Below are 144,179 nucleotides of genomic sequence, written 5' to 3'. Positions count from 1 at the left end.
AAGATTAGGTGGCTCTACACTTAAAAAGCTGTTCTGTTTAAAGTTTAGGCAAATGCAACAGTGGCTAATTGGGGCTAAGCTAAGTTCAACAAATTCTGTCGAATTTCGTGGTTATTCGTCATTAAATCGATCATCTATTCATTCATTAGTACCCCTTATTGGCCAATCACTGTTATCTTGGGTGACCTCAACCAATAATTTTGTAGAAAGTCGTCATTATATACTAATGTATTATTCTTTAGCCTTGAGTGACCACACCAAGTTATTGGTCTTGCATTTTGGGGAATATAGATCACAACTAAAATTCTTCGATAATGTATAGCTTACACCAGTTGCCGATTAGCTATAGATTCAATCGACTGTCATGTGGTATTGACTGCAAGACCACATTTACTTAACCAGCCTCATTCATCAACAATGAGGAAGGCTGAACTAATCATGAGCTTTAGAGGTCCGAGTTGTATTTTGCACTACAGAAGCCCATTTAAGACAACACAAACCACCTATATGTTTTGCGCATAGTGTTTTTAGGTACTTTTCAGTCACGAAAATTTTACCAACTTATTTGGGTCAGATTAACTCTTGTAGTCACGAAAGATAAACTGATGTCATCTACAAGAATTGTAAATTTAGCGTGGTTGTCATTGCTTCAATCCCGCCTATGCCAATTAAAACGATTAAAGTTCCCGAGGACGATTCGTCGAGGCCTGCCCCGTGTAGGCCCTTTTTGGACTGCAAACTAGAAGCTGAGTTCAAAGCTCCAAATATGACCACGAAGAACGTCCTACATCCCAGTTGCCTTGAAGCCTTACAATTTCACTTTCTAAACGAATAATGTAGCTGACATAGCTAAGTATTTTGGAGAAATCTTGGAAATAAACGTTGTGCTAATTTTTAACTGTAAGGGTTCACTAGTACAGCGAAAGCTTGTTAATTTGACACATGCTAATCCGGAAAGTTGGATAATTCAGTCATGTTATCTGGCCCGGCCAGCGTATCTATTGTTTAATCGTATCTATCGTTTGTCTCATAAAATTTGGACGCAACCTGGTTAACTCAGACTTTCCTCGGAGCGCACAGAGTGTGAAGCACGCAAATATGTGACGCTAAGGTAGGAAAATGGGTTCCGTGGACAGCCGAAATTGGCATGGCCTTTCAGAAAGTCGTGGTCACCAACCACAATCGTGTTGTTGGTGCATATCAAGGTATTGAATCAGAGGACACATTGGATGGAAACACAGGGGTCTTGAGCCACATTCACATTGTGAACTAAGTCGCAAATTACAAAAATTGGGCTTTTGCAGTGTTCTTATGCAGCAACAAAATCAACTTTGCAGGTATACTGGTGCCAAGTTTGAGGAAAGGGCGAACCTGTGTAGCATTCTTTGTTTAGTTCGTTCTGTCCTTGATTCTCAGTTTTTTTGTTTTTTTTCTGTTGTTCTCTTTTATTTATTTCCATCTCTTTCTTCTCTGTTTCTCTTTTTTGCTCTATATTTTTTCCCACTTTTCCTCTTTCTGTCTCTGTTTCGCGCTTGCTTAACTGTTGACACGGCATTGCATTCCTGGATGAAGGATAGGGTGCGCGTGAACTTGAAAAAAAATGTATCCCGTTCACGCAGCAAGTAATTCCTGCATCGCCGAACTCTGTAGCCGAACCCTTTGTTCCTAAGAGTTTTCGGAAGCGCTCTTGAAATCATGTTTTTTTTTCTTTAATCCTGGCATTTTAACGTGTGTTCCCTTAAAAACACATATATTCGTTCTTTCAATAAATTATGAGCTCACAGTTTACGTCTTGTCAGCGTTACTTTCTCTTGTGTTATTGTTCTTTTGAGCACCGTCTCACTACAATGATTTTTCCTTAATGTAAAAAAAAATGCTTGTGTTTCACAAAATCGTCTGCGTGATACGCAATGCCGCAAAATCTTCGAAAACTTTTTGAGTTAAATTTGTGTACACGATAAACAGTGTGTTACTGTGGCAAAGTTCTTTAGGAATTGCCTGACAGTGTCTTCATCCGGAGCGTAATTCAAAAAGCATTCCCTGGCCCCGCCGTGTTGGTCTAGTGGCTAAGGCACTCGGCTACTGACCCGCAGGTCGCGGAATCGAATCCTGGCTGCAGCGGCTGCATTTCCGATGGAGGCGGGAATGTTGTAGGCCCGTGTGCTCAGATTTGGGTGCACGTTAAATAACCCCAGGTGGCCGAAATTTTCGGAGCCCTCTACTACGGCGTCTCTCATAATCATATAGTAGTATTGGGACGTTAAACCCCACATATCAATCAATCAAGAAGCGTTCCCGGCCATCAGTCTGGCGGTGGCTTTTATTGCAGTTGGCAATATGAAATGATGCGTCTATAATAAATATATTCAATTCTATGTAACCATGTTGTGCCGCTTATGCGCAGGCATACGTCTCCGTTCAACTATCCGTGAATGGGGAGAAACAAACATGATTAGAAACAGATTAGAGCCTTCGCAGGTGGGCAATATTCTTAATCCAGAAAACGTAGACTATCTCCCTGCAAAGGTTGATCTAGTCATGGGGCAAGCCTCAAAGCTGGGCTTCCCTCTGTGCTCGAGTCGACTACCTTACCTGTCGCATTGTTGCAAGCCATCACGATAGTTTGAACATGCCATAGTATGAATTACGCCACCGTGATTCCCCCAGAGTCACCTAACGTTTTAGCTCTCTTGCTCGGGGCCCTTCAAAAACACTTCTACGCCTTCGTTGGCTCATGGCAGCTGAGGTATAGAGCCACCACAATTCGATTTGTTTTCTAACAAGCATAATTATTATTTAAAGCGGGAACAGTGCGTCATAATCTCACAAAGCGCTTTCTATTTAGTTCCCGCCTGCGCCTGCGTCATAAGTTTCAGGTCAAGCAAACACCAATAAAGGCATGACAGAGTGGTTTAACGTCCTAGTGCCCCAGATGAGTGGTAGCTTTCTCTGCAATATCTGAGTTCAAGGCACGAAACCGTTGCATAAGCGGCCCGCAATGCAGAAAACCTCTATTCATAGTCGCTAGATACGGAAAACACCATTCTCAGCAGAAAACTAGGAAAATTATGTTACGAAATCTCATTATTTATAATTACGAGACAGTTGCACTGAATGAAAATTTTCCTACAATTTAATTTGTTTTTCAGTGGGCAGTCGCCAGTGACCACTGCCCAAACGGGGGGGGGGGGAGGGGGAGGGTCAGCTTCTCTTACTATTTCTAGGGGGGGGGGGGCTAGCACCCTTTTGCCCCCCACCTCCGTCATTTGCCGCGAATGTGCTTTTAGTACGCCATAGTACCCTCGTATGTAACGAACGTAAAACGTGTTGCGCCATCTGGTATATCAATATACAAGTTTTTTTGTTGAAGGCTAATCTGAGCCAATCTAATTGTGCTAGCCAGATTATGGCTATAATTTTAGCTACTGTAGGAACGCTGCTTGTCTTTGATTCTGCTACTGTTGAAACGAAGTCTCGCACTGTCGCGAATGTGTTCGAGAGCGGCGCGACCACCTCGTACGTACGCACGACGCAGAGCATGCGTGCGTACGTAGCGGCCGCGTACGTAACTCGATACGTGCGCGTTGCGATTTGCGCATGGGCACAAAACATGGCGTCTTTACGTACGCAACCCCGCCACGTAGAATACGTACAGGGTACTAAAACTCTCTATTATTGGGAATGCAGCACGGAGCAACTTTTTGAGAGGTTTTACTTTCAAAATCAATTTTTTTTTTCTGTCTGCAAAACAACCTTTAGAATTACATAGGAAAGTGTTTGACACTATTTTACAGCAACTACACATGACAGAAACTAAGAAATAAGTGGTACATAAATATACCACTATTTTCATGCCGGGCATGAGAAGTGGTACATGTGTGTACCGCTTTTTTCAGCTGGTATTAAATAAAAAAAATATCCCGGGGTTGGTAACCACGTGTGAAAGCGAAGCAGCGAAGAAATGGCTCGCTTGATCTACATTATTGAGAGCTTGTGCTAGTGCTAACACTGACACTGGCATTGGTGTGGACGCTGGCACTCATCGCGGCGTTGCGTAGGAGAAAGTGAGGCGCGCGTTACATAAATTTATACCGTGGAAGGCGCCCCAGCGAAGTATACTGCGGTCGCACCGCCTGTCGTGCGTGCCGCTCGGTAAAGCAGAAGCTTCCTAGTGAAGATAGTGAGGGAGCGTAGGAAAGGAGAGAGAGAAGGTGGGGACGCGCCTGCGCTGTGTAGGTCACATCAACGTCATTTACAAATTTTGTTACGTGAAAACATCGACTGCTTTGGAGATTGCCCTGCGAGGTGCCATTGATTATATCAAGTGTAACGGGGTTTATTTGCAGCGCAGAACGCAGAAAGCGAAGCAGTCAGCAGCGTCCGGCCAAGCGCAGCAAGCACGAGCTTATGCTGCTGGCGATGCCCCTGATGCGCCGAGAAATGCCGCTGAAGCTCCTCTTCTTCACTACACAAGCAACAACGGACTAATCGATGGGCAGTATTCTGCGACTCCAAGGCGGCTCTACAGCGCCTTTCGTCGGCACTTCGTCGCAGGTTGCACGAACAACATGTGTGGTAGATCAGAGAAATGCCGCACTATGTGAGTGGAAAACGACACAGCATTGGGTTCCAGTGGATACCAAGTCATTGAGGTTTCTCCGGCAATGACCTCACCGATGAAGCAGCCGGAAATGCATACGCACAAAGTAAAATTGTTTCCGTACACCTTGATATAAGATTGACGCAGCTGGAAACTTAGGTAAGCTGACGCAGAGCATGGTAATCCAGAACTGACTGCGATCAAAGTTCGCGCATCATCGACTGTATTCTCTCGACCAATCTCTACTACTGTGTGTATACCTTCTCGTTTTTCCATCAAGGGAGGTACAGCTTCGTGACATCTGCGTCTGGGTGTTGCCTTCACCAATGCCTATTTATTTAGATTGGAATAGCCAACAGTGTGCAGTGCAACGAATGCGCCGTCGATTAGACTATTGAACATCTTTTATGTTACTGCCCGGCATACACAAACGAGAGGCTTCACCTCCGCAGTGTTGCGGTCTGGACAGGAGTGATTTCACTGTCAAGAAGGAATTGGGACCATGACACTGTCCATCCCAGTTCTGAAAGGCAACGGAAGCGCTGTTGTCTTTCTTCAAAGACACCGGCGTGGTCCATCGTTTGTTATGTGAGACCTAAAACACGCGTCAGCCCAGTCATTCTTTTTTCTCCTTCTCTATAACTTTGCTTCTCCTCTCACCTTCGCCAGTGCAGAATAGCCTACCAGGGCTCAACCCTGGTTGACCTCCTCGCATCTCTCTGTCTCTCTTTGAAGAATCAGTGCCACATCAAAGGGAAAAGCAAGAAGCATGCATTTCACAGAGCTGGGATAATGAGCATTCGCGCTCATGCAGTGAAATATAGTATATATGTTAATTCATGCACAAGTGACACTATGCTTTTTTGGTGAGAATGTCATGTAGAATTTTCAGTATCTCTAAGGCTAAAAACATTTGTGCATTTCATTAGCACATAGTATCAATGTCGCTTCACTTTTCAGGTGAAACTGCGGCTTTGTAGCCACCCAGCTGTTTCAATCGTTTCATTAACTTTCAGCCGGAATATCAGTAAATGGCCAATTACGAAGTTATTTATGTCCAACCGATAACTAAGCCCTCGTCTCGCCTCTGATATTCTTATTCTATTTTATTGGCTAGTAGAAATATGGTGCCCCCTTATCAGATCACCAAAATAATAGCGCTGCAGTATATCCAGAAGTTTAGCGCTGTGAAAACAAAAAATTCAATTAGGCATTTAGTTATTGAGTCAGCAATATGCAATCTGAAATCAGTTTTTTTAAAGCCGTTTACGAAGAAACAGTTCACATTACGTGAATAGAAAAAGTTTCCTGTCTTTGTAAATGTACCTAATTATTGTATTGCATTTTTGTCTTCAAGAAATAGTTCACTTTGTCGAGAACATACTACTTCCATATGAACTACACACTCATCTCAGGACGTCAATTAATAATTAGTAACGTAATTCCCATGAATGTATCTTGGTTGCACACCTCATCGCAAACTGTCATGCTCGTTTCTCATAGAATTCTTTAATCTATTTTGTACTTCTCTTAGAACACCAAGGATGTCAAACCACTGCATTTCTTGCTCATTTCTAATTGCCGCTCTGTGCCTCTTGCTCAAGAAATTTTTCGCACTGTTTTTTTCACCCGGACAGGAAGCAGACAATATTGTACGTTTTAAGGAAAACAGCTCAGTAAAGTGCAAAATGTGCGTTTGTCAGAAATTAGGTTTCCTTCAGCGATAGTTCAGTTTGTAGCAGTATATATATATTCCATTCCATATTTTTACGCTTAGGTCCTATTATACGTTTCTACTCACTAAGGTGTCGCCGCTTTGTGCACTATGACAAATGCTCGCTCGACAGCTGCTGGCATCTATCTAGAGACCGCATGGCACGCTGCCGTGCGTGGAAGGCTGATGTGTCCGCGTGATTCACGAGGTCGTAAAGCGGCTATGGGTAGCACCAGTCTCTGCTTTACTACAGTTTTCTCACCGCTCTTTTTTTTTTAATCTGTACACTTGCTACGTGTACTGATGTCTGGCCCCCCTTTTCTTTTGCTTAAATTAGTGCTGCGGAAAAAAAACTGTACTTATGAACTTTGAAATAGGCTTGGTATAGTCGGCAGTGATGAACACACGTAATGGAATACGAGCCCACTGCGCTTTACGCCGGAGAAAAAGTGCGACGCGGGAAAGAAGTTGTCCATAATCTTAAGCAAACAAGGTTAAGGCGTCCGTTGTGCCAATCCTGTTATCGCATTGAGAAATTACATGAATAGTAAACAAAATGTTCGAGCTAGAGAAGGGTTTTCCTTGGCCAAACGCGTTTAGAAAGCTTACAAAGGTCGTTGGGTGGGTTACCGGCTAACTATAATAGACTTGAAGACACTGCAGGCTCTTTTGCGCTTTTATCTGTGTAAGTGCGGGTAATAGACATACATAGAGCGTACGCTGCGGCTTAAGATTGCTCTGCATCTCTGCAATTATGGCCAATACAGAATTTTGAGATTTTCTAAAAAATGCGTGCTAAACCTTGACAAGAAAAAAATAATACAATCCGCAAAGGGGAGTTCTTTGTCAATGTCGTGGCTGCTCCTTAGTGAAAACACGTCTTGCTAATGCATCGTTTTACATACGTCATCTCTCAGGCACAATAGCTTACATGAATATGTCAGTAAAGCAAACAATCTGACCATCGTTGGTGCGAAAAGAACGCAATGAAACTCGCGCATTGCACACAGCCTAAACACAGCCTATGCTGACATATCTAACATGGCGTGCATCATTCCCTAGAAGAGTAAATTCTGAGCATATGACGTGTGGTCAACAGCTGTTTACGTTGTGAGGCGCAAGCTCCTTTTTCTTCACACAGAAGGACAAAAAAAAAGAATACCACTCAAACACGCAATGCACTTCATCGCAAAGACAAGACGCCACACGCCCTTTCCTAGGCGGTGGTCTATGCTTGCTACCTCTGGAAGTTTATTCATTTGAATGCCGTCACTCACTTGTGTCCCATATTGTTCACACGTATATCCAGCAGCCAGAAGGTTTACGTAAACATTGCAGGATGACGTGTTCACGTCTTACATCCACGAGCTGGGTTCAGTGCATGATAAATTGAACCAGGTGGTACCATAAAGGTGGAAAACTGGTATTCCAGCTTTCGCCCCTTCCTCTTCCTGGATAGGATTCATTCCGTTATCGGCTCATATGTCACGTAGGTTCCCTTCAAATATAAGGGACTATAAAAGTCACTATATTGCCGGTGGCTCCACCAGAAAGCTGGCAAACTCCACGCTTTCAACGCGGGTGTGCCAAGAGACTGAGAGCAGCTGGCCCGTTTGGAGCCGATACGCTGAAATTTTCAGGAACATACGTGTTTGGTATTTGTCAACGTCTGCTCTTGGAAGCTAAGCGGGTATAACGCATGCATTTATGAGGGACTCAAAGCCAGCTTTCACGCACCTAACGTGAACCCGGAAGAAGTAGAAATGGCGATGTGGTGAAGTTGTACTTTATTGATGAAGAATGAAGTGAGGAATTGTGATGAACGACCGGAAGCAATTTCTATGAGCCCTGCGTTTGCAGAAATGCATAACGACACTCTTTTTTTTTCTGTGCGAGTTTGATTGATTGATTTATTTGTGGGGTTTAATGTCCCAAAACCACCATTTGATTATGAGAGACGCCGTAGTGGAGGGCTCCGGAAATTTCGACCACCTGGGGTTCTTTAACGTGCGCCCAAATCTGAGCACACGGGCCTACAACATTTCCGCCTCCATCGGAAATGCAGCCGCCGCAGCCGTTCTGTGCGAGTTTAGCGGTTCGCTAAAGTGCTATGCACTTCGTATAATTTATGAGCTGTCCTCACGTGAACATTTGACAAATTACGCTTTTGGGCAAACGGTTCTTTTGATTTAAACGATAAGTATTTCTTTGAGGCACAATGAGCCATTTTGTATATAAGGTGGCCATTTTTGAATGCGAAGCGTTCCTTAGCGATAGTGAACTTTAGCAACTTTGAATCTATCTATCTATCTATCTATCTATCTATCTATCTATCTATCTATCTATCTATCTATCTATCTATCTATCTATCTATCTATCTATCTATCTATCTATCTATCTTGCCGCCCACGTCTGAATACTCTCTTGATCATCCCCTTAGCTTGGGTTTAACCTAAATTAGTATAGAAGGGTGAGAAGGTTTGACAAATATGACCCACTGACTATGACACCAATAATGTTTAACTGAATAATCTATCATTTCTTTGTATTCAATAAAATATAATCGGCTGGCTTCTACTCATTTCAGTCGGATAGTGTAAAATAAAACACGGTGGATGCTCATTAGGTTAGCTTTATCTTCTGGTCGTTAGGTTAGCTTTTGCTTATATTACGCTCCCCTGATAATGGTCACACGTTAACACGTGTGACCATAATCAGAGGAGGGAACGATCGAATGAAACGTTACTTGTTCATTTGTCGGTATGAAAAGGTGTGGCATTGAAGGCTACGCATCTGTTAGCACCTAAAACAATTAGTTTCTTTGAAGGTAACGCTCAAGATGACCATTGTTTGTACTCAGCCGTCTAGATAGCAGGAACACAAACTGTCAATGTTACGGAACTGGGTCAACGTTTCCTTCTGCCTAGAATTGAATACTTCGACATTTACACGCATTGTTTCACCCTATACCTTCATTTTTGTTAATATTTTTCTTGGTGAAGCATCACCTTTCGAGTGGTGCATTTCTTTTCCATCTTTTCGTGAACCTGACAAAGATTGCATGAATTCTTCAGGGTTTGAATGTCACGTTTTTATTTCGTTTTCCTTCACTTCTTGTCACCTTCAAGACGCGAGATACGATAGACGACAGATGTCCTTGTGAAAACAAACTCTGCCAGTGTTAGATTGACACCATGGGATAATACACCGTATAGGTAGCTAGTGAAGATTTCTTCACTGCCATTTTTCCCATCCTGCGACTCCCGCAGAAGTTTTGTGCAGTGGCAATAGCAGTTACATGTCAGAGCTGTCGCAGTGAGCTCAACGTGGCTGATGTGACGGGCTTGTTCATGCAGGTGATCCCCCCAAAAAATATAAAGAAAAAATAACAGACCTAACTTTCCTTATTTACAATTAACGGGGACGTTGGTTCAATTCTCGGTCACTGCGGCTGCACATCGATTGGTGTGAAATGCAAAAGAAGATTGGGAGACTCGCATTTAGGAGTATGTTAAAGAACCTGAAAAACTTAAATCAACCCGCATTGTACAACGACTAAGCGTTGTTTTGTTGTGATTTTACTGCCACATTTAGTGTACGCTTGCGTTGTTTCCATTACTACGACAAATCGCTTAACGCTACTTTGTCGAAATGTTTGGTAATTATGGGGAATTATTCGCTAAGATATACTTGAATCCTAGGGTTTTTGGAACAACAAAGGAAAGCTGATCACGACCACAATACAAAAGACAAAAGTGCTCGTGCCAGGAATCAAAGGATCGTCAGAGCTGTATAATGGCCAAAATAAGAACATCCGGCCTTGAGGCGCAAAACAATGGACTCATAGATGTTTTTTTTTTGTTTCACCACAAGATTTATTGGAAGTATTCGAGGCATGAGATTTACGTAAATAGAGGGAGCGGAAAGGTTTTTTTATGTTTTTGTTAGGTCTGGTGCAAAACATGCCATCGTTCTCACAACGTTCATCTCTCCATCCATCCTTGTATTCCTCTCGTCATTTTGACAGCATCACTTGTCGGCCGATTTTTACTTCAGAGGTTCACATGGTGCAGCAAAACTTCGTATTTCTAGACAGCAAAGGGACCGACAACAAATTTTCATCCTACCAGTTTTCTCTATTGTAACGGAAATTTCATCGGTCTGAGTGTCTTCACCCTCCGGTGAAGACACTCAGACCGATGTAACGTGAGACGGACGGACGGTAACGTGAGAAACACTGCCAAACATTTCTAAACAGATTTTTTTCTATGTGCGTCAAACGTGAAAACTGCACGCGTGATAGCATGTACTGCAAGCAATAAGCACCAGAGCCCTTCGTCTTGTTAAGGTTTCGAAGGATGATGATCGCATACCACCGCTGCCACTAGTTGTCAAAGGCGCGAAGTCGGTGGCAGGAACGGCGGTCTTCTTTAAGATAGCTGGCTTCCCGCCGTCGTCCGCATAGCCAATCTTCGCCAATGAGGGGATGCGTTACGAGAGGTAGACTGAGGGTTTATTTACACGATACAGAAAAGATAGGAACTGTACAGGGATCCAGAAGATCCCGCCTTATGTACATTAGAGATTAAGTTCATGATTCAGTTCATGATTCCACTCATGATTCACCTTATAATAAACTCACACTCACAAAATGAAGGCTCGAAAGTCAAAGTGAAGACGAAGCACTCACCACAGCACACCACCATGTCGTGAAGTCCATCTCACTGCTGCCAACCAGTTTTTAAGATTTAGAAGGTTGATGATGGCATCCCACCACTGCCACCAGTTGTGAAGGGTAGGAAATTGATGATGGCATCCCCCACTGCCACCAGTTGTCAAGGTCTCGAGGTTGATGGCGGGAAGCCAGCTACTTTAAAGAAGCCCGCCATTCCTGCCATCGACCGCGAACCCTTGACAACTGGTGGCAGCAGTGGGATGCCATCATCAACTTCCTACCCTTCACAGTCTTCAAGAGCGGCAGTTAACTGCGCTTGCGTGCCGTGGCTAAAAATAGTCCACTGACTTCCACAAAAGCAGCGCCACCCCTCACCATGTGACTTCTTTTACCTCTCGTAAGCTGCCCCGCCGTGGTGGTCTAGTGGCTAAGGTACTCGGCTGCTGACTCGCAGGTCGCGGGTTCGAATCGCGGCTGTGGCGGCTGCATTTCCGATGGAGGCAGAAATGTTGTAGGCCCGTGTGCTCAGATTTGGGTGCACGCTAAAGAACCCCAGGTGGTTAAAATTTCCGGAGCCCTCCACTACGGCATCTCTTATAATCAAATGGTGGTTTTGGGACGTTAAACCCCACATATCAATCAATCAATCAATCACCTCTCGTAAGCTGCTCAGATTAGAACGGAGAGGGGGGGGGGGAGGAAGCAAACAAGGAGATAAACCAGAAAGACATCTGGTTGGCCACTGAAGGTTTAGGCAAAAAGACCAGAACGACGAGAAAAAGAGAGAAGAAAATGAAATGGACGAAACAGTAACCTCACTGCAGCATTCAGAACTCCGCCGCAAGTCAGAGGCGTTCACACAAAGCCGTCGTCCTCAAAAAACACAAAAAATTTTCACTGCCTTGTGGCCTGTCGAGCAATGTGGACGGTGCTGTAAAAGCACTTGCACAGATAGTGGCCGATCATCCAGTTGCCGCAATGCGTTGGCAAGTACTTGTCTCTCTGAGGCATATCGAGGGTAGAGGTTCAGCAGGTACTCGATATTTTCATTGGTGCCGCAAACATCGCCTGCCACACTGTCAAGGATTCTGATAAAGGAGGTATACGCTTTCGTGAAAGCAACTCCTACCCAAAGGCGATAGAGAACCGAATCTTCACGTCATTGTAGACCGAGTTGAGGCTGGAGTGGATTCATAATAATATAGATACTCTGATTAAGAGGTCCAATGTTGGTGCGCGAGACTATGTGCGATAAATTCCTAATCCAGCTTCAAGGTTCTTTCGCCAGGCTGCGTAACATACCTGCTTTTTGTTACATTTAAATGTTATTTATAAATATAAATTCTATTCTCAAATAGAAGAGGATGCTGACAGGTGTCACTACATTTCACAGTACTTTCATTTGTGTACAACGATCTGAACACATGTTCCGTTCAGTTTCCGGTTTCTTTAACTATACTTACGGAGTTTTTAGGTGAGGATCTTCATCTGATCTTTCGAGATGTCGCCTATTGGCAGCTTCTCCCAGTTTGCAGTGGGATTATTTGTCTGCGTTCTTTGACACAACAGCTACGCGTACTGCACAGAAATCCTAAATAGTAACTATGTTTTCATGGAACAAGCAGATGCTAAAATAATTTGACTTTCATATGGGCATTCGTAATATAAGTAGGTGTTGAATGTCCCGGCGAGTTTTTAATCAAAAACGTCTATTACCGCATTTGAAGTCTTTCAGTATATAGTGACACACGAATTTGTCCAGGTAAATTTTTTTTCGTAAATTCTTTGGAATTACAGCATGAAAATGACAAAAAGCGCGTCATGCATATTAATTGCTTTGTTCGTCTACAAAAGCTTTACAAGCTTGGCCCTGTGAGAAAAAAAATACTCCGACCCAGTCATCTCGATCACCTGGATTTTCGGTCTTCTCAATTAGTGTTTTTATGTGTTGTTTGTTTTCGTGTATATAGATCAGCGATTCGCGTAGTCAATACGCACCACACAAGAACACTGTTTCGAAACACCTTGAAGAAATTTTTGCTTGTCATGAACAGCTCAGAATATTTGCTTTCAAATGCGGCAGCAGAAGCTTCATCTTTGTTTCAGATATGGAGTCTGTCTTTGATAACCTTCTCGCAACAATACCACTTTCGAACGTCGCATGTACGAAAAAATGAGCAGTGCTACTAGGGATATCGTTATATAATGCGAGTTTCTTCATAGCTGACAAAATTGTGTTTATCCATGGGAAATCCGATTTCCATATTCTCTCCGCAAGCGATGGAGTGCTGCACCACCAGATTTTCAGCGCCGAATGCATGCAGGCGCTGCTATTAGCTTCACGTGCCGCCGTCTAATACCACTTCGGGTCGAGTTATACTGTCCGTGAACAGAAAAGATAGTGGCCGCTAGGTAGAAAATAATTTTTGAGCCATATTTCCTCTTAATGGGCTGCGGGTGTCGTATCGTCATCATCCATCTTGCTTTACGTATCGCCTTGCTCAATGATGCCCAGTGGAGTTCCCATAGAGGTTCAAGTTACTGACGGCTGCTTTCCTCTGACATTCAAGAAGCCCCTCTTCATGGCGGAATGAACTGGAAGAAGCCAAAAGGGTTGAAGTGCTACCTTGCAAGCCGTCGACACACTGCAAAGCCGGGTTACTGCAGAAGCACCGATTGATGATTTGAAGTTATAGATTGCGTGAAAGGTGATTCCTAGTCATACGCGTCGAAAATATAACAACAATTACTGATTGAGTAGCTTTCAAAATTGAATAAAAGAATCGCGAAAGTAGTGAGAATAATTTGGAATGATTCTTCCCTGCCCTCCCAGTCTATATTATTCGAATTCAGAATTTCTGGCGTGAGTCCCGAAACAGAATTTATAGTAAAAAACTATGAGTTTTAAGGTATTAACAAAGTCATACGCTATTCTATCCCCGCGGTGCTAGAAAGTATAAGCGCATCTTGCTATTCGATTGCCCTTATTGATGCGGCGTGGGAGTGAACATGGCCTCTTTTGCATAGAGTGTAATGACTTGAATGAAGGTCAATGATGTAACGCTGTTTTCCGAAATAAAGTCAGTCGAACAAGGCATATACACGCTTTAATGACGCCTCCTATAATGAAAAAGCGCACTAAAAAATTCTCGCATTCTTTTTCTACTTTTCGAATATTTTAGTTCTTCGTGATTCTTCGTTACAATTTAGCCATGGACTTTGCGAGTTGACATATCTTAGTGACTCTTTTGATTTACGCCACGCTGACACACACACACACACACACACACACACACACACACACACACACACACAAAACTTCCACAAACCTTTCCACGGATTGATTTCGTGAGCTCTGAGGCCACAATTTGTACCATGTGTATTCCCCACTCTGAATTCTTTGGTGAGAAAACAATTTTGAGTATCCACTAAATAAAACGGGAAAAAGTCCAGACATAGAAAGCAAGTGCCTAGAAAATTTTGTCAATCTTTCTGTGAAACTGACTGTCACGCAGCCAAGCACTCGCATATCACGATAATAAATAAATAAATGCTTAAACAAATAAATAAAAACACGCAAGCAGCTTTAACAGCAACAAAATAGATAAACATTTAGAAATCTGTACACGAAAACATGAATGTCGGCAAGACGTTCATGAGAAACAAACTTCCATTATCTTATTCTCCTTCATTTTAGGGGCGAAGCTCCTTGTTTAGAAAAAGTTTATTTACAGCATGTACAGAACACAAAGGCTTCATACCATTCCAGTAACAGGGCACATATACATTAGCACATCTATATTTCACGACTAATATCACTACGTTACAGTGATAACATTTGCTCTAATATACATGATTATGTTGGCATACATGTACACAAATATTCAATGTGATATCACGATACAAGGGTATAACGATACAATAGATCCAAATGAAACACAATTTGTAACAAATGAAATCATATATAACAACTCAACGGGCGCTGCTTAGCACCAAGTCGGTCGAAAAATGAGTTGTATCCTTTCGTGTTCCACCTTCACGAAAGGGCACGACCAATGCCGCAGAAACTCTTGCTCCCCGAGGAAGAAAAGCTCTTCGGAGAGGAACGCGAGGATCTCTCGTCTCATTCTCCCCAGTATCGGCCACAAGGCACGCCGGCGGCAATTGGCAGCTACGGCCTCACATCGGTTTCTCCAAAGGCTGAACAGCCCCGTAACTATTAAGAGAGCGGAGAAGCGGCTACGCGGAAATCGGCCGTTGGACACGAAAGTTCGCACACCCTGTCCCCGAAAACCAGTATTAACCGCACGCCAAAAAAGGCGGGAAACCACACATTCAAACGTCGCATGTCGATTGGTCTCTACCATGACGCAGTTGGGGCAAGTGGAAGTGCGAACTACCTGCCATCGCTGCAACCGATCTCGCGTGGGGAGCAAGCCCCAGCCCAACCTCCAGACAAAGTCTCTGAGGTGCCCTGGCAACAGTGCGGCAGTTATTGGTTTCCAAGCGCGGTTCAATACAGATTGACGATGCTGGGGCACCAAGGGCCGTAGAAGGGCGGCCATTGTGTCCACCACTTTAGAATCGGCCACCTCTATCTCTGGGCACGTAGCTTCCAAACGTCGGTGAAATGCCAGAAGGGCTCGATACAAAGATGGTAATTCAGTTGATTGGGGACCTTTGTTTATTTGGCTATTCGGCAAGAAGACACGTAGTGATGGCCCCAGATGGTAGCGAGCCAGTGTCTGAGCGGGCATGTCATCATCGCTTAGTATTCGCAATAGAGTGCGGAGGCACAATGTAGAAGCCGCGACGGAAACGTCAGGGAATGCAAAACCGCCTTGATCTCGCGGCTGAGCTAACGCTGGACGCGATAACAATTCTGTGCCACCAGACCAAAAAAATGAACTGATGCAGCTTTGCACTTTCCTGCAGACGTGGAGCGGTGGTTTAACAGAATGGCAAAGGTACCAAAATTTTCCTAGGTACACCGTTTGAGTTAAGTATCGGCGTTCCAAGAGAGGGAATTCGAAGTGCCTGGCTGCTTTGATATCATTTAGAAGAGTTTGTACAACGGATGACCAGATGCTATCCTGTATACCAAATACAGTGAAAGTAACTCCGAGTATTGAAATATCAGGAGACCACTGTAAAGGCGACGTGATGTTGATACGACCGCTGGGGTTGCCAATGAAAAAATACTGGCTTTTAGAAAAGTTTAACTTTGCACCGGAGATAATACCAAAATCATGAAACGTATCAAGAGCATGCTGCAGCGACTGTTCATTATGTACATATAGAGTGATATCATCTGCATATGCAGCGACCTTTACTTGAGTGTTACCGGGTAGAGGTAAGCCACGAATCTGCGGGTGATGTTCAATGGCCCTTAAGAAGGGCTCTAATGCAAGGATAAATAACACTGGGGAGAGGGGACACCCTTGACGGACCCCACGCGTGACTCTAAATGCGTGACTCTCACGGGAATCTAAGTAGAGGGTACTTTCTAAATTAGTGTACATCGCGCTGATAAGGTCAATGAACTTATCCGGGAATCCGTATGCATGTAAAACATTTAGTATGTAGCCATGTTCTATGAAATCAAAAGCTTTCTCTTGATCTAATGAAACCAACAGTCCTTGCGCACATCGGCTAATAGTGTATTGAATGATGTCCCGCGTTAACCACGTATGGGTGTGTATTTCTCGGCCCGGAACAGAACAGACCTGGTGGGGAGCGATTAATGTTGCAAGAAATGGACTGATTCGGCGCACCAAAATGTTAGCCAAGAGCTTGTAATCTACATTGAGCAGGGTAATAGGGCGCCAATCTTCTGGCCGCGTGGACATTGGGTCTTTCTTGGGAACTAGTGTTATACGGCCTTTGTGGAAAGAAGTTGGAAGTGTAATATCTTGGAAACACCTGCGAATGACGCGTGACATAGTTGGACCAATGATAGGCCAGAACTGTACATAAAACTCTGCAGGAAGTCCGTCAGGCCCTGGGGCCGATCCCTTTTTCATTGAGTCTAATGCGCCTTTGATTTCGTCATCGGATGGCGGTGATAGCAGGATGTCATTTGACATGTTGGAATCATGAGGTAAATCTGTTAGCAGAGGGTGCGAAGAAACGGATCCTGGGTAACGGACATTAGCACCAGATTTAGCCATTGACTCAAAGTGTTGAGTGAATTCCTGAAAGTCGCGCGTACCCGCAGCAGCTGGGGTGATGGAGTTCAGCGAGTGGGCAGGCGAGCCTGGTGGACAAAGCAGAGCTCTGCGTGCATACCTTAGCACCTCAGGGTGCGCACAGGGTGCACGTCTACAGCGCCAAGCTGCAGCCGAGAGTGAAGAAGCGCGCATAATACGCTGGTACCGTTCAACGAGCTCCTCTTGCCATGCCCGCATTACAGTGGAAAGACTGGGATCTCGATTGGCAATGCGTATCTTCTGGATTAACAATGACGCATCTTTCGACATACGGGTGCAAAGTCCTCTGCCCGACGCACTGCAATGATGCCGCCACTGTTCTTTGAGGCGATCCCAATCAGCTACATCGGCCCCAATGAGCGATGCGCGTAACGCTCGGGATAATTTCTCCGTAGCCTGAGAGTCCTGGAGGACGCGGCAATCGAGACGCCATGGTCTGTGAACCGTGGGCGTCCCCGCTGGCAGGCGGAGAGAGAACATAACCGGCCGATGGTCACTAATGTATACTGGTGTCGGTGGAAATGACATTACCCCGGTGTCGTGAACGTAGGTAATGAGACCGGGGGATGCATACACGCGATCGATTCGGCTGCTCGACGCTGCTCGACGCCAAGTATAGGCATAATTATTGCCATGCACACTTTGATGAATGTCACTCAAGGCCAATTGCTGCACTAGACGTTCGAGTTCTCGGGCGTTCCAGTTTGACCGGCCGCGACCCGGACCTCGAACGTCTGCGTGTGAGTCTAAGACACAATTGAAATCCCCTAAAAGTACCACATGTCGGGAATTTAAAAGAAACGCATCAAGAGATTGGAAGAACGCGTTTGAGTTCTCGCGTGTTGCTGGGGCATACACGGCAACAAATCTTATTCTTAACGAGAAAAAGGTGCAGTCGAACGCCAGCACGCGTCCGAAGGCATCGAAGGAAACATGATGGTCACGTAAAAGACCTCGGTTAAAAATAACGACTCCGACGCCAGTCGAATGCGTGCTGGCGTACGAAAAGAAACAATCAATATTGAACGCGCGCTTGAAAGCGAGTACATCAGAAAGCTTGAAAAAATTTGTTTCTTGCACAAACAGCAAATCACAATGCACTGAACGTGCGAAAGCCAATACCTCAGCCTGTTTTTGTGGATTTCGGAAACCTTGAACGTTAAAAGTAATAACTTTTAGAGTAAGAGCCATGGGGAAAGTGAAAACATTCTATAGGATCACGCAAATGCAGGGGTACCTTTATCAGGTGCGGGAGCCAATGCCCCGCAAGTGGCTGAGTCATTTTTTCCGGCCAGGCGATCCACCGGAGGCTCGGGGCTTCCGGGATCGCGTCGAAGTCCGCAGGGGACTTCTGTCTCTGGTGGGGGCTTCTAAGTCACGAGTAGTTATCCGGTGGCGTTTGGTGTCCGGGTTTTTGAGCGAGGATGGTACAAAGACGTCTCCACTGTCCTGGCTTATGTCACTGGAGCTGGCGTCTTCGTCAATTTGTAGGGGCGCCTCACTCGTGGTGCTGTTGGAGTCCTCGTAGATGCAGGCGTCGTCGTCTTGAGGTGTAGACTCCTCGATGACACCTGAACTTGTTGTCGACTGAGCAGCAACGCGAGGAGCTTCAGATGCAATATTCCCATCCGAGACGCCGTCTTCACGAGGCGCTTCGTCTGACAAGGGCTTGGCGTGCGATTCCTCAGAAATGGCCACGGGACGCGGGGAACTTAAGTTTTCAGTACCTGGAGGGATTACCAGGCCCGGAATCGTTGGAAACGCAGTGGGCGTCTGGTGCAGCGTCGCGATTGGCACGCCTTGGTCGTGGTCGGTTACCACGGCTCGCGTTGACGAATCGTCGCACTTATTCTTAGATGGCGTTCCTGGTTGAAGTGGGGGGAAATCCTTGGATGCCGCCTCGGAATACGATGGCCTGATGGTGCAGGCCACGGTGGCATGCGGGTCCCCACAACGGCGACACGGCAGCGAGCAGCCTTTCCCGTCATGGCCATAAACGCCGCACCTTCCACAAAATGGAGCTGTGCAGTTCATGCGGAAGTGACCACTGTCTCCACATCGACGACACACTCGCTGGATGCCTTTGTAGTCACAGGTTACTCGATGGCCCGCGACTTTGAGGTAGTTTGGCACCGGTGACGAAGCCTTCATTTCCATGCGGACGTATCGCGTCCCAGTGGTCACGGTTGGGCGCGATCCCATGAGTCCTCTGGTGATGTGCAGCACCTTCCCGTAGGGAGAGAGGGCTTGTGCGAGGACTTCGCTGGGTACGCGGCACGGCAGGAACAGGACGGTCACTTGGGTCACTTGGGGTCCCAGGGGTACGATGGCGACGCGCTCTCCTCGGATGATGAGGTGCGACGCGTCTACGATTTGGGCCAGTGCGGCCTCACTGTTGACGGTAACTTGGTAGTTCCGGCCTCCAAAGTGCTGAACGCAGTATACTTCTTCGATTCCTACTATTGAAGACGTCGCGTCAACGACGTCTTCGGGACTAGTCCCCTCGGGGACGACTACGTCGAAGGCTAGCGCCTTCTTTGGGGGCTGGCTTGCCATGACGGGCGTCCGCCAGCCCAGAGACGCCGTGAGACGCTAACGACAACTTGAGACGCTAAGACGCTCCTGGTTTAGAAAAAGTTTATTTACAGCATGTACAGAACACAAAGGCTTCATACCATTCCAGCAACAGGGAACATACACTTCTGCACATCTATATTTCACGACTAACATCACTACGTCACAGTGAAGACATTTGCTCTAATATACATGATTATGTTGGCATACATGTACACAAAAATTCAATGTGATATCACGATACAAGGGTATAACGATACAATAGATCCAAATAAAACACAATTTGTAACAAATGAAATCATATATAACAACTCAACGGGCGCTGCTTAGCACCAAGTTGGTCGAAAAATTAGCTGTATCCTTTCGTGTTCCACCTTGACGAAAGGGCACGACCAATGCCGCAGAAACTCTTGCTCCCCGAGGAAGAAAAGCTCTTCGGAGAGGAACGCGAGGATCTCTCGTCTCATTCTCCCCAGTATCGGCCACAAAGCACGCCGGCGGCAATTGGCAGCTACGGCCTCACATCGGTTTCTCCAAAGGCTGAAAAGCCCCGCAACTATTAAGAGAGCGGAGAAGCGGCTACGCGGAAATCGGCCGTTGGACACGAAAGTTCGCACACCCTGTCCCCGAAAACCAGCATTAACCGCACGCCAAAAAAGGCGGGAAACCACACATTCAAACGTCGCATGTCGATTGGTCTCTACCATGACGCAGTTGGGGCAAGTGGAAGTGCGAACCACCTGCCATCGCTGCAACCGATCTCGCGTGGGGAGCAAGCCCCAGCCCAGCCTCCAGACAAAGTCTCTGAGATGCCCTGGCAACACTGCGGCAGTTATTGGTTTCCAAGCGCGGTTCAATACAGATTGACGATGCTGGGGCACCAGGGGCCGTAGAAGGGCGGCCATTGTGTCCACCACTTTAGAATCGGCCACCTCTATCTCTGGGCACGTAGCTTCCAAACGTCGGTGAAATGCCAGAAGGGCTCGATACAAAGGTGGTAATTCAGTTGATTGGGGACCTTTGTTTGTTTGGCTATCCGGCAAGAAGACACGTAGTGATGGCCCCAGATGGTAGCGAGCCAGTGTCTGAGCGGGTATGTCATCATTGCTTAGTATTCGCAAGAGAGTGCGGAGGCACAATGTAGAAGCCGCGACGGAAACGTCGGGGAATGCAAAACCGCCTTGATCTCGCGGTTGAGCTAACGCTGGACGCGATAACAATTCTGTGCCACCAGACCAAAAAAATGAACTGATGCAGCTTTGCACTTTCCTGCAGACGTGGAGCGGTGGTTTAACAGAATGGCAAAGGTACCAAAATTTTCCTAGGTACACCGTTTGAGTTAAGTATCGGCGTTCCAAGAGGGGGAATTCGAAGTGCCTGGCTGCTTTGATATCATTTAGAAGAGTTTGTACAACGGATGACCAGATGCTATCCTGTATACCAAATACAGTGAAAGTAACTCCGAGTATTGAAATCTCAGGAGACCACTGTAAAGGCGACGTGATGTTGATGCGACCGATGGGGTTGCCAATGAAAAAATACTGGCTTTTAGAAAAGTTTAACCTTGCACCGGAGATAATACCGAAATCATGGAATGTATCAAGAGCATGCTGCAGCGACTGTTCATTATGTACATATAGAGTGATATCATCTGCATATGCAGCGACTTTTACTTGAGTGTTACCGGGTAGAGGTAAGCCACGAATCTGCGGGTGATGTTCAACGGCCCTTAAGAGGGGCTCTAATGCAAGGATAAATAACACTGGGGAAAGGGGACACCCTTGACGGACCCCACGCGTTACTCTAAATGCGTGACTCTCACGGGAATCTAAGTAAAGGGTACTTTCTAAATTAGTGTACATCGCGTTGATAAGGTCAATGAACTTATCCGGGAATCCGTATGCATGCAAAACATTTAGTATGTAGCCATGTTCTATGAAATCAAAAGCTTTCTCTTGATCTAATGAAACCAACAGTCCTTGCGCACATCGGCTAATGGTGTATTGAATGATGTCACGCGTTAACCACGTATGGGCGTGTATTTCTCGGCCCGGAACAGAACAGACCTGGTGGGGAGCGATTAATGTTGCAAGAAATGGACTGATTCGGCGCACCAAAATGTTAGCCAAGAGCTTGTAATCTACATTGAGCAGGGTAATAGGGCGCCAATCTTCTGGTCGCGTAGACATTGGGTCTTTCTTGGGAACTAGTGTTATACGGCCTTTGTGGAAAGAAGTTGGAAGTGTAATATCTTGGAAACACTTGCGAATGACGCGTGACATAGTTGGACCAATGATAGGCCAGAACTGTACATAAAACTCTGCAGGTAGTCCGTCAGGCCCTGGGGCCGATCCCTTTTTCATTGCGTCTAATGCACCTTTGATTTCGTCATCGGAAGGCGGTGATAGGAGGGCGTCATTTGACATGTTGGAATCATGAGGTAAATCTGTTAGCAGAGGATGCGAAGAAACGGGTCCTGGGTAACAGACATTAGCACCAGATTTAGCTATTGACTCAAAGTGTTGAGTGAATTCCTGAAAGTCGCGCGTACCCGCAGCAGCTGGGGTGATAGAGTTCAGTGAGTGGGCAGGCGAGCCTGGTGGACGAAGCAGAGCTCTGCGTGCATACCTTAGCACCTCAGGGTGCGCACAGGGTGCACGTCTACAGCGCCAAGCTGCAGCCGAGAGTGAAGAAGCGCGCATAATACGCTGGTACCGTTCAACGAGCTCCTCTTGCCATGCCCGCATTACAGTGGAAGGACTGGGATCTCGATTGGCAATGCGTATCTTCTGGATTAACAATGACGCATCTTTCGACATACGGGTGCAAAGTCCTCTGCCCGACGCACTGCAATGATGCCGCCACTGTTCTTTGAGGCGATCCCAATCAGCTACATCGGCCCCAATAAGCGATGCGCGTAACGCTCGGGATAATTTCTCCGTAGCCTGAGAGTCCTGGAGGACGCGGCAATCGAGACGCCATGGTCTGTGAACCGTCGGCGTCCCCGCTGGCAGGCGGAGAGATAACATGACCGGCCGATGGTCGCTAATGTACACCGGTGTCGGTGGCAATGACATTACCCCGGTGTCGTGAACGTAGGTAATGAGATTGGGGGATGCATACACGCGATCAATTCGGCTGCTCGACGCTGCTCGACGCCAAGTATAGGCATAATTACTGCCATGCACAATTTGATGAATGTCACTCAATGCCAATTGCTGCACTAGACGTTCGAGTTCTCTGGCATTCCAGTTTGACCGGCCGCGACCCGGACCTCGAACGTCTTCGCGTGAGTCTAAGACACAATTGAAATCCCCTAAAAGTACCACTTGTCGGGAATTTAAAAGAAACGCATCAAGAGATTGGAAGAACGCGTTTGAGTTCTCGCGTGCCGCTGGGGCATACACGGCAACAAATCTTATTCTTAACGATAAAAAGGTGCAGTCGAACGCCAGCACGCGTCCAAAGGCATCGAAGGAAACATGATGGTCACGTAAAAGACCTCGGTTAAAAATAACGACTCCGACGCCAGTCGAATGCGTGCTGGCGTACGAAAAGAAACAATCGAAATTGAACGCGCGCTTGAAAGCGAGTACATCAGAAAGCTTGAAAAAATTTGTTTCTTGCAAGAACAGCAAATCACAGTGCACTGAACGTGCAAAAGCCAATATCTCAGCCTGTTTTTGTGGATTTCGGAAACCTTGAACGTTAAAAGTAATAATTTTTAGAGTAAGAGCCATGGGGAAAATGAAAACATAGTATAGAATCACGCAAATGCAGGGGTACCTTTATCAGGTGCGGGAGCCAATGCCCCGCAAGTGGCTGAGTCATTTTTTCCGGCCAGGCGATCCACCGGAAGCTCGGGGCCTCCGGGATCGCGTCGAAGTCCGCAGGGGACTTCTGTCTCTGGTGGAGGCTTCCAAGTCACGAGTAGTTATCCGGTGGCGTTTCGTGTCCGGGTTTTTGAGCGAGGATGGTACAAAGACGTCTCCACTGTCCTGGCTTAAGTCACTGGGGCTGGTGTCTTCGTCAATTTGTAGGGGCGCCTCACTCGCGGTGCTGTTGGAGTCCTCGTTAATGCAGGCGTCGTCGTCTTGAGATGTAGACTCCTCGATGACACCTGAACTTGTTGTCGACAGAGCAGCAACGCGAGGAGCCTCAGATGCAATATTCCCATCCGAGACGCCGTCCTCACGAGGCGCTTCGTCAGACGAGGGCTTGGCCTGCGATTCCTCAGAAATGGCCACGGGACGCGGGGAACTTAAGTTTTCAGTACCTGGAGGGAGTACCAGGCCCGGAATCGTTGGGGACGCAGTGGGCGTCTGGTGCAGCGTTGCGATTGGCACACCTTGGTCGTGGTCGGTTACCGCGACTCGCGTTGACGAATCATCGCACTTGTTCTTAGATGGCGTTCCTGGTTGAAGTGGAGGGAAATCCTTGGATGCCGCCTCGGAATACGATGGCCTGATGGTGCAGGCCACGGTGGCATGCGGGTCCCCACAACGGCGACACGGCAGCGAGCAGCCTTTCCCGTCGTGGCCATAAACGCCGCACCTTCCACAAAACGGAGCTGTGCAGTTCATGCGGAAGTGACCACTGTCTCCACATCGACGGCACACTCGCTGGATGCCTTTATAGTCACAGGTTACTCGATGGCCCGCGACCTTGAGGTAGTTGGGCACCGGTGACGAAGCCTTCATTTCCATGCGGACGTATCGCGTCCCAGTGGTCACGGTTGGGCGCGATCCCATGAGTCCTCTGGTGATGTGCAGCACCTTCCCGTAGGGAGAGAGTGCTTGTGCGAGGACTTCGCTGGGTACGCGGCACGGCAGGAACAGGACGGTCACTTGGGTCACTTGGGGTCCCAGGGGTACGATGGCGACGCGCTCTCCTCGGATGATAAGGTGCGACGCGTCTACGATTTGGGCCAGTGCGGCCTCACTGTTGACGGTAACTTGGTAGTTCCGGCCTCCGAAGTGCTGAACGCAGTAAACTTCTTCGATTCCTACTATTGAAGACGTCGCGTCAACGACGTCTTCGGGACTAGTCCCCTCGGGGACGACTACGTCGAAGGCTAACGCCTTCTTCGGGGGCTGGCTCGCCATGACGGGCGTCCGCCAGCCCAGGGACGCCGTGAGACGCTAACAACGACGTGAGACGCTAAGACGCTCCTTGTTTAGAAAAAGTTTATTTACAGCATGTACAGAACACAAAGGCTTCATACCATTCCAGTAACAGGGCACATATACATCAGCACATCTATATTTCACGACTAACATCACTACGTTACAGTGAAGACATTTGCTCTAATATACATGATTATGTTGGCATACATGTACACAAATATTCAATGTGATATCACGATACAAGGGTATAACGATACAATAGATCCAAATGAAACACAATTTGTAACAAATGAAATCATATATAACAACTCAACGGGCGCTGCTTAGCACCAAGTCGGTCGAAAAATGAGTTGTATCCTTTCGTGTTCCACCTTCACGAAAGGGCACGACCAATGCCGCAGAAACTCTTGCTCCCCGAGGAAGAAAAGCTCTTCGGAGAGGAACGCGAGGATCTCTCGTCTCATTCTCCCCAGTATCGGCCACAAGGCACGCCGGCGGCAATTGGCAGCTACGGCCTCACATCGGTTTCTCCATAGGCTGAACAGCCCCGCAACTATTAAGAGAGCGGAGAAGCGGCTACGCGGAAATCGGCCGTTGGACACGAAAGTTCGCACACCCTGTCCCCGAAAACCAGTATTAACCGCACGCCAAAAAAGGCGGGAAACCACACATTCAAACGTCGCATGTCGATTGGTCTCTACCATGACGCAGTTAGGGCAAGTGGAAGTGCGAACTACCTGCCATCGCTGCAATCGATCTCGCGTGGGGAGCAAGCCCCAGCCCAACCTCCAGACAAAGTCTCTGAGATGCCCTGGCAACACTGCGGCAGTTATTGGTTTCCAAGCGCGGTTCAATACAGATTGACGATGCTGGGGCACCAAGGGCCGTAGAAGGGCGGCCATTGTGTCCACCACTTTAGAATCGGCCACCTCTATCTCTGGGCACGTAGCTTCTAAACGTCGGTGAAATGCCAGAAGGGCTCGATACAAAGATGGTAATTCAGTTGATTGGGGACCTTTGTTTATTTGGCTATCTGGCAAGAAGACACGTAGTGATGGCCCCAGATGGTAGCGAGCCAGTGTCTGAGCGGGCATGTCATCATTGCTTAGTATTCGCAATAGAGTGCGGAGGCACAATGTGGAAGCCGCGACGGAAACGTCAGGGAATGCAAAACCGCCTTGATCTCGCGGTTGAGCTAACGCTGGACGCGATAACAATTCTGTGCCACCAGACCAAAAAAATGAACTGATGCAGCTTTGCACTTTCCTGCAGACGTGGAGCGGTGGTTTAACAGAATGGCAAAGGTACCAAAATTTTCCTAGGTACACCGTTTGAGTTAAGTATCGGCGTTCCAAGAGGGGGAATTCGAAGTGCCTGGCTGCTTTGATATCATTTAGAAGTGTTTGTACAACGAATGACCAGATGCTATCCTCTATACCAAATACAGTGAAAGTAACTCCGAGTATTGAAATCTGAGGAGACCACTGTAAAGGCGACGTGATGTTGATACGACCGCTGTGGTTGCCAATGAAAAAATACTGGCTTTTAGAAAAGTTTAACTTTGCACCGGAGATAATACCGAAATCATGGAATGTATCAAGAGCATGCTGCAGCGACTGTTCATTATGTACATATAGAGTGATATCATCTGCATATGCAGCGACCTTTACTTGAGTGTTACCGGGTAGAGGTAAGCCACGAATCTGCGGGTGATGTTCAACGGCCCTTAAGAAAGGCTCTAATGCAAGGATAAATAACACTGGGGAGAGGGGACACCCTTGACGGACCCCACGCGTGACTCTAAATGCGTGACTCTCACGGGAATCTAAGTAAAGGGTACTTTCTAAATTAGTGTACATCGCGTTGATAAGGTTAATGAACTTATCCGGGAATCCGTATGCATGTAAAACATTTAGTATGTAGCCATGTTCCATGAAATCAAAAGCTTTCTCTTGATCTAATGAAACCAACAGTCCTTGCGCACATCGGCTAATGGTGTATTGAATGATGTCCCGCGTTAACCACGTATTGGTGTGTATTTCTCGGCCCGGAACAGAACAGACCTGGTGGGGAGCGATTAATGTTGCAAGAAATGGACTGATTCGGCGCACCAAAATGTTAGCCAAGAGCTTGTAATCTACATTGAGCAGGGTAATAGGGCGCCAATCTTCTGGTCGCGTGGACATTGGGTCTTTCTTGGGAACTAGTGTTATACGGCCTTTGTGGAAAGAAGTTGGAAGTGTAATATCTTGGAAACACTTGCGAATGACGCGTGACATAGTTGGACCAATGATAGGCCAGAACTGTACATAAAACTCTGCAGGGAGTCCGTCAGGCCCTGGGGCCGATCCCTTTTTCATTGCGTCTAATGCGCCTTTGATTTCGTCATCGGATGGCGGTGATAGGAGGACGTCATTTGACATGTTGGAATCATGAGGTAAATCTGTTAGCAGAGGATGCGAAGAAACGGATCCTGGGTAACAGACATTAGCACCAGATTTAGCCATTGACTCAAAGTGTTGAGTGAATTCCTGAAAGTCACGCGTACCCGCAGCAGCTGGGGCGGGAGCGTTCAGCGAGTGGGCAGGCGAGCCTGGTGGACAAAGCAGAGCTCTGCGTGCATACCTTAGCACCTCAGGGTGCGCACAGGGTGCACGTCTACAGCGCCAAGCTGCAGCCGAGAGTGAAGAAGCGCGCATAATACGCTGGTACCGTTCAACGAGCTCCTCTTGCCATGCCCGCATTACAGTGGAAGGACTGGGATCTCGATTGGCAATGCGTATCTTCTGGATTAACAATGACGCATCTTTCGACATACGGTTGCAAAGTCCTCTGCCCGACGCACTGCAATGATGCCGCCACTGTTCTTTGAGGCGATCCCAATACCTACAGCGGCCCCAATGAGCGATGCGCGTAACGCTCGGGATAATTTCTCCGTAGCCTGAGAGTCGTGGAGGACGCGGCAATCGAGACGCCATGGTCTGTGAACCGTGGGCGTCCCCGCTGGCAGGCGGAGAGAGAACATAACCGGCCGATGGTCGCTAATGTATACTGGTGTCGGTGGCAATGACATTACCCCGGTGTCGTGAACGTAGGTAATGAGACTGGGGGATGCATACACGCGATCAATTCGGCTGCTTGACGCTGCTCGACGCCAAGTATAGGCATAATTATTACCATGCACACTTTGATGAATGTCACTCAATGCCAATTGCTGCACTAGACGTTCGAGTTCTCGGGCATTCCAGTTTGACCGGCCGCGACCCGGACCTCGAACGTCTGCGTGTGAGTCTAAGACACAATTGAAATCCCCTAAAAGTACCACATGTCGGGAATTTAAAAGAAACGCATCAAGAGATTGGAAGAACGCGTTTGAGTTCTCGCGTGCCGCTGGGGCATACACGGCAACAAATCTTATTCTTAACGAGAAAAAGGTGCAGTCGAACGCCAGCACGCGTCCGAAGGCATCGAAGGAAACATGATGGTCACGTAAAAGACCTCGGTTAAAAATAACGACTCCGACGCCAGTCGAATGCGTGCTGGCGTACGAAAAGAAACAATCAATATTGAACGCGCGCTTAAAAGCGAGTACATCAGAAAGCTTGAAAAAATTTGTTTCTTGCACGAACAGCAAATCACAGTGCACTGAACGTGCAAAAGCCAATACTTCAGCCTGTTTTTGTGGATTTCGGAAACCTTGAACGTTAAAAGTAATAACTTTTAGAGTAAGAGCCATGGGGAAAATGAAAACATAGTATAGAATCACGCAAATGCAGAGGTACCTTTATCAGGTGCGGGAGCCAATGCCCCGCAAGTGGCTGAGTCATTTTTTCCGGCCAGGCGATCCACCGGAAGCTCGGGGCCTCCGGGATCGCGTCGAAGTCCGCAGGGGACTTCTGTCTCTGGTGGAGGCTTCCAAGTCACGAGTAGTTATCCGGTGGCGTTTCGTGTCCGGGTTTTTGAGCGAGGATGGTACAAAGACGTCTCCACTGTCCTGGCTTAAGTCACTGGGGCTGGTGTCTTCGTCAATTTGTAGGGGCGCCTCACTCGCGGTGCTGTTGGAGTCCTCGTTAATGCAGGCGTCGTCGTCTTGAGATGTAGACTCCTCGATGACACCTGAACTTGTTGTCGACAGAGCAGCAACGCGAGGAGCCTCAGATGCAATATTCCCATCCGAGACGCCGTCCTCACGAGGCGCTTCGTCAGACGAGGGCTTGGCCTGCGATTCCTCAGAAATGGCCACGGGACGCGGGGAACTTAAGTTTTCAGTACCTGGAGGGAGTACCAGGCCCGGAATCGTTGGGGACGCAGTGGGCGTCTGGTGCAGCGTTGCGATTGGCACACCTTGGTCGTGGTCGGTTACCGCGACTCGCGTTGACGAATCATCGCACTTGTTCTTAGATGGCGTTCCTGGTTGAAGTGGAGGGAAATCCTTGGATGCCGCCTCGGAATACGATGGCCTGATGGTGCAGGCCACGGTGGCATGCGGGTCCCCACAACGGCGACACGGCAGCGAGCAGCCTTTCCCGTCGTGGCCATAAACGCCGCACCTTCCACAAAACGGAGCTGTGCAGTTCATGCGGAAGTGACCACTGTCTCCACATCGACGGCACACTCGCTGGATGCCTTTATAGTCACAGGTTACTCGATGGCCCGCGACCTTGAGGTAGTTGGGCACCGGTGACGAAGCCTTCATTTCCATGCGGACGTATCGCGTCCCAGTGGTCACGGTTGGGCGCGATCCCATGAGTCCTCTGGTGATGTGCAGCACCTTCCCGTAGGGAGAGAGTGCTTGTGCGAGGACTTCGCTGGGTACGCGGCACGGCAGGAACAGGACGGTCACTTGGGTCACTTGGGGTCCCAGGGGTACGATGGCGACGCGCTCTCCTCGGATGATAAGGTGCGACGCGTCTACGATTTGGGCCAGTGCGGCCTCACTGTTGACGGTAACTTGGTAGTTCCGGCCTCCGAAGTGCTGAACGCAGTAAACTTCTTCGATTCCTACTATTGAAGACGTCGCGTCAACGACGTCTTCGGGACTAGTCCCCTCGGGGACGACTACGTCGAAGGCTAACGCCTTCTTCGGGGGCTGGCTCGCCATGACGGGCGTCCGCCAGCCCAGGGACGCCGTGAGACGCTAACAACGACGTGAGACGCTAAGACGCTCCTTATGGCGTGGCTTGTGCGTCCCTCGTAGAACGTAACCATCAGTGGCACATACCCGAAATAGGTATAAAATTTGACCTCCAAGGTGGTGCCGGTGAGAATTTCTTCTGTGCGTTGTTTAACAATAAAAAATAGTGCTCAATGTACATGCCAATGGCTGCTAATGGAGAATGAGAGACAGGAGCATTCGGCTTTTAGTCAACGCACATGCTGCGATCCCCGTTAGCAGCCATTGGCATGTACATTGAGCACTATCGTACAAGAAAGGGTTGCTACATTATACTCGCTGGGTGTAACCTCCTTAGTTTTAGAAAGGTTTAGCGAGCGTTGAGCCGCTGGGCCATGAATACAATGAACTAGTATATACCATGAATGAATTCGAGGTGGTTAAAGGGGGGAAGCAGGTACGAAGTGCAAGCCGTAAGAAATTAAAAGCTGAATCCTCCTGTCTCTCATTTCACATTAGCAGCCCCTGGCATGTACATTGAGCACTATCTGACAGAAAAAGGTTGCTACGTTATACTCGCTGGGCGTAACCTCCTTGGTTTTAGAAAGGTTTAGCGAGCATTGGGCCACAGTGCCATTAATACAGTGAACTAGTATATACCATGAACTCAAGGTGGTTGAAGGTGGGAAGTAGACCCGAAGCGCAAGCCGTAAGAAACTGTGCGTGTGCCACCTCTCGTTTAGTCCTTGAAATGTCCACTGAATGGCGGTGCTTCTATATGGGGAATATATGATAAAAAGATGCAAGATGGTGGAACTTGGAAAGTTGAATAGATGGACGAACGGACACACAGACAGATGCATGGATGGACTCATGAACGGACGCAGGGGCGGATGCATGAACGAACGCAGGGACGGGCGCACGAACAGACGCATGGGCGGTCACACAGACGGACGCATAGACGGACAAATGCTTCGCCCCACTCTCCATCATTCACTCCGTGGATATGCTGCCATTTTTTGCTTCTCTTTAGTTTTTTCGTGTTCTTACAGTAAGGGGCTGGCGAAAACCACGAAAAGCTCCATTTTCGGAATATAAAGGCGGAAATGTTGTAGGCCCGTGTGCTCAGATTTGGGTGCACGTTAAAGAACCCCAGGCAGTCGAAATTTCCGGAGCCCTCCACTACGGCGTCTCTTATAATCATATTGTGGTTTCGGGTCGTTAAACCCCACAAATCAATCATCAATTCATTTTCGTAGTAGACGAGTTCTCGAGGGATAGCGATTTTGGCGAGTGTCACCCAAATGGCGTCTTGCTCTTTTGCTATAATTAATTAAGGGAAAAAGTACGCTGGATGATCATGGAAGTGCCAAGAAGACATCGCACTTTGTTTGCCGCCGTAGGAGTGTACACGCGTCTACAGAAACGGAAGGAAGTCGAGGGACAAGCATCTTTCAAGAGACCTTGCAGTACACTTTGTGAGCATGTTCGGAAAACGTTGCCATTCGGTAGTCAATATCCCGAGAAAATAGAAAATGCGAGCCCAAATAATACTGCGGAGCACGCGGCCTGGAATTCACAATAAATGCTTAGAAGCTCCTGAACATTTCTTTTTCTTCTCTCGACAAATGATGATAGAAGCTAAAAAATAACTCGTCAGAGCCACTGTATCAGCCACTGGTTTATTTGATCATGGCGTCTTTGGTATTTACTAGAGCCGCTAAGACTGTATAAAAAAAAATAAGAAAGATCGCGATTCTGTGGCAGACAGGGAATACAAAAAGTTTACTGCACGTGAATGCTTAGTTTTCACGAGCTATTTTGAGATTTCTAGGACGAAATCTGATAGAGATGAGCATGACGCCAAGGGACCCTCGAAAAGGAGATCAAGAACGGGAAGAAGCACTGATACCAAGAAACTCTATTTATTATAGGCGTCTGTTATAATTCGGAAGCACCTTATACTCTCTTTAAAGTATATGTTGAATTTTTAAAGGTTTTAGCTCTCAAAAATTCAAGGCGGAATGTTTTGTGAGCGCTGCCGACAAACTGCATCTCCGACCGGGGTGTTTTCATTTTCCGATATCGCAGGCACTGGAAAAAAGCAGCTAGCTAGGAAAACAAAATTCGATTTGTCTTCTGCGTACAAAAATGGGCGCCGTCGTCACAGTGCTCTTGCGAAACAACTCATTTGGGCGCTACAGCACTTCCTTCGTAAAACAAATTTGCTATAGTTGCGTTTGACGGGTGCGATAGAACGCGAACGCGAGCTGAGAGCTTCAGTGACGCAACATTCTCAATATTGACATTTAAACGACAACCAACAATGCTTCTGCATCACACAAGAAATAAACTAGAAAGAGAAAATACGGTCCCGTGGTCGTTTCTTTCGCTACTTCGTACTATTGCAGAAATATCCGGACATACTAAGTCGTAAGCGTCACCCGTATCGTAAAAAGAAACATAAGGACAAAATATCACAGTTGGTGCGCCATTGTTCCGTATAAGTGCATCATGAGTTCGGGCATCAGACGTCTGGCACTGCCGTTGTTGTCAACGCCTTTTTAGACTGACAGAACTCCGCCACTCCATTCTTAAATTTTTAATGTGGTCTTGCACATACATACTTTGTTTTTGTTGAAATGGACTGTTTCGTGTTTTTTCCGGCACTTGTCGCTTCATTTCCTTGCTTTCTTTCTAATTTTAAGAAAAACTGTGCGAATGTATTCGCCAAAGAGCAATTCTATAGAGGTTTAAGTTCTCTGATGGATGCTCTCAAAATACTTTCCCCTACTCACGGAACTTTTTTTTGCGTAAGCCACAATCTTTTGTTCTGTTGTAAGCGAGACGGTAGTGTGTGTTCTTCGAGAGACAGAGAGGGGGGTACGGTCGTGTACAATTGAGTTTTTAAGAGTTTTGTGGCGTATCAGTAAAGCAGGGTGGCTGTGTTAGCTTTACGTTTCGAAACATACATTAGACGAAGCTTAGGAGAAAGTGTCTTGATGGAACCCCAGGTGGTCAAAATTTTCGTAGCCCTCTACTACGGCGTCTCTCATAATCAAATGGTGGTTTTGGGACGTTAAACCCCACAAATCAATCAAGTGTCTTGATGCGTCCATCGGCTTTCATGCAGTGCAGTATCACTAGTGGGAGATTTTAAGAGAATGTACAAAAAAACGTCATTAGTGCCGAAATAACCTTCAACACAACAACATACAATAGAGAAGTGCAAGGTGTACGTGCACGTGTAGCTCATACTTTGAGAACACACATACTCTTTAACGATGAAGGTTATCGGAATCCCGGGGCAAGTAAATATAGCTATTTCAACTTATCTTCGTCATGTCGCACGGAGGCATTGGTATGTGGCAATAGGCAAGTGACGAACTTTTGTGCTGCATGAATGTATGAGAATTATGCTGGATAAATTATTTTCTATTGGGTCTTTGTGTTTTCTCATTTACGTCAAAATATGCCTTCATTTCACATCCTATAGTTGTTGCTGATTCTAATATTAAGATCCCGGGAAGACGCTTTGTTTCAAAAGGGTCACTTAATAAATGTTCATGCACGTTTTCCACAAATATACAACATGTTGTATTTGATACATTCACGTATACACGGGTAATTATCGAATTGCATAGGAAGGCTACGTGATGAGTTGCGAATGGGTCGGTATATCAGCACACATCTTAAGTTCATTCTCGTACCGGCACTACCTTCCAATTATCTAGAGTTCAACAGCGGGCTACAAACACAAAATTTCTAATAGCACTGGATTGAGTTACCACACTTGGTCCCGAAGGTGGAGATTAAGCAAGCACACTCATTTGGGAGGGTTATTGTGCTGGACTTATTGCGGATAATCCGATTTGGGAATGCACACACAAAAAAACATACTTTTCATTCCTTTCATTTCAGTCATGCAAAGGAATCTCTGATTTTTATAGTGATTGTTCTTTGCGGGACGTTCGTTGAAGCAATAGTATCTGGCAATAACATGAACTTCGTAAGAATGTGATGAAGGGTGCCCAGTTAGACCCAAAGCGGCACAAGAGGTTGTCGTTGCTACGCAGGGACTAGATGCCCCAGAGTTTTTGAAAGGCGACAGCAACGCAAGAATTTAGTCTCGCATAATGGAGTGGCCAAATTGAACCCGGCACCGACAAGACGTGAAGGAAAAATGCGAGTGTCCAACCTTCGACCCTTGCCAGCTTGGCAGCGACAAGGTTGCAATACCTGCGTGAAGCATGTGTCTCCTCTTTCTTCACTCCCTTGCTGACTAGCACATCAGGCGAACAGCAAAAATACGAAGATAATGAAGGGGTCGTGCAGCTGTTGCGCTGAGGAGATGTTTAAATGGTGGAGCTTTTGAAGTCGAGCATTGCTCAATACCAGCCTAAACCCGCACGCGGTCTTTTCGTCATCTGCATTGTTTTCCTGGAGATTTGCTTCACACGTAGGACATGTCCTCCGAGTTGAGCAACTTCCGTGAGTAAGAAAGCAAGTACAGCCAGTGAGAAAGAAATACAGAGGAAAACAGAGAAAATTGGGGAAAACATTTTTGATGAGGTGGGATTCAAACTTTGGTGCCGACTATCAGCAAACGAGTGTCGAGGTCACCGGGCTGCCCATGCACGCTCACAGAGCACACCGTAACAAAGAGCCCTGTATAGTATAGTAAAAAAAGAAAGTGGGAAAGGGAACTGTGGCTGAGGAGGCTTGAAAAGAGGAAAAGAGTGAGTAAAGCAGTGCATATAAAGAACGTGAGAGGAACAGAAACAAAGAGAAGCCAGGCGAGAAATAAAAAGAGAGTGAGAAAAAAATTGAAAGAAGCGCCCAAACGAATGAAGAGAGGGAGAAGGATGGACAACAATAAAGAGAAGGTACCAAATCAGCCCAGATACGCAGTCCCATTGCGCTTGGCATCACCAGTACTAAGCTGCCTTTCTTTTTAAATTTTTACTTGAGCGTACAACACGTGCAGCTTCAGCATGCACACACTTTTTTTTAATGTGGACTATGCATCTCCTTCTACCTTGAAATAGAGTTTTCGGAGGCCTCACCTTCGAAAACGAAGCTTAGAGATATCTTTTTTGGATGGAATGTACTGAGCAGCGCTAACTCGGTAACCTCGTACATATTGCAAAGTACGTTTAATAGAAACGTGTGATAACCGCATAAAGCATAATGTGATGACGTGCAATATCCGCATAAAGCTTAATGATGTTCATAATTGGTAGGAATAGTCGCAAGTAATGGCAACCAAAAAAAGTTGAATAATGACTTTGCTTTCTGCTAGTTTTTGCATATAAGCAAAATGAATTATGCGTCCAGCTAATTGCATTAGTCTATCACGAGAAAATTATATTTCGTAATTATTTGATATTACGGGCTTCGCCGTTGCACTTTTGGCTTTTGTAACTGTGCGGCATGCTTCGCCAGAGTCAGGTATCGAAAGAAGAACGACGGTAGGGATGGTAAGGTACTGAGAATAAATTTATATGGCTGTGATGAAGCGCCCGTCTTAGCTTCACACAAGAGAGAAGGAGAAAGAGAAAAAGGAAGGCCGTGAAGTTAACCAGATATTAGCATCCGGTTCGCTACCCAGCCCTACATGTGTAGAAATAGGGGCAAAAAAGAGGGGGTAGATAGAGAGGAAAAAAAAACGCACGTGCACTTATGAGAAAACGAAAACACATACACGAAGGTGATTCTGGTTACAACCATTCAGAAAGGCCGCTCGATCGCAAAAAGTGCAGTAGGGCTTTCAAGGCCTTCTTTGTGAAGTTGCATCTTGCCGATATTGTAAAGTTAGTTCCTCCGACAGGGGTTGATTACCTAGTTTGCCGAGGTCCTTGCGAAAGCATAGTCGTTGTCTACTATACTCTAGACAGCCACAAAGGACGTTCACGAAAAGGTGCAGCTTTGAATTTTTGCGTACAGTCTTGAGGATTCCCAATTCATTCGTTGGAGCAATATTTTATTTACTGCTGTACAGTTTCGACTTTATGTATTAAGAATTCATGGATACCAGAAGAGAGCACGATGCTTGAACTTGACAAAAAAAAAACTGGAAGGTTCCACGTGCGATCGAATCGATGATATGCGAAGCACGAATGAGGAAGGTTGATTTGTCACTTTAAAGTCAGCTCAACGTTACGAGGTGGAGGTAAATGATGCCGTACAAAACTTCTGTGTCATGATTATCATGTTTTGATGTGTCGTTAATTTTCGTCATTTATTCACGTCACGTGATACTAAATTTATTATAAATGGAGCTAGCGAAACGCCAGCGAGCACGCTATGAGCATGGTGTGTTGTCATGCTCTTACGTGACACGCGTGTCAGGAGTATCATGTTTGCACCAGTCATATATTTCGTCATTCATTGTCGTCACGTTTCACCAATTTTGGTATATGTGGAGCTAGCAAAACGGCCGCGAGCGCATCATTAAGGGCCCAATATACTTCAAAGAAGCGCTGACGCGCGCGCACGCTGGGCACAGCGACGCTACGTAAGCGAAATGCGGGCTATATATAGTCAGGCGCGACCAGCGTCCGTCGGCGCGGCCCGAGGGCAACCGGCATGAAATGCGACATTCTGCATTTCGCGCCGATGCGTTACCCAGAATACACTGCGTCTCGCTGTTTTCGTGAAGGAGGAACGCGGACACGCTGAAACGCGCATGTGTCAAAGCAACAAGGCGACGCGCGCGCCTGCGAGTAAATAGCAGGTCCGGCGCCTTTCATGGCAACGCTGGCGTGACGTGACGAAATGAACGCCGGTGAGCATGCGCACCGCGTCACGTCGAAATGTACTGGCACCTTCACTGTGGCATGTGGTCTTGTTCTCACGTGACGCGCATGTCATGATTATCATGCTTGCACCAGTCACATACCTTCGTCATTAAGTGGCGTCACGTAATGCCAAATTTGGCATCATTGTCAGAGTTCACCTCATAAATCGAGGACATGTTCTGCAAGTAACTTCCCAGTTATCGTTTTTTCCTTTGATATGCCGTACTATCGTTTTAGGGGCGAACCTCCTTATGGCGTGGCTTGTGCGTCCCTCGTAGTACGTAACCACCAATGGCACATACCCGAAATAGGTATAACATTTGACCTCCAAGGTTGTGCCGGTGAGATTTCTTCTGTGCGTTGTTTAACAATAAAAAGTAGTGCTCAATGTACATGCCAAGGGTGCTAATGGGGAATGAAAGACAGGAGCATTCGGCTTTTAGTCAACGCGCACGCTGCGATCCCCATTAGCAGCCATTGGCATGTACATTGGGCACTGTCGGACAAGAAAGGGTTGCTACATAATACTCGCTGGGTGTAACCTCCTTAGTTTTAGAAAGGTTTAGCGAGCGTTGAGCCGCAGGGCCATGAATACAATGAACTAGTATATACCATGAATGAATTCGAGGTGGTTAAAGGGGGGAAGCAGATACGAAGCGCAAGCCGTAAGAATTTAAAAGCTCATTCCTCCTGTCTCTCATTTCACATTAGCAGCCACTGGCATGTACATTGAGCACTATCTGACAGGAAAAGGTTGCTACGTTATACTCGCTGGGCGTAACCTCTTTGGTTTTAGAAAGGTTTAGCGGGCTTTGGGCTGCAGTGCCATGAATACAGTGAACTAGTATTTACCATGAACTCAAGGTGGTTGAAGGTGGGAAGTAGACCCGAAGCGCAAGCCGTAAGAAAGTGTGCGTGTGCCACCTCTCAATTAGTCCTTGAAATGTCCACGGAATGGCGGTGCTTCTATATGGGAAATATATAATAAAAATATGCGAGATGATGGGACTCGGAGTGTTGAATAGATGGACGAACGGGCACACAGACAGATGCATGGATGGACACATGAACGGGCGCAGGGGCGGATGCATGAACGAACGCAGGGATGGGCGCACGAACAGACGCATGGACGGTCACACAGACGGACGCACGGACGGACGGATGCTTCGCCCCACTCTCCATCACTCACTCTGTGGATATGCTGCCATTTTTTAGCGGTTAGTTTTGCGGAATATATGTTCGCGTTCATTTGCGCGTTAACGAATCTGTTTTTCTGGTTGCAGTAACTGGTTCTAAGTTCTGAAAGTGCGTATTTTTCTGGTGTATTGTTTCCAATGCTCTTGTGTTTGTGTACAACTAGGGCTTATTGTCTACTCGATAAGAACTGCCTTGTATGCCGTCTTTAAGAATGTACCAATTGTTCAGTGTTAGTATGCTTAATACTTAACGCTATTTTCTCAAAATGAACTTTTTGAAATTTGTAAAGGCAATTCAGGCATTTCTGCCTCCAGCCGCTGCGTCCTCTTAGACATTCTGACAAATATGCCACTGTACAAATGTGAAACTGAGAACTGTATTGTGTATCCAAGAACTGATACCCGTCTACTTTGGTCTCGTATGAGACTGGCAGTATAGAAAATGAAATAAATTAATGAATATGCCAAGCTAGCGAGACTGCTGCGAGGGCATCATCTGTGTGGCATGTGGTCATGTTGTTACATGACATGCATGTCGTGATTATCATATTTGGATGTGTCATTTACCTATGTCGTTCGTTCGCGTTGCGTAATACGCAGTTTGGTACATGTGACGCTAGCGAAAATCCGCGAGCGCATCATGAGCGTATTTTGTAGCCATGTTGTTACATGACACGCATACCGTGATTTTCATGTTAGGGTCTGTCACTTGTGTTCACCATGTAGTCATGCCATACCATACCAGTTTTGCAACATGCCACGTGAACGAAACCGCCGCAGAGCTGCAGGACTTTGAAATCTTATTCATGACATTCATGACATTCATGACATACATGTCTTAATTTACATGTTATGAACATTCAAATATGTTCTTCATACAGTCATGTTATGCCATACCAAGTTGGGTATAGATACCTTTATCGAAACGGCCAGGAAAGGTAAAAGTCTTAGGCGGCTAGATAAATAGATAGATAGATAGATAGATAGATAGATAGATAGATAGATAGATAGATAGATAGATAGATAGATAGATAGATAGATAGATAGATAGATAGATAGATAGATAGATAGATAGATAGATTCTGTCTGTGTGTCTGTCTGTCTTCTGTCTGTCTATATACGCCTTGGACTTTTAGCTCTGCTAGCCGTCTCGATAATCGTATCAAGACCAAAATTCGTATGGCATACATGACGGTATGACGAGCATAAGTGATTAGCCATAACATAAATATCATGACATGCGCATCATAAATGTCATGATTAAAATTTCATGGTCTTGCTGCTCTTGCGGAGGTTTCGTTCGCAGGAAATTTGGCGAAACTGGTGGGATATATATAACATTACATCATAGCGAACATAAGTGACAGGCCTTAACGTCAAAATCATGACATGCATGTCATGATTTTCCTGTTATGACTAGTCATGACACACGCCACGCTCTTGGTGCGTTCGCCTTCGTTTCACTAGCTTCATATATACCAAATTTGATATTATGTGACGTGAATGGACGGCGAATGTGAATGACACGACCAAACATGATAATCATAACAAGTGCGATAGGTAAATTAGTACTACATGCTTTGCTTATAGCGTGCTGGCGGCCGTTTCGCTAGCTAGCTCCACATATGCGCGATTTGGAATCAGGTGACGTGAATAGACGACAAAGGCAAATCACACGTCCAAACATAATAGTCATGATATGCGTGTTATGGAAAACATGAAAACATGCTACACTCATAGCGTGCTCACGGCCGTTTTGCTACCTGCACATATTCGAATTTTGATATTAGGTAATATGAACAGAGGACAAATGTAAATTACCCGTCGAAACATGATAATCTTGGTACGGAAGTCATGTATGGCGTAATTTACGTCAACATCTAAATGTTGTGCTCATTTTAAAGTGACATATTACCTTCCTAATTCGTGCTTCGCATATCATCGATTCCCACAGTACGTGGGATCTACCAGTTTTTTGGGCTCCACGTGGCGTTGTTAAGAGATGAAAGAGAAGTGAAGATTCCGACAGCACTTCCCTTCTGTTAAGTGTGAATACACTTTATAAGCGACCCCAAACCATCCACCGCCGTCGGCGGCGTCCGCAGTCTTCTCTCTATCTTTAAAAGAAAGAGGACTTGGCGGGCCGCAGCGCGACGCTCTACCGAATAAGACACGGACGCGACGCTGATATCGGTGTCAGTAACGCGCCTTATACCTCCTCCCCCTTCGCTCGCTCGTCCGCTCTCCTCACTCGCTGCAGCTGCGCGCGCACCCCTCTCTCTCGCGCGCCCGCCTTCTCTCTCAGTCTCCCGTCGAGAGCGGGTCGTGCGGTGGATGTCCCGGAGGCAACGCTACCATCAACAACGAATGCAGTACAACCGAATGCCAGCACTGCACCCGTCGTTGGAGGTGACGGTACCGCGGTGGTTTCGCCGACGTTGGAAGACAAGGCGGCGCTGCAAAGGGCTCATGAGACCGAACGTAAGCGGGCGAAGCGTGCAGCGGATGCCGAACTGCGTGCTCGCGAGGCCGAGTGCAAGCGGGTGAAGCGTGCAGCGGATGCCGAACTGCGCGCTCGCGAGGCCGAGGACAAGCGGGCGAAGCGTGCAGAGGATGCCGAACTTCGCGCTCGCGAGGCCGAGGACAAGCGGGCGAAGCGTGCAGCGGATGGTGAACTGCGCGCTCGCGAGGCCGAGATGAGGCGTCAGCATCGAGCCGCGAACGCGGCCCAAGAAGCGGAACGACAATGCAAGCGTCAGGCGGAGAAGGGCGATGAAGGCCGGCGTCAAGACGCTGCTCGCAATCGTCAACGGCGAGTGGACGTTCCCGAAGCCGTTCCAGCCAGTGAACGTGCCGCGCGGGAGAGGGTGCGAGCCCTGGACTTTGCTCGTCCGGACGCGTCGTGAAGTGTAAATAAATAATACTTCGTGTAGAATGTATCTGTGTACAACTGGTTCATGACAAACAACACTTGAATTCATTAATTACACTTTAATCATCATTTTCAGTAATAAAACTCCCAAGCATTTCCCCGAGGGGGAACATGGTTAAGTGCGAATGCACGGGGTGATGCTATGAGGGGGAGTAAAGTTAAAATTCGTTGGCATTCGTTAGTGAGTTAACGTAAACTCCCCCGTGTGATCAAATTGCGATTCCCAGGAACCATTACACCATAAAGGCACCATAGTGTGATAATAAAGATAATAGTGCGAATTAATGAATACCCCTCATAGCATCACCCCGTGTATTCGCACTTAACCATGTTCACCCTCGGGGAAATGCTTGGAATTTTTTTTAGTTTTCTCTGACAAGACTCAATGTACATTGTCAACAGGGAAACAATAATAGAGAAATAAAGGTTCAAGATGAGAAATTCGACCCCTAAAATGATAGAATAAGATCTTTTGAGAAGGTTTGAGGAAAACCTGCTTGCTGATGAATCAAAGAAGATGAAGAAACAATGGGAAAAGCTCGCGAGCACGTCTCAGCAGTGTTGCCGTGTCAGCGTTTACGTGCTTGTTTCTCAAATCTTCGCTGCTTCTCTCTGTGCCCCCTCTCTGGCACCCGTTCAGCCCTCGTAGTAGTAGTAGTAGTCGTAGTGTGTAACCAGTCTTAGATTTTGACCTCTAAGGTGGTGCCGGTGGGAGATTTCTTCTGTTCGTTGTTGAACAATAAAAAAAGTCGCAGCGTGCGCGTTAACTAAAACCTGCATTCTCCTGTCTTTCATTACCCCTTAGCAGCCATTGGCATGTACATCGAGCCCTTTCTGACAAGAAAGGGTTGCTACGTTATACTCGCTGGGCGTAACCTCCTTGGCTTTAGAAAGGTTTAGCGAGGGTTGGGCCGCAGTGTCATGAATACAGTGAACAAGTAGATATCATGAACTCAAGGTGGTTAAAGGTGGGAAGTAGACACGAAGCGCAAGCCGTAAGAAAGCGTGCGTGTGCCTCCTCTCGTTCATTCCTTGGAATGTTCACTGGATGGATGGCGGTGCTTCTATATAAGGAATATATGATGAAAATATGCGAGATGGTGGTATTTGGAGTGTTGAATAGTTGGACGAACGGGCACACAGATATATGCATGGACGGACGCACGGATGGCTGCACGGACGGATGGACGCATGGACGGACGCAGGAGCGGAAGCATGGACGAACGCAGGGACGGACGCACAGATAGACGTGTGGATGCGCCAACAGGCGCACGCACGGACGGGCGGATGAACGCACGGGCGGCCACACAGACGCACGCATGGACGGACAGAAGCAAGAACAAATGGACGGACGGATGCTTCGCCCCACTCTCCTTCATTCGCTCTATGGATATGCTGCCATTTTTTCTAATTTATTTTATATCTCTCTATCTCTATCCTCTTTCCGACCCTTTTCCCCACCCCAGTACAGAGTAGCAAACCAGTTCTTCTAGGTCAACCTCCTAGTATCTTCCTTTTATTTATTTCTCTCTCTTCCTTGTTACAGCATAATTTGGTGGAAAAAACGAGAGTTAAAAATGGTGCTACTAGAAAAAAGTGCGAACATTACGTTGTACCAGGAACAGCCGTTTTTAGAAAACGGGGTAAATGCGGAAGTGAAATAACCCCGAGGCTATTTTGAATTTATGGGTCTTGTGTCAACACATTCGCCCCATGATAAAGATGTCAAAATGCCAAACATTGTTCGGACTTCTGTGGGCGAGTGCTCGTTAGAGGAATTAGCATATTTATTCGAATGGGTCGTATAGTCGTAGGCAGCTTTGACCGTACCGAATAGCGATTGCGAACTTCGAACTTTCCAATGGGTAAAACTCTCTACTGCCGAGCTTCATTTGAATATTTTGCCATTACTTCCTCGTGTGCTTTTTTTCTCCAAGAGGTGTTACTGAATGGAGTGATTGCTTTGGCAGGTTCTCTTGAGAACCGCTTGCCGAATGATGAAGACATATAGTGAGAACGCCTGGCGCCAGAAATTTTTATACAAGTTGCCGCCTGGAAGCATAGTCGTGCCTCCGAAAGCTCTCACTCTCGAAGCTGTAAGACTGATGATAGTAGTAACAAATACTTTGATGTAACATAAATTCTAACTAAAACACATTTTCTTGTGGTTTTGGGTTTTTGTAATGAAAATGGCGACGTCATTGTCACAGTGTACAAAAAAAAGTCAGGGAATATTGCATAGATACAAAGTACTGGCTACATCGTATTGTTTCACCTGTGAATAAAAATGTAATATAAGAATAACCGTTGCGAATAGCTGAAAAACAAAAGCCAAACTAAATATCTTTCATCCACAATTATTATCTAAGTAAAATATATTATCCCAATTTTACGCGGCTTTTTTGAGTGAAATAAACGGTGAGTATCATTATGAAGCTGACATATTTGTCGCCTTGGTGCCTGAGGTGCAGTATCACCATCCGTTTTTCTTGTGGTCATTCAATTTTCGTGGAAACAAAAGCGTAAATAATAAATAAAAAACATAGAAAATTACCGGTAGTACTGTTTAGGAGCAATGCGTTGGCGCTGTAAATAAAGAGTATTATTTATCATCAATAGTAAATTAAAGTTTAATTATTAATAATTTAGTATATTTAGGCATTTGTCGACATTATTCGAATAGGTAATATGCCAATTGAAGAGTTCAAATATGTATTAACATTTTAGTCAGTCACTGTGACGTGACAACACTGGCACTTTGAGAGCCAAGGCATTGACAGCGATAGTGAGGCGTTTTTATACACGTATTTGTAAGTCCATAGGAGCTTGAGCTGAATGGTTCATATTTACAGTAGAAAACATCACTTACAACGAAGATAAAAACGACCAAACATGACTAGCGTTGACTGTCAAGAATTTGCCAGTACGTTGTGCTGAATGTGGTTGCGATAAGAACTCCAACTAGAGGCGCGTTGTGCCTCACTACTGAGTTGATCGCGCCCGCAAGATATGTCAAGGTTTCGCCATCCGTGCTTAAGGTCACTCATATGCCAGCACTCCATGAATTGCACGTTTCTGCAATTGCATGATTTGCAGAAAAAAAGATCAAGTATATCAGCATTTCCAGTTACTCCACAAAGTCAGCCGTATATATAAAACATATGTAACTAGAGAACGCCTATGTATGAGTGTATAACATTTGTACATATGTATAACGTCATTTCGTAACGTGTTGCTCGACAAAAAAAAAATTGAACCACAGCCACCTTCACTCCGTATGCAACGAGAAACCTCGATTCCCATGGCACATGGAATCTGCCGAAATTGCTTCAACGCTAGCTGTTCAAGCGGCAAAATTGATTGAGATAATAAACTGTTGTGACGTAGACCGGAGTTTCAGCACTGTGTTGAGGTCGTTGATGTGCACAAAGGGCGGACTTCACACTGAAATTACAACTACATCACCTTGAGGCGTACTAAAGTTCCTGGGTATCTTCGAATCAGTCCCTGTAAGCCTTCTTTTAAGGAACACAAAAAGAAACAATAATTTGATTAAAATTGATGAACTGCAACTTGTAAGCTCGATTGCCATAAATATCACCGTCATAAATTCATGATTAAGGGAAAGATACTGGTTGAGGTTTCAATTTATAACTTCGCGCCAAAATTCTCGTGTTTGTTGTCACTAATTTAAAAATGTATTTGTTCGTATATTCGCAACATTCGTTCGGTGAACTTTTTTGAAACTTCTCATGCTAAGCCTATGACACCCACACATGACAAGTTACATTATTTTTAGTCACTCGAAGATGCGTAGGACCCAGTAGACACTTTCAAAATCTGTGAGGTGACTGTGTTTGGTGCGGGAGCCTTGAAGTCTCATTGCCACTCACATTGTTTTTTGCGCATTTTCTCGCTTACCAAACGTGGTTTTGCAATGAAAGTGATGCTTTCAGAATACAAAATTTCTGCTTTAAAAGACACAAAAAATGTTTTTTTTTTCATTACTGTCTCTTTAAAGTCGTGAATAGCAACATGTTTGATCTAAAACAGTCGAAGTGGAACTATGACAGTTAGCAGTACGAAATCTTCTCTGTATGCGCGTAGAATGCTGCTATGCACGTGACCGTATTAGTTGGACGTTTTATTTCTCTTCCTTTCCTCACTCTTTCCCTATATTTTTCTCTTTTTACCATGTAAAAAGCATGGTTGATGTCACATTGCTAAGGGCCCAACCTTTATTTTTACTTTGTTTTCTCTTTCGCTTGAGTTGTAGTAACCACTTGTTGAAAGCTGCCTCTAATCAGCAGAGGCCAAGAAAACTTCAAGTGAATATTTTTGGATTAGAACTTCTTGTTGCTGTGCTACAAGAGTTTACATTACGCAGATGTTTATTTCAATAAAAGCTACTGGGTAGTTGGTATTGGTAATTCCAAAACTAAGCATGTACTTCTAGTATACGTCAAAGCAACTCAAGCATTCAAAATTGATCCGGCGTCACTACGTACAAAGCTGTTCCCTACACATGGACGTATTATTCCGGCGAATCAGTTAACACAAGACAAAACACAGGAAAACAGGACGGGACGAAATTTGTCTGGTGTCTTCCTATTTTCCTGCCTTCGTTTTTCGCGCTGTTTACCTCGAACTTCTTCAGTCTTTATCCCTGGGTGAATGTGCTTCAGTGCTACATGACCGTTCACAAACATCAAAATGTGCAACAGGTTATTAATCCTAATCACATTGTTGCTTTGCTAAAAAGTTCAGTGATTCTTTTAATAACGTTCAACCCTGCCGCTAACAATGCTGGTATATAAAGTACATAATTATACTAAAAGCTGAACACCCACCCCAATTTCAAGCTCGGTGGTGCTGTTGCGATTGCTTCGTCACCCATTTCACTAATAATTGGCAGAAATTGACCCAAAGATCTCGTTGAAAACTAGTTTGCTATAATGACTGCCACCTAGGTTAATCTTCATTCAGGTTCCGGAAAGTGTCAAGAGAAGCTCGTTGAGGTAATGGCGCTAATTGACACCTTCACGTGCCGTCGGGTTCCATGGCTTCTTCCGCTCATTAGTCTCATGCATTGCACTTTCCCTCATTTTTTACTTGCACCGCCTCAATCACTAACCACACCATTTTCTTGGTATGGCTCCTACTAAATAATTATTGGACGTACACGCTCAGAAACTTTATTTATATTCTGAGGCTTGGCGTTTTATATTTTGAGGCTGCCTTTTTTATAGCTTTCGTTACCTGCTTCTGGACATTATGGTTCTTGTGTCATTCAATGTGTACCTTTGTAATATATATTAGCTCGAGTTCACCCGAATAATCGCTTCCATAGAAGCTAGTATGAACAGGTGGATGCTGCCACAGGAAGTGCGAACCTCGTAGATGATACCAGTGTTGTTCGAATGTGCGCTTGCGTGAACATTCTAACATTAGAACTAAAACAGGCAGTTTTTGGCAACACACTATGCTGAATATACATGCACACTAAACTTCCATCAGACGCGAATCGTGTTGCATTACAGAGTTAATCACGACCGCGAAATAAATGAAGCCTTCGCCATCCAAGTTGCAGGTCACTCATGTATCCACTCCTCACATATCACACTAGGAGACAAACAAATTAACTGTCTCTGCACTTGAGCCTTCCACGTTAATTCTACAATCAGGGGATGTGCGCATGTGCAATAAAAGTCTCCCTCTATTTTGTTTTCCCCTTTCCAGAATGCCTATATCTTTATACGGCAAAAAAAAAAGTCACAGTATTGCTAAAAGGGCGAAGCAATGAATGTGATAGGAACATATTCGAATGTTTTACGATGCAAGGCTAGCTTGCTAGCTTTTTCAGGAGCAATACTAATTGTTGTAAACCTGCACAGGTAACCAAGTTTCCTGCAGTGCATTTACGGTAGATGACCACTACAAGGTTCGTGTAGTGACGGCATTGATACACTAAGTGAGGTTGGCAGTCCACTCATTTAGATTTGATCTCGCGTGACTTCACAAAACGCTTCTATGAGAAAACACGGCGGCTCCAGGTACACTTTTGGCACCATTTTTCGTGTTGAGGGCGCAGCCCGCAGAAGCTCCCGCCTGCTGTGGCCCAGAGCACAAGCCTGCACTGATCGGGACGGCGGCTCTAACGTTGGCGTTGACGACGACGGCAAAAACCAGCTGAGGCTGTTCTTATCATTGCTATCTTATGCGATGTTATGAGAAGCATGCGGACGGGAGGTCCATGTGTTTTATTTTTTTATTGAGCGAGACGTTGGGAAGCGGCGCTAAATATTTGCACGAATCCACGCGCACACATACGTTAAACAGGCGCGTATGTTTTATATTACCAATTGTGTACAGTTTCGTATCGATGCTAACAGGAACATGGATATTAGCAGCATCAAAAGCGGTAAGCTGATATGAAGCGCTGGTGTTTGTGCTGGTGCGTGCGGGGATCGCAGCCCACAACACTGCTACAAAAGTCTTCTGCAGCGGATGGCACGTACCTACAATTTGCGTTAACGCGATAGGACTGCTGTATTGTATGAGGACATATGTAATGTTTATAGAATCGCATAGCCAGTACTGCAACTAGAATTGACGTAACACGAACATTGAGGTTCATTTGAAAAGTTTATCGGAGGGCTGGCGGGGCCCTTTTGTTGAATAAATCATTCCCGCGCTGAATGCTAGGTTCAATTTCTGCTATGACATTGGCATTTATTGGTTCCATTTGTCCGGTTAACGCTGCTTATGGAAACTTTTTCTTAACGACCGATCGTAGAAATACCCATGTCTGTTCTTACCATTGCATTGGCACATACCCACTCCGGGTTTTTGCCACTGCTTTCTTTTTCTAAAGTGTCAGACGACGCATGTGACTAGATTATGACATTGTTTATGTCATTGATTGATATGGAGGGTTTGACGTCCAAAAACCACCATATGATTATGAGAGACGCTGTAGTAGAGATAGATAGATAGATAGATAGATAGATAGATAGATAGATAGATAGATAGATAGATAGATAGATAGCGAGATAGATAGATAGATAGACAGATAGATAGATAGATAGATGGATGGATGTATGGATGGATGGATGGACGGACGGACGGACGGACGGACGGACGGACGGACGGACGGACGGACGGATTGATAGAAGGAAAAAATAGTGATTTGCGGTGAAGGGCGCAGATATATTAGTTGGATATCTCCCCGTGGTTGAGCAAGCATTTTGCGACTAATAGATTCTTTTGCACCTGTAGCATAGTGACCACGGTTTCAGAAGGAGGTTTGCAAAATAGCGCACATGTGCTCGATCTCACAGACGCCAGAAACACATGTGCCTAAACAGTGATGTTATTTTCTGTCTTTTGATCAACACGAACCCAGTGGTGTGGTCTTCTGTCGTTGTGGTCGACTCGAACCATTTGTGAGCTGACAGAGCTTGCGAAACCCAATGAATGACATTTAGGAATGAAATTTTCGACTTGGCAATTGCGCAGTTGAATACACGTGCCCATTTTTTCTCACAAATGACATGAAGCGTTTCGTTTATCTAACACAAAAAGCACTCATTGATGAAATCCCCTTAGCTGCATCTTTCGTAAGCATCATCAAACGTAGCAAGCATTAGCGACCACGTGGAAATCAAGTTATGCTTTCTAATACGCAGTTGTGTAATAACTTATGAGGTTCTTGTGATGCCACCACGGGTTGTGTCTGTGGAGGTAGAGAACCGAGTTACAATAGGCACCTAACGTGTACGGTTAATTGCTTACAAAGAATAAAGCCATTGCAAACTAGCCACGTGCTTTGTGTGTGACAAATCGTTCTGATCCCCAGACATGTGAATCGAACGCTGATTTATTTATTGAATTATTATTTGGGGGGAGGGGCGATATGTGTTTACGTACAAAAGAGCATAGCAGCTTGTGGCAGAAGCTTTGCATGAAAAACATATGTTAAGTTGTCGATGGTTCGCTTTTTTTCTGAAAATGTAGTTCTTCTAATTTCTAGTGAAACCAACGGAATGATGATCTCCTTGTCAGATGACATCACTGATCTGTGTCCACTTTTACGAACTGGTGGATGTACCATGCTGAATAAAGAAAAATGGCCTATATAGCTCGGACAAACCGACTTGCACTACCTATATATGAAGTGTTTTCTCTACACCAACTAGCTCGCTGGTGCACATACTGGATAGATGTTACAGAAGCTGCTCAGAGCTTAAGAAAACACCAAGATTATCTGCTCAGTGGGGCAATCGAGCTCTAAACGTGTCTTAAGTATTTGAATAGCACACAAACTCAGTATAGAAGCATTTTATACATTTAAAAGCATAAAGGTACCCATCAAATGCTTTTTTTGTTTTGCAGTCTTCTGAATGAAAGGTGGTAAGGCTTAAAAATTATTGTTTAAGTGACGCTATGCCATTGTCGAACTGAACACGTACACTTCAATCGCACTTTGTCACTCGGGAAGAACTACAGGTTTTCCCGCTCACTTTATTCCAAGTGCGAGACTAAATAATCTGTACGCCATTGAAATAATCTGAGCACCGAGCTATTTAATTCATATGCCAAACATTTAATCCAAGCGCCAACATATTTAATCCAAGCGCCAACTCACTCGGGCCGCGTGCCATTGAGTTTAATCCAAGTGCCACCGTGTTTAATCCAATTGCCAATGACTTTAATTCAGGTGCCAGTCAGTTTAATCCATGCGTAGAAACACACAGTTAGCCACTATATATAGTATAAATGTCAGAATAACATAAACATGGCGTCACAGCAAGAACTATTCCCTCGGCTATACATGGTAGCGCTTATGAAATGAAGTGCGCAGTGTGACTTCCCCTTAACATTTTGGTGTCATAGCTTCAAATTAAAAAAAAACAGTCAGTAGTAATTGCATTTATGGGTACTTAAATGTATTTGCTCATAGAGTCCATGTTAGTCTTTATTGCATTGCTACTGCTTCATTCCGGTTAACCATCTACACCATCGCATATGCATAGATTCGTGTTGTCTGCTGAGCAGACGGCATTTGGCTACTTATGCGCTGAGGCTACCGCAGTCGTCTGCTCAGCCCAGGGAGAACAGTGACCGACAGATGATATTCATTCGTTCTTGAAATCAGAAATAACCACTTAAATATACCAAACTTGCATTTATTCGGGTTCATGTGGAAATAAGTTGTTATAAAAGCCTCAAAGTAGATACTCCGGTTTTCATGTAGCAGACGACGCTTAGTGTAGCTGAAGCGTGTTTACTTGAAACGTGTGTTTTCATACGGGAACATTTGCAGACGAAGAGAGAGCTTTGCTTGAAGTCATGGCTGGACGCAAACGAGGACCACACTTTAAGAACCCAGACGAACATCGTCGAAAAAACAGCAGGGTATCGGTGGTCGATAGGGCTATAATTGTGGACGTTTACAGGCGTGGCGGTGACTTAAAGCAACTGGCCGACGCTCTATAGGCATCAACATTAAAATAGCAAGATCGATTGCCGCTACCGACAGAGAAACATCAAAGCATGGTAGGGGTTCAAAAAGAAAGTTCGTAGATGACGTCGTGAGTACTTTGAGACGAATTATCAACGAAAACTGTACATTTACATTGAAGCAAATAATGGAGGCCCTGGAGAAAGAAATGCCAGGAGTAACAATCAGTGCAAGCACAGTCGACCGCTTGCTGGATGCCCACTGCTACTCGATGGAGCTAGTGACGCAGAGGCCCACAGATTGCAACCGTGACGATATCAAGCACAGCCGCATGCTGTACGCCCAATGGCTGCAGTCTGATGAACCGCGTGTTTGCCTCTTCTATTTGGATGAGACTAACTTCAATATCTGGTGTTCCAGGAACTTCGGCAGGGCAGCTAAAGGACAACCAGCTGTGCACATGACCACAACGACAAAGGGAGTGAACTTAAACATTATAGCATGCATGTCCGCAAATGGAGTTTTTCACTGGACTGTGGTAGACAAAGTTAATTGGGTTGTTTTTAATGACTTCCTCAGTGATGTTTCGGCCCGCGTAGAACGCGATGAGCCAAATGCCGAAGCTGTATTCCTTTTTGACAATGCACCTGCTCCCGCTCGAGCAGAACAGGTGGCTTTGGCTAACTCCTTGCACTCTATAAAGCGCCTGCCAGCGTACAGTCCCTTCTTTAACCCTATAGATGAAGCCTTCTCGAAATTCAAGTCACACGTGAAGGCCTACCTGAGCGAACGTCGTAATTTAGTTTTAGTGACACTGCAAGGCATGACGAAAAAGGAGCACAAGCGTTCTTTGCTGCTGGATGCGGCTCGCCACTCCATGCAACAAATACAGCGCGTGGACTGCGCAGCCTTTGATCGGCACAATTTCTCTTTCGTGCTTGCCGCTTTGCGTGAAGATGACTTGTGAACATCCGTTTCCGAGCCCTATCAGACAGTTTTGTTTTAATAAATACACTAACCTGTGGCTATGTGGCATTTCATCAATAATTAGTGGTAATCACTCTTGTTTTCCTGTATATGTATATGTATGTATGTGTACACACACACACACACACACACACACACACACACACACAGGAAAAAAAAATCCGCCATATCCACGAAGTGAATGATGATGAGTGGGCGAAACTCCGGAGGTAAACCTGGTAAACCATGAATCCTCTGTACATTTTGCCCACTCGATTTTATTACATCGCTCCCCCTAGCGTACGTCGCCGCACTAAATCGAACGATTGCCTTCAACCAATGACACGCGCCATATGTGACATCATTCCTATTTTATAAGATCTCGCGTCTTTCATCAACTACAAGTACCGCTTTCTAGTTTATGACATCTTGCATCTTTTCATCATCAGCTACAAGTACCACCATCTAGTAAACACTACAAGAACTAAACGAGAGGTGGCTACATACAGGAGACGGTACCGCCATCTAGTGAACACTGCAAGAACTAAACTAGAGGTGGCTACATACAGGGGACGGTACCGCCATCTAGTGAACACTGCAAGAACTAAACTAGAGGTGGCTACATACAGGCTACAGGGGACGCACAGCCCACGCCCGAAGGAGCTTCGCCCCTAAAAACATATTGCAATTATCTCTAATTCACAGTGCGTGCCGCGTGACGGCTTCCTATTTTCTTGATTATGTAGCTGTCTTTGACTCATCACTGCCCGCAACCACGCTTTTAATCTCTTAGTATGCGTTCCGACACTCCAATAAACATAGTGTGTCATTCACATTACATGACCTGTCCTGGTCATGTAATGTTGTAGTGTGTACCAAAGTTTGTTATGAGCTTCAGTGACGGATACTGAATTTCATTGCACTGTGAAATATTTAGTAATATGTTCCTGTGTTTTTTTAGTTTTCGTTAAATTTATTTCACCTGGGCCAAGTACTTATTATACAAACTTGCGCATAGCAAAGTATAAGCACTCCAAACATGGCTTAAGCGAACCATGGCAGTAAATTTTTTTAAAGAATACTATCGGCAAATACAAATAATAATAATTGAGTCTACCTTCAGACTATTGCCTTTTATACTGCAGGAACTGCATTTCAATTGCACTGCCCTTTTTACGCCCCGTAATCTCGTTTTCGTGCGTGAATTAAACTGACTGGCACCTGAATTAAAGTCATTGGCAATTGGATTAAACACGGTGGCACTTGGATTAAACTCAATGGCACGCGGCCTGAGTGAGTTGGCGCTTGGATTAATTATGTTGGCGCTTGGACTAAATGTTCGGCACATAGATTAAATAGCTCGGCGTTGAGATTATTTCAATGGCGCGCAGATTATTTAGTCTGGAACTTGGAATAATGTGAGCGGGAAAACCTGTAGTATCAGACTTTAAGACACAAAAAGGGCCTTGTACTTAAAATGGCATTCACACAAAGAGCATAGGATTTGAGCAAGAAATAGAAACGCTCATTTAAAATTTGTGCAAAATACTAAGACATTTTAATGGCAGTAACTGTTGTCACAGCGTACCTTATTTCCACTAGAAGACGTCCTTTAAATTTTTTCTCTGAAAGCACGAGTCACTTGGACATACGATAAAAGAACGTATTATTCATACCATTTTTCTATTTCACTTATTCTCTGAAGATTACCTTGTGTTGTGTGCATGAAAGCATGGTTACTCTTGCACCACAAAACTAAACACAACCCGATAAATAACAATGCCTGCGCAGCACGTGCTGTAGGTGTCGGGGAAAAGGAGTCAATGGCCATACTCTTTTGGATATATAACAAAATCATTAGACCTCAGATATTGACTAGTCACCAGATGAAAGGCGGAAGCACCGAACTGAGAGTAGTGGTCGCTGCAGCAGGGATTAATCAGTAATCCTCTCTCGGATTGTCGTCGCCTTTCATTTCCTGGGTACGTGCGTCTGACCAGCAGACGGGAGTGGGTGTAATACGTGCTGACGTTGACAACCTCTACTCTTCCTGTTGACTGCCAAAGAGCTAATTCCAGCTGGCATTATGGGACTTTCCTAGCTTATACATTTAGTGCAGAGACAAATGTCATATGCCTTCAGCAATATGAACCTCAATCTCTCAACAGAAAGACAGTTACACCAGAACAGTACAGGAATTTCGTTCGTGCACGTGTGGAAAAGCTATGTTTACAGGAAGACGCCTTATTGCACCGTCAGCCAGCATAGCGTAAATAGTTTGCATGAGAAGCAGTGCTACCGCAGTTGCTTAAAAGCTCGTGCTTCACAAGCAGCATTTATATGCATGTTTTCGTCAAAGATTTTCGCTTATTAGTCTCAATTAAAAGAAGTAGCTAGAGAAATAAAAATGTTCAGAAAATTTTTTTCAGAGTATAAATACAAGTGAAGTGCGATATTCGTGATGAAAGCTCTTTAATTCTTTCGTTTGGGGTTCATGAGGTACTGCAGGCTATATTGGAACATTGTCTTAAAGTTAGTGGTATTGCGTAACCTGGAAACCATTTTTTTCTTACAAAATTACAAATGTAGTTTTTTATGCATCAATGCCAGAGTTGCAAACGGCACTTTACGGAGAAAAAAGCAGCCATGAGCTGACAACGTGTTAATTATCGGCTTTATGTACAGTGAAATTACCACAGTACCAGTAATTGGCCATATGAAGTTAACCTCAGTACCTTAATTGGAAAATTAGATCAAATCCTATTACACACAAAAGAGACTTATGGCAGACAGGTGGCAAGCGTGTACATTTCGTACAGCTGACTTCACGAAAAAAATACAATGTGGTTTTTTTACTGCTATGGTAAAGTGAATAAAACTACAACAATCTAAAAATAATTACGTGCGTGATTACATGTTGTGATTGGGTCAGAAGACGTCACTGTGTGGAAAAGTATAAATAATGTTTGTCGTTGGGGAAATAGTTCGGCAGAAATAATTCGAACTATTTACCAAATAGTTTGGCGACAAAAGTTATTGTCCGTGGGAAATGAAGAAGTTTTTTTTTTTCAGAAAAGTTTTTGCGAAGGCAGCAAGATATGACGTTGTCTTCTCTTAACGTAATAATGGAGTAGCTAACTAGCGTAGAACGAAAACAAAGAGACAGAAATAGTGTGAAGCCTGTTAGCATGTTAGCAGCTATGGCTGCCTCAAAGTTTGGTATGCATTCAAGAAGTTGTTATGCTTTGACATTGAAGAAGCGTGGAGAAAAACTAAACAAGATAATTACAATAGCTGAAAGCGCATTTTATTAGTTACCCTTGCTAGAGCACGTCACAAAAATAACCATGTTATACAGCACCTTATAGACAGTACAGCGTTGAGAGTAATTGATTGCATGTCCGCAGCATCGGTATGCTTCCGACACTTAATCCATTTATCATCCTTATGTAATGCTTAGCGCCGCAGCAGGGCTTTACCTATACACACATCCAGTTATTCTAGTGGCCCCACGTTCACGTGAACATTACCTTGTTGCCACGCTAAACTTCGTTACACGGGTGTGCGCACATCCCTAAACGCTGCCCAAGAGCCTTGAATAAGCAATCAACAGTCTGTGAAGCGTCATTTATTTTGGTTCAAAGCATAAGTGTGCGCACGGGGGTCACTGGAGCCACCAGCATAATACATTTTACGTGTAATGCGTTGTCATTGTAATTGTCTAAGTGAGGAGAGACTGATTTATAACATGCAATGATAGTAATTGCCTAGCAAAGCATGCTACCATTGTCTAACCGAGTGAAATCTTGAATTAATTTGTTTTTTTCCGCAACACTGCACTCAAGGATGCATGCCAGGACGCGACACAGAGAAACGAAGTCACACAAGCGATCTCATGCAGCGAAATTACTTATGAAGCCACAACACAGTTCACGCGCACGCCGTATGTGTCCGTCGCCACCACTGCCGCTAGTGTCCGCAACCACTATCGCATGAAATAAGAAAAAAAACTTAGTAAAAAACATTTGCCATGAATCTGCATGTTACACTGCAAATGTCGTCGAAATACGATTGTCTTGCGACTGGAGAGAGTGAACAAAACGTTTATTTGATATTTTACACAAGAAAATTGGTGAATGGTATTCTGGAAGCGCTGCGTCAGAGTGCCTCCAGCGTGCAGGAGAGGTGAACGAGCACATTGAGTCAAGTCACACGTGAGAGATGAGCGCTATCTGGCAGTTATCTTGGAAAACCAAGCGAGTAGCGCGCGCAGCCTTCTCGGAGGCGATAAGGTGTAGAACGCAAGGCGACAGGTAGGTGCCGCCACCGTGTCGTCTAAGCAAAGCGTTCCTTGCCTTTTCGTGCAAACGTTGCATGGTCAGCACAACGTGGTAAACAGTACGGTCCTTAGAATTACCTATGTATGCCTTTTCTAGTAAGAAACACACATACAGAATATTGACGTGTTGTTATGGTGCCCCAGATATGCGCAATAAATGATTTTAATTGACAATTGAACAAGTATGAAGGCTGTATCTTGAGCAGTATTGGTGGGCGCTGCGGACAGGGTTGGCCGTTTAGAGTATCGTTCGGCCACTTTGGGTTCGTTTAAGTTATCGTTAAGGGCGGACAAACAGACAAATACATGAACAGATAGACAGACAGACAGATAAAAAATTTTCCGTCGAACGTCCCCCTAAAAAAAGACTATTGTCTTTAAAACACCAAGAAGGCAACGGGATTCGAACCAGGGATCCCCTTCCTGCTAGCCCAGTATTCTACCTCTGAGCCACGTCGGTTTTTTTTTTCTTTAATGAATGAGATTATCACCTGTAAGTACACAGAACATACTTCATCAGAAGTCAGGCAAACACACACAAGCGTCAAGAACGGGAAGCCACTCCGGAACGGGGTCAAAAGTCTCGACAACACGGCGCACTTGAGCAGCTGCTTCTCGGAAGACAGATCTCGTCAACCGTGGTGGCTCGGCGTGTCTATCGATCATGCGACTTTTCCATAATGAATAAAGTCCCAACAACATAAACAGGCCGTAAGGAGTACTATCAGTCAGACTCTTTTTTAACGGAAGGAACCTAATACCATGGGCTGTGATTCGAAGTTCTTTTCTTAACGTTCTTTTTAGAATGTCCCAAAAATAAAAAGCATCACGACACTGAATAAAACAATGCTCTATAGTCTCAGGTTGGTTGCAGAGTCTACAATTCACTGTCCAGGGTACGTATATTGATTTTTCAATCAGCCACGTTTTCACTGGCAGCGTGGAAGTGTGCAGTTTAAAGAAAAATGTTTTCGCTGAAGGAGATATACACATTCTACGTACACGAAATAATACATCGTGACCAGATAGAAGCGAATATGGCTTTCGATAAACAGGTTCGGGGAAAAGGTTCTTCACAAGTGCAGCGGTTAAATTTGTTCTGTCTATAGTATACAAATACTCTCAAAATACTTCAAAAAAACTGAGAGTATCAACAATTTCTTTTAGTAATCCCCGCAACGGCAATTCCTTAGCAACGCTTGTTGTGACATAAATAAAAGGAAGGTGGTAACATAGACGGTTACGAAGAACTGCTAATAGAAATGGGTGGCACACATCCTTGAGGTAGAAAAATCGCAACACCAACTGTCGCACGAACACGTCGGTGCTGGAAACTCCTCTTGAAACTGGCCTTAGGAAGCTTGACGTTGGGAAAAGCTTCGCGTTATTATGAGTAATAAATTGTTTTAAAACAGCAAAGAAACAGTCAGGTGTCAAATAATGCGATATGTGCAGAGTGGGTCATCGACTGCTCCAACCATTTACAAAAACTTGATTTTCTTCATGTATTAAATGTAGCGCATACCCACTGCGCAGTATTTTGGGGATTATAAAAGACTGTGCCACAATTCGTGGTCGTCAAGCACTGCACTGAAAATTACACAAAATTCCCTGCAAGTGTGCAACAGGTATCTTGCTTCTCCGAAGAATGACAAAGGATGACATAGTGAATGCCTGCTTACTGCCCAATGATTATTGACATAGTGGGTACCCTGCACGTATGCGTGATAGTTACCTAAAGAGTGTAATAAAGGCTTTTAAAGGCCGATTTTTCAACTTTTGCTGTGACAGTGCTACGCATTTCTCGCAGATTTGGTATTTTTTTGTGCCTTTATCAGCCTGTGCGGTGTCCTTATATGTTGCAGTGTGGTCAGTTCAAGCTTGGCTTAACATATTGTTCAGTGCTTCGTTAACAGAAAAACAAGAAAATAACTTTTTCAAGCGCTTTCATTTTCATAGCATGACCACCTCTGAAAGATAAATTTAAGGCTTTTAAGTGGGGTGTATGACCTGTTTTCGGCAAGTAAAGACTTTGTACCATGAGTATTCCCAAGATACATCAATGAAATATCTTCTATAACAACCCTGTAGTATTTAGATGAAGCGTAGTTTAAAGGCTGAATGGTATGTAACTTTATTCAATAAGCCCTCAAATTTCTACAACACGCACAAGCACACGCACAGGCACACACTCATACACACGTTACGCCTTCCCAAACGCTGACTTGCCTTCGCATATCGGTGGAGACCCAAAATCAAAAGGTAAACGCCATCCGGCTACCATGCTTTTTCGTGCATTCTCGAAGTTCAAAGCAGTCATCCGTCACCAACACTATTAAAATAAGAATGCGGTCCTCGGCTTGCTGTTGTTGGACATGGGCTTCTACCTCTGTCAGTTCAGCAAGGTTTACCTTGTATTTTCCTACATATTAAATAATTTATGGTACCCGGTGCTCATATCCATGCCCAAAGCTATTGAACCACAAGCCACAGTGTATTGCGTAAACGACAAATATAGCGTTTTGTTTGCAAGAAAAAAAAACGGTGGCAATACAGTACGAATTTAGAGGAGTACTGGTACGAACTTTTTCAGTTGTTTTTATTGCGATAGTTATTATATGGACACTCTCGGCTGGATTTTCCCACCGGCGTTGGCGTCACTCACCGTATATGTATACGTATGTATACATTGTTATGTGCCGCTCGCCTAGAGGACGAAGTGAAGGAATAGGCTTGTTTGATCTCACCACACAAGACGCAAAAGGCTTTTAGTACAGGGTGGTGGCTTAATCTGAACGTCTTCGCACGACGTCGTGGCAGCAGTGTTAGAGAGCCGAAAAATTGCTGCTTTGTTCGTCGGCTCTTTGCTTCTTCGAACAGCCGGCACTCCCTGATACTGTCGTCAATGGTGGAACAGTCTTTATACACAAGCAAGTGAAAGGTGCCGTCAGCGATTCCTTTGAGAATGTGGCTGACTTTGTCGGCTTCGGGCATTTGGCTATCAACTTGCCGACACAATGCTAAGACGTCTTGTATGCATACACTAGGTACGGCTCAGTTGAGGTTGGAGCCCGGCACAAGAGTTCTTTTTGGACGGCTCGTTGGTGCACAATAGGCTTTCCGGAAAGGTCTTTCAATTTTTGTGTACATACGTCCCAGCTGCTCGGACCCTCCTCATGCGTGTCAAACCACACACTAGCCGCACCCCTGAGGTAGTAACTGACATTTGCAAGCATCAAAGTCGGATCCCAGCAATTGGTCTTGCTGGCATGCTCGTAGTCGGCCAGCCACTCCTCCACGTGCACGTTATCAGTTTCGCAGAAGGGGCCAGGGTCTCGAGGGTGGGTCACAATAACATGGCTCGGTGCAGTCGGCATAGCGAGGGCTAGATCGAAGGAATTGTCTGTCGACATGATGGACTGTTCAAAAAGCAACGATTTAATCGAACAATTGTCTTCGTCCTCGTCCATGCAACTCCACTCTGACATCGTTCACGGTGGCTGTCTGAAGCCTTACCACACACCGGACTCCCCCAACGCACATGTATAGTGACCACTCTCACTACCTTCTTTCTCCGGCTGCAGCGAATCGGTGCCTTCGGTGCCGGAGGGTAATGTTATGTGCCACTCACCTAGAGGACGAAGAAGTGAAGGACTAGGTGTGCCTGCTCTCGCCACCTTGGGTTTTTTTTTGGCCGCACTACTGTGGGTTGTGAATATTGTAAATAATACGCCCGTTTTCTGTCATTCCCCCACGTAACATCACATATAATATGAATATGCAAGAAATAAAATCAAATGTAGAAGGAGACTCTGGTGCTCGGAACCAAACTTGGGTCCTCTGAGTCGTGAGTGCGAGCTGTTAACCACTGCGCCACCGAGCAGCACGTCCTTCAACACTCAATGGCAAGCTATATATATCTACCACTTATCGCTGCTACAGGCATCTCGAGGGAATTGGGTTTTCAGCATTTCCAGAAAGATGCCGCAATGAGCACACGCTCTAATGTCCCACGCGTACTTTGCCCTGCTCAAAGAAAGGGAGCCACGCCACCTCACGCGCCCTTGATTCATGGTGGGGAAGAGGGGTGGGGAGGTTCGTACGTCTTCGCTGGCCTCAGGCTTTACCTGGAAAGATTCTGTTGTAGTTACCGGGCGCACAAAGGCCACTGCAATCTTTGCACAGTCTTTGTTTTCGAAAAAGGTGCGCTTTTCAGACACAGAAAAGTAACAGCTGTTACGCCTATTCGCGTGCATCTGCACTTGGGAGTACGTTTCGTGCATTGTTTGTGCGTGAGAAACGCGCGGCATGTTTTGATCTGCTTTCCATTCAGCACGTGATTTTCCAATTGGTTGCTTTCGTGTTCATTGCTTCGCCTTTGTGGCAAAGCTGTAACTTGTTTTGTCTCATTTGTGTCATATTATATGCCTAGACTTGAGAGACCTAAAGCGTACTTCCAGACCTGGATGTTGTGAGAAAGCTTAATTCAACCTGTTCTTAAAATAAGTCCTCAGTTTCTGCTGTGCCTTGACATCACGCCATGCTATGAACGTCCCGTAAAGCGTTTGCGCAAGGCATCTTGACGTTACCACAACCACTTCTCTTCGTCACCGCTTCAGAGAGGCAAAACCAGCCATTTTCTATATTTTTAGTAGCTCACAACATAGAAACTAACTATGCTGGTATGCTCAGTCATCAAAATTCATACCGTAGCCTAGACACACGCCAGTATGGCTATCAACTGGTGTGCCGTGTAAAAGGAATTTGAACGTCAACCTAAAATACCTGTCAGTTCAAGCGCACGAATAAACAGAAAGGAAGAGAGGACAAGTGCTAAAATACCTCATCAGCTTTCTGTGGGCTTTAGTGTTGCTCAAAGATATCTCTGTACACACGAGACCAGTATTGCGTAGTCAGGTTTTAAAATTGGTGTATAGGCACCCCTTGAAAGGAACCTCCAGTGACTACTACAAGTTTTTTTTTCTACGAAGTCCCTAAATTGTGACGAAGCTCGCACCTATGGACTAGCACCAAATTTCTTAACGTTTTTTTTTCAGTTTACATTCACCCCCCATTCAACCCTCAATTACAGGCACAGCATGGGATGAAGGAGAAAGGCCATCAAGATTGAAGCAACATTTATTTTCTTTATAGGGGCATCTTACGCACATGCAACTGTGAAGAAGCATCCTGCCCAAAAGGAGCACTATTAACTCTGTCAAAGCTAGATTAAAAATGGAAAATCACAAAACTCGGTTCACGTCAGCAGAAAAATCCTCGAATGCCATACGTCAAGCGATATTCTCTAACGCGCTCCCTATGGTGCATGAAAGAAAGAGAGAGAAGCAGTCTTTGACGAAAACATCATGCACATAAAAAAAGTGCTGAGAAAATCAAATTTCAGGTCGCGATGTCAGCACTCCCCAGAAGTGAAAGATTTAAAAAAGATGCATGGTCACAATCAGGGAACGTCTTTGCTTACGGCGTAAGCAGCTGTCTCGCTTCATTAGGATCCCGATCACTTTTTTTTACCTCGCACCACAGCTTTTCACGCATCAATACGAAAGTATGTAGAAAACAAGTGAAGGTAATATCACTGAATTTCGACATCTTCTCATAGAGAGTTTTGCGATCATGTGTGTTGTATCATGCAATCTTCTACTCGCTCTTTTGGACAGACCGGTTATTAGTGTGAGTGGGGCTCAAGCATGCTGAAGAAATGCATATGTAGAACAGTGTTACAAATACGCTGGTATGATAAGTGCTTATATTTAGAGCTTTTTCATGTTTCTTAATATTAAGCTGAGGTGTTTATAACAGCTAACGTGCAAGTTCAAGAACACCAGTTAGCCAAAAGTTTGTCGATGGTCTTTGGGGCGTAAAACCCAAGATTTTATATTTTGCACCTTGTGTAATAGATTGGGATCTAGCATGAGTGGAGCCAATGATTGATTCTGCAACACGAGCTGACGGCTGGTCATTATTTATTTATTTATTTATTTATTTATTTATTTATTTATTTATTTATAAACACACTGCAGTCCTGCGAAAGCGCAATTGCAGGAGTGGGACTATACACTGTGTACAGTGCGGAAAAAAATCACAACAGCAAAGATACATGAGAAATAACAACAAATCCACAACAAAAAACACTTTTATAGCAATAAAGGATTAAATCTTTTGTTATATAATTGTCTTCAACAAGAAAAGTCACATAATCAATTAGGGGCAGCAATTAAACGGGACCACGTAAGAAATTCCAAAGTAAGGGGAAAAGAACTACAACTAAATGTATCCGTGCGTGCAAAAAAGATAGCAAGATTGAGCACGTGGAAGTTACGCGTGTAGGAAGGCTTGAGAAATTACAAAAAGGCTGTGTTTTGAAGTGCGATATGAATGGTTGACTATGTCGTGCAAAAATTATAATGATTCTACATCACGACGTAACAAAAGAGGTTCTAGCTTTGTTCTCATTCGCATTCATAATATGTCGGACAAAAAAAAAATGGGCCCTTAAATTTACACTTATTTGCTTCATTCGTAGCAAGGGTCTCGTTCTGGCACATTTAATGCCTTCAGCTAGTGAGTGAAGGACTAGTGGTCAGCTGCCAGCTTGTAATAACATTGCAGGCTACGTGATGCCCTCAGGCAAAAAAAGAGTGTTTCACGTTCAGAGTCATTGCTAGTGGTCGCTCTGAGTGACACTGTCATGTTTCAAATGCGCATAGGGGGACTAAATGATAACCCCCGCTGTAGCACAGTTGGTAAACATGAGCTCGAAAATCACACATCTGCTCACTACCAGCGGCAAGCTATCTTATTATCTACGTTTTTAGGTGTGAAGCACAGCAGCGAATGCTACGCAGTGACGCGCTGGAGTAGCAACTCAGGGCTGTCCAGAGGGCCCGAGTGGCGGCAGATGGGCTTGGCTTCTCTGTCCCGAATAGGCAGCAGCCAGCATCAGTCGTGAAGTGATCCTCGGGAAGTTAATGAAGTTCTTCCACTCGTAATGTTCATCCGTTCGTAAACCGCCGCCCAGCGTCTATAGGAGATGAACAACAAACGGGTTGTCAAAAGACTGTCAATCAGAACAAAGTAAAAGGCGACAACACTGAACAAACACAGAGTATTAACCCCCTAGCAGCAGTAGTCTCCAACGAGCTCCGATGAGCTGCCAAGTGCAAGATGAGTGAAGCAAATGAAATTGTTCATGTCCTTGTTTTTCTGCTAAACAAAACAAAATAAAAGCAACAGAAAAGTGACAAAACACATACGAGACATTCTTTGTTGTTTATTCCTGCATTGCAATAAATACGACACAAATTCAAATTAATATGTTGGGTGCGAAAAAACACCCCTTCTAATGGTAAGGCCCGAACCCAGAAAGCTCGAATTACACGCCTTATGCTCCACCAATTCAGCTATGACGAAAGACGCTTTCTCATCCTCTTTCTTGATATTTTCTGTGCATGGGAGAGTTATCAAGCGCCACTCACAAACATGCGAGCGGCATGAGTGCCGCTGCTTCGCTGTGGCAGAGGGGAAGCAGAGGGGGCTTTCACTGTGAAGAAATGGCTTATAGGGACTCACTCTTCCTGCCTTTATGTTTTCCTTATCGCTTTTTTGTTAAGCATATTACCTTCCACAGCACTGGTAGGCGAAGCAGATGTCATGTGCGGTGAACTGTAAGAAGGCCAGTCTGTCGTATTTTGCCGTGTGATGTCGCCGCCAATCGGCCTAATGCTCCATGTGCATAGAATGTTGAGTGCGTGCTCGCGCCGAAGAGAAGGCTTTTCCCTCTTATTATTCGAGCGACTTGATCAAGCTCACTCATCACCTGTAGAAAAAAAATACTAGTGTGCTTGACGTAATGTAGGCATTAGCACGTATAAGACAAGGAAAAAAAGACAACTCTAACACGGAACAGAAAGACATAAAAAGAAAAAAGGAACAAAAATTAAAAGACAAAAAAATGAAACAAATACTGGGACAGGAATAAATAAATTGCAATGTAGAGAACAAAAACAAAAAATGTAGCATTTGGTGAAGAAACAAGAAGGAGCAAAAAAAGAAAAACAATGAAGAGAAACAAAGAAGGCTGCCGACCTCCGCATTTCCTTCGAGCTTGGAACCATTATATTGCGAAATCACCCTAATTTTTAAATACTAGTTAACATCCATGCTTCTCCGCATGGCATTGCTCTTTCTGTTTTCTGTTTTTATTGTGCACTCTCAGAGAATACAAGAATTTGGAAGATTGGTATAGAGCATTATTAGATCTTGCAACAATAATACCAATGAAATTTGTTAGCTTGATGCCTCCCTCATCACAGCACGAGAACGTTAGTTCAATTCCTGGAAACAATCGTACGAAATTTGGTTGCTTAATGCCTCCCTTATCGAAGCACAAGCTCGCCAGTTCAATTCGTCAACATTGTGGCTGCATCTACAGACGAATTTGAAGGGCATAATCATCGCCGTACCTAAGTGTAGGACTTTGATGAACAATACTTGTAGGTCACATTTGATACGGTGTCACCGTACTATGGCATGCCTCGCGACGGTATTAAGGTTTGACATATACAAACGGAAAAGTTGTGTTCATTAAATCTTTGGTGCGAAATGTTGGTGAAGTAAGCTTAAGCACTTGAAAAGAAAAACACAAAGTGTCAAACAGAGAATAACACTCCAGTTTGCGAATAAAGTTTGCAAATGCTCGCTCACTGATACTAAATGCCGTAGCAGAAATCCTAGAGTGCACTTAAGACTAAAAGGACAGTAAGACTACCAGCACGGAATTCGCATTCTCCTCCCCAAACATAAAAGTAGCCGGGCTGTTCCCAGCGAAGGATAAGCACAGGCACAAGCCGAATAGAACAAGAAGTTTTACGACACCCTCAATAATAGTTTAGATATTGATGTAACGTATCGACCAGCCGCGCACAAGCTTGCATGCTCGAATACGCTGTTTTCGCCAGCAGTATACCGAGGGAAACTTTTACTGTAACTCTGCCACAGTCTACAGTGACTCTAGAGCCTCTGTACCTGTATTTACTTCGTTATGTTGTTCCATTGCTTTAATTAAACTCGGGATTCGGCTGCGACAGTCCCCTGAGAGGCGCCATGGTGGCGCGGGAGGCCAAGCTTGGGTAGACACTGGCTTTAAGGCGTTGATGTAGAATCCATTCATCAGGCTTCGTCCCTGAGTGCCCGTTTTTTTTCTGTCCTAGTTCATTTGGAAGAAAAGCTGTGGTTATGTAGGAGAGAACGAGCCATCAATTAATCATTAAAGAACTGATTCGTTTGCGCCCGTGTTTCTTAAGGCGTGTACACAGTTTACGTTTGAAGGCTGTTTGGAGGCTAAATTTTGAACAAGAAGCTGAGAGTGTTCTGCGTTAAAGCATTAAAGCGAAAGTGCTTCAAAGAACACGCTTAAGGTGATTCTTGCTAAGACACTAAATTGAAAACAAGGATCAAAGTCGAGTGTGTAAACGATGGTGGCTCAAACATGAAAAGATATTGAAAATTTATTATTGTTAGTATAAAGAGTAACTGAATCATCCATGCCCTATAATGTTTTGTATACACACATAAGATTGCTTGAAACTGTAGTGTATCTTTCTTTTTTGTTTGTTTTTGAAATCGCTATCACGCAGACTAACGAAGAGAACTTTCACTAGCCATTTCCCCATGAGTACCGGTTCAATAGTAAGTGATTATTGTAGACTGAATGCGCAAATCAAATAAAAGTGACCATTAGTCTGCATTCGCATATGTCGCTACCCGATTTGAAAATGGTACTTTAAGCATTTGGAAAAGGCTTAGTTCCCACAACAAGTCAAAGCCACCTGCGCCTCTTGTAGACAGTCTTGTCCTATAAGCGAAACTTTAGGTTGACTGCTGTTGCATTTTTGTAGGAGAAAAGAATTATCTCGAAAGCTTCTCCGTGTACTTTCACTAAAATTCGTTGCTGTCTTCGTAGGTGCACCCTTTCGAGAAGTGCAGTCCCACTTCGCTGGAAACGCTGACAGAATGGATTCTGAAAGCGACGTGACTTTTTTTCTGAGAAATTCGCACTTCGATGAGAAGGCAGTATTGCAGCCGCGGCGGCATAGAAACTAGCTGTCAGTCGCAGATGCTGCAGGGAGCCAACAAAGTGTCGTGAATGTCTCTATCAGCTTAACCAACGTGAGAACATGGGCTTTCCTTTCAAATTGGTGCAATATTTTTTTATAGAAAAGTTCGTTGTGGGGCAAGCTAAACAGGTACTTGCACCATTTTGTAATGTCGTTCACTGGAATATGCACTCCCCATTTCGCCATCCGAACCGTCAATCTGAAGATAAAAGTAAGCATAAAATCTACTGGGCTTTGGCGAAAAGAGTTAGTTATGCCTTCTATTAAAAAATAACGCAATTGCTTTAAAAATGTACTTGATCTTTGTTCACTTAGCATAGGCACAATTCTGAGCATTCAAATTTTGACGCATTGCTCTAAAATTTTTGAAAGGCATTTATTGACAAAAAAGTAGCAGTTTCGCCACAACGCAGTAACGGCACAACGCGGCACAATTACTGCGATAATAAGACATCGAAATGTTATACGAAGTATGGCTAGAAGATTTAGAAACCGTACAAAATGTAGTGAAGAAATAGATTGCGCTTGAATTGAGAATAATGTAGAAACCACAGTATCTAAACACGTGTTGTTGTTAACAGTTCACCGCGTCACGTCTGACAGGAAGCGAAGTCAGTGTTCGGCATCCAGAAACGTGACAAGCCACTGGTTTTCACGTTGAAGTGCTTTAACTTTGAAGCCTTCGGTGACTATCTCCAGCAAAACCCGTAGGCACACCGCGCGGAAGTTGTGCAACAAGAAGATGATATGGTCAGTCTGCAAGGTTCCTGCTGAGGTGTACACTGCTGTGACGACGAATCCGTGCGACGTTTTAACGGCGCAAGTTTCACCACACCTCATGTGGTGCAGCAAGTTGAGTTTGTTCATCTAAGGTGATTATGGTGGTGCGCCTTTCGTATGGAACCCGAAACTCAGAGGCACGACAGGACCAGCACCTTCCCGAATTGTTCAGAACTTGACTAGAGCAATTTTTCCTATATATATATATATATATATATATATATATATATATATATATATATATATATATATATATATATATATATATATATATATATATATATATATATATATATATATATATGGTACATGACGGCGATGGCACTAATCAGCCGATGAAACTGTCCATACAACTGCTATTCCAATAAATGTGAATAAAATAGAGTATACGAAACAACGGCGTCTACAGGCGAGGTATTGCATTTTGTAATACGTTTTAGGGGCGGAACACCTTAGGGTCTAACCTTGTCCGTTCTCCATTGTCCGTTGTCTGGCAAGACCGATGACGCTGATTACAATGAATAGGTGCCCTAGCACATGCACAGCCAATGAAAGGCACTCACTAAGCACCATGACGATGACGATGAGGCTGATAACGATGAAGAAGAAGAAGCGCTTTAGCAGATTCAAAAGACTCGATCACGTTAACGACCATAGAACATTCTCTTTCTGCCTTGAGTAAAAACAAACGTGGTTAGCTGGTATCGGCGGCAAAACCACCAAATTGCCAAGCGGGCTTAGAGTTGAGGGTTTGGAAACTCTTAGGATGCGTGAGCTTAAGAGTTTCCGAACCCTCAACTCTAAGCCCGCTGAGTTGAGGGTTCGGAATGAGTGACGGTGAGTGAGCGACGAGCTTCCCGAAATGGCTCTGGTTTCTATTTGGCGTATCTACAACGAGAGTACTCGCTCTACTTAATTCCAGCTGAATGATAAGCGAGGTGAAACAAAATGGAAATGATTTGGAGTTCACGTCAATTCTAATTGACCATGCGTGGCCAACGTAGCATTAGATCGCAAGACGAGTGCTATGGGCAAACTACAGCAGTTTCATTCTGTTTAGGTGAGTGCATTGAGCGTGCCGTAATAGCAAGGTCGTTTGTACTGGCTCACTAATAGTGAGTATAATAAAATCGAAAAAAAAACGCTTGAAGAACTTGGTTCAAGTATCTCTGCGCCATTGCATTATTGTAAGCAACGCCATTCTTGACCATTCCTAAGAGAAGGATCGTTTCTACGACAAAAGTAATAGCATATTCAACTACATGACTGATGATTTTAAACGTCTGCAGAAACACTGATTGCCGACACTGATAACCGGTACCTCAGAGGCTTTCAAGAATAGACTTAGATCTAACGACAGAGTTTATCCTGGTATTCCGAACACTCGCTTCGTCACGCGGTCCCTGACCGTGTTGCACAACTCAACTACACACTTAAAGGGGCACTGACATCAAATTTACTCATGTCAAGATTTTTGCGTCAAAGAGTAGCTATCGATCAGCTAGAAGCGATTCGCGACCTAAAACGCGTCTGAATGACCAAGTAGTATCTGTAATATTGATTAATATATCCGCTATCGCACGTGGATCAAACTGGGTTGAAAGCACGCCAAATTGTAGTGCTGCCAGCGCTACCACGCGGTCACGTCGAGGCCGCCGCAAAGCTGCTGCTGCTTCTACAAAAAAAGTGGTGATGTCACGCACACTGGCATTTCGTCTGCTAGCAGCGCACGTGCAGTCAGTACAGCTGTGTCTCTGATGATGTAGATGTTTTCCACCGGCTACGTTAAGTAGCGCCAACTCATTCGTCCCTTCTCCTTTTAGTCCCGGTCATGAGAAGAAGCCTAGTACTGCCAGTGAAATTCAACTGGTTCGCCAACACAGGCAGTTCGGCGCGAAGTGAAGCGAGCAAATGTGGCTGTTCTTCACAGGCGTCCAGGCTCTCTGTTCATCGGCGCGTACAAAGTAAACCCACTGGCTGCGTTGAGGTTCGTGGCTTGAAAAGGCATAAAACGCCACTCCCTTTCTGTTTTTTCCGGGCCTCGACGTGTAGGGTGGTTCCCCGACATTCTGACACGTATTTTCACTATAAATGATCGTACTCATGCTGTGGAGCACACGTCAAACCAGTTGATGCGACATCATGAATCGCACGCACGCTTAAATGCATCAAGGAGAGCCATTAGTGAGAGCATGGCTGGGAGTCGGCTCCAAACACGCTCAGATAGTCGATGTTGTTGTTACTAGCGTATCGTCACTCAGGAACGTATTTCTGGATGTATCACACCGAACACGTAGCACTAGTGTCGATGTCGCAAGGCAGTCTATTTTATGTTTTTTTCTGCGTAGGTTTTCTGCGCTGTTTGATGTCGACTTGAAATAGGTTCTACGCAACGGATGCCATTCAACTATGGCTAAGAAGACCTATGCATACCAAGCGACTGAATGATGGGCACATCTCGATCTTAACATTTGATGTCAGTGTTCCTTTAAATCTGTGCTGGTGTTATTCCGAGTGCTGAAAAGCCACCTACAATGAATAATCCTGCTTGTCTCTGGTGGGCAAGCTCGTACTAGACCAGAGCTGCTTTCCATCAGCCTGCGCCATCATCAACAACAAAAAATCCATGCTACAAATAACATCCGCCCCCAAAAATATCCTGCACTTGTCATGCGAAAACCCGGCCACCAAAAAAAAAGGCCAAACCTACGTCCTCCGTTCTATTTCTATGGTCAGGTCCTAAAGACACGTTGGGTGCCAACTGTGAGTAATGCGCATGCTGCTCTTTTCTGTTTTAGAAGCTAGGATGAGGGAGACCTTAGGTCACAACAAACAAAAACAATTACGCACACCTCGATACCCATGACAGCGCTGGCCCAGGGAAACAAAATGCTAAGGAGATGTTCGCGACATCCAACAGCACTGATCAACTAGGCGGAAGGCAGAACTCAATTTTCTTCGTAGCCGAAGCACCTCTCCCTAAGGCCGCACAAGCTTCCCATTTTGAAGCGCACATGCGGGCCATGCGCACCGCCACTGTGGCGCTATCTGTGTACTAATTATAAACGCTCTGTTAAACACGGAAATGTGATTCACCTGCATAAGTTCTGTTTGTCTCAATTTCCAAGCACAAGAGTAACTCTATAGTAAAATATTAGGCTCCCACGCAAAAAGGGCTGGGTTCTAATCCTGTTTCGTTTGAAATAGATTGTTCAGACATTTTGTTTTGTTCTTACTTTCTGCGAAAGCGGTTACGGACACCACCAGTGGCAGTGGCAGCTGACAACTATGGTGCCAAGAACAGCCGTTGTTGTGATCTCATAGCAGTTTTCACTGTAAAAATGAAGCCGACGTGACCAGCGTAGTAGTAAGAGTCGAAGTGCACCATTGCCAGCAGAAGAGAATGTTGACTTAGTTCCATGAAATTCAGAGGCTGTGTTCCAGCTGTAGACTTTACTACACATCTCCCGACTAATGATCAGTGCTTTTCAGTTGTGAGCCGCAAGCTCACGCGTTCCTTTATTGCACTTAAACAAAAAAGCTGGCACGTCATAGAATAGTTCCACGTGTAACCGTGTTGCCTGGTAAGCTATCCCTCACCAGCGAATGCTCCAAATAGGCGCTAAATAGAGAGCGCGAATGCCCTGAAGCCACAACAGCGCTCCGCGATCTCTTTCCTTCTTCACACAACCACGAATTAAATCCGAATTATCGTACCCGCTGAGGCACAACCAAAACATTTAGGGTCCGACAGGTGAGATAAGAGTGAAAATAAGCGCACTGTTCATGCACAGTTATAAAACCGTTCGACGTTGCGCCGTGGAACCTTGGTTCAGCAGCCGGGTGAGCAAAGATGCTTAAAGAACGAGTTTGCATGCGATGTTCTAGAGCAATGAAAACAAACTCTCATAGGTTTATTTGTTTGTATTTTTTTATACCATAGATTTTCCCAAACTGCTATTGGCAGTCTACACTTTCGTTTGTTTCATGCCTAAACAAGCATGAGCAAAACACCTTTTTTTTTCTGTGATCTAGAAAACTTCTTTTTGTTTTAGCAAAAGTGGATATTTTGGCGATTTGCTACAACATATTGCAATAGAACAGTTGAATGAATGCAAAAACATTGTAAAGAATACCAAAATGTTCAAGAAATTCTAGGCTGAGCCGCTACTCTGCATGAAAACATTAAACAACAACAACACGCAAGAACGTGGCACTCATGCAAGCGAAAATAATTACCAGCGTAAGATAACGGTTTTATTTCGATGTGAACAATTCATTTGATCAAGAAGATACGCATGCTGGCCAAACACATGGGACTGCTCCTGCACAATGGCAGCTGGTGGCTGCTTCTTTTACATACGCAGAGATGGGGCTGCGAAAAATTTCTTATTTGCAGTCGTCGATTCACCAGCGCTGTTGTTTGTGTCCTCTTCCTGATTATCTCTCTTTGGCAGTATTTTATTTTAACTTATACAACGATCTTGGGTCGCGCACATGTTTATAACGACAAATAGATGAATAGTCGTCATCACTACAATTTATCATCTCTTAAACACCCTTTTCCAGCTATTACACGTGACGGGGGCGGGGGAGGGGAGCATCAATAAGAATGTGGAATTTATTACACAATAGTAAAAAAAAGTTAAAGATACCCTGATTCGATTTCATTACTGTTTTGATTTGGAAAGCGAAACAAGAAGGCAGTGCAAGAGTAGAAACATTATTGCAAAAGAGCAGAACAACTGGTAGACATGAAGTTACGTGGCAAAGGGGGCAAGTTAGGAACTAAAAAAAAAATGACAGTATATAGGTGCGCCTGATAATATTGAAATCCTGCTCCACCAAAATATTTCCTCTATGCAACAACAATATTCTTGAATATTTACTCGTGCAAAAGCCAGCATGTTCAGCGATGAACGCTTTCTACTTATTACTATTCGACTGACAGCACCACAATAAAAGCGATGAAATATTAATGTTATAGTTTGGTTGATTACACTGAAACCTTAATTTTTGCGTAGTTCTTCAACACAGGCTGGATTTTAGTACGCATCTATCTATCTATCTATCTATCTATCTATCTATCTATCTATCTATCTATCTATCTATCTATCTATCTATCTATCTATCTATCTATCTATCTATCTATCTATCTATATATCTGCCTAGTACTTTTTGCTCGCCTGGCCATTTCAAAAATGTTATTGATACCGAAAATGGGATGGCATAACATGACTACAGTGCGAATATAAATGACTAGTCAAAGCACAGAAATAGTAACATCTATGCCATGAATGTGAAGATTTGCATTTCATGGTCTCGCTGCTCTTGTGATTGTTACGTTTGCATGACTTATTCGCTTAACATGAATCCACTTTTTTGTGCTCGTCTCAAGGGTAATTTTCAAATTGATTGAAATTGTAAGAGCGTTGCGAGGTAGGAAACACGCTCAAGCTCTTCCGTGAATGGCGTACCACCAGAGAGGTAAATGATTTATATGCATAGCTTACCATTACAACACCGCCGCATCCTGTGTGCGTGGTTCAGTAGTCTAACGCAATCCGCTGCAGGGTTAGGGTTCTTGGTTCAAATACCGGGTTGGATGCTTCGAAATTCTGTCCTTATATGTCGTTATGCTTTGTCACTGTATCATATATATATATGAATATATATATATGAGACATGACGGCGATGCTAACATAAAAAATATACGAAGACTTCGTGTATTTGCTATTGCAAAAATTCATTAAATGTACAATGATAAAGAGCTAAAAAGTACAGAGCTCTTAAAACACCATACTTAGTTTTATTAGGAACAGAAAAAAAGTATTCTGTATAATGAAGAAAAAGTGTTATAATGTGAAGTTCTGTGCCAATGTATTGAAGAACATAATACACGCCATGAAAGACGAGTGCCAAAATCTTTTTTATATATATTGCGTAAGCAATTATACTCTGAGTAATTAGGTTACCGCAATGTGAAAGTGAATCTCAAATGAGGAATTAGTTGATATAGAAGGGGTTTGTCCTAAACAAGGCAAGCTGATTGCTGGCCATGCTAGGCCAATTATCTAAGCAAAATAGCTCACTAACTTGAAAGAAATCTGTTTTGCCAGTCTCTCAGTTTTTCACAATGAACAGGTTTTTTTCATTGGGAGGGAGAAAACAAGTACATGCAAATTTAGTATCTTGTTTGACTGACTTTAAGTGACTGGCTTTACCCTACCGTTGTTAGAGGTGAGGAAAGCCTGTAATTATTCTCGAAGTGGTAATAGTAAAGAAATTGCATAAAATGATGCTGTTTTGCTATGACACCAACAGCATAAACACGAGTATAAGCAACAACACAAGTTGTTGGAAATTATTAACTTTGTTAATACTTAGCAAGGGGCGTAAGTGAGCACTTATTGTCAATGAAAACATTGAAATGGCCGGATGGAGTTCCGCCTTATTATCCCCTGGAAAGTGAAACGCTAACAGCGGTATTAAAATACTGCACACTCACACAAACATTTGTATTTCATTGGTCCTGTGTATTCTATACTAAGCATTATAATCAAGGAATCATATTCTCGCCGATACATCCTGAGACAAAAACTGGTAGCACTGCACAAATGCGGACTTTCACGATTTCAGCGCTGAATTGGTGAATTGCATGCTTCTCGTTTCCGCTTCGTACGAAGTGCCTCTTAACCTTGACGCGCGCAGCTTTCAACACTACCCGAGATTGACAGCAATGCACGCACCACAGCACCAGACAGTTCTGCTTGTCTGAATTTCTATATTTGCATCGACGATGTGGTTGTGGCACACAGATCCGCTCATCATATATTGGACAAACATACACAATATTCACTAAAGCTGCAATAGGTAATGCAACGTCTTGCTCTTAGTTGGAGAATGGTTTGTTTTTGCAGTGTTTTATTGTTTTTTTTTTACTTTTACCAGTGATGGAATGGCGAACACACTGGTTAGTACGTTGTTGTAGGTGCTAATGCCCCTGCCGTGCTCTTCTCCTCCGGACAAAACCACTGCACCGAGGCGGCTCTGCAAAGAGCCTTCGCTGCGTTCATTTCCCGCATGAATTTTGTCTACAGGCTGCACGCGTGCACACTCCCCAGTTCCTTCTAAAGTAATAAACTGCTCATGTGGTATTGGCTCGCTGCAGAAAAAAATGGCAGCATATTCACGGAGTGAATGATGGAGAGTCGGGCGAAGCATCCGTAAGTTCATTCGTTCTTGCTTCCATCCGTCCATGAGTCTATCTGTGTGACCATCCGTGCGTCCATCCGCCCGTCCGTGCGTGCGTCTGTTCATGCGTCCGCACGTCCATCTGTGCGTCGGTCCCTGCGTTCGTCCAAGCATCAGCCCCTGCGCCCGTCCATGTGTCCATCCGTCCATGCAACCATCCATGCGTCCGTCCATGCATCTGTCTGTGTGTCCATTCGTCCATCTATTCAACACTCCAAGTACCACCATCTCGCATCTTTTCATCATATATTTCCCATATAGAAGCACCGCCATCCAGCGGACATTCCAAGGACTAAACGAGAGGTGGCACACGCATACTTTTTTACGGCTTGCGCTTCGTGTCTACTTCCCACCTCTAACCACCTCGAGTTCATGCTATATACTAGTTTACTGTATTCGTGGCACTGCGGCCCAAAGCTCGCTAAACCTTTCTAAAACTAAGGAGGTTACGCCCAGCGAGTATAACGTAGCAACCCTGTCTTGTCAGATAGTGCTCATTGTACAGGCCAATGGCTGCTAATGGGGATTAGAGACAGGAGAATTCGGCTTTTACTTTCTTACGGCTTGCGCTTGGTATCTATACTTCCCACCTTTAAACACCTCGAGTTCATGGTATATACTAGTTCACTGTATTCATGGCACTGCGGCCCAACGCTCGCGAAACCTTTCTAAAACCATGGAAGTTACACCCCGCGAGTATAACGTAGCAACCCTTTCTTGTCAGATAGTGCTCATTGTACAGGCCAATAGCTGCTAATGGGGAATGAGAGTGAGGAGATTCTGCTTTTAGTGAACGCGCATGCTGCGAATTTTCTATTGTTCAACAACGCACAGGAGAAAGCTCCCACGGGCACCACCTTGGTGGTCAAAACGTAAAACTGGTGATACACTATACGACTACGACTACTACGAGGGACGAACGGGTGCCACTTTTAAGGAGCTTCGCCCTTAAAAATGCACCATACTGCGGGAACCACGGAAGCAGTGCTATTACCTCGGCTACAGCAATGCGCGAAGTGATCTGCTCACAATGGCACGCTGCCGTGAGCGCGCTCCAGACATAGAAGAGGAATGACAAAACGCGTTCTCTACCAGTGCGAGACACCGGCAGTTGTCGATGTCGGCCGTTGATATCTGTGAATATGTATACGTACGTACGCATCACACGGGCAATACAAAAGTAACGCAAGAACGCGGAGAATTCAAGGCAGTTTTCTCCTCCGCCTCGCCCAGACGGCGCATCTCATTCTGGATCGAGCTGGAGACAAAATTGAAACGCGACTTCAGAGCCATTTCTTTCTCTCATACGGGCGCAAAGTCCCTTCCGTCATCTAAACGAGATCGTTGCATTCTAGCTCGGCTTTTGCTCTGCTCCCCTCCTTGTTGCTCACCTGAATGTAATAATAGCCAGAAAGAAAGCAGATGGTAAGGCACAGGCGATTTCATACAGAATGTGAAAGGCAAAATCCATTTTGTTTTTCCCGCCTTTTTTTCGGAACGTGTGACCATCACCAAACTATACACCCGCCGTAAGGAACTCAGCATTCGAGCAACGGGAATTATTCGGGTAACTACGTTCAGCTGCCGGGCGTGCGTATTGAAGCACGTCAAGACTTTCGTGGCATTTCGAACGTCTTCGATACTAATACGAAAGGCACACGTCATGGTTTACGTCAATTGGTTATAAAAAGAAAAGATATAAAAAACAAAAGTGTGACAACCAAAAGATATTCGCCACAAACACAACATTAAGAAGGTCGGATAGATGACGAGTAGGACAAACAGGCCAATGAGACATTGGTGGCTGATGACGTGGGCATATATAAGGAAGCTGCTGGAGCGCAACGAACAAAAAAAGCGCACGATAGTGCCCCGAGTGAGCCCACTGTGTGCTAACACAACGCTGCAAACAGAGGTAGTTGCTTCATCGAAAGAGTACGCACTCCGTGTCGAGTCGTCGAGTCGTCAGGACCGCAGAAAACAGGGCGCGAACAATTTGCCACCGGTAATAATTGGTACAACCAAACTGTCTTGCATCTATCTATCTATCTATCTATCTATCTATCTATCTATCTATCTATCTATCTATCTATCTATCTATCTATCTATCTATCTATCTATCTATCTATCTATCTATCTATCTATCTATTTGCTTACGCCACGGTGCTTTCATGATATCCTCCTTACCGTGGAGTAAACCAAAAATAGTATGGGAGGCTAAAATGGTTTGACGAATACGACTCACTGTCATGGCATGAAAACAGTCACAATCCCTTCGCATGCGTCGACGCTTTCCAAAAAACGGTGACGCATACCCGGGGGCGGGTATCTGCCACTGGTATGCGGGTATCTGCCACAGGTTTTAGACAGTTTATGTCCACCCTGGAACGGCGAGAACATACTTGGGTAATTTTAACGCTTGATCGCAAGAAAAAAGCGGTCAACGGCAGCGTTGACAGGACGAATGCAAAGAATAAATGTCGTGGTTCCAGCGGGAATTGAACCCTAACATTCGGCATGCAAATAAATTATTTTACCACAGAGTCATGCAAGGTCTCGGAACTACGATTCAAATAGACCCTATAGATAGTGTTAGTGAAACATGAATTGTGGTTGCAGTGCTGACTTTCCACTTTCATAAACATAACGTATGTGCTACTACAATACAGCCGTTAAGTCGGGTTAACACCAGTTGTATATAACTAGGCGCCATCCTCCGAAGTTGATTTCTGTAGCAGAGTACACGGCTATAATCCTCGAGAGCAGCAACACTATCTATAGTTTCTTTTGTGTTGCTGAGTGCACTGTGGCACTGAGCAGTTTTTAGGCGTAGTGAAGCATTTTCTTCTTGGGCAATGGAGAGCGGGTGTATATACAAACAATGATGGATAAGCGGGTGATGAAACTGTGCTCTCTTACATGACTTCTTTGCGCAAACACGTACACGGACACAAGGAAAAGAGGCAAACAACACGGGCGCACACTCACAACTGGTTTATTTTGAACAACGAACTGTACTTATATCTTGCGCCCGTGTTGTTTGCCTCTTTTCCTTGTGTCCGTGTACGTGTTTGCGCAAAGAAGTCATGAATGAGTACCAACTCGTCCAACTTTCAGTACTGTTGCGCTCTCTTAATCATAGCTGCTCGTTCAAGTAAATATACATACATGTAACATTGAAAAGTTTCTTTGCGGTAGGCTTTGGCCCCCTCCTCCTTTTTCCAAACATTTCATGACATTCCCGTATATGTCATTGAGGTCCCCAATTGCCGTGCATGTCGATCCTTTTTGCCTGATTCATGGCAGTCAATTCATATTTGTCTCTCTATACACATGGACATGTGAATACAATCAACAGGTTATGTCGCAAATAAACACTGAAACAGTTACGAACAATCTGATCTTTCCTAATAGGTTACTATTTTTTTTCACAATAATAATCGTTTTACGTAAAACAGAATAAGTACATTCTAAAAGAAAGTACTTTAAATATCCCCCAGCTTATGTGAGAGCACGCTTTAACGTCATTTCGTGTGCGCATTCATTAAAGCGAGTTGTTCAGACAGCTCCTTTTCTTGATACAGGAAGTATACGATTAGTGTATAGAACCTAAAGAGCCAGATGTTTTAGTTTTGCATTGAATAGCTATTCAGAATGCAAATAACTATGCACGAAAGATTGCTTTTCGGGGCAGTGACGCCTAACTACGAAACAACGCTATGTTCTCTGCTTTTATTAGCTACCTGGGAGGTTATCGTAACGATCTCTATCGCTCAAAGACTCTCGTCTTGTAATCTTCACTTAGCACTGCACTACGGCGACTGCCAGCGTCTTGAACAAAAGCTATTAAACATTTGAGGCGAAGAGAAGATAGCCTCATTGCTTATGTAAATGACAGCCAAGCAGCACGATTTGCATTATTGAACGGGTTTTTAGCTCTCTTAGCGAATGGTCGGAGGCCGGTGCCACCAAAAATTTGAATATTGGTCGACAGTGAATCGAAATTTTCTTTTTCCCGTAACTATACGTTCTTCATGCACGCACAGACTTCAATTCTCAGTGATTCAGCACGAGCTCGCCTGCCAAACGCATTCTGGTGTTTTTATTCTGTGCGCCGAGGCAACCTCTCAGTGTTAATGGTGGGGCGCTTTGGACGGTAGGAAATATCACGGCTTTAGGGAGCATTCTAACTAACGCCTTTGATAGACTAAAAGAATATAGTTCCGAAATCTTGTTTTCCTAGTCTGGTAATAAAGATTCTTTCTAGATAGCAACTCTCAAGCACCCGTAACGGCATTGAGCGGCATCACCATCTCCGTTGCTGTTGCTGTCACTGTGTGGGTCGAAATACATAAACATGAAAAAAAAAACAGAGAAAAAACACATAGGAGCGATTAGGCTTTAAAACTGGGGGGTGTGGCGGGTCCTGCGTGGCATTCATGTAGTATATCACAGAACTACGCTGGTACTCAAAACTATTTTGCAAAAAGACCCTATACAAGATTGATGTTGACAATAAATCGCGTTAACCTATTTAGTGTAATAGTATTCAAATTAAGCAATTTATAGCGTGGCAAAACAGCAATACAACATCCAGTCATTACACAATGCTTATTGCGCAACGAGCCTTGTCCAACCACTGCAAAACACTCAGCCATAGTCATTTATCATCCTCCACACGAATCCCAAACAAAGTGCACATGATGTCCTATAAAAGTGTAGACGGTATCTTGATTATGCAGAGAGAAATGAATATTGGCGCACCAATGCTTTCTTACTCAACAAAAATAATGAGCCGGGTGCATACCTTGCGGGAAGCCGAAACATCGAACACAATTGGCGTTGAACGAGCAGAAGTAAGGGATCAGATTTCGTATTAGGCATTATTGTTGTCGTCGGTGAATTTTCTGATGTCACAATCTTCAATAGCGCATTGCGACATCGACCACTTGTCATGAGTTACACGTTATTAGTGATTTCCAGCATTCGTAAACGCGCGCACATGACCCACCGGGGAAAGGCATGTGGTGCGTTCTATGTTAGTCTCAACACTCACTTCTTCCAAATATAACCTCGTGACGACTACGCCCGGGTTAGCTCGTCCTACAATGAAGGCCGTCTTTCAGGTCACTCTTCCTGACCTGACGCACCATTTCTCTATCCACCCAACCTCTGTATACGATTTCATGAGACATTGGAGATTTAGTGAGTGAGTGAGTGAGTGAGTGAATGAAGGAACGATTGAAATGAAGGTAGGTAACGAGACTTGTCGAAACGGAGACCAAATACAAAACAAATAAATCGATAAATACAATGCTAACATTACCAAATTTACAGCAATATCGCTTACTAAAGATTTTTCATCAGTACACATAAAACATATTGATGACTTCTTGCTTGATTGTGTTTGTAGAACATGTGTTATTCTTAATGGGACCACCTCAAAAGTATAAGAGACACTATTTGTAATAAAACTTGGGACCATTGGACTTGGGTTTGCACGCACATCGTACTTAGTAAAATTGCCCCGCCACAGTGGTCTAGTAGCTTAGGTACTCAGCTGCTGACCCACGGGTCGTGGTATCGAATTCAGGCCGGAGTGGCTGCATTTTCGGAGGAGTCGAAAATGGTGTGGACCCGTGTGCTCAGATTTGGGTGCGCGTTAAGGAAACCCAGGTGGCGCAAATATCCGGATCCCTCACCGCAGCATTTCTTATATTCATATCGTGGTGTCGAGACGATAAGCCACACTTATAAATCAATCAATCATTACATAAGAAAGCTGCGACTTTCAGTTTGCCAGTGCTATTGAAGGAAAGTGCCAGTCTCTTTATTTCTCTATCTATCTACCCACACTTTGTCTTAGGTTCCATGTGACGTTTGAGATTTAGTGAGTGAGTGAGTTTGTGTGTGAGAGTGAGTGAGTAAGTGAGTGAGTCGGTCAGAAAGAAAGACGTCAAAGGTGGCCTTCAATGGAGGACCAACAAACCCATACTTAGTCATTACTAGATTATATTTGGAGGGAATAAGAGTTAAGACTAACATTGCTTTCTTGCATTGCATAAGTCTTTCAGTGTGCTATACAAATTTGAATAAAAAAAACGCCCCGCCGCGGTGGTATAGTGGCTAAGGTACTCGGCTGCTGACCCGCATGTCGCGGGTTCGAATCCTGGCTGCGGCGGCTGCATTTCCGATGGAGGCGGAAATGTTGTAGGCCCGTGTTCTCAGATTTGGGTGCACGTTAAAGAACCCCAGGTGGTCGAAATTTCCAGAGCCCTCCACTACGGCGTCTCTCATAATCATATGGTGGTTTTGGGACGTTAAACCCCACATATCAATCAATCAAATTTGAAGAAAACAGTCAGCGAAATCATTGAGGCCGACTCATCGTGGCAATCTATTCATATATACATAAAATCTGTGGTTTTGGCTCGTGCTCCTCATAATCAGAATCAAATTTTGTGTATACTATGGATTCAAGTTATTACAGCACAGTATACTAAAGCAAGTTCCGTTACCTGCGACTGAAGAAGAACCTTCTGTACATGGGAAATAAGAAAAAGGCCCTGAAGCATTTTGATTAAGAAAATGTACAATTTGAATTATGATAATTGCTTATGCACGTTTCAGAACCGTAATACAAAAAAACGGGAAAGCACGTGTTTTACTTGACGAAGACGCAAAAAGGTGATTCGCAAACTTAAACTGCATCGAAAATGGCCAAGTTGTGCTTCAGCTCCTATGTAAAAGAATTGTTATGTATTGATAAATAAACTCGTAAGGAAATTTTATTTCTTTCCGACAAATAAGTTTAACTGCCATTGATCTTAGGACAGTGTTAAAAATCTAGTGCTGCAATTTATGAAGTCTTCCAGCAAAATAATTCTTTGAGATAGCCTGGTACGATATATACACAACTACTCAAAAAAAAAAACACTTCCAAACAAAAACGCTTTAGATTTTCTTACACGTCATTTTATACGGCAGTCTCGTTTTGTTTTTGTATTTCACATAAGAAAATCTGCGTAAATTTCAGAGAAAAACTGAATTTTACTCGTTTAGTTTTGTTTGTAAAATTAGTGTTCATTATATTCATACGTGCTCTGGCACGTGATGCTTCTTATATGGCCAAACATTAGTGCTCCACACAGGTAAATAATAAAGTATGTAATTAAAATATTGAAAGAGAACAAATGTGTGCTGTCTCTCACAGCGCTCACCAGAAAGGAGAAGAATGGGCTGATGAAGGTTGTGTAGGAATGAAAAGCATGGGTAAGGTTCAAAGGTGAAAGAGTGCCTACGCTAATATACGTAAAGAAAAATAGTAGGACTGCTATTATCCAGCATAAATAATGACGACTGTTGGGACCGGTGTGGTTTCTAAAGGTTTTAGGCGATTCTTTCTTTCTAAGTTTTTCTGAATGCAGAATTTTTCAACATACCTCTTTATTTATGCTAGAGCAGGCTTCAGTCTGTGCTGTGGGAATTCAGGGAACATAAGCAAATTTTGTTGAAATATGAGACCGCAGTCTTCGTCGACGTCTGTTGGTCCCGTCGTCCTCTCGGTGAAAATCGTTTTTCTTTAGAGGGAGTAAACTGCCCTTAACCGCAGAAGCAGCGAACATTGTTGTATTTGGCGAAGATAGGAGGAACTGGCACAGTTCCGGAATTGCAAGCGCGTTTCTAAAACTTGATTCCGTATTAGCTACTATAAGGAGCATTGCAAGAATTTAAACTAAGAGCATATGAGAAGGAAACTAATTTCAAGTATTTCCTGTTCTCTCGAAACATTTTACGCAGGTAAAATATCTCTCTGTTGTTTTAACATTCTTTATGCAGTTTCAAAGATTGGCATGCATTCTTTCGTTCATAAGTGACTAAGTCATGAACCCAGGATGTCAATGGAGTCAACGTTTCGGCAAGTCATCTTCAGTTCTTCAAGGCTGCAGTAACCAAGAGAGGACAGCTTGTCGAAATGTTCAGTCCAGTGACACGCCACGGTAAAGAACTCTTGATCTTGTCAAGCACCTGTCTTCACGTGAGCTTGTGATTAGCTGAGTAATTAGTCAAGTAAACATAGCCAGCATGCTTCATACCTGTCTCTCATAAATTATTCACACTTCACGAATAAGAAAACGTGTTATGGTTTCTTTTCGAATTGTATGTAGATGATGCATGACTTTAGGTAAGAGTGTAAAAGAAGACCACGATGCTTGTTTCCGCCTCCCATGACACAACAATCATTTGAAAACGTTCCACGAAAGATATGCCATCGCTAAGAGTACTGTGTACCAAAGTGCCCTTTTCATATAAAGAAAATTTTCATGTTAGACATACTAACTTCTGGCAACCAGTCCGGCCTCTCACGATGGCCATAAATAACGCCTGTGCTACGCCTCTGAAACATTGCACTCTGTGACCCCAATACGAAGGCTCGTTAAAGAAAGTGCAGTAAGGGGGCGAAAGTGGTCGTGTCAACTAGCTGCGCGACGAAAATAACGCGCTGGCGATGTAGCTCGGTGACCGCAGTACGTTTACGCGAGCGCCAATGAACCGCGAAATGCGTAGCCGTGGTCATTTCCCGGATCCCTGGTGCATGTTCTAAGGAAAATAAAGACAGATAAAACGACTGAGGGAACGACGCCTTCCATTTGGCAGACAGGCTTGACCCGGGGGCAAGTTAACAATCGTACAGCACACGGCTTCAATGATCAAGCCTGCTTGCGTTGCAGTCTTCAGCTAACCGGGCAAAAATATTATGTTTTTAACCCCTTACACAGCATTACAATAGGCGCAACAATCACTCCTTTAAAAAGCAGGAATCAAGCCCTGCGAAGAATAAGAGCAACCGAGTTTAAAAAATGTGCATTGTACACGTTCTGGAGATGCAGTGACAAAAATTGACAAGAAAAGAAACAAATATAGTGGCAGAAAGGACGAACAGCCACAAGCTGCACTTATTCTCCGCCCAAGATATTAGGAGCTACATTAAAGTGAGGAAATAATCACTAGGAAAGCTATAAATTATGGCGTCTGGCTACGAAAGCGTCCCATCCGTGAAGCCATTGCGTTTGTTTTTCTTCCACCTCAATGTCGGCCCAGCACGGGGTCTTGTTAGTCCGGGCAAAGTGCTAACACTTTGAAGTGTTTTGGAGTCATTTCGCTGTGCTGTCTTCCAGCTATACTTGCAGAGCTGATAGAGAAGAAGCAATCGTGAGCTTCGACATGAGGTTTGCAATGCGGCCTAGATCTCACGCTTATTGCGATAGCAAATATAAATCAATCTTCTAGTTAAACCACTCACTATTCGCAACTGACACATCACATGCTATGCTCATTCCGGGCTACTATCCCATCGCACATTATTCAAAAATGCCAGCCAAACTGCAGAAAAGTTGCGTAGAAGTGTAAGTGAAGAAGCTCAACTCCTGCATTACTTTTTTCTATTTATAATTCCGCTTATTAGCTATAGTTCCTTGATTGGCAGTATAGAAACACATGTATCTCCGGCTACAAAAGAGTGCAGGTTTAAAAACGACCGAATTACTCGGGGTCCTGCGCACGATGTCCCCTAAGCGAACTAGAATCACGTGAAAGCATCATGGTATCATTGTCGTGTACTGCTTCACACGAAAAACTCTCTGACCCAAATTATCACCACATGGTCACAAACAAACGCGATGAGGGTGCCAGCGAGTTCCGGTCGATGTCACTGCACCAGTTCTCATTCTGGCAGTGTAGCTGATGGCTGGAAAATGAGTGCTGGCAGTCTCTCTTTAGCACCTAGTTGAAACAGAGGTACTCTCGTATACAAAAAAATTAAAATTATAAAAGTTGAATAGGAAGCTTCCCCTTCGCAGAAATTTTACAACTGCCAAGTACATTTGCTCGCATCATCTCGTTTGTAGCAGCGTCATGTTAACTCTACTGTAATTGTCGTTACGAAGTCTCCGCATTCTCCCCGCCGCTCCACGAACGCGCAGTGCTCCCGCAGCAAGATAGCTTGCAGAAATGACCACGCAGTGCGGAATCGCAACGACGCTTCGGCCCACTCGTCCTCCTCTCTCCTTTAGGCGCTGCTTTCCCGGGCGACCATATAGGCCCTGAGCTATACGAATTACCCGGGATCCCTGCTGCACGCCCACCATTACTAACATCAGCTGAGCGTGGAAAAGGGGTGCTCATGGAACTGATGAGTTCGCCCCATTTTAACGACGGCCCTCATCAGACGAGTTTTGTTAGACCATATGCATCGATATGGAGAGGACAGAAAATAGCGTATTCCTAGGGAGCATGTGTGATGTGAAGGGTGCGCAAGTATACTTCAGCGTAATAAAGGCATGCATTTCATGAAGCAAAGGAGAAATTTTTGTGCCTCCTTTTTATTGGCCGTCCAGAAAGACGTTCAAAGTTAAAGCTAAAACGTGTTTCCCTGCCACGAGTGTTAAGATTATTTCACATGTGCTAGGCTAACAGCCACAAAGACTGTTAACAGTACTCGGCGCAGAGCACGCGGTAACTTTAGAGAAGATTTGAAGAGTGCTGTTCCTTAATAAAGCAACAGGTGTAATCCAGGCTAGCGTGGAAAAGCGAGATGATCTGTGTGAATAGAGATGTTTAGGCTTTGCGAAATCTTCCACTCTTGTTCCAGTGGTTCGTATCCTTACAACTACTTTCACAATAGTGCCTTCTTGCCGCATCACAATAACTTTTGCCCAATAACTGCAACACGCGGCTTTGTTCATGTTTAATTCTTCATAGGGCTCCATTGAATGCGTTAAAAACGAAGCCTTCACTTCCCCGGGAAACGCGTCGTACCTAACAGTAAGCAACTGTAAAGTCAAAAACGTCTGGCTTTTATTCTTTTGCCATGATACGATGCGCCATGCCTTCGCATGCCGGTTGATAAACATACGTCTCAAGAGTACTGGAAATTGTGTGAGTTGGCACTCATTCATGGCTATATTCTCACACCATAAACACGGACGAGAAGAAACAAACGCCATGTGCACAGACTCATTCTGTGCACATGTCAAGCTCGCTACTTCAAGGATCTGATAAAAGCGACTTGTGCTAGAGAACAACTTTAATTAACAAAAACAGGAGGTACAGGGAATGCTGCTGAATAGCTATCAATGGCATTGAAGCACTCTGGAAATTTTTCCTCGCTAGGCTACCCAGAAATAAAAAATGAACACAAGGTACCAAACAGAAAATTCTTGTTCTAGGTGAACATGACATTTCTCATGAGCATATCCGGTCACTCCAACTTTGTCTGAAGTTCACATGGAGTGTCGCCGCCTGCTGGCAGATCGCGTTGTGTCGGCAGTTTTTAAGAAACACCAATGAAGAGTACCACCCGAGGTGCTCTTCAGAACACGTAGCTGTAGTGTATCGGACAAGGAGTCGTTGTGAAATGCCTGTGAGTGTTCAACCACTTTTGTGTTTTCTCACTGAAAAAAAAGACGTGGTTAATGTTCTCAGATATGGGCGGTTCCTTTGTTGGGTTGTCAGACAGCTTGTTCACAAAAGAAGCCAGTGGAGCCGTTGAGAATAAGTTTAAAGAAGTGACAGTCCAGTCTGCCAAAGTAAAGAAAAATGCACTGCGTCTATTGTCAAGTCTATCGGCACTGCGATTATTGGACACAAATGCAGGAAGTCTTAAGAAGGCACAGGGAATAGAGGTTGACAGGTTTTTTTTTTCTTGACAAAGTGCATAAGAATCGCATTCCTTTCCGGGCGATAGTGTCATAAAGACACAGGTGGTTGGAAGTGATTTCGTGGTTTCTACAACAGTTGTCTATCCTGAACATTATTGACCCTTACAGAATCTGCAACTAGCAAGCTTTGGTTGATTTCCTTCGGAACAATAGCTTTAAAAAAATTGTGTTACGCCAATGGGCATTAACGCTTTCGAGAATTTTCAGAATCGCTCTTAGCGGTTGTATTTTGCAGGCTTTACCTTATAAAGGGTATCTAATGCCTTCACCTCGAAGTGTTAAAGCGCTGAATTGTGCCTTCGCGACCCTTCCTCAACTTGGCGGGAATGAACAGAAGTGATTTTCCAATCGCGTGAACTGGGTCAAAGTAACTTTGATTTCTATTAAAAACTTTCACGTAAACTTTATCAAGATGTCATTGAAATCGGGAAGAACTTGGTAGTTTTACGTAATATAGTTACTCTTATTTGTGCGATAGTTCATCGAAGCGATCTTCTTGATAAATTTTCAACTTCTTCGTTTCGATTTGCCAACCAGTTCAGTGATTTAGACTTTCTCGCGTATTCTGTTTGACATTTCGTTCGATTTTACGTTCTTGTGAACCATTTCTCCTCTACAGTTCAATTTTTTACCACACATGCGTGAATTCGCACGCCTCTTCATTTTTCTTTTCCTTTCCCGTCATTTTTACCCGTCGAAATGGAAGCGATGATTCCGGTTATATTAAAACAGAATAAAGCTCGCCTGGTCCAATTCCTTTTTTCTTATTCGTCGTTCTCTGAACTGTAAGTCTTACGCCTCACATTTTCGTGGTGTGTGGGGGAAAAGAATGATATTATTCTAAATGAGAGGTCAAGCGTGAAAGACGCGAACGTGGTCCACAAGGCCATGCGCATGATTTTACAGCTTCAATATGCCCTGATGACGTACAGCGATTTTCATTTCACTGTTTTTTTCAGTTTTTTGTTGTTATTCAAGACATCAGGAAGACTGCACTCCACTTTTTTGAAAGCGTAGTGTCACTGTAATTAAGCTCATAAAATCGGGGCACCTCCGAGTATTATGATAAAGCAAGTTGACATACAGTGGCGAAGTCCTTGCCAGGGCAGAGCCCACTCTGGAGGGACAAATTGACGTCTTGACGCTCGCACGCTCACAACAAAAACACGGAATTGTCTTTCATAGTTGTAGAGTTGCACTGAGATGGCTGCACCAAAAAAAAAATGGTGCAAACAACAGACGCTTATCGTTTGCTCACGCCATGTGCCAGGCGCAGGACACGTCGTGAAAGTCTATGAGGATTAACGTAACGCCCTCTATAGCGGTCAGCAAAATTGTGTGCATGCAAGTCTTCAAACAGAACTGCCGGCGCGTGACAGTTGAGTGAACAGAGTGAGTTGAAAGTTACGGGACATAAAAGAACCCTGCTCAATGAACTGAACTATATTATCTGAAATTTTACGTCCCAAAACCAAGATATGATTCGGAGTGACGCCGTTGTGGACGGAATCAGAAATTTCGACGATTTCTTGTTCTTAAACATACACTGATATTGCACTGTACAAGGACTTGTACCATTTCGTCTCCATTGAAATATTACCACCACGGCTTGGATTCGATCCCGCGACCTCCGAGTCAGCAGCCGAACATCATAACAACTGTGCCATTGAGGCACACGACTCGTAACTAAATTTTTCCTAAAGAAAGCGACATGAATATATGCAACAGTCATTGTACCAATTTCTTTTAAAGTTCGTCAAGTCTTTGTGGAGTTTCAATCGCATTATCAGTGCACATGCCAGACACAGCATAATATATGAGCCCGAAACGAGGCCACATTACTAAAGTGTATATACGCGTCTCGCTGCTAAGCGACTTGGTTCTTTGAGCAAACAGGATAGCTCTGGTTGCAAGCAGACATGCATTAGGGAATGACATCGTAAATATCGAGGCAGAGACTCAGCACATCAGCTGTAAGCGGGACCGTGAAAAACGACAGGAATATCAGATCACTCTACTGAATTAGTTGGCTTATATTACTGCGAGTAAAAAAAACAGCATATTTGTGAGCCTAAAATATGCCTTTAGACTTTGTTGCTGGGCCATTAAGGACCAAGACAAAGCTGTGACCCAAAGATTTTAACGCTTTAAGCATAGATGAATATGAGTATGATGCACGTAGTCTCAATCATGAGCTTAGTTATTTACTCGAAAGCTTTCGGGCGTAAAAACTTTTTTTTTGCACCGAGCTTCTGTTTAATAACGTATTATCGAATTCGAGTCACGCCCGGGAAACGCTCTTTGCATTGATTGCTCTAATTGAGCACGCTGTCACTATAAAGTTGAGTTGGTGAGGAATGCAGATCACTGAGTTTTGACTTATGGTCTCACAGAATATAACTTTTTATTGATCTGTTTCAATATTTGAGTGATATATTTATACCAAATATTTGAGTATTTAAGCATAATATTGTGCATGACAATCACAATCAAACAATCAAGCTGGCTGTAGAGGCTTCCCGTGTGCGCCTTCATTTGTGCTTATTTGCTGCACGAACGCGTGTTGTCAGATGAGTGACCATTACTGGGAAAGAAATGTTCGTTTCACATAAGAATGTGATACCATAATAGGGCACCGATGACATTTAGCTTGCCCATCCACAGTTGCCCTCACTTTAGCACAAAGCTAACTTTACTTAGTCGAATTCATAAATGTTAGTATTCGACGTGCACATTAAACACCTCACACATTATAATACACGTAACATTTCGGCATGCACATAACTGCACCCGAATCATTCATATTGTGAGCGTAGTCACCGACTCTTCTTTATCAATTTGACGTGTCATCATCATTTGTATAATTTCTCATCTCTAGATATCATTATCAGTGTGTGCCAGCTCGAGCTCGTCTCGAATAAGGCTCTTCCTCATAATATCAACAAATGTACCAACTCGGTTTTGTACATAATGTTTAATTCACGTTTGTGCTTTAGCTTGCTCCTAAGCTCATATGCTCACATGAAGGCCTTTCAGACACTACAAACTGAATAATGTGCTGTGCCTCGGGGTGCTAATGGAAAATGGAAGCCTCATTATTTCCAACACAATTGACACAGTCACCGATGATATAGTTCAAGCTTTTATCTACAATGCGTGAATAATTAGGCTGAATATGTCTTCATACAATGTTTGAGGTGGTGAACGTCAGCTTTTTTTCTGAATAACAAATAGATTGGCCGAAGAATCCGATGAATGGGGCCGACCTCAATAGCGGCAAGAGGAACTCTACGGTCTCATATGGAGACTCCTAGGAATACTTCTTGTTTTTGTTGATTATTGTGTTGATCATTTTCCGCCCCCTTCAAGAGCTTGCTACATGCGTGAACCTAACATGATTTCACACGTCCTCGACGATGAGTTACATCGCAATCTTTTTACGCCTCACCTGGTTCTGAAATGCGTGCGCGATGAGGCCCAGTTTGGGTCAAGCGGTAATGTCATGTGACGACGACATCATGTAACGCTAAATTGTGGCAAATCATGATTACGTCAGAGGTTAACATCATCAAGTAATGATGGTTTCTCGATCAATAGTGTTGACGCCGATTCCGTAGGACGCCACCGAGGCTAAAGGTTATTTTTGACGTTTGACGAGACGTTTGAGACTTTCCACTTTAACATGCTCTCTTGTGTGTCTCACGTGCTTCTAAGGTATTTATGGCACACTGCGGTAGTTCAGTGACTACTGAACAACTCCTACTACTACTACTACTACTACTAATAATATTATAATAATAATAACAATAACAATAATAATACACGGTTATTATTATTATTATTATTATTATTATTATTATTATTTTTATTGTTATTATTATTATTATTATTATTATTATTATTATTATTATTATTATTATTATTATTATTATTATTATTATTATTATTATTATTATTATTATTATTATTATTATTATTATTATTATTATTATTATTATTATAAGAATATTGGCTGCTTTACGTACCAAAAGTCAGATATCATTTAAGCATATCTCATAGAAGAGGCCGCCGCAATGTTCTACCAGGAGCGCTAGTTTACCCCTGCACCGACATCGCAGACTGCATGGGCACATCTAGTGTTTCGCTTCAATCGAAATGCGGCAGCTATACAACCCACGAACTTCGGGGTCAGCAGCCGATCGTCCGCACCGCTGTGGCACCGAGGTGGATGAGACATCTACAACTCGGCCCTTGTGAGGCACTTAGTTTTGGACATATAGAGGCTAACACACGCACATTCAGGCCTTAATTTTCGACATACATTCAGGCCTTTAAATGTCACCATGTTATCTATAAATACATTGTTTCGTTTATGAATCACCTCGGCCTTAGTGCGGAGTCAATTTTATAGCGTATAAAAAAACCGCTTCACTCAACAAAATATAAAATCACAGAAAAGGCTGCATCCATTAAAAAAAATGGACCTTATCAGGCCAGCTGACAGCGTGGTGGGGTACGCGGAGGAGCGTTTGGCGTGCTGTAAATATCCAGGGATGGTGATTTTTTCAGCTTTCTGCACTAAGAAGTTCGGGTCGCTCATTAAAAGGAGCGCAGCTCATCAATCGCGCTCGGTGGCTTAATCTCCGCGCTGCCAGCACGCGTTAGTGAGCATTCTTGGGGATCTATACAAAACGTTCAAGACATCCGTCATTCAACCTGCAAAGCCTATTTCTACACGGATCTCGGAGCTCACTGTCAACGTGCCCCAAATTTTTTTTGTCACATTTACTTCTTCTCCGAGTGAAATTTTCAATGTTTTAAACTATTTTATACATTCTTTACCCTGTTGGCCGTGTTTGCCAGCTTAGCCATGCTTCTATAATGCCCCTAACTTTGCTCTTCCGCCTCCCCCACTAAGCATGTGTAGTGAAAATGGCAGAGCCGTTGTCTCGGCTCTTACCCCAAAGGCAACCTTATGAGGTGTGCTAACGGTCAGGGAATCACATTTTTAAATGCGAAGCATTTCTTAGCGAACTTCTGCAACTTTGACAGTATCTATCTATCTATCTATCTATCTATCTATCTATCTATCTATCTATCTAGCCGCTTACGTTTGGGCGCTGTTGTGGTCATCCCCTTAATGTGACGTGAACCAAAACTATTCCGTCAGACAGTGGCACATACCCAGGGGCTGGTATGTGCCACTGGTATGCGGGTATGTGCCACAGGTAATTGACACTTAGTATCTACCCAGAAACGAGGTGAACACACATGGACAATTTCAACGCACGAGCGTCAAGAAATACCCGACATCGGTAGCGTCGACCTGACAAATGCAAAGAATAAATGTCAGACTCCCAGCTGGAATCGAAACCAAGCATTCTGCGTGGCAATGAAGCATTTTACCTCAGAGCTACGCCAGGTCTCGGAACTACTTTTCAAATAGACGCCAATCTTCGTGAAACGTCAATAGTTGTTGCAGTGCTGCCTGCTAAAATTTACAAACATTACATATGTACTCCTTTGATACAGCCATCACGTCGTGTTAACGTCAATTGTGGTTAGTTGCCATATACGCTGAACTTGATTTATGTACAGTGTTCGGCGCCACCATCCTCGCGAGCATCAGTGCTTCTTATCAGCTTCTGGTGTTTCTAATACGCATGTTCCAGTTGCCATCGTTGCGCAAGTGCAAACAACTGTTTATGTAACCATCTGCAACTTTTCACTGATAGATTGATATGTGGAGTTTAATGTCCCAGAACCACCAATGATTATGAGAGATGCCGTAGTGGAGGGCTCCGGAAATTTCGACCATCTGGGGTTCTTTAACGTGCACCCAAATCTGAGCACACGGGCCTACGACGTTTCCGCCTCCATCGGAAATGCAGCCACCGCAGCCGCGATACGAACCCACAACCTGCAGGTCAGCAGCCAAGTACCTTAGCCACTAGACCACTGCGGCGGGACGCAACTGTTCACTTATGTCTGTGCGTGCAACATTTGTACCGATATTTAGCGTCATATCATGACGTGTCGCTCAATAAAAAATTTGCAGCACGGTTAACTTCCCTCTGCATGCTTCGCATAACGTTGATTCCCAGGTGCATGGGATCTGCCAATAGTTTTTTATTTCCTTTTTTTTTTCAGATGCAAACACTGTTTATCGTGTCAATAATTTGTCTTAGAGCACCATTTTTGTGAATTTTTAGTGATTTTGTACTGAAGCTCACGTCTGCTGGATTTCTCAAATGTGTGTTTTTGCTTCATATCGAAATATCAATCGCATTTTGCATACAAAAACATTATAAAAAGATGTTGGCTGTAAGCACTGGACATTGTTTTTTTTTCAAAGGTAGAGTCATCTTTAAAACCATGTGACCTGAATGTACTTGTGTCTAGTGGGAGAAAGTTGATTATTTTGTTGTGCATTAATTTTTGTACATCAAGCATCCCAATTATTGCAACTTTTACTAATGAAGAAAAGTGGTTGGTATTGCGCACGTGTTTCACAGCTTCCAGTATCGTGTCACGTGGTATGTTTTTGTCATTGACATGCACCCGCAGTAAGTATGTAAACAGTATTACAAATCAGATGGAGCGTTCCAACGTTCAAATATTTCTTTTTAATTGTTCTCCGGAGCCGATGCTTTACAAGTCAAGGAATATATTTTTTCGAAGTTTTGAAGCAATGCAATTTTTCTCAATCTGACTCTCCAGGAGATCTCTGTCCGCAACCAACTTCACGTATCGGTGGTGCGTTTTTTCTCTGTTTCTCTCTTTGTATATATATATATATATATATATATATATATATATATATATATATATATATATATATATATATATATATATATATATATATATATATATATATATATATATATATATATATATATATATATACGATTTGTTTGTGTTTCTCTCTCTTTCTGTTTTCAGTGTAACATTTCAATGACGGCGACAACATAAAAGTCACAGCATTTCTCCTCAGTTACCGAGTAAAATCAAGTGTGGCGTCAGAAATTGTAAACGCGGCCTATATCTTAACGACGTGAAACTTTGTCATTGCGGGTGCAAAAGCTCAATCCAAGTTGTCCCTTTTTTCACATTAAATGTTGCCCGCCTCTTCTCCACTGCTGGACTCCCTGCGCTTGATATATAAAAAAACGATACCACCATAGTGCAAAGTGTAACGTATTAGAGAAAGGCTAGCCTTGTCACATAAGGTTTGCAATATAATCTTAGTTGACACATCAAACAAATAAAAAAATGAGGCTCATTGTCTTCTATATTAACGATGTCATTCTTTAACACCCAATAGTAAGTGACAGGCTACCCTCAAAAGTTCAGGTTTTCACATAATGAAGAAACAAAATAATGTCAGTGATCCATCCGTAAGCAACGAAATACGGCATGGTATGCAAGCGAAGGGTCCAATGAAAACATTGAGATGATATTTACGACAGGAATTTTTTTCTTTTGTTGGAGTCAGCGAAGTCCACGTCTTAGAATGAATGGAGTTATTTGCACCAAAAGAAGGAGGAAATAAGAGCTCAAGCTAGTTACAGCAGAGACACACAAAAAAGAAAGAATATACCGAACGTTGCAAATGGTACGCATATGAGACCAGCTGCTCAGATTTGGCAATGGGAATTGAGGACGGGAAAAGAACCTCGCGGCTCTTTTATTTCTACGAGGCATAAAAGGAGGCCACATCACCGCGATTCCTCATCTGTAAACTTGCCTGAAAGAAAAGAAAATTTCCGAGTGCACCAGTGCGTGACATGCTCTCATTGTTTTGCTATAAGCACACACAAAAAAGAATGGTGCCAAGTAAAAAAAAGAAAACTGCATAAGTCGTCTTTTAGGCACTTCTCTAGTCTGTATTTCTTAGTTTCTTTTTATAATCTTCGAACAGCTTTCTTTCTAATGTTCATTTTTGTTGAAACTAATAATGCTTCAGCGAGCATCTCCAGTAGGCTCTTTCGGTGGGCTGGTTTTCATGACATTTGTGTATATAACAGCAACAATGTTTAAATATTCTAAACATTTTGTGCGCTTAGTAGTGTTGGTCTTTCTCATCGGCACTGACCTTATATCTGCGGATATACAGAAAAATTTTATTACAAACAACAGTGAGCATAACAATAAGAACGATGAGAAAAGGTGTCAAAAACGCATGGCCTGCGTGTTAATACGACACTCGACGAATTCGCACCGACAACAGTGAAACTTTACAAAAAGGATGATCATATTACCGGGCTCTCTCGAGACGTCTTATCGCGTCACAGAGTCACTTACAGCTGTCCGATTGAACAGTGTGGAGTACTCTGAATCGTCAACTCCCCTGCCCCACCAACCCTTTCAATCAGTTTTCTTTCGCAGCCTGTTGAGAGACATGAGCCATATTACTTCGACGGATTAGTAGTTAGAGAAGAAAAATTTCTTACCCACATACGATTTGCTATTGCTTCTAAGCGATGAGTCCTCGGCTATGACAAATCGAAACATACTTTATGTGCACAAAAAATCCTTAACACATTTTGAATGAATATTCTTCTGCACATTTTAATTGAGGCCCACTTGCACTGAAGTTTATTTAGCTATTCGTTTTTGTTTCAGTTTGTCGGGAGACAAATTATGCATCATAAGTCGCCATCCGTTCATTTATTTACGAAACAGCATTGTGCTGAAAGCGTTAATAAAAGAACATAGCAATCTTTGTAATAATGGAATAAAAATGCCGCCCATAGTATGCCTCACGCCACGTCACACCGATGGCAGCGCCAGTCTTGAGAGCTCGCCCTTTATAGTCTTCTCTGCCCTAAGGATACAAAACAAGGTGCTTCATTTGTGTGTCTCTTTCAGTATTTCAGATTTGATTTGTGGTTTCATCTCATGCAAGAACATGAAGAACAGTTTATAGCCTATGTATGCAGCTGTGTGCAATGTGAAACAAAAATGGAGCATACCACATTCCATAACTATTCAGATATTTCATACGGGCAGATAAAATCAGTTTTAATTGCTCAAATTTTGCGTTGCACAGCTTTAGGTCGCCACAAGTAAGTAGAACTTGTTCAAACTCACTCAAGAATTACATGTTGTGGTTTGGACTCACTTTAACTCAGACTCACAAAAATATTATCCATCTGGACTCATCCAGACTCAGAATCATGACTCAATTTCAGTCTGAGGAAGTCTGAGTGAGTCGGACCCATGATTGAGTTCATCAACCTATGAGTGCAGCTGATTTTAAGTAAGAAGCAAACGCGAGATTTTCGAGATTATAGGCCTATTGTGGCAAAACAAGACGCCTGAATGCTTGGCCAAGCCGAGCCCTCCTCCTCATTAATACGATGAGTAGGGAGAGTTGGCAACTTTACATGTTTGCTTCTATGTGCAGTGCGGCAAGTATGAGGAACAAAGAATTGGATGGCACAGATGCTCCTGCCACGAAACTTTGGTTGTCTCGTCTACACTACACAGCATGTTCAGGCAAATATATCGTGGCCATGAATCTCCACGTGACAGGGTTCAGAGCTCCCAATTGCCTCCACCATCCCCACTCCTCACCTCAGTATCTTAAATAAGTGGCAACGTTTCTTCGGCGACGCCTTCTGTGTAGCCGGCCGGTCACCCACCCTGTGGGAACACAGGTCATCGCTTTAAACGCCATATATATTGAACTATATAGCGAAGGAACTCTTTCCCGTTTGCCTATATTTTTATTACAATTATAAGTGTGTTTAAAAAAAGTGTTGAAGGATGCCGAGTACATTGTACTCAACTATGAAAGAGCAGTCTCTATACAACAGTATGAAAACAAGGGGAATTCGGACTTGGATGTAATATGTCTGTTTGACCGCACCGCGGTGGTCCAATAGCTATAAGGTACTCGGCTACTGACCCGCAGGTTGCGGGTTCGAATCCCGGCTGCGGCGGCTGCATTTTCGATGGAGGCGGAAATGTTGTAGGCCCGTGTGCTCAGATTTGGGTGCACGTTAAAGAACCCCAGGTGGTCGAAATTTCCGGAGCCCTCCACTACGGCGTGTCTCATAATCATCTGGCGGTTTTGGGACGTTAAACCATACATTTCAATCTATCAATCAATCATATCTCTGTTCGTTTAAGTGACCTCTTAGAACAAATTTGATTTGTACGTTTTCCGTGGGTGTACTGGTGTGTGTATGTGTTTCTTTCTCTTTTATTTATCTATCTCTGTATCTTCGTTAAAACCGCTATTTTCCCACTCCTACGGAGCGTTGCGAACACGTTGCGTTTATCAGGTTAACCTCTCAGCGTTTTCATTTAACTTTTATAATTCTCTCTCTTGTCGAACGGAAGCATTGCATAGAGCAAAAAGCCACCCGCATGTGGGAAAGGATGCGTCTGCGCCGCGATGCAAGGCTCCATTTCTCGCAAAAGCGGCGGCCACAGCAGCTTTGGTTTCATCACCATACAACTTGGAACGTGCAATCGCACATCACCTAACCCTAAATATGCGAAGGTCACGCAGTGGTTGAATAAACCTCATTCTTGTTTCTTTAATGCCCTTGTGTGGAATGAATCTCGCGGCTGCGAGGAGCCGGTCGAGAAATGTTAAGCACGCTATGTTTTCTTTTCGGTGCCTGAAACGCAGTTAATCGCATTATGATCGCAGCATGTTCAGTTTTTTTTATTTCTTGTGCAACTTTCTGAGGTTCGATTGTCACAACCATGTCGCACTATTACTTCCTTCGCTATGGGCATGTTCTTGGAGTTTTACCCCGTAAAGTGATTCCCTTATCTAATGAAATGTGATTGCTATAGCAAAGACAGGGACACTCCCGGCTGCACCAGTTGCCGTCGCGCATGGGCTTAATATATATATATATATATATATATATATATATATATATATATATATATATATATATATATATATATATATATATATATATATACAACAGGAAATAAATCAGAGCTAAAAAAATTGCTTCGTACCTCACTGGGGATTCGAAGCAGCAACCCCTCGCATCGCAGCGTGCTCCTTTATACCAGTCAGACACGCCCGGTTTTTTGTTCATTGAAGTGAGCGACACGCCAGGCCTGCATCGTTGTAAGTTCCAGGCTAGCTGTTAAAATACATCATTTACCACTTGCAGTACCCAGATCTTGAAACAGCCTAACTAAAGTTGTTGTCGAGGTATACATTTGGTGATTCGTCATACTTTAAGAAATTTAGCGCAAGTTTGTTCTTCCACAAACATTAATACATTCACTCCCTCATCCGCACGAGGAACTCACACCACACACAGCGCTCACTATCAACTGTTTATTGCGCCTGAATGAGCCTCCTATATACGTACAGAAAAATGCGCAAATGCAATGATGAACAAACGTGCGCATGTGCAAAGCATTCAACAACCCACACAAGGAGCGCCACCATCTAACAAGGTAACGAATAAAGCATTAAAAAGCGAAACCAAGAACAGGTAACCCGGCCAGAAGAACTCATTGCCTCGAGAAAAGGTATTTCCCATGAATGTAACACCAGAGACGGCTCGCCGACCCAACTGTCCTTATTTTTTTATTGGCAGACGTGCAGATAACTTCAAGCTTCTTCCGGGAACCTGCGTCTCAGTAAATCGTGGTTCATTCCCACATGCGGCAGTATGTGACGAAATCCGGGCAAATCCTCCAAAAAAAAAGACCGCACCAGTGTAACTATAATTCAAATGAAACACCGTTGTCCCACCTTTCGTCCTATAATTGAAAATGTGGATGCAAATCATTTTTCAGTAACACTGTTATTATGCTGAGCCACAATCGTAAAAGCGTCCTAGAAGTTTCGGAAGAGTTCTTGATTTGAAGCCAGGTTATAGATTGTATATCTGTACCATACGTGTGTCTAATAGATTGCGACGTACGCAAGCTGAACCGTTTCTTTGGCATCAAGCATTATTTGGTTTCTGTGCAAGCATGCGTTGTTTTTTGTTGTGCACAATTTTGTTTCACCAAGCGCTTCATAATATATATATATATATATATATATATATATATATATATATATATATGTTTATATATGTTTGATCTCATATATATAATGAGATCAAACAGACAGTAATGCCAAGGAATGTACAGGGAAGTTATTAGAACCAATGGAATGTAAATAAGAAGAAAAGTGGATGAAAAAATAACCAGCCGCGAGCAGGAATCGAACCTAAGACCTTCGAATAACGCGTTTGATGCTCTAACCACTACGCTACCACAGCGGCCTTCCCTCCATCCACTTTTTTGGGTTTATATGTGAATTTAGAAGTAGGAGTGACAGTCAGCGCCATCTATAAGCCAAACGACGAGTGTGAAAACACTCTTATGCGCATGTTTGGGGTCACGTAGCACGTGAACTTATTATGAGTGGGCAGCTGATTAGTTGTCCCTCTTATACAACCTAAACACACCAAGTCTGCCAGTACGGAAAAGTACTCGCAGACTTGGTGTACACAGAAAAACGAGCCCTTAGGTATACACTTCTTTCCTTTATATACATATACATATATATATATATATATATATATATATATATATATATATATATATATATATATATATATATATATATATATATATATATATATCTCGAATTTTCTGAACTTATGCACGACTCGCTGAAAACATGCGGTATTGCCTCAGTACAAACAAAAACAAGAAAAGCCCGAAAAGAAATTGACAAGCACAGTACAGATCGCTTGGAATACAACTACCACTATAGCTATATAGCAACGCACCAGGTACCCATGAACCCAACGTTTGTAGAACCGCACAACTCCGGAGGCGTGAGACGCCTTCGAATGAATGTGTGGACAAGTGCGGGGACTGTTCCTTTACATTTCCCTTCTCGCCCAACCGCTACAAGTGCACGAACTTGAGCGTGGTGCACTGCGAGAATCATAAACGCACAAAAACGGAAAAGTGAGTGCGGAAGAACTTGTCGTGTTTTCACCTTGCCTTTCCAAAGCGAGGTAAGTTTCTTTCGTCACCTTCAATTGCCAGAGAGCCCGGACGACAAGTGCAAATATTTGCGGTCGATAGCACTACTCTTGTGGCCATGTCCGACGCAAGAAGCTTTCGTTTTTCCGATCGATAGCCACAACCTACACCGAATCTTTCCCGCAAAAACTTTATCTTTCTGCCACAGAACATGCTAAGAGACGAAGTGCTACACACAAAGAGGCCGGAGTAAGGTCCATTCGTTCACTTCCTTCGGAAAAGGGAAATGTGAACTTCGTTTTCCCAAATCAGTGCAGCCGAGAGCGTGTTCTGAATAGGTTCAAAAAGCAGGGGCACCATCACTCTAACCATTGGTGCCTCATGACAAGTCCTACTGCAAAAATTTATGTAGCCCACGTGAAGGATGTTGAACGAATTAGGTGTCCTGTGTAGTAGTTCGAGTCGAAAACGTCATAAACAGAAAACAAAACAGAAGCGTTTTTAGTGATATTTGTTAATGTATTTACACATTTATTGACGCTTCATCAGAGTTCATTCAATAATCACAGTAATGTTGTTTCTTGTTTTTCTCTTTCTTATTATTGAGTGAAACTTAACTTGAACGTATTTCAAGGCACCCCAAGAAAATACCTGGAAAACTGAAAGGTCACTAAACTAAAATAGCCTTGTAACTTGCATTGAGGAGTTAAATAAAACATCATTTATTGAAATTTAGCGCAAATCTCAATGTTTTCAATACTGCTCAGTGTTATGTGAACTTCTGTTCACTTATCGTGTTTTGAGAAATAGTGTAATCCTTTGCTGAACTTGTGGAATTCGGATTGCGGTGGACCTCAATTGAGTCAATGTCCAAACTTTCATAAATCTTATCAAGTGAAACACTCTGTTGGATGGGAAAGCACATTTTTCTTTTTTTCCTAGTAAATTGGTGGTTCTAGTTGAACGGTTTCGTTCTTTCTCTATAAAGGCATGCTACTTCATCCTCCTCTTCCTCCTGCTGCAGAACTTTGGCAACAATTCGTGGTGATCCACTCTGCGCATATTCCTGCGCAGCCTCCACCTCATTATCTTTCGGCTCAGTGTAATATGACTACACTCTTTATCGCCTTCCGATACATTCCGATAAGCTACGGCGCCACCACAGCATCACTAGAAGAAGGCATCGCCACTGAAGGCTACTAAAAAATAGAATGCCAAGATTACAAAACACGTGTTACCGGAACTTTATGGCGCATGCGTGAGCAAGTAAAAAAAAAAATCCCCCACGACCAACAAAGCGTGTGGGCAGGGGTTCTGCAGTCTCCCGTCACCTTCTTTTTCAATTTCTCATATTTTCCGCTCATCAAAATTTACTAATTGCCAACCCGTGTCAGCAAAATGCCCGTGTGTGCACGACTGTGTTCTCAACGCTAGCCAAGAACGTCTTGTGTGACGATGGAGCAACATTCCGTACAGTGAGCGCGCTGATCTGGACAATCGGAAGAGCTTGTGGCTGCCTGTTCGGCGCATACAGTTGGTTCGTCACAGTCGGGAATACGAACAGTGAGTGGTGCTTCTGCTATTTTATTTCACGTGCTATAGTCCTTGAGGTGTGTGGTACTGCGCAAGGTGTCTCGTTGAGAGTACAAGGAAAAGCAGAAACGAAGTGCCCCGCCGCGGTGGTCTAGTGGCTAAGGTACTCGGCTGCTGACCCGCAGGTCGCGGGTTCGAATTCCGGCTGCGGCGGCTGCATTTCCGATGGAGGCGGAAATGTTGTAGGCCCGTGTGCTCAGATTTGGGTGCACGTTAAAGAACCCCAGGTGGTCAAAATTTCCGGAGCCCTCCACTACGGCGTCTCTCATAATCATATGGTGGTTTTGGGACGTTAAACCCTACAAATCAATCAATCAGCAGAAACGAAAAATTCGGCCGTTCCTGCGTACCTTAGGAATCGACGTTACGTGAAGCATGCGGAGTAAAGGTGACTGTGTTGTAATTTTTTATTAAATGGAACGCTACGAAATGGCACTAAACCTAAGTACAGATGTTGTACGCAATGACATATATTGACCAACCGATTTTTTACGCTTGCGTAACGAAGCCTACAGCCACACGAATCCTAGCAAACTGTAAGCTTATATGTAACGCTTGTGCACTCGAGATTGGTAGCCCTGCACATCGGTACATAACTCAGTTTATGTGGATGGATTTTTAAGCACAATTTACGTAACCCGACGTGGTGGCTGCATCATAGGAGTACATATTTAATGTTTCTAAGATTGACCAGCCAGCAGTGCAACTATATTTGACGCTTAAGCAACATTGTGCCTTAATAGCGTTTTTTTTTTCAAAGCAGTATCCAGACTGGGCGTGGCTGTATGGTAGAATAATTGCTTGCCACGCACAATGCTTGGGTTTGATTCCAGCTGCGGCTTTGATATTCTATGCGTTCGCCGGGTGAGCGCTACCGATGTCAGCTTTTTTTCATAATTCTCTGGCTTTAATATGTTATTGCTCTTTTGACAACGGAGCTATGCGTGCAGTGGACGCCTCCTTAAGTCTGCTACCATGGCTCCGGGTGAGGATATGAATTCGCCACCTACCTTGGCAACGACAGCAACCCGGTTCGTCGCATTAACGCAACTTCATGATCCCGGTACCTTTACTGGAGAGGACAACGCGAATGTGGACAAGTGGCTTAGCATGTACGAGCGCGTCAGCAAGCAATATGGCTGGGACCCAACCGTTATGCTTGTGAATGTCACTTTCTATCTTTACAAGACCCCTCGCATCTGGTTTGAGACCCACGAGCACAAAATAACAAGCTGGCAAATGTGTAAACAACAGCTCCGCAACCTCTTTGGCAACCTGTTTGGTCAACACCTTATTGCCCAAAATCAATTAGCCGTACGTACACAGACATCCACTGAGCCTTACTTGACTTATATTCAAGACGTCTTAGCGTTGTGTCAAAGGGCCGATCCCAACATGACTGAGGCCGACAAGATTTCGCACGTTTTAAAAGGAATCGCCGACGATGCGTTCAGCCTGCTTGTATTTACGAACGTAACGACCATCGACGCCGTGATCAAAGAGTGCCACCGTCTCGAGCAGGCGAAGAGTGGACGCATTTAGCCCCAGTTCCAGCGCCTACCCAGCACCTCCACCAAAAATGTTACGCGGAAAATAACAGTAGTCAGTCCGCAGCCACAAAGCAGCTCACCCACAACGTCGACTTCGGTACTCTCAGTCTGAGCCACCTTTCTTGGGTATGTCCCACTATGCCCTGTTTTAGTCAGCCGAAATCACGTAACAGTATTACCAGTTTCTGTTATTGTCCATGCTGGGAAAAAAACTGTCAATCACCTGGACACAGATAGGCTGCCTGTTCGTATTAAATCAGTTATTAATTAGTCAAAGGATATGTAGTTTAAAATCTCAAAACCACCATATGATAATGACAGATGCCGTAGTGGAGGGCTCCAGCCCCGCCGGGGTGGTCTAATGGTTAAGGTACTCGGCTGCTTACGTGCAGGTCGTGGGATCAAATCCCGGCTGCAGGCGGCTGCGCTTTCGATGGAGGCGAAGATTATGTAGGCCCGTGTGCTCAGATTTGAGTGCACTTTAAAGAACGCCACGGGATCGCAATTTCCGGAGCCTTCTACTACGGTGTATCTCATAATGAAATAGTGGTCTTGGGTCGTTAGACCCCACAAATCAATCATAATGAATCATCAATCATTCACACTTCACAATTTTTTGAAAAAACGACCGCCTTCATGGAGCGTTGTCACTTATATTATTTGTGTGCAATAGTCAGTGTACCAAAGTGAACTCCGAACACACAGCTTCACGAACGCTTAGCCACTCGCATCTTCTATACAGAGGTAACGCACGGAGTAATGAGGCGAGAACTTGAATACTGAGTTACGAAGAACTCTTCGAATAGTAGCGGAAGAACGGAGTTCGTTCCAAGCGTGGGCCGTCCTGCAAAGCGGCCTTTAATTGGGGGCAAATGGTGGGTAATCAGCGTAAAGCGCACGCCACGTTTAAGACGCGTCTACCGTGCGCTAACAACCACTGGTGTCGATATGCACACTGCGCCGAAGAGGGTGCTTTGACAACAGTTGCATTTTTAAACGTGCTAAAAGCAAGTCATTTTATTAGCATTTATATGTACGCAAACTAAAACCTATGATAATTAATTCTGAATGATGCGTGAAAACTGATCTGCTCGGCGTTCATGACGTTCACCGTAGTAAGGACGCGAATTTAGAAGTGATAACTTGTTTTTCATTGTTTTCAAAAAATGGTTAGGTTAGGTTTGCAGATTAACATGCAGATATGGGTCAATTTTTTCTTTCTTTTTCTTTTCTTCCCACTCTCTGAGAATTACCCCCACCTGATTAGAAGGTGAGCAAGGACAGTACTCCTCTGCTTTATAGTTCTTTTTTTGATTTTCAGATGGCGATTATCGACAGATACGCGCCCCACCACCAGAAGTTGACGTCACCACTAACTCCTTTAAAACTAAGACGTCAAAGATGACACGGCGCCTTTGAAAAAGATAGGTCCTCCTATCGGAACGTCGGCCGGCCAACCTGAGGCTCTTTCACTGTTAACCCTGATTTTCCCACGACGTTGTTTCCATCTGTCGGCTCCCATCTAGATTTAAAATATTTTATACACACCTGATTGATTGATTTGTAGGGTTTGACGTCCCAAAACCACCATATGATTATGAGAGACGCCGTAGTGGAGGGCTCCGGAAATTTTGACCACCTGCAGGGGTTCCTAAACGTGCAACCAAATCTGAGCCCACCGGCCTACGACATTTCCACCTCTATCTGAAATGCAGCCGCCGCAGCCAGGATTTGAACCCGCAACCTGCGAGTCAGCAGCCGAGTACCTTAGCCACTAGACCATATTTTATACACATACACACCTAGAGTATTTGGAAAGTGAACATACAGCAACATGACGAGCAGTCATGCAGTGAATACTACCAATTTATTGCGATCAGATCATTGCTTAACGGTGCGACGCTGCGGGGGCAAAATAAATCTATTTTTGCATTTTCTTGTGTTCATTCAACTTCGTATGGATTCTCAATTCGGCATACTGTATTTACGTATTTTCAAAGCACTCTGTGACCGCATTGAAAGCTTTAAAGCAAAGTGGCGTAAAAATCGACATATATATAGAGAAAATTGCTGCAAAATTTCTCTAATCGAGGTAGCGAGAAAGTGTGCTGAAAAGTATGCCGCTTTGCTAACGTCTGGTATGTTTGTAGTATATGATCTCGTCCATCTTGGCTCATCCTTTTTGTGTCGCACGTGTTGTCGAAATTTTATCTCTGTGAACAAGAAAATCAGTGCATCCGAATCCCTATAGAATGAAACCACAGTGTCGCATGTGGCCCACTTCGTTTCGGATATCTGTTGCGTGGATGATATTGAGGAGGTCACATGCACGTGTGAAGTTTGATGGTGCAAAGTTGAAAGTCAAAGGGGAGAGGTCACGTGCTGTTACGCATACAATGTCGCAACCTTTCACTCGCCTCAATGTTATTGACTTGTACCATTGAGTGTTTAACAATTTAGTTATTTATATACTTAATTATTTGTATATTTATTTACATATACTGAGTCTCAGTTTTTGAGCCAAGGCAGGGATGGATACATATGTTCAACACAATGAAAAAAATACAATTTAAAAACAGGTGATTCCGTGATTCTCTTCAAATCGCTCAACACATGGACTGTGGAGCTTCCCATCACGACCATTCCAGATATCTGCAGTTCGCAAAGAAAAGTAAATCTTAAAATCTTTAAGAACACCTGGAAAGAAAATATTATTTAGGGGATCAAATCATAGGGTTTGGCGTGCAGAAGCTGCAACTAAAGAAATGGGTGCTGGGACCCTCTAACCTGTGCTATCTATCGCATGCTGGAGGATCACGCAATCGCAAGTGCTCCAATGTTTCAGAAAGGTGAACGAAAATATACTTTCCAACGGCGAGGTACTTTTTCTTTCATATTCATTTCTTCACATTTGGATTACAATTGCTGCTAATCATATATCATATACTTTCTTTGGCTTCATTGTCTATCAATTCTCATTTAACATTTTGTCTGTGAAATAAGACTTGCCCTGACCATTACACTTACTTTATTCATAGCAGGGTCTCGTCCTGGCAGACTTGGTGTTTTCAGGTAGCATACGAGGGTCAATGTTCAGCTGCCAGTTTATATTGAGATCACGTGTTACGTGAGGCCAACAAGCAAAAAAATAACAGCATATCCACGGAGTGAATGATGATTAGTGGGTTGGAGCGTTCGTCAGTCCATCCGTGCGACTGTCCTCCGTGCGACCGTTCAACAGTGTGTCCGTCCGTGAGACCGCCTGTGCTTGCGTCCAGTCGTCCGTGCTTCCATCTGTCCGTCCGTCTGCCTGTCTGTATGTCTGTCCGTCCGTTTGTCTACCCATCTAGTGAACCCTCAAAGTACCACCAACTCGCATCTTTTCATCATATATAAGTACCTTCATCAAGCCAACATTCTAAGGGCTAATGAGGGGTGGCTATTACAGCATACTACAAACACGGCTGCTTTACTAGCTCGACATATACCAATTTTCGCATCACGTGACGGCAATAGACACGGAGATAAATGACACGTCCAAACATGATAATCCTGGCATGTGTGTCATGTAAAGTATAACTACATGCTTCGCTCAAAGCACACTCGCGGCCGTTTCGCTAGCTCCACATATAGCTAGTTTGGTATCGTGCGACGTGAATGGACGTGAAGGTAAACTATAAGTCCAAACATGATAATCTTGTCATGTAAGTCATGTACGCCATAATTTACGTCCGCCTTGTAACTTTTTGCTGATTTTAAAGTGTCATAATAACATTCCTCATTCGTGCTTCGCGTATATTGTCGATTCCCACTGTACGGGCGATTGGCCAATCTTATCAAACAATATGCGCGCTCTGCATACAGTTTCGCGCGCAGATAATTTGCACCTGCGCTTCCCCTGTGCATGGTGTACGGACAGGCTGAAGCTGAATGGATGTCGTGAGGTCCTAAGGACATTCGCCCCCAAAACAATCTGACCATTGTTCAGTGGATCACGTGCCGGTCGCCGGTCTTTTTCATTGCGGAGGAAGAGGTTGTTGGTTCGACTCCCATTGACTAAACTTTTTCTTTCTCGCTTGATCCCGTTAATTTTGTCCATGATGCATATTTTGGGAGGAAAATATGTCACTGAAGTTTATTATGACTCCGGCATCAGAAGCTTCATGTATTTCAATACGAACAGATATACAGTTGTGTGCCACAATGAAAGCCTCCTTTCTTCAAAAAAATGAAAGCCGACTTTCTTCAATGCAAACCTCCTTTCGTAAGCGACTGAGAACATCTGTTAACTGGTTCTTGAAATCTTGTAATCTCACGTTTCCAGGACATACGAGAATGAAGGGGAACTAATGCACAAGCATCGAGCTGTCAGAAGTCAAATACTGTAACGCTTTACACCACTTATTCAGCCGGACTATTTACTAGCGGAAGGCCTCTTTCATTCTCTGCGATTAGGCACGACAATGGTAGCATAGAGTTGTTGGCTTTCTGCGTAATGGGGCACTTTTATGCAGTTTGATTGCCCCATCTATCTCATAAACATCACTCTAGCAGTAGTGCACAATAAACTGACAATAGCTCTTTTATCTGTTTACGAACACATTGTGCACTAAAATAGGAAGAAAACAATTTCCCTTAAACTGCGATGTTATCTTCAATTGGCAACGTCAGAATCACTGAACCGAAAGTGGTGCTCTGAAAACACCCTGGCCGAGGATCCATAACAATACTTCATTTCTACGTGGAGGTAATAATGGAAGTTAAGCTCAAATTATGGATTTAGCGATTAGTTAAAAGCCGTTGGAGGGCCAAATCCGATTAAAGCTTTCAATGCCGCTTGCGCAGTCTCTTCGTGAACAATGGCTCTAGGGAAATGTGACTGGAGTGCGCAAAGATTTGCGCGCACTCGCAGTTCTCATCAATCTTGCTCATTTCGAATAAAGGTTGTGAAGCACCAGATGGCAATTCACGAGGAGCCGTTTGGTTTCGTTCAGTCAGTGTGTCACGCAAATCTGTGTGGTCGTTCAATAATAATTACAACGCTGATAACTTTTTATCACTTTTCCAAAGTTAAATACAAAATCGCTGTTAAAGTGGCGTTATTAGATGCGATGCAGCTTATGGGAAAAGCTCAATCCCATGTGCGTAACCACCTTCACTGCACTCTTCCGTGTTCAGAAACAGAATTCATGCTTCCACAAAGAAATACATGTCTATTGCATTTAAACCACACGAATTTGCACCCTTTGTGCAAAACAACTGCCAAAAGCCAACACTTTCTGGTCACACTTTACTGATTTTTGTGGTAAAAGATTTAATGTCCTCAGTGGAACACGATGTGGAGTGGATATAGAAAAATGGACAAGTCAAGAAAACTTGTTCTTTGCAAAAAGGTGATACCAAATTTGGGTTTTGATTGTCTTCCTGAAGCGGCTATTATATACCTCGAAGGAGTGAAAGTGTAGGGAGCCAACATGAACGGCCGTTTTTAGGGTCGAGACATCTTAATAAGTGCCTTCAAGAAACTCAGCCAAAACCAGCGGGCAACGGTGCACGCTGTTGCCAGCTTCCACCAAATTCAGCATAGTTTTCTGTGCGCCGCCATTTTGGAGCCAGCCGCCGCTCCCTCCAGCTACGCCAAGTACGGCGCAACAAAAAGGCCGAGTGACAGCGGCGGTTCTCAGGGTCGTGTAAGCAACCCAGTTCTCAAAGTGAGCGCACGAAGAAATTCGCAGCCCACACACAAACACTTGCGACATAATACTGAGGTTACGCTGACACGAACGCAAGCGTGGCAACAGCTCAGACTAGCGAGCGCGTCTCCGTACGAACGCGCGGACGCGTCCCGTTTGTGGGCTGCCTACTCGCAATGCGTGGACGCAGCAACGACAACTTCGGTTATCTACTCATTCGCGAACAGCGCGAAACACATATACGTGTGCCGCAGACAGTGAACGAAATACGCAGTACTCACAGAGCAAATACGAGACGCACTGGTGGGCTCCCAGGCGTCTCGCTTCACTTGAGCCAGCCATAGTTGTCGTCGGCCAGGGCTCGCTGGGAAGCGGAACATTCGCACCCCCTTTCTGTTGTGGTTAGTGCAGAGCGGTACGCTGCATTCAGGCATTCTAAGGCTTCACCAGCAGCGTTTAACACGCTACCGCAACGTTCGACGCCGTATTATTGAGAACTAAACGCAACCGGGCGTAGACGCAGTGCGGGCACCAAGATGGGGCGACAGCGCGGCGTTGCTGTCTGGCAACATTGTGTTTTGGCGGGCGGCGGTGCGTTGGCGGCATGTAGTGGGTCAAAGGCTGACATCACCCTAAAAACGGCCGTTCATGTAGGCTCCCTATGAAAGTGAGCATGGGTACGCCCTCTAGTGGTTGGTCAGACCATTTCTTGCTCGGCCGCTAAAAGGCTCGGGTGGCCACTTTCAGGGGCGAAGCTCTTTATAGCGGCACCCGTTCGTCCCTCGTAGCCGCTGTAGTGTGTAACAAGTGTAACATTTTTACCTCTAAGGTAGTGCCGGTGAGAAAATTTTCTGTGCGTTGTTGAACAATAAGACATTTTTAAGACATAGTGCTCAATATACATGTCAATGGCTGCTAAGGGGGAATGTGAGACAGGAGCATTCGGCTTTTAGTTAACGCACACGCTGCAATCCCCATTAGCAGCCATTGGCATGTACATTGAGTACTATCTGACTAGAAAGGGTTGCTGTGAGCATAGGTACGCCCTCTAGTGGTTGGTCAGACCAATTCTTGCTCAGCCGCTAAAAGGCTCGGGTGGCCACTTTCAGGGGCGAGGCTCTTTATAGCGGCACCCGTTCGTCCCTCGTAGCCGTTGCAGTGTGTAACAAGTGTAACATTTTTACCTCCAAGGTAGTGCCGGTGAGAGAATTTTCTGTGCGTTGTTGAACAATAAGACATAGTGCTCAATGTACATGTCAATGGCTACTAAGGGGGAATGAGAGACGGGAGCATTCGGCTTTTAGTTAACGCACACGCTGCAATCCCCATTAGCACCCATTAGCATGTACATTCAGTACTATCTGACTAGAAAGGGTTGCTACGTTATACTCGCTGGGTGTAACCTCCTTAGTTTTAGAAAGGTTTAGCGAGTGTTGGGCCGCAGTGCCGTGAATACAGTGAACTAGTATATACCTTCAACCCAAGGTGGTTAAAGGTGGGAACTAGACCCGAAGCACAAGCCGCAAGAAAGTGTGCGTGTGCCACCTCTCGTTTAGTCCTTGGAATGTCCGCTGGATGGTGGTGCTTCTATATGGGGAATATATGATGAAAAGATGCGAGATTGTGGTACTTGGAGTGTTGAATAGATGGACGAACGGAGACAGATGCATGAATAGACGCATGAACGGACGCAGGGGCGGATGCATGGACGGACGCAGGGACGGACGCATGAACAGACGCTCGCACGGATTGGCAGATGAACACATGTACGGTCACACAGACACAGGCGGACGCATGGACGGACGGAAGAGAGAACGAATGGACGGACGAATGCTTCGCCCCACTCTCCATCATTCACTGCATGGTTATGCTGCCATTTTTTTATTTAGTAAATTTCTCTATGTTGTGGCCAGTGAATAGTTATGCAGCACGAGCACTCGGTTTTCAGAGATGACCATCTTTCTTGGTTGGCCTGTCTGTCGACTTGTCCGATTGTCAGCCAAAACGGCTTGTGGTTTTGCCTCGTATACTGTTTGCCTTGCACTCCCAAACCCAGCCACATCTTCTGCCCTCACTGATATTGCTCTAATTTCTGCGTTGATACTTGTGCATAGTATCGACTAAGAAGCAAGTGTTGCGCATAATTGAGGCATAACATCAACACCTAAATATGCTGTGGTATGCTTCTTAATACTGTAAAAGTCTCACAGAAGTAATTCTAAGGAACGTAGCGTTTGTTATGCTACGTTAAGGTGACAATTCAATGCCATGTGCGCAAAGGGGGGTGTTTTCTGCGCTTTGCTAAGACGATACTATGTACTATGTTGTACTATGTACACCCACTCTGCTATGGCCCCACGATGGGGCTAGCAGTATTGCTAAATAATAGTAATAATAATAATATCAATAATAATAATAATAATATTACGGTGGTGGCACCTACCCGCTGCTTCATGGAGGCACTAGATTTACTTTAGGCAGCAGAGTTGGGCCAAGAAACGCCATCTTGGGTTCAGAAGTCTTGCGGTAAAGCCACTCGTCACCCACGTAGTAGCAGTGCTCGCGCTTCAGCGTGCTAGCGTTGCTTTATTTATTTTTAAATGCGAAGCATTTCTTAGCGAACTTCGGTGACTTTGAGCGTATCTATCTATCTATCTATCTATCTATCTATCTATCTATCTATCTATCTATCTATCTATCTATCTATCTATCTATCTATCTATCTATCTATCTATCTATCTATCTATCCATCTAGCCACCTACGACTTTTAGCTCTCCTGGTCGTTTCAATGATGGTATCGATGCCAAACTTGGTATGGCATAACATGACTGTATGAAGAACATATTTGACTAGTCATAACATGAAAATCATGACAGGGATGTCATGAATGTCATGGTTTACGTTTCATGACTCTGCAGCTCTTGCGATGGTTTCGTTCACATGTCATGTTGAAAATCTGGTATGGTATGAAATGATTGCAATGAACACACAAGCAAGAGACTCTATCATGAAAATCATGACACGCGTGTCATGTAACATGACTAAACGCCAAGCTCATGATGCGTTGGTGGCCTTTTCGCTAGCTTTACTTATACCAAATTTGGTATTACGGGACGTGGATGGATGATGAATGTATGATACTGGTGCAAACATGATAGACATGAGATGCGTGTCATGTAACAACATGACTACATGGTACGCGCATGATGCGCTCGCGGCCATTTCGCTAGCTTCACATGTACCAAACTCGGCATTACGCGACGCCAATGGATGACGAAGGTATGTGACAGGTGCAAAAATGAGAATCATGAGATGCGTGTTGTGTGAGAACAAGACTACATGCCACAGTCAAGACCCCCATACATTTCGACGTGACGCGGTGCGTGTGCTCACCGGTGTTTATTTTGTTGCGTCACGGCGGCATTGCCATGCCAGGCGCCAGTCCTGCGTTATACTCGCAGGCGCGCGCCGCGCTACGTTGCTTTGATGCATGCGCGTTTCAGCACGTCCGGCGTCCCTGCGTCACGAAAAGATGCAGACGCAGTGTTGTCTGGGTAACGCATCGGCGCGATATGCAGCGTGTTGCATTTTGCGCCGGTTGCCGTCGGGCCACGCCGATGGACGTTGATCGCGCCTGGCGTCAGACTATAAGTGCTCGCATTTCGCTAACGTAGCGTCACTGTGCCCAGCGTGCGCGTGCATCAACGCTACATTGGAGTATACTGGGCCCTTCAGGATGCACTCGCGGGCGTTTCACTAGCTCCACATATACCAAATTTGGTGTTACGTGACGTCAATGAATTACGAAATACGGCTTTCACACTAGGTCTCGTCAATGAATGACGCGCGTGGTCATACGTGGTTCAATCAATTTGTCATACGTGGTTCAAATCAAGGCCACCTAAAAAAAGTTTTTTTAGGTGGCCTTGATTTGAACCACGTATGACAAATTGATTGAACCACGTATGACCACGCGCGATCAAATGGCGTTGCTGGAACTCTGCTGCTTAAAGATAGCACTGCCTAAAGGTAACTCTACGAGGCGGGACGACGATGGAGTGATTCTGGCATAGAACGCTGCTGTCACTATCTGTAATTTTTCAAAGTTTTTCTGCGACTCTGTGGAAGACACCGTTCTAGTGACTGCGGCGATGGACGTGGATTCGCTTGGGCTTCCACCGCAACCATCGACGTCGTCCACAGCTACCACGAGAAAGCGTACGGGCCACCCGAGTGATGCCGACAGCGAAGACACGCTGATTTACTCTACGGCCAGTGACGAAAGCTCCGATGAAGGCGACTTCGTGTCTGTGACAAGGCGGCAGCGAAAAAGAAGACTAGTGATGCCGTCTCCAACAACAAGTAAGAATGCGACGACGACGCGAGAGCCCACGATATACACAATTCTGTTTGTGCCGGTCGATGCGGTCATAGTCTCAACCAGCTCAATCGTCAAGTCACGTCTCGGTTTCTTGAGAAACTCGCCCAGTGAGAGATCGCGGACGTGCGGATCAATGGCCGTAAGAATATCCTCGCCGTAGACGTCACTCAACGAAGCACATTGGAAGTGCTGAGAAACGTCAAGATGTTGGATAACATCAATGTTCGCTCATATATACCTGATGGCCGCGACTCTACGGTAGGCCTCATTTACGACGTCGACATTTCTATCAGCGAACGTGACCTTGCTGCTCTCATCAAATCGGTGTCTGCAGAACTTACTATACTGCAAACTCGTTGCCTTGGCAAATTACGCTGCGTGAAGCTCGTGTTCAAGTGTGACAGCCTTCCATCGCAAGTCAAGGTCGGCCATTTTCGACACACAGTGCGACCCTTTGTACCGAAGCCCCTTCAATGCCGGAAATGTTATAGCTTGGGACATGTCAGTGCTGTTTGTACAAACCTGGCCGTGTGCTCGCTATGCTCAGGATCACATAGCGCAGATGCTTGCCAGGCAGAACTTCGACAATGTCAAAACTGTCATGGCCCTCACGAAGCATCGTCGAAAGATTGCCCAATCATGAAAAAGGAAATGCAAGTGTTGAGGCAAATGGTCCGGGATGGCTCAACTAACAGGGAGGCTGCTGCACAAGTATGACGCCGGCGGTCTCGTCGCCGGAGGCCCCTGAGGAGACCCAGGGCTGAAGCAAGGATTGAACCTCACCAAACGACCGCCGGCATACCACCTCAAACGTCCAGACACGCCGACAACAAATCCTCCAAGCAAGACAAGAGCATCACCGGCTCGCCTGAAGCATGGCCAGCGCTGCCAACGATAGACCCACCGTTTGAGCCACTGCATCGCTCGTCTACAATCACTTCGGCACAAGAATGCGGTGATAGTCGCGACAAAGAAATCGTAGCCATGGTAAAGGCCCTTATGAATACCATTCGTATGCTCCTCACTAGCATTGACAGTCCGGCCCCGCCGCGGTGGTCTAGTGGCTAAGGTACTCGGCTGCTGACCCGCAGGTCGCGGGTTTGATTCCCGGCGGCGGCGGCTGCATTTCCAGTGGAGGCGGAAATGTTGTAGGCCCGTGTACTCAGATTTGGGTGCAGGTTAAAGAACCCCAGGTGGTCAACATTTCCGGAGCCCTCCACTACGGCGTCTCTCATAATCAAATGGTGGTTTTGGGACGTTAAACCCCACAAATCAATCAGCATTGACAGTGCGGCTGCAAAGAGTGCACTTTAGTTAGTGGATGCACTGAAGCCGGTTCTATCAAGTCTGGAAAGGCACCACGGCTCCGCCTATGCAAGCCTTTCGTAAAGAGGTCAAAGGAGCTTGATATTTCAGTGGAATGCCCGAGGCCTCAAGTCCCGCATTTCTGATATCCGACAAAATGTGTTTAAAACCAGTTTCCAATTATTGTTATCTGTGAGCCAAGGCTACACAATGCAATACGACTATCCAGGTACGAAGCGTTCAAGTCCGCTACCTGCAACGAACAGAGTAAAGTCATTGTATATATCAGAAGTGACCTTACCTATATCGAGCACCGTGTAGCACCTCACGATGACAACCAGTATGTCTGCTTGACAGTTAAACGTAGAGACCTCAATTTCACGCTTGTAGGTGCATATATATCACCTTCAAACCGTTTTGAACCTGAAAGACTACGTGCACTGTTAACAGCCACACCTGGACCATGGATCATCACCGAAGATTTCAACGCTCACCACCCACTATGGGGAAGTCAGAAGACAGACAGTCGCAAAAGGCAAGTGTTCTCCTTTGCTCTGGAGCAGCAGCTGCTTTGTGTAAACGACGGAAGCCCAACGTTTCAACGGGGAACAACATACAGCAGCTGCCTTGACTTGACATTTGTGTCACGAAGCCTAAATGGAAAGGTCAAGTGGTTCGCAGACTATGAAACTCATGCAAGCGACTACATACCAACTTATTTGAAGATCAAGGGCCTGGAAAAATCGCCAAACTACGACACTTCGACTCGCATCGACTGGACAAAGTTCAGGTCACTGACGGAAAAAAGGTGTCAAGAAAATAAAGCGCCTCCTCTTGACACCCTCGAGGATATGATTAGAAGTGCTACTTAAGAAGCGACCTATCATGTTCAACATACTTCAGAATATTGTCAACATCAAGCGGAATTGGAACGGCTCAGAGCGATCCGTCGTCGCGCAGAAAGAAGATATAGGCGCACTAAGTCTATTCACGACTTGAGGGAGACAAGGCGCCTACAGAAAAAAAATCAGCGACAAATCATTTCACTTCAATCCTTTCGCTGGAAATATCTGTGCAAATCTTTGGATCCACACAAGCCTTTGACGCAGACATGGAGGATTGTCCGTAGCCTACGAACATCGCCACATCAACATCGCCCCTTCAAGTGTCTCTCCCTCCACCAAGGCCGCACCGAAATCGAAGTAGCAGAATATTTCTGCATGAAAGTTGCTGGTCATGCGTCCGCGTGCACCACGCGCCACCTAGAAAACGCTCCAGTTTCCAGAGATTCAAGAATGGACACCCTTTTCTCTCTAGAGGAACTACAAGCAGCCTTGACGGCATGCAAACGATCTTCATCGCCTGGTCTGGATGAGATCACGTACATGGTTCTTTGCAACCTCGGAGAAGCAGCTCGACGGACTCTTCTATCCGTGTACAACGACTCGTGGAGCAGCGGATTTATCCCCCATTCATGGAAATCCAGCCGCCTCGTCCCTGTGCTTAAACCAGGTAAATCTCCTCTGCACTTGACCTCTTATTGTCCCATCGCGCTTACCAGCTGTTTCGGGAAAGTGATCGAGAGGATGATTTTGACTCGCCTAGAGTGGTACCTGGAGCGCCATGAGGTATACCCTCATGCTATGACGGGCTTTCGGCATGGGCGGTCCGCAATTGATAACGTTATAGACCTGGTCTCATCTGTTCAGCATCAAAAAAACTGAAACGTTTATCTGCGGCGTTGTTCTTGGACGTGAAAGGTGCATACAATAACGTATCATATGAAGCCGTTCTGGATGTCATGTAAAATGTTAGATTAGGGGGTCGGGTTTACCAATGAATCCACAGCTATCTGAAAGGCAGAACTTTCTTTGTACAGATGGAGAAAGGCACAACAACGCACCATTGCAACCGTCGAAATGTGCCTCAAGGCGGTGTTTTTAGTCCCACAATTTTCAATCTAGCGCTACTCGGCCTGGTTGACGCACTTCTAGAATCTGTCCATCTATCAATATATGCAGATGACATCTGCATCTGGGCGTCAGGCGTAACATGCCTTCATTTGCGTGCCCGGCTTCAGAGAGCGGCTACAATAGTGACAAAGTACCTGGAAGAACGGGGACTAGAGCTGTCATCAGAGAAATGCTCGCTTATAGCATTCACGCATAAGGCTATGAGCCCATATGTTATTAAAATCAACGGACACACGATCAACTACGTGAAGACCCACCGATTCCTTGGAGTCATAGTTGATCGCGACCTCTCCTGGAGCCCTCACATCGCCCACATGAAAACTAAACTCACCATGATCACCCACGTACTGAGGTTTCTTGCTGGAAAAACGTGGGGTGCATCGGTACGAGCAATGCTCCAACTCTACACTGTTCTGTTCCTCGGTTATATGCGATACAGCCTACCCGTGCTTTGTGGGATCCGAAGAACAAACTTGCGCGTCCTGCAGTCGATCCAAGCTCAAGCCCTGAGAATATGCCTTGGTCTCCCGATATGCGCGTCTACAGCAGCGGCAGTCATCCTTGCGCGTGATTATCCAATCAACGCATACATCCGCGTAGGCGCTTTGAGAATGCACATAAGACATCTCGCTTGGCTTCCATCTCTACACCTCGCCTCACTTCGAACTTCCAGGCCTCACTCAGCGTTCGGTGCAACTGTAGCTCAGCATTGCGCAGTGCTTCCATTGCACTTCACGCATGCAGCACAGCCACCGATACCATTATGGTGCCTACACCCACTCAAAGCCCTTCTTACAATTCCTGGCATCCAAAATAAGAAGACGTCGTCGCATCTAGCCTTGAAACAGGCCACATTACTTTTTCTGCAAGAGAAGCACAACGGACGCCTTCACAATCACACGGATGGCTCGGTGTCTTCAGTAAGTTCTGCAGGAGCGGTGGTTATTCCCGCAAGGCACATCACAATTAAATTCATGACATCGCATTTGACGTCGTCGACAGCTGCAGAACTTGCAGCCATACGTGCAGCTCTGGAGTTTATAGTGAAATAACCTTCAGGAATTTGGTCTATCTTCTCGGACTCAAAGGCATCTCTTCAGTGTCTTATGTCACCCTTTCGCTATGGACCTAATGAACAGTTAGTAGCTGAAATGAGGCTTCTTTATCACCAAGCAATCGAAAAACAGCACAGCATAGTGTATCAGTGGATACCAGGTCATTGCGGTATATATGGCAATGACCGCGCAGATGAGGCCGCTAGATCTGCACACGATGGTACCCAATACACAGCCATCCCGTTCTCAAGAACCGACGCAGCTACAAGACTTTGTTCGCTTGCACGCGACCTCACACTGGCACAGTGGAACTCAACAGACTTCACAAACGCGCGCCTTCATAACGTGGATTTTGATCTGCAGCTTCGTCTTCCCCCAAGGATATCTCAAGCTGAGGAGACTCTTCTATGCCGCCTGTGGCTTGGAGTTGCCTTCACGAACGCATACTCTTAACTCATTGGGATGGCCAGCTCTCCTACATGCACTTACTGCAGTTGCGAAGAAACCATCGCGCACCTTCTGTGTGAGTGCACCCATTTCAACGCGCAAATACAAGAACTCACTGCAGCTCTGGATAGACTAGACGATCGGCCTTTGTCGGAACAAAGGATTCTGGGTCATTGGCCGATCCCATCCTCAGCCCAGAAGGCTTTGAAAGCTTTACTGCGCTTTTTGCGGACAACTGGCCTCAGAGACAGACTTTAGTGCCTTATACTCTTTGATGTTGCCTTTCCTCTGTCGCAATTTTTTTTTTGTAATTTCTCCCTCTCTTCGCAGCATTTCTTTTTAACATCTTTCATTCCCCTCACCCCTTTCCCCAGCACAGGGTAGCCAGCCGGTCTAAGAACTGGCTAACCTCCCTGTCTTTCCGCTTAAACTTCCTTCCTCCTTCCTCCTCCTACGAGGCACTTTACCGCAGCGCCTTCACAATGCCATTCATCTTTTATCTCGCGCAGATTATCAAATAAATGTTTTATTCACAATCTTCAAATGAAAGACTGTCTTCGTTCGACAAAATTTGCAGTGAAACGTGCAGATTCGGGGACAATTTTTTTTAATCAAGAAACTCCCTATCAGACGCCCCGCCGCGGTGGTCTAGTGGCTATGGTACTCGGCTGCTGACCCGCAGGTCGCGGGTTCGATTCCCGGCTGCGGCGGCTGCATTTCCGATGGAGGCGGAAATGTTGTAGGCCCGTGTGCTCAGATTTGGGCGCACGTCAAAGAACCCCAGGTGGTCGAAATTTCCGGAGCCCTCCACTACGGCGTCTCTCATAATCATATGGTGGTTTTGGGACGTTAAACCCCACAAATCAATCAAACTCACTATCAGACGGGTCCTGCGTCGGTTTTGCGAGACGCCCGAGGGTGGAATGCCTAGAGGAGAAGGTGATGTGAGCGTAGGCTAGCAGACGATCCCTGCGTTGGGATTGCGAGGCATCAGAGGGTAACGTAGGAGAGGAGAGAGAGGGAACGCGCATGTGCCCTGGGGGAGCGAACGCAAGCAGGTGGTAGGAGAGTGTAATCCGGAGCTGTTGGAGTGATAGGAGGTGAGTCGCACATGCGCAGCGTGAGTGCGGACAATTCACGTGTGACATACCCGCGAGCAAGAGGCGACGTTTCGACAAGCCGGCTTATTTTCTTAAAAGGCAGGAACAGAATTGATTTGATGAACGTGTCTACGCTTCACACCCTGTCCTTCCCCTAACAAAAGAGGGAGAGAGGGCAACATTGTATACGTGGGTGTGAGAGAGCGTGGGAGGGAGGTACTGTGACCAATTGTGTGAGTGAAGAGAGAACAGGTGTTCTATGAATTAAAAAAATAAGGAAGCTGTGAGGAGGTGATGATAAACACGTGTCGCTGAATCACGGTTGTCAAAAGTTAGCTATTCTAAGATTGAAATTCCTAGACGGAGGGCTCAACTCGCACTGATTTTATAATACAACACGAACTACACTAACTAGCCTGACAACACCAGATACACCTGATACAACACAACCTAGCCCGACAGGAAGTTTTATTGACTCAATTCTTCGCTGTTTCTTCAATGTCACGCTCCGGCCGTTTTTTCTCTATCGTTTCATATGGGTCTCATAATATTGACCCCTGGTATGTCAGCTACGTAGCAATATTGATGAAACCCAGAAGTTCGCTTGTTATGAAAATTCAGAAAATTTCTTCGTTCAAAATTTCTTTTGCCATGCTGTAAAATACGCAGAAGGAGCAAACGTAATGCGCAGTGTTGTATTTCTCATGTATGGTGGTTGGTATACGTCACAACGACACGGTGCTATTAGTCCTATCGATTACGCCCTAGACAATACTAGAAGGTTCAGTCATTTCATCTGCACCTTGAGGATTCCATCGGTGACTCGTGGGTTGTTTGCGGAAGACCACACGTAGCACTTCACCGTCAGCCTTCCTCTATCCGATCTCCATCTGTCTTCTGTGCCTCATTCGGCGTGCGTCGATCGATACCACCGCCATAGGACGTGCTCCTCGTTATCTCGGCTGAGACTTGACCTCAGTGATTCCCACTTCCGCCGAAATGCGGCCTATTTCCCGGTCTTTACCATGATCTTCCTGCTTGAGATTTTAGTGGGAAGAGGCCTTAGTGCTATGCGGCTGACGACCCGATACACGCTCATTTTCTTGTTCTAGAGACGCCAAGCATCGGAATTACGTATGTAGGAAATGATGAGTTGTTTCTTGCAGAGGCTGTTTTGGTCTCGATACAAACAATTGTTTGAGGGGTTTTGCTTGATATTGGTGATCAAAACTTTTTTTGGGTTCAGAGAAGAACCAAATAAAGTTTTCATCTGACTTTGTAGGAAATGATGGCCTATAGAGAGATATGAACCGCTCTGGCTCGTTACACATATTTTGAAGGTTTTGCCTGTATCGCATTTAGGTTAACAAAGCTACAGTGCCATTGGTAAAATCTAAAAGCCTCTGAAGTTTCCATTGATGTTTTTTGAAGCCACATTTTTGGTGTAACTTCAATAAAAATGTCGCTGCATTTGCAGTGAAGATTGCCGTGAGTTCAAGCGTGGCAGCCGTCTACAGTACGTAGCCGTATAGGGCTGGGATAGGTAACGAAGTATATGTTTTGTAATTCATATTGCGAAGAAGGCTACTGTGTGGCAAAGCCTTTGATTTTATGCATTTTGCGGGTTCGTAACCTGTTTCTGCTTTCCTTCATGTTTTTTCGACCAGATCATTTTACAGCGAAAGCTCTTATGAGATCACAACTCGGGTCACGCCTAGTTGTCTGCCGCCGCCACCACTGGTGTTCGTAACCATATCGCGAGAAATTAGAGGGAAAAAAACCTAGCACCGATGACACAGGGGAGTTCGTACCTGGGTCCGCTGGTGGCCAGCGCAGTATTCAACTGAGCTACTTCAGTGCTTGCTACTTGTGGCAAACTTGCCTTAGGCAGGCTTCATGTATGGAAATAATCGTGTTAATACGACTTATAACGCGTTTCAAAACAGTGAAAGAACAACCAGTCGTCGTAAAATGCGAATAGCGTAACGAGTTGGTTGTCCAATGCTCCAACTGATTATAAAAGCTTCTCCTTATTCAGCTAATAACTGTGGCGCATACCCACTTCAGCCATAATTCCTCATCATCGTCCGCCACTGCATGAACAATTGGCACAACATTCCTTGCAAGTGTTTAGCGGATACCACGCTTCTCTGAATGATGGAAACTAGCATAGGTAATGTCAGCTCACTACCCCAATAATTTATTAATAATGCCCTAGTGGGTATCAGGCAAGTTTGCGTACACTACTTACCTAATAAGTGTTTTTAAAAAGCTCTGAAAGGCGCTCTTCTAGCTTTCGCTGTGACTGCGGCGCCTTCTGCGCAGGGCTGGCGTTTTTTCATACTATACTTTTGGCATGAAAAGAGAAAGCAATTGGTCAATTTGACATCTTGTGTTTGTTTTGAAATATTTCATTCTTAATATTGTATTTACATTGGTCGCTCAAAAGAAAGCACAAGCAACGAGATAGGTGAGAAACGATTAAGCAAAAACACGGATGTTAAGTAATACGGTAGTGTAATTTCTCGCCCCATTCTGGCTGCACGAAAATGTTTAAAAAGATGTTGTGAGAGCTGAAAAATTTCACTACAGTTGTCTCCAAAACGGTGTGGTGCACAGACGGTCCTCCAGCGAAAAATATCTACAATTGGCATGAACGATTGTAAATAAACACAATGCAACTAATCAGGCAATAAAAAGGCTTTGCCTAGGATATTAACCTTTCATGCTCATACAGAAAACACAAAGGAAACCGTGCTAAGCGGATGATTTCGGTGGAACTATTAGGAATGTTTGGAAGTGTGGTTCTGGGCTTACTTAATCTTTACAAATATAAATCTCTCGGAAACGCCAATTTTTTCGTCCTTTTTCTTTCTAGGCCGGGTATATTGCTGTCCCTGCAGGCTTCAAAGTAAGAATTATGGGACCTTAATAGGGGCTTACATAATTTGTCTTTGCATGTCCACTTCAATTTCGCTTTGTCTATCTTCTTGGCAAATGGTGGCCTTAAATCATTACGCAGCTTCGTCAGAATGAATTTAAACTCTTAGTTTTTCATCCCTAAGCTGGCTATTCATATTCATGTCCTTTCCACTTCAGAGTTTATTTCTCACCTTCACCTTCCCACGCTTATTTTTTCCATAAACACGTGAACGGGTGACATTCAATGTCACACCCATATTCAGGATAAATGCGCCGTTACGTCTATGTGCACTTTTTAAGCGTACCATTGTGTGTCGTGTAAAGCGATGGTATTTAGAATTTTCAGAAAATATATTCCGCAATGTTCGTGTGTGTCACATTTTTTTTTCAATGTGTCATGTGCCTAATTTTTTCTTACGCATACATTTTGGTTAGCAGCTGTAAATTGTTCCCGACCTGTCGAGAGAGAGAGAGAGAGAGAGAGAGAGAGAGAGAAACAACTTTATTGAAAGGCACAACGAGGTCGTTCACTTCGGCGTTTCGGTGGTGCGGAGGGTGGTAGCCAGTAGCTTGCCACGATCATTTCCACGCAGGTAAATGCTTCTGCCTGAACACGGTAATCAGTCGACGATAGGAGCGACTCCCACACCCCGGGGAAGGAAGCTGGCAGTAATGACTTTGATGAAGGATTTTGCTAGCATTCCCAAAGAATGTGATTTTGGGTAGCGCTCAGGCAGCCGCAATGCCGGCAGTGTGGTCGAATGCCTTTCCGGTCCGGTAATTTTTAGACAGCCGATGAGGCAGGGGAAAAATTTTGTTTGTATTTGCTTCCAGATCGTAGCCTGTTCTCTTGTGAAGTTGGTATGTGGAGCCGCGTATGTTTTGCGGTTCTCTCTGTAGTAAGCGGCAATTTCGTTCTATGTGGTGATCCCCTACTGCGGGAAGTCCAGGGCTGAAGATTCCACCTTCAGGTTGATTAAACCTAGCATTATACACGGTGAACCTTCTTATTCCCTTGATTCCCCTCGTGAGCAGGCACCCACACAATCTCTATTATGCAGAGACTTTTTTTCCGAATAATTGATTGATTGATTTGTGGGTTTTAACGTCCTAACAGCACCATATGAATTTGAGAGACACCGCAGTGGAGGGCTCCGAAGATTTCGACCGCCTGGGGTTCCTTAACGTGCACCCAAATCTGAGCACACGGGCCTACAGCATTTTCGCCTCCATCAAAAACGCCGCCGACGCAGCCGGGATTCGATCCCGCCACCTGAGAGTCAGACATTGCCTTCAAGAATTGTTTCCTGTGAAAGAGCGTCCACTTCTATGCGCGAGGTAGTGCGATGTATTACCGTCATCTGTGCTCAAGTTTTTCTACAAAAAAAAAGGGTGTACTCTGATCAAAGGCATTGTGGAATTTGGTTGTAGATAGCGAAATGTATAGATGTTATCATACCCAGCCTTCGTTAAACGTTCAAAGCATCCGCAGGTTGCTGCTCTATGTAGGGAATTCTTTCTGCCTGGTATCAGCCGCTGAAATCATCCGATCCGATGGGTAAGGTACTCGGCAGTGGACCCGCAGGTCGTGCGATCAAATCCCTTCTGCGGCGGCAACATTTTTGACGGAGTCAAAAATGCCCATGTGCCCATATTTGGGTGCGCGTTAAAGAACCCCAGGGGGTCGAAACTTCCGGAGCCCTCCACTACAACGTCTCTCATAATTATATGGTAGTTTTGGGACGTTAAAACCAACACATCAATCAATATTGATGTAAGCACACTTACTACGAACTGATTTGCAGAACGAAGTTGAAAACAGCTTAAGTAGACCTGGACCCTTTGGCTGACGTGGGACCGAAAAATAAAATGTGTAGCTTCACCCCTAAAAGTCGCAGCTTTGCCGCAAAGACGAAGCAATGAACGCGACAGAAACAAATTGGAAAGTCACGCAAAGAATGGCAAGCAGATCGAAACGTGAACCGCGTTCGAAACGTACTCACACGTAGTGATTACCGTGAATAAGCGCCTCAGTTGCTACTTCGCTGTGTCTGAAAAGCACGCCATTTTCCCAAATGGACACTATGCAACGAGTGCTATTGCGTAGTGTCCGTAAGCGTCCACCTCCACTCGCATTCTCCACGGGGCAAAGTACTGCCAAGTTTCTTTCTCAAGTATTGTTATCGCCACGTTACACTGTACGTAAGTCTTAGCGCAAACCGCGCCTGCAGTGCTCGAGAAGCTTCAGGACTGTAGTAGATAATTTCGCTAAGATTACACCCACTTTGCGAACATTACAGATTATTCTGGAACCTACGTGGCCGCAAGCGATAACGCTATAATATTTCATGAGTCATGTATAAATTCCGCCGCACTTCAACACTTTTCAGTATATCGACAGCGGACGCTCTGTTCGCCGCTATCAGTGCCCGTGTATTGCTTTAATCTGACCTTCAGTTTCCAGCCCTGCAGCAGTGGTCTAGTGGCTAAGGCACTCGGCTGCTGACCCGTAGGTCGCGGGATCGAATCCCGGCTGCAGCAGCTGTATTTCCGATGGAGGTAGAAATGTTGTAGGCCCGTATGCTCAGATCTGGGTGCACGTTAAGGAACCTCAGATAGTCAAAATTTCCGGAGCCCTTCACTACGGCATCTCTCATAATCTTATGGTGGTTTTCAGGCATTAAACTCCACATGTCAATCAATAATCAACCTTCAGTTTTCTGGTCACGAGTTCGGCCGAATAAACATTATCATCTGAGTATTGAGTCTGCTCCATTCACCAACGTAGCGACCCCGTGATAAGCATGCATGGGGAATGGGAGAGCACGCGATGATCTGGCTACGCACTCTCATTGCGCCACCTCACTGGTAATGCTGAAAACATAATAGTGTCCTCAATATGGCCATCGCCAGCCAGCGATAAGTGGTATATATATATATATATATATATATATATATATATATATATATATATATAGTACCATTTTAACGTTCTAGGAGTTGCTCCTTCGTGGCTCAATAGCTAACGCCTCGCACTCACAAGCAAGAGGTCGGACGTTCAATTCGTTCGCCGAACTACTTTTTCTGGATTATTTTTCTTTGTTTCATTTATATATATATATATATATATATATATATATATATATATATATATATTGTAGTAAGCGAGACAGACACAACACCCGTTAATCGGGCAAGCTGTTCTATTCTGCCTTCTTCTTCTTCTACCTTCCCTTAGCTGCCCACGCGCCCGAGCCCCAGCGTCTTTCTTCGTCTTGACACTCGGCCATGACTGCGCGTGGGCGGAGCTGGCGGCAAAGTTTCTGCTGGGTGGGCTTGGCTGCATCGTGGTGGTCGTCCTGAACCACAATGCAACATGGAGTGACGGTCTGGGGAAATCGTCTGTGTTGGACACACTCGCTGCCTCGAGCCGGTTGGTCTACGCCATGGTGCGCCTCTGCTTGAAGATCTGCGAGTGTGTATTCTCTTGGGCGGCATTGGCTGCCTCGCTAGGCCGCTCATGGCCACGGTGCATCTCTGCTTGCAGATCTGTCAGTGTGTATTCTGGTGGGCGGAATTGGCTTTGTCGCTGTGGTTGAACTCGTCCATGGTATAACGTTTCCTGACAACTCGTAGTATACCGCTCAGGCGGACGGCCCTGACTGTTCCGGCAAAGTCGCAGAGTAACTTGGAAATGCTGGTGTTTGTCCCACCGCCGTTGGTGGACTGAACTGCAGCGGAATGCTCTGAGAGGCAGCCGTGTGGACGTTTGTGCCATTTCTCGAAATGAGTTGCGACGCAGCACTTGGTTGGGCATCAATACCACAGCAGAACTCTCTCAAGTTGTCCAGCTGGTGGCTTCTGGCGAACTGTCACGTGCATACTTGGTGTCCTGGGAGAGAAAAGCACGAGGGCTGCTCCTCGACAAGTTCTCAATGTCAGTGACTTCAGCCTGGCTAGGTGTCTGGATTTTCTCAAAGGGAACATTCCTTGGGAGCCAAGTGGCTGTGCGGCTGAGCGTATGTGCGTCTTCGAAAATGAATGTATGAGCCATCTGCAAACATGGCTGTGTCAGGTTACGGCGGATCGTGTTCGCATCCTCGGAAAAGCCCGCTTTGTGAAGCGGTAATGAGTGCATTTTGTTTCCGACGATCATGGTCTGGTGGGGTGCAGTTGTGTCTGGTACGATAGATGTGAGCGCCTTCATGTCCTCAAACGACAACAAGCGTGAGGACAGTATCTCCTGAGGAAGGTCTGGTGGTGGTATTCCCGGGTCTAATACCGATGCAGAGTTCACGACCTGTAGAGGAGGACTGTGGTCACTTGGGTCAGGGTGAGCAGCAGGAAACTCCTCGATATACTTCATTTCTCGAGAGGCGTCTTTTTGCAAGGCGGAAATGCTCTCGTGTTCAGTTACTGAATTTTTTAAAGCGTGCAGACCCGCTTCCGTCTGGTCAAGGATGAGTGTGGTGAAATCCACAGGCACGTGCGTTTGATGACGCGGTTGAATGTCCAGTAAGATGGAGGCTGGCGCCTCAGCGTCTACCGAATGGTCTGACGACTCCGGATGGCGTTCGTTGGGACCTGTCACAGGGCGTTTTGCGAAACTTGCCGTGAGAGACCTACTGGACGCAGGTGCACCATCGGGCCGCTGCTCCATGACAGCAGAAATGTCTGTGCAAGGCAGAGTTACACGATCGTGATTGTTCCCTACATCTTGGTCACTGAGAGATGACAGGATGGTAGGGGCTCGAATTGCATCCTCTATGTCGGGCTTTTCCCGAGTTCCGTCCTGAGAGAAGGTCGAGTTGCATGGGCAGGTGGCACAGAGAATCGAACCGAAAGCAGCTATGAGCTTCAAGCTCCACTCCGTCCACGACTGCTGCTTCCAACCTTCATACCGATGCCACGCCTCTGCACCTTCCCGAAGACGGTCTATAGCCACATACCATTTCTGATTTTCCGTCCAGGCCTCGCGCATTGCTATCACGTTGACGGTTGCCACCCAGCTGTCGGCGTCGTTCCGGACCCCGTGGAATTCAGGTAGTTCGCAAACGGCTGGTGATGGTGAGGTGGCAGGCGGCAACGCAGATATCCCCGACGCGAAGCAGTCGAGCTGGTGTGAGAGCTCGATCAGAGAAGACCGAAGCTCCCTGCGTTGCTGTGGTGTGCTTGCCTCAAGGTCGTATGAGGCAGCTACTTCCAACACTGCGTTAATGTCACACAATGCTGGCAACATTGTAGGTGCTCGCTCGGCGATCAACGCTGTCAGTTTGTTAGTCTCGGTGCGGAGCAGTGCGATGGTACGCCGCAGCTCCACGGCACTGTCGCACGGGGCTTCTGAGCCGCTTTGGATCGCGTCCGTGAAGTACGTGGTTCTAGTAGTACTCCCGGTGGTGACACGCTCGTCCAAGGAAGCATGAACAGCGTTTCTGGGCGGCTTATGTGTTGGAAGAGTACCGGACAGGAAATTCAGGCCGTGGGAAGCTTGAACAGCATTCCCAAAAGACAGGAGCCCGTGCGTATTACGGCCGCGAAGTGGTAGCATAGTGTCCATTGGGTGATGCCCTGGCACCACAGATGAGGCATGGACACCGTCCAGTGATGGTTCGATGGGCAGCTGAAGCGGCGGCCGGGTTGTTGACTCCATCGCCAAAGAAGCGTGAACGGCGTTCCTGTATGGAGAAGCCCCATACAGGAACGCCGTTAACGCATCCCGCAGAGGGTTCACTTGTCGTCTTGCGCTCACGGCAGAATCCATTGCCAAGGACGCGTGGACGGCGTCCCTTGTGAAATGGTACCGGTAACGTGTACTGCAGCTGCCGAAGAGGCCTTGAAGCCGTCCCCGAACGGTGGTGGCAGTGGCGGCAGGTGAACAGCTACCAAGGAGGCCTTGACGCCGTCCTCAAGTGGCGCTTATCACGGCTGTCCTTGATGACGAAGCCGGGACGTAAGACTTCTTCTTCGTCGACTACGCCATTCTAGTAGCCTCGCACTCACAAGCAAGAGGTCGGACGTTCAATTCGTTCGTCGAACTATTTTTTCTGGATTATTTTTCTTTGTTTCATTTATATACATATATATATATATATATATATATATATATATATATATATATATATATATATATATATATATATATATATATATATATTGTAGTAAGCGAGACAGACACAACACCCGTTCGTCGAGCAAGCTGTTCTATTCTGCCTTCTTCTTCTTCTACCTTCCCTTAGCTGCCCACGCGCCCGAGCCCCAGCGTCTTTCTTCGTCTTGACAATATATATATATGTATATATATATATATATATATATATATATATATATATATATATATATATACATTAAATGAATGACAGCGATGCTGACGTTGATGCATGTGGCAGAATCCAGCCGAGAGTGTCCATAGAATTGCTATTGCAATAATCAGAACCATGTATATTTCCTGGTGTTTAACATCGCACAGCCACAATATGATTATGAGAAACAACGTAGTTGAGGGTTCCGGAAAAGTTGACCATATGGTGTTCTTTAATGTTCACTGACTTCGCACAGTGCATAGACCTCTACCCTTTCGCCTCGATTGAAATGCGAACACCATGGCCGGTATTCATCAATGAAGAACCACTTTTCTGATATTGCACGCTGGTATGCATTTTTGCATAGTTAGGCCACAGTTTGAGCGTTCCGTTTAACTATTGGAGCACCTGTACTATAAAGTCATTTTTCGGGAACTACCGGCTTATCTTTATCAACTGCAGTACAAGAAAGTTATCCTAAGATCTACACGACAATACTAATCTTCGTTTATATTTTATGCGATTAGGAAGGTGTATAATTTACAATGAAACCATTTTTATATCACAAAGCACGATTTTCACCGTAGAAATGTTGCCTAAACACACTCATATAAATGCCATTGAGTGCTGGCAAAGAGAGAACGTTTCCTACGAATTGTATCTACCCTACATTTTCTTTGGAGAGCTTTGTCAGGGCCAGTGCCGTTTAATCACCAGGTAGCAAAAGTTCCCAGTGAGCGTTGAGGCACATGTAATTTCCTGTCATTTCGACGGAAACGTCGCAAACTTTCTTCAAGCGCCTTAGTGACTCGTTCGTCGACGCATGAAAGTGACACTTTCTGAAGGATCAGCACCATCCAGTTCCAGGAAAGTTTTGCGACATGTTTGTTGATTGATAAGTTTGACTGCTGGGGACTGATCGGCCACGTATGATACAGATATCTTGATTATTTTTTCTTCGCCTTCTTGTCGTGCTAGTTTTGCTGCAGAAGTATAGACCAGACTTCTTATCACTCGCCCGAATGGCAAGCCAAGCTGCTCATTTCTTCTGGTGTCACATAGTTGATGCTCGAAGCCAGCAGTATAACACCCAGCCTATCTTTTGCTGAAATTGTTAATAAATACAAGCGTAAATACTTTAAAACGCCATTTTTGGCTGTAGAATTTTCAAACAGGTGGGCTTGCGATATAGCCGATGTTTCGGGAAAGTGCACTTTTCTACAAGGCTGGAATTGCTTTCCGTTAAATCAGTTGCAACCTAGAAGATAAAAGCCAGTTTGTCGAAACGTGGCCTTTAGCATACACTCACTATTTAGGAAGTTTCCGTCACAAATTTCCATTTCCTCGTTTCTGCCTTTTCATTGATGATTGTAGTTAGTCGTTTTGTTGTTTTTCTATTTGCTCCCGCGCTTACTATTCGTCATTATAGCACAGCTTCTATTGAAAAAAAACCTTTCCAGCAATGTTAAGGATTCACGTAGGCCTATTTTGGTGCCGTAGTTGTCCGCAGCCGCCAACGCTCGTGCTCTTAGTGCTTTCAAGTGAAATGTCAAAAAAAGTGAGCAGCGTCTCTAGTGCCGCAAAGCTAGAACCACCAGGCAGGCTAGCGTTTGACCTAGCTATGTCTTGCTAGCTTTTGATAGAGATGCCAAATCCTTACGATTCTAGATGTAGAAATATGGCAATAGGCTTGGCTACACATGTCACGTGATCACAGGCTAAGTGATGTGGTCTCGATGGCGTGACTAGTTATTACGTTTTTTGGCGGTAGTATGTAACCTGAATACCTCTTTCCTATGTTAAAATATGTCACGTGTCAGAGAAACACATGTTCGTACTAAAGGAGAGAGACAGAGGTATGGTTATATATGGACTCTATATTACCAGGAAAAATCAGAACATTGTGTTTCTCAACGTATCTTGCAGTCGCTAAGAGTGAATATGTCTATCTTTATTAAAACCATAGGATCTCTTACTTTCTTCTAAAACATTCTGGATAATTCCTACAATCTAGAAGCAGGACACTATCGTTAAGGGAAGGCATTATTGAAAAAAGAAACCCAGATGTACTCATCTGTTTGAAGTACAAACAGCGTGCTTGTTTTATTTGACACGCAGCGAGCCTTTTGAGACAACTTGTACTAAAGAAGCTACTCAGTAAGAAAAACAAGCACAGAGAAAGATAAGTTAGATACGCGATTACGTCTTTAATGGAGGCAACGAACGTCGCTTTCAAGCCGCACGTTTCGTGAAAAATAATTTTCTTCCAAACAGAAAAGACTGTACTGCCTGCCAGCGTCATGCAATGAAAGTAAAACCTCACGAGTATAATGCTGTATGCAAACAAGCGCGAAGATAGCCTTAGAAATTAGACGATGTGGAAAGAAGACGAACGATTTCTTTCATAAAGGCCTGAGTATTAGGTAAGATATGCAAAAAGAAAAACATTCAGCAAAGCGTAAGTTCCTCTGCAACAGTTCTCTTAGTTTGCAGAAAGTCACCAAGATAAATCGGAAAAACATTCTACCCTTACATACGGGCTGCATGTAAGAAATGTGAGGTCTAATGACCCCAAAGGCAGATTTAGTACTTCTGGCAAAATGAAAAGATTGGGGTAATGTACCGTGAGCTCGGATAGATAATATATTTGGGCGGGAAATGTGCAACCCGTTTCCTAACCTTTTCAGTGTCACTTTCAGTTTTATTCGTTCAAAATACAAAGTTCTCAGTTAAAAGTATCTCGTCTATTCATCCGACTCAAAAACATTCGTTAGGCGCACGAAAACAGATACGGGCATGTAAGTCGTGCAAAAATTTACCCCTAACCTCAATTTTCCTTGAGTGGTGTGAAGGTGGGGGCATATGTCATCTCTAGTTACAATATACCGCAGAGTAGGTTGTAAAAGTAAGGCAAACTGCACAGACGATGACGTTACTTTACACTTCTTGGATTATTCGACCTGTTTATAGCAGCCACAGCCTCTCGTACTGTCTTGTTGACTTTCACACAAAATACAAATAAAACAAATCACAACATATCCACGAGTGAATGATGATGAGAAGGCGAAGTGTTCATACGCACGTCCGTGCTTTTGTACATCTGCCCGTGCTTCTGTCTGTCCGTTCGTTCTTGCTTCCGTCCATTCACCCGTCCGTCCGTCTGTCCGTGCATCCATGCATCCGTTAAACCGTCCGTTCGTCCGTTCTTAGCCAGCTCAATATAAAAAACTGTAGCCACGCGGACTTGGTCTGAATTTGTGCGAAGGTTCGCGATGAATGAGTGGTGCAGACATCTGCTGCATGGTGGAAGCCATTTCCGATACCTTGGGCCAGATGTCCGAAGGACCGGTGGAGGTGGAAGGATGGATGTTTGTTGAGTACAATGTAAACCCGGCAATGAAAGACGGGTTCACGCAACCACCAGATAGTATCGTACAGATAGAAATGCTGCGTGTTGCAGGCTTCGTGTACCGGACACAGCGTATCCATCGTTGAAAAAACAACAGGGGAAAGAAGGGGTTCATCGAAACATGGACGACTGAAACGATGATAAATGACGAGAGAGCTCGAGGGCAAAACAAAGAAGCATGCAAGCATAGACGCCTTGTCAGAGCAAAGATTCGAGGATTCAGTCTACAAAACACCCAGAGTATTTTCTGTGCTTGCCTTTCACTCTTCTTGTTTCATCGCTTTTTTTCATAAAAAGGAAACGTGAAGTGTACTTAAGAGCCAGAACTTCTATTTTCTCTCGTTCCTTCTTCGCGCTTTAAAGTGCTGTCATGCTTGCATTTATGCACTACTACCTTTTATATAATATTTATAACGATGTTTCACACAGGCAATCTTCTAGAACCATTTTTATTATTTTGTTCTATTTTCTGGCCCTCAGTGCAGCAGCCTATCGCTATAAGCTCAGTATTCGAGTGTATCCTTGTGATGCGAAAAGAATGCAAGATGGAACGAATATCTTTTTTTTTTTTTGTTCTCGGGCGTTCTGAGGAGTCTCCCCATCTTTTCAGTGTTCGTTAGCATTCTAGAAATCCTCACATCTCACATCTCAGGGAAGTACCCGAGTGTAATTTTTTAGAATTACTATTTTATTTTCTGGTGATGGAAGCTTGCTACCCCGCACATTGCTAACACAAAAAAAATGGCAGCATATCCACGGAGTGAATGATGGAGAGTGGGGCGAAGCATTCGTCCGTCCATTCGTACTTGCTTCCGTCCGTTCCTGCGTACGTCTGTGTAACCGTCCATGCGTCCATCCACCCGTCCGTGCGTGCGTCTGTTCGTGCGTCCGTCCCTGCGTTCGTTCATGCATAAGCGCCTGCGTTCGTTCATGCGTCCATCCATGCATCTGTCTGTGTGTCCGTTCATCCATCTATTCATCACTCCAAGTACCACCATCTCGCATCTTTTCATCATATATTCTCCATATAGAAGCACCGCCATCCAGCGGACGTTTCAAGGACTAAACGGGAGGTGGCACATGCACACTTTCTTACGGCTTGCGCTTCGGGTTTACTTCCCACCTTTAACCACCTCGAGTTCATGGTATATACTAGTTCACTGTATTCATGGCTATGCTGCCCAACGCTCGCTAAACATTTCTAAAACCAAGGCGGTTACACCCAGCGAGTATAACGTAGCAACCCTTTCTTGTCAGATCGTACTCAATGTACATGCCAATGGGGATTGCAGCGTGCGCGTTACCTAAAGGCCGAATGCTCCTGTCTCTCATTCCCCATTAGCAGCCATTAACATGTGCATTGAGCACTATCTTTTATTGTTCAACAACGCACAGAAGAAATCTCTCACCGGAACCACCTTGGAGGTCAAAATCGTAAGAACCGCTATTTAGGGTATGTGCCACTGATGGGTACGTACTAAGAGGGACGCACAAGCCACGCCATAAGGAGCTTCGCCCCTAAAAATCGCGAAAATAGACCTAGAACGTTTCTAAACCGAACCGTTGCAAATGTCTTTCCACAGGAAATATGGCACGTGTTACAAAGGCCTGTTCTTTGCTGCGAAAATAGGCGTGCGTGGGGTGCCTCTTTGGCGGGTAGGGGGGACAATTTATTATCGCATTGGCCCCCACCCGTGCTCATTGGTTGAGTTGAAAGCAAACATCCTTCCCAATGGAGAGGAAAGACGAGTGAATTGGCGCAGGTAGTTGAAGACGCTTAATTTATTTTGTGGAAGGGTGTGCTTAATATTACAGAAATGCGCTGGGAAACAGACGTCACAGATTGACCATAAGGGCGAAGCAACGAATGCAAGCAGTCATAATTCTCACGAAGAATTACAAGCCACTCGATGATGCACCACGACGCCAACGCGCGAAAGGAGGACGCTTGGAATCCTATTGCAAAAAACGGCATCCCCAGCGTGATGCCAGTACGTCTTTTCACACTGGTACGTGCTGGAGACGCTGGTACACACTAGTATTTACTGGTACTTCACTGGGTGCACTGGGAAATAGTTGTGTCACACTGGTAGGGGCGCTGGCTTAACCCCTGTGATGCTGGTGCACACTGGAAAGCACTGGAAGCGCTGGAATTTTCATTGGCAAGCGCTGGTGAATACTGTAGCACGCACATTTATGTAGCAACGCAGCGCGCACATTTATGTAGCGTGTACCATAGTTTGTTTCGGTGTAGTAGAATATAAAATGCTTGATTTGACGGCACGGACAGATGCTGCCCTAACAGATCCGGAGCATACGTAGTTTTTGCGGTGCACGCATTGCAGCATTTAATGCGCCTCTTTCGCATGCCCCCGCGTATACCAGCCATTTTCGCATCAGCCGTGTATTGCTGTAACGATTCCCGGTTGCACTGTTTATAAGCCTGGAGTTGGACCCCACTCCTAACAGAAAGGGGAAATTGTTTTTGCCGCCAAGTTGACGAAACGTGAATGAGCTCTCTCGATCACTTCACAAGGTTTCGAAGTGGAGGCGAGAGAAAAAAAGGTCGTTCGATTCCGCCAAACCGCCTAAATGGATATCTGGCCATGCTTATCCTTCTACCTACTTCAGGTATCAGTTAGAAATGTTTCGAAGTTCAAATGCAGAAACTTCAATAAACTCACCACGTTGAGAGCGCTCTAACCCAGGGCCTGGCCCAACGAGCATGAGACCTATTATGCCGGCCACGTCGGTGTATATGTTACCGGCGCTTCTTGCTTCGTGTACAAACAATTTTAAAGTGTGAGAATAACTGCAAAGTATAGTTTAGACATCCATGAACCTAAATTAACTATTGTGCCTTGCTTCGATGTCCGCACAAGGAGCGCTGATGATCAATGCTTCGCGCTTTCGGCAACCCAGGCTGTCACCGAAATCCGACGGCAACACTTAGCCGGTACTTCTCTGACTGATAGGCAACAACACGCAATTTCTAGTTGGTAATTTAGTACGCCTTAGTGAACTGCCTTCTTGGCATACGTTTCCAGCGGATTGCATTAGTATTTCTTTGGGCGTTTTTTTTAAGTTGTTGGTGTTGATAGAAGTGTGAATCTGTACACTGGCACGCCCGCTGTATACTGCCAGCGGAGGCCAGAAAAACAGCTGTCACCCGGCATCGCCACTTCTGAAATGCATGTCTGGCAATAACTGACCTTCTACTTACTTCAGGTACAGTTTAGGTAACAGTTATAAATGTTGCGAAGCTCAAATGCCGAAACTTCAAGCATCAAAACTCCGCTGCATCGAGAGCGGCCTTACCCCAGTGCTCTGTACCAGAGAGCATTAGGCTCATCGTGCCGGCCTCGTCGGTGTACATTCTACCGGTGCTTTTTGCTTTAAGTAGACACAAGTGGAAAGTCTAGTAATGACTGTAAAGTACAGTTTAGACAATCCTGAGCCCTAATCAATCATTTCTCCGCGTGTGCGGTGCCCGCACAAGGAGCGACGACGATCGATGTGTCCCCACAGGTCGCGGGATCGAATCCCGGCTGCGGCGGCTGCATTTCCGATGGAGGTGGAAATGCTGTAGGCCCGTGTGTTCAGATTTGAGTGCGCGTTAAAGAGCCCCAGTTGGTCGAAATTTCCGGAGCCTTTCACTACGCCGTCTCTCATAATCATATGGTGGTTTTGAGACGTTAAACCCCACATACGAATCAACGGTCGATGGGTCGTGCTTTCAGGAACGCAGGCTGTCACCGAAAGCTTCCTTCCGAGTGCAGTAGCTGGTACTTCGACTCGTATGTAGGAACACGCAATTTTCAGTTGGTAATTTGGCACGCCTTAGTGAACTAACACACTGGCATACTTTTTCAGCGAATCACATGAGTAATTTGTTCGGTGGTTTCTTAGTTGCAGGTATCGATATATACAGTGCGTGGTGCGCCGGGTGTATACTGCTATTTCGTCGCTTGTGCGAAAAAAAAATCAGTATTCTATCATGTGAGCGCATATGTACCAAACAAGTCATTTTAAATCTTCTGAACATGTAGCTAGTAGCAAGTGCGAGAACCGACAATAAAAGGAAAAAAAAATATCGGCAGCAACGGCCGACAAACTGTGGCTGCTCGTCCGGTCAATTTTAATTTTTCAGAGTTAAGAAGAAGATTCTTCAAAAAAAAACAAACTTTGCGTTGTTGCCAATAACCGCACATCAGTCGGTGCCCGGAAGCCGGTCGCCACTGTAGAATCAAGACACAATTGTTTGGAAAGGAATATCACGTCAATCTTGACTGTGCGACTTGTAAACATCAAGTCGAATGACGTGTTCTCAGGATTGATACTCATTTTACAACCTAACCAACATGTTCTGGCATAGCTTAGTGGGTAGAGTACTCGAATTGGAATTTGAGGGTGACAAGTTAGACTCCTGTCATAGAATTTATTTTTTCAATTTTTATTATATATGTGTGCAATGTTGCTTCTTTCACTTCTATGTTTTTTTAACTGTGGTGAATGGGCACCCCCCGTTTTAACCTTGTGAGTGTGAAGCCATTTTGCGCAGAGTACCCAGCACCTCCCAGCGCTGGTACTGGGACGCTGCTGCTCTAGTGTCCCAGTACCAGCGCAATACTGGGCCCATAATCACGCAAGGCGCTGTATGCTGGTACCCAGTGGCGCTGGTTTTTGCAATAGGGAAAGAACGTGCAGAAGCACACAGGGCAAGAGTGAACTAAGAACTGTCACATCAGTCACCCGTGTGTGTTTCAGCGTTATGCTAACGAGTTTCCTGGCTGAAAAAAAAAAAAAACGAATGCTCGCGCTGCGCAACTGTTCATACCGTATGGCACTGGATCTTGACCTCCAAGGTAGTGCTGGTTCGAGATTCTTCCGCGCGCTGTTCTTTTGTGCGGGCCATGGTTCTCGCCATTCTTCTTTCTTGGTGTACTTGTGGGGGTATGTGCTTCAGTAAGGGTGGTACCCTCAGTCTTTGGAGAACGTCCCGAGGTAGCTGCTTTGCTACCTCCGGGGTCGCCTCTGGCGTGTTGATCCTGATGCGTTGCAGTATCGTTCTTCCCTTCCCGTCCTGGTCTGGGACAGGCGGTAATACTGCGCTCTTCTCTGGGCTCCTGCGATTTCTTCCAGCATGTTACGAACTCCCAACGCAAGCATCCGTTCCGTATCGGTGTGGGAGTATAGGCCCAGGGCCACCTTGTACGTCGGGAAGCATACGATGCAAGTTGCCCTTGCAAGCCGAGGAGTTTGCAATCGCACTGCCACTAGCGATCCCGGATTGCCATATGGTTTTCAGTGACTCGAAGCCAGCAATAGTCAATTTTGCTACAAGCAATGTGCATGGAACCACCGCAGGAGTATTTTTAACGATAACAAGAGTGGAAACCAAAGTTACCGTCAAGTGGTTCTCTGCGCACGCTGGGGACCTGGACGCGGGCCCGAAACGCAACGAGGAGGTAGATACGGAGATACAAGCGCTAACTAGTTGCGGGTCTTCAACTCATTCTTCGGAACCGGAACGACCTGATGCCTAAGACGAAGAGTATTTCATCACGACCTACTACGACGTTTTTCAATGGTATAGAACGAACAGACTCCTCTACCTACCGCCTCACCATGACCTACAACGCAGCAAAGCAGTCACACTACGGCAGTTGTAAGTACAAGACACGTGGACCCCCGTCTGGGCAAAGCACGTCTGCCCGGAGGTATGCTCCACAGAATACATGCCAACTCTGCAAAAAGGCATGAGCCACTCAGAAACATCCCCTGTGGGACTGTGCGCTCCCGCCGGGTAACCAAGAAGCAATGCCAACTAACATCAGCAGCGAAATTATTAGCCAATAGCTAGGCAACCAAAGGGACGTGGTACAGCACGTGCTTGGCATCCTGGTACGCCAGCGGCTCCAAGCGGCATCCCCACACGTTTGACGCCAGTAGGTTGCTGCTCCGGAACGTCCGAGCACGCTATAGTTTTCCTTTAGTTCCCCTGTCTCTTCCCTCTTTATGCCGGATCAACAATAAAGTTGTTTCACTCACTCACCCATGCACTTTTGAACAATAACAATTCACTACGTAAGAGTTAACGAAAAGTGTACTGCGGGTCTCTGCGTCCAATTGGGGTCTTCTCTCTATCATTACCCATTAAGAGCGATTATCATGTTCCAAGAGGAAACAGCAGTCGATCACTGCAGACTTTGCGCCTCACCAGGTTTCTGTCCGGCGCAACGGTGAAGAAGTGTGGCAGCTTGGGCTAGTTGGTATGGCATGACGATAGTTATAGCGCGAGAACAAAACGACGAAACAGAGATAGGAAGTATCTTTCATGTCCTTCTTGTCTCTGTTACGTCGTTTTGTTCTCGCGCTATAACTATCGTCAGGTGAAATGAGGCCCAGATTTGACGCCGCCGCCAGTGTAAGTGTGAGATCCCACTGCTTTGCATATAGACATGGATTACTTTAGCAAAAATCATGTGTAATTTTCTTCAATCTGGAAGGCCCGCAAGACCTTCATTAGTCACATTAGCCATCTCGTCATGATGTCGTATGCAGTGGTGACTACCACAGCTAAAATAGAAAAGAAAGGCAAGTGCCGAGCACTACGGCATGATATACAATACCCAACTTAAAATAATACAGGCGTAGAAAAATTTCTGTTTTTTTATTTTATTTTGTTCAGTATCACCAGCGAGTACACAAATGTGCCACTTTGTATCAAAGGCGGTTTTAAAATTTAACGACAATATTGGGTCGCTGCATAATAAAAAACAGGTGTAAGGTAATCCGAGGTCTGCGTACTACCATGCAGCCTTCAATATTGTATATAAAAAGCTCATCATTTTTGCGCCGGAGCAAGCGTGGCGAGTGGTTGTGTTTAACACACCACACTGTGGAGGGAGGGTTCGCTCGTTCAAATTTGAATTCAGGATATTTTTCTTTGTCTCTTGTTTGTATATATTCGCATACTCATGTATATCTGGAGCATAATGTTGATGATCACGGCAAAGACAAAGATCAGCCGAAGGTGCCGATAATATTCTTGTTCAAAAAGAAACTAAAACTGCATCAGTGCTAATGTGGACCTTTTTTTTTACGAGGTGCAATGATCGACTCTTTTTTTTTAAAAAGCAAAATATCATTTCTCTTTACTCTAGCAGAAGGTAGCGAGTGGTGACCACTTCTACCACGTAGTGTAAGTCCTCAACTGCTCAAAAAACACCATGTAGGTGCTGGAACCGGAAGTAGAACACACGTATGTCGTCACATCTTTGTTTTAGGGCTACTAGTATAAAATGTAGAAATAAAAAAGCCCCATCAGCGCGAATGCTGTAGCTAACGCTTCCGAAGAACCGATTAACAATAGCCTCGTGCAACAGTAGTGCTGACCCTGCGAACGTGTTCTCGTTTACCGATTTTGTTAAGAACTCAGGTAAGTGTCAAAGTCGAAAAAAATCCGAGATAAAAGGTCTTGAACCGAGCGAAAAGAAAGGGTTGCTTCCAGCCAGTTCGCGCCTCAACAAAGCCCGTGAAAATCCCCCCTCCCTTTTCTAGAGCTATTAGCAAGCACCAGTCAAGCGGTTGCCGAAGAGACGACAGATGTTAACGCCGAATGAGGAAGGGCACTGGAACGCGATTTCTTTTGTCCCAGCTTCTTCCTTGTATACCGAAAACAAAACAAAGAAACTTTATAAACAAGAAACGTTCGAAAACACCGCGACTCCAACAAAAACCCCTGAACACTGCCGTTAGAATGCAAAACAAAAAAGAAAGAATGTTTCACACGTTCGCTCTTCTTTAGATGTGTAGTTCTAGTGTTACCTTGACTGACAAAAGAACATAGAAATGTAGGCGGCACGATTTCCCGAGAGACATGCAGTACCTCTGCGTGCAGAGAATGCGTAATCAGCGCTCTTGTTTCCGCAGCGTGGCTTTTTGCTGGAGGCACGTTGTTCTAATTTGAATTCGGCCGCTTTCATCAAACATGGGGCTCTCTTAATGCCCAAAGAAGAAAAGAAATAGTTACAATTATTTTTTTAACTCAACTAGGCAATACCTAAATACCGAGCGACTTCACAAACAACCAGAACAGACAGCATGTCAGTACACTTCTGATATTCCTGCGTTATATGATACGCTTTTTTTCTTCGTTGTCTTGACGTCTTCACTTGTTTATTATTTGATTGATATGTGGGGTTTAATGTCCCAAAACCACCATGTGATTATGACAGACGCCAGAGTGGAGGGCTCCGTTGATTTGGACCACCTGAGTTTCTATAACGTGACCAAATCTGAGCACACAAGCCTACGTCTTCACTCGTAACCAGTGCTCTTCTGTCTTACACGGATGACAAGAACCAACGCTTCACTAGTGTTATAATCGCAAAAAAAGTGTTTTTATTAAGCTTGAGATCAGAGTGTGGGTTTAAAAGAAGCTAAATCTATCGAGTTTCTTTACAGGGCCCAATTTCACAAAGCAATCGCGTTTTTCTCTATCTTTTATTCTGTATAATCGAGTCATGCTCTTAGCCCCATTGTCCCGCCATTTTCAGTCATATTTTCAGTGCCAGATAGCCATTCGTGTGATGTACGTAATAACTCGTGGTGTATTCCACGTGAACAGATCGATATGACTATGACGCCCACCATAGGGAAGTGCTTCGAAAATTCTAGCCGTGCACTGACATTGCACAGTAAATGGGTTTACACCATTTTGCTTCTATCGAATGGCGACCTCTGCCGCAGGAGTCCAACCTGTTATGTTCGAGTCATTACAAGTATTAAGACCACTGCGCCACCTCGACAAACGTATAGTGTGCATGTCCATGCTAGCAATCGTTGTTAGCACAGTACCGGTTGTTGCTATAGCGATGGTGCACTGCCAGGGCCCATCGTGAAGGCCCCGACCTCACATCGAGTGGTGGTCTGAGGCCCGTTGATGTTTTTTCGGTATCATGTCACAGCTTTCACTTTTCTTGCTGGCGAATCGCGAAAGCTGCTTTGTGCATAGGTTCACGCGCGCTGAAGATATCTTAGATGGGTGAAATTAGTGAGGACTGCCCCTTGCACATTGATGTTATAATTACACCCGGTTGTTAGCAAGTGGAACCACAAAGTGTCAATCGAGTATCTTTTGCCAAAACAGAAACGTATACTCATTTACTAATACAAGTTTTGTAATCTTTGTGAATTTGTCGTTTATTTTCCCTGACAATGAGCTGGCGTATATTATTTCAGCCTGACATCAAGGTTTTTATAACCCTGTGGTTTGCATTACCGCTATTACACATTATTATTGTTTAGACAATGAGGCAATGAGATAATCTTCGTGCTCAAGGCATGCATCAGTGCAGTTGTACACCCCTCGATCAATTAAGCAAAAATCTTGCTTAAGCTATACATGAGTGCACCTTAAGCTTTACAATAAATGGCCCATTTCACGTGTAGGAACTTCAGTAGATAAAAAATGAATAAATAAATAAACAATAAATAAATGACATGTAGCCTTGGTCTTACCACTGATAAGTTACTTTTACATCTTTCATCATAACAAGCTAGTCATATTCTTCATATCCTGCATGCTACTGTGTCTGCACAGGTACACACGGGCACAGGCAGCTAGTTGCTTGCTTCTATTCCGAGAAGAGACAATAACAAAAATTATAAGTATCAGGTTATTTTCTCGAAAACCAGAGATTCACTTTTTAGCCGTCCAGCCATAATTGATTTCCCTCGTGGTACTTGCTTCCTTCTTTCGCTTTTGATACGCTCTTCGTAATTTTAGGACTGACCTGAATCTTGGTTTCATCACTTATCTTTCGTTGTTTTCTCGAATATGTACCTCATCAGTAGGAACAAGGTGATCGTGTCTTTCTTGTTTGTACCTCGTCAAGCTTTTCCTGGGGAGAGTCATTTCGTGCGAGGCATTCTGTTGCGTTCAATCTTCGTCTAGGCCCATGTACTCCCACCGAAAAGAAAAACTTCTATTCATGATGTGCACTTTAGGGGAATCAGTGGCCAGAAAATCAAAAAGTAACATGACCTTTGATGTTGAGGTCCACCTGCCTGCGTCTTTTTCATTCCCTATCTGTATTTTTGTACGGCAGAAAATGCGACGTGATTGTTGCTGTTGTTACCCTACTACGAAAATCGGAAGAGAGTAACATAACTCCTGTGGTGGACTGAGTAATGATTGTAGTTCTTTCCACGTTCGACCAGCTGGCTCGAAAAGTCAAGGGTTTGATCTCGAATACAGTCGTCGTGTTCTAATTTAACGACATGATAGACACACGTGCGGTGCCATTGCACATCGAAGAATGGCCAGGTGATCTAACGTCACAGCGTACCTAATAAGGCGCATGAGAAATTATATTTCATTATTTTCTTAGGAGGCCCATGTTAAGCATGCCTAATAAAAATGTAATGCTTTTTGCACGGCAAGCCCCATATACTACTTTTACTTCACATTTAACAGTTTCTCCTACTTTCCGCCTCGCTACTCTCGCAGTTGCCATATTTCTTTGTTGGCAAATTGACTTACGTTGCCCTTGAGCAAGCTATAGTCCAATATTATTGTAATCAATTCATCGTGCATCTTAAGCGAAAGAATGTGTTTTCCTTTGGTTAGCCTATCATTTACTCCTTTTTTTGAAGGTGCTACGTCATTGCATAGTATATCAATCATCGTTTGAATGCCATTTTCAGGAACACAACTCTCCTACGCATAGGTTTGACTAACAGTACACAATATTTGTGGCATTGTTGCTCGTTAGCTTTGATGCATCTCAACTTTCGTGTCTTGCCTATGGAGCGAAACGCTCAATCAGGCATGTACATAAGTGCGGCCTTTTCACCAAACACCCCCTGTAAGGTTGTACTGAGTTCCCCCACCGTCGCCTTCATTTTGTCTTAGTCTCACCTTGTACGTCGACACTTTCGCTGAACGTACGCCAATTAAAAGAATAATTTATCGCAAATAAAAGAAGGAACCTGGCCTAATGAAAAAATTATAAAGGTGCTCATAGGTTCCCAATTCCATAGCTATCAAAGCCTTAGAGCTGTGAGTGATGGCTGAGCCTGTCACTTGTCAAATTCAGTGACAGGCCCTGCTGCTTCTCAGATACTTATATTTTTTTCCTGCTACTTCTTTTTCTCCTTGTGAGCGGCACCTTAGCAGGAGCACTAATTTACCAATTTTGAGAATGTTGCCATATGTTTTCGCATCGATGATTCCTCCAAGGGCCAGCGAGCACAGCGAACAAGGCAGGCACGACAGTACGTTCCCAGTGAACGCCTACCCATTTATTTGTGTGATCCAACATTGTGACCCCCTCGAGAAAACCTGCTTCCCTGATTTGTAGCAGCGGAACGCTGTTGTTTTCATCGCTAGTGACTAACTGTGCCATCTCCGTGACATTGGTCTTTCTGAGGTGTGTACATTTGTTCCGCAGGATCACCACCACCAACCTTCCAGACTTTCTCTCCTTATCGTCTTGACGTTTGTTTGTGTCGACTGCGTCGACTCTCTTTTGAGACTGTTCGCCGGACCCTTGTCTTTTCTTTTTACTTATGCCTCCATCCTTTCATCTTTCCCTACGATAGGAGCACTCAACTGGGAGAGGCACATGGAGGGCAGGGTTGCGACTCCACAACGCCTTTCCACCAGCTCGTTGTTTTCGGTGCTGAAAGTTTTGCTTGCCACCAAGCCATGAGTGCTTCCTTTGTGTGTTTGTTTGTATATGTGTACATTTTTTCTATTTCGTTTAGGGCACAGGCAAAGCCCCTATGCCCACCATGCATTTTAGCGAAGTATATGTCCCTTTTTCTTCATAACCAGATAAGCTACGGTATTTATTTTACTATCATTATGATTATGAGGCCCTCCTCATCTGACTAAAGCAGTACTGAGAGATGTGATGCTCATTTATTTTCTCTTTTTACTTCACGTATCTAATTATTACTCGCTTATAGTTATTACATCTCGTGTTGTAGATGAGCATTCCAAATAGATGAGCATTCCAACAATATTTCTGCTATAGCATATTCTACATAAGGCTGTCTAAATACTGACCAAAAACTATGATTCTAGATACTGTGGTTGTTGAAAAAAGCAACATAAATAAAAAGCATAAATTGAGAAAATCACATTTAAAATTGTTAATCTGTATTATTTTAAAGGTATTACGAGATAACAACAATTTGATGTACCTGTTTAATAGGCATCACCTAGATAACCATCACCAGTATTATATCTTTTTATTTTTGTATTGAGACGTCTTGCCTGGCAAGCCTCATTTGTCACCTGCTATGCAGCCATGTCAGCGTTAGACTGTCGAAGTAGTTCAAGGGTGCGTAGGCCCTGCACTGTGCAGTGGCCTGGTAAAATTTTGAAATAGTTCAGCACATTCAGAGGGGCTATATTGGGATTAATAAACCTCAAGAGCGCATCAAGCGTGCATATTTATAGTGTTTGGTGCCAGAGAAAACCATTTTTAAGGGGATGTTCCCACAAGACAATCCAACGACTCATTATGGTTTTGAGTTTTTTTTCATGGTAGTACTGAACGAGTAATTTAGGATGAGCTAGTCGCGAATTACTCGGCTTAACAGCCTAAATAAGAGATGCTGGAAGAGGTTCTTTATAAACGAGTCGTTCACCATTCAACAGGGCTTTGTTCAATTTACACCAAGTTAAGACGTCCTTCGAACAAAGGCCGTGAGATAGATTGGTATCCTTTGATGTCTTTTAAAAATATGTGGACCGGACAGCTTTTCGCATTTCCTCCAAGCTGGTGCAATTTATTTCACTAGCCCAGTAATAATGTTTTTGGTGGTTGCCGATGATGGCACCACTAAGACGTTCCCGACCAGATAAGATTTACCGACAGAAAGCATGATACCTCTTCATTCTTTCGTTTTGCGCGCGCAGGAGAAACCATGCTCCTGGAAGCTGCACTCATCGAAACGTAAAAGGCTTGAATGAGGCGATGGCTTTTAGAGCGCCATTTCGCTACTGATGAGTAAAACGCGCTGAAGTTGCTGAGCTCTCAGGACCGCGAAGTGGTATATGGTGCATATGAATTGCTTTGCTTGCCGTTACGTTTGTGGAAAACTTTTCTTGGCAATGAAGGGAAGACTAGGCTGCCAAAACGGGGTGTTCTACTGCTGTAGAATATTCTTACACAGTTGCGTCAATTTTTTGCCTGAAAACAGTAAATAACAAATTTTTCGCACGGAATGCTGCTTATAAGTAGACGTATCACGAACCAAAAGTATATTCATATTCATTTTACTTTCCGCAGTTTCATTTCGCATTTATCCGCCATGGAAACGTCACATGATTTATGTGCATCTCACAGTCAAAATGGCGTCTTCTTCTTCTGGTGAGCGCCCGTCGCCCTCCAGCTATTGCGATGATTCGCTGAAGCAGCTTTTGACGAATTTCACGAACAAATGGCTGTGTAAGCAGAAGAAGAATATTTTATGCGGTGTTATTATTCTAACGCAGCCGTCATTCAAGGAGTAGCCGCGCTGGACTACTTCGCGCAAAGGTATTTGTGCAATAGCTGTGCTCTCGCAGCTTTCTCGTCATTACCAAGAAAAGTTGTCGGCGAGTATAGCAGCCTTGAAAACGTACGCTTCGTTGTTTACTGCTCAGCACCGCGCAAAGCGAATTGGTAGGTGTTATGATTGGCGCCTGCGCCGACAGGAGAGTGGCGTTCTTCGTTCATCAAACAAATCGCCGAAGGGCTCACGGCCTGCTGTCCGACGTGATTTCTTTTTCCTAGCCGGAAAGCGAGGCACCGTGCAGTCCGATGTCATTAGGTGTTTCGAAAGATGACCACAATCATTCCTGCGATGGGAACAT

The sequence above is a fragment of the Rhipicephalus microplus genome, chromosome 4 (genome assembly GCF_043290135.1).
Source record: "Rhipicephalus microplus isolate Deutch F79 chromosome 4, USDA_Rmic, whole genome shotgun sequence".
Lineage (NCBI taxonomy): Eukaryota > Metazoa > Arthropoda > Arachnida > Ixodida > Ixodidae > Rhipicephalus > Rhipicephalus microplus.
This window is presented reverse-complemented; position numbering follows the sequence as displayed.